The sequence below is a fragment of the Mobula birostris genome, chromosome 12 (genome assembly GCF_030028105.1).
Source record: "Mobula birostris isolate sMobBir1 chromosome 12, sMobBir1.hap1, whole genome shotgun sequence".
NCBI classification, from domain to species: Eukaryota; Metazoa; Chordata; class Chondrichthyes; order Myliobatiformes; family Myliobatidae; genus Mobula; species Mobula birostris.
Genome location: NC_092381.1, coordinates 25663455 through 25807633, shown reverse-complemented (window position 1 = coordinate 25807633; position 144179 = coordinate 25663455). Strand labels below are relative to the sequence as shown.

General features: G+C 42.0%; 1 protein-coding gene across 5 annotated transcripts; it reads right to left on the bottom strand.

The window, feature by feature from the left end:
- Positions 1-43741: 43741 nt before the first annotated feature.
- LOC140205805 (polypyrimidine tract-binding protein 2) lies at positions 43742-125865 on the bottom strand. 5 transcript variants are annotated; one of them, XM_072273506.1, is made up of 15 exons: positions 125759-125865; positions 121493-121523; positions 95876-95948; positions 81546-81718; positions 75280-75423; positions 70297-70461; positions 70104-70214; positions 60122-60317; positions 56449-56529; positions 53153-53277; positions 50425-50458; positions 49937-50029; positions 49643-49859; positions 49447-49524; positions 43743-45577 (listed from the first exon to the last, which is right to left on the bottom strand). In XM_072273506.1, the coding sequence occupies exons 1-15, from the start codon at positions 125764-125766 to the stop codon at positions 45448-45450; spliced, it is 1659 nt and encodes a 552-aa protein (XP_072129607.1). In that variant the 5' UTR covers positions 125767-125865; the 3' UTR covers positions 43743-45447. The 5 variants fall into 5 exon arrangements, with proteins under 5 accessions (XP_072129609.1, XP_072129607.1, XP_072129605.1 ...); XM_072273504.1 differs by having other exon boundaries at positions 43744-45580; XM_072273509.1 differs by lacking the exon at positions 43743-45577 and adding an exon at positions 45587-48405.
- Between the last annotated feature and the right edge of the window lie 18314 nt (positions 125866-144179).

Sequence of the window (144179 nt, the reverse complement as noted above, 5' to 3'; positions counted from 1 at the left end):
TTACTATCTCTTCTTTCAGTTAGTCCTGACGAAGGGTCTCGGTCCGAAACGTCGACTGCACCTCTTCCTATAGATGCTGCCTGGCCTGCTGCGTTCCACCAGCATTTCTTATGTGTGTTGCTTGAATTTCCAGCACCTGCAGATTTCCTCATGTTCTGGGTGAAAACTCTTTTTACTTCAGGTCTCCTTTAAACCACTTTTCCCTTCCCTTAAACCTGAGACATCTAACTTTAGACATATTCAAGTTGGAATGGTGCAGAAACATGGCATAGAAATGGCCCTTCAGCCCACCAAGTCTATACTGACCATCAACCACTGACTATTTATACTAATCCTACATTAATTCAATTTGGTTATTCTCTGCCTGCCCCCCCCCCCACAAAAAAAAAAAATTCTCAGCAACTCTGCCAAAGTACCACCACTACCTATACGTTAGGGAAAAAATACAGTGACAAATAAACACGACCTTGGGAAGTAAAAGCAAATTGGAACACCCAGGGGAACCTAACTCATTCACAGGAAGAATGTGCAAATTCCATATGGACAGCACCTGGAATGAACCAGGATCTCTGGCACTGTGAGATACCAGCTGTATGCCTGTACCTTCTGAACCTCAGCTGTTTGCATTGCATTCCTCACCAAAGGCTGATGGAGATCATTTGTTTCCTGGGTTGTTCCCCAACAATCCGGAACATATATGGCTTCCTTTTGAGGCTCCAGTCTCCATCTGCCACTCTGCCTATTTGCCAAACTGGGAAGTGCAGCCTGCTCTTTCTCAAGAGATATTTGTATTTCTGAACACACTCTTTGTTCAAAAACCTTGATATCAGAAAGAAGCTATCAATACCTGCTACTCAAGCCCCTGTAAGCTTACGCAGCTCGCAGGATTTACACTCAGTGGCCATTTTATTAAATAGACTGGTACATCTGCTCATTAATGCAGATACCCCATCAGCCAATCATGCGGCAGCAACTCAACGCATAAGACCATGAGGACATGGTCAAGAGGTCCAGTTATTTTTCAGATAAAACTTCAGAATAGGGAAGAAATATGATCTTAGTGACTTTGACCGTGAAATGATTGTTGGTGCCAGGCGAGATGGTTTGAATATCTCAGAAGTTGCTGATCTCCCAGGATTCTCACACACGACAGTCAATAGAGAATGGTGCAAGAAACAAAAAGATCCAGTCAGCGGCAATTCTGTGGGTGAAAATGCCTTGTTAATGAGGGAGGCCAGACTGGTTCAAGCTGACAGGAAGGTGACAGCAACCGCACGCTGCAAGAACGGTGTGCAGGAGGGCATCTCTTAACGCACAACACATCAAACCCTAAAATGGATGGGCTGCAGCAGCAGTAGACCATGAACATACACTAGTGATCACTCTAATAAGTTCAGTGGGTCCCTAATAAAGTAGCCACTGAGTGTGTATACGTCAGCATTTTGACCCAAAATGTCAACAATTCCTTTCCTGCCAGAGATGCTGCTCAGCCTGTCAAGTTTCTCTAGCAGATTATATATTGCTTGAAGGATCTATACTATGCCGCAGATCATGCAAATATATGAATTAGGAGCAGCTATAGACCAGCGGTCCCCAACCACCGGGCCGCGGACTGGTACTGGGCTGTGAGGAAAAGGTATGAGTCAGCTGCACCTTTCCTCATTCCCTGTCACGCACTGTTGAACTTGAACATAGGGTTGCCAACTGTCCCATATTTGCCGAGACATCCCGTATATTGGACTAAATTGGTTTGTCCCATACGGGACCGCCCTTGTCCCATATTTCCCCCGATAAGGTAGAGCGTTCCTATGAAACCTTTCGTGCCGAAATGGCGTGAAGCGAAGAAACAATTACCATTAAATTACATGGGAAATGATTTGAGCGTTCCCAGACCCAAAAAATAACCTACCAAATCATTCCAAATAACACATAAAACCTAAAATAACACTAACATATAGTAAAAGCAGGAATGATATGATAAATACACAGCCTATATAAAGTAGAAATAACGTATGTACAGTATAGTCAGGAAGATTAAGTCAAAACCGATTTGTGGGAAAAAAAATTGGCATGTACACGCATGCACACACAGGTGCCTGCACAAGGCTTCATGGTCATGGTAGCAACACACATAAAAGTCGCTGGTGAACGCAGCAGGCCAGGCAGCATCTCTAGGAAGAGGTACAGTCGATGTTTCGGGCTGAGACCCTTCGTCAGGACTAACTGAAAGAAGAGATAGTAAGAGATTTGAAAGTGGGAGGGGGAGGGGGAGATCCGAAATGATAGGAGAAGACAGGAAGGGGAGGGATGGAGCCAAGAGCTGGACAGTTGATTGGCAAAAGGGATACGAAAGGATCATAGTCCTGACGAAAGGTCTCAGCCCGAAACGTCGACTGTACCTCTTCTTAGAGACGCTGCCTGGCCTGCTGCGTTCACCAGCAACTTTTACATGTGTTGCTTGAAATTCCAGCATCTGCAGATTCCCTCGTGTATAGTCATGGTAGTCTTTCTCGGGGTAAACACTGTCCCGTATTTGACTGCTACTTTTGTTCCTTATTTTGGAGTGAAAAAGTTGGCAACCCTAACTGTAAAAGACATGTTGAGGTGAGTTTAACCCTACTTGAACACCTCCTCCGGTTGGCCGGTCCGCAAGAATATTGTCAATATTAAACCGGTCCGCGGTGCAATAAAGATTGGGGACCCCTGCTATAGACTGCTTGCTTCTCCTGTAATATCATAACTGATTGGATTGCAAATTCATATTCCTGTCTAGCTGAGTTAAATTTCACCCTGAATAGTTATTAAGAATCTACCTTAAGAATAATCGAACACCCCTGATTCCATTGTACCTTGAAGGAGGGCATTCCAGAGACACACAGTCTTCAGAGAGAACAAAGATACACCTCAACCCTGCAAGCTTTTAAAAAAAAGCAGTGATCCTTAGTTCTAGACACAAGAAATGCTGGAAATCCTTAGTTCGACATTTTCCCACATGGGAAAATTTTCTCCACATCCTTAAGCCTCCTCATGATCTTCAGTTTCAATCAAGGCACATCTCTCTGTTTTAAACTCCAGTAGATACAAGCCTAGCCTCCACAACTTTTCCTCTAAGACAATTGCCCAATTATGGGAATTGATCAGGTGAACCTTCTATGAACTGCTTCCAGTTCGGTTTAGTTCAGATGCCACAACCTTTGCCGGTTGTGGGGCACTTTCGAGTGTCTTGGGCTAGTGAGGCCTGGCGGTACCCATCCCCCTCTAGGCCAGGACACAGCCTATGTCCTCCAACTCGATGGCTCACCCTGGTCTCAGACATGCGGCTGTTGTAGTTCTTTGGGGAACTCATCCACCCTGGCTGGTGACTTTGTTGACGAGGTCCTTCGTCCAGTGGTGCCATGTTAACAGCACCCCTTTACGTCGCTCAGATTGCCAGCTGAAGTGGCATAGCCAAACATCAAAGGTACTACCTCTATCCAGAGCCCCCTACACCTCAGTACATGAACTGCTTCCAGTACATTTACACCCCTCTTTGAATGAGAGGAACAACAATGTACACAGCACTCCTACAATGCACTGCAGTGACCCACCTATTCTGAGAGCACCTGCCAAACTCGTGACCTCTAGCAAAAGGAATAGCAAATGACTCAGGTGGATTGGAACCAGCTTACCTTCCAAGATGCACATCATCATCCAATTTCTTCCCAACAGCACTGTAGGAGAACCTTGATCAGGAGTGCAATGCTTCAAGAGGCTGCTCACCACCAAGGGCAATTAGGTTTGAGCAATAAATTTGCAGCTTGCTAGTGACTCGTTGATTCCAGAAAAAAAAGTCATTATTTCTCTTTACTTTTCCCCCTGAATACTCTGAAAACAATTCAAATAACTTACAAGAGTGCATATCTTATCCTGTGTTTATACCTTAGAGAGAGGAACCAGTGTGGCACTAGGAAATAAGAGATTTATACTAGAAGTAGATAGGTAAGGAGCTTGGGTCCACTTGTAGCTGCACCTATTGATCCTTGTATGAAGATTGACTGAGTTTAACTCTTCGTCATTGTCATGGCTATCCCTCGAGGTCGAGGATGATGGTCTTCATTCTACTGATTTACTTACGGGCTCTCAAGCGGCTTATGAGTCCAATCTTGGCTTTGAAAGTTCTTCCGTATTCAGGACAGGTAGTTCCAGATGGCAGATCGGGCTTTGGTTGTTGCTGCCTCTCTTTCCATTTTCTTCTCTTTTCTTCTAATTCTGCACACCTGTTGGCTTCAAAAGTTGCTGTTCCTTCTCGGGTGATGGCTTGCCGGAGTTTCCTGTCCTTGGCATTGGTTTCCCAATTGTTGATGTCAACGTTACATTTCTTTATGTTGGTTTTTAAGACATCTTTGAATCTCTTCTGTTGTCCACCTCTTTTACGTTTGCCTTCTTTAAGATGGGAGTAGAAGATTTGTTTCGGTATGTACGTCTTTCATCCGAACAACATGACCGCTCCATCTTAGCTGGTTCTTGATGACATAGGCTTTGATGCTTGTTGTTTTTGCTTCAACAAGCACCGACGTTGGTTCTTCTATCTTCCTAGCTGATATTTAAGATGTTTCGAAGACAGCGTTGATGGAACTTTTCAAGTGTCTTCAGATGTCGTTAGTATGTTGTCCAGGTTTCTGATGCATACAGGAGCGTTGGGATTACTACTGCTTTGTACATTAACATTTTTGTGTCTGTTCGGATGTCACAATCATGAAAGACTCTTGTTCAGAGACGTCCAAAAGCTGTTCCAGCGCATTTAAGACGATGTTGGATCTCGTCATTAAGGTTGACATTGGAGGAGAGGTGACTTCCAAGATACGGAAAGTGGTCCACGTTTTCCAGGGTTGTTTCGCCAAGTTGAATTGATGGTTCTATCCGATTTGTTTCAATTGGTGACGGTTGATAGACGATCTGAGTCTTCTTGGAATTGATGGTTAGCTATTCAGAGTAACACACACAAAATCTTGGAGGAACTCAGCAGGGCAAGTAGCAGCTATGGAAGGAAGAAGGGGTCGACCTACTAGGTTCCCTTAGCATTTGTGTGTATTTCCACCATCTGCAGAACCTGGATGTATTTCAGGATGTGTTTCAAAGGGTGTGTGTGAAGTTGGGGAGAGAGGGGGTGAGAGGGGAGAGAGAGAGGGGGGAGAGGGGAGAGAGGGGGGAGGGGGAGAAGGGGAGGTGGGAGGGGGGAAAATGTAGTGGAGAGGTGGGGGGGAGTTGGAATGGCTGTGGTGGTGAGTGGTTAGTGTTCGAACTGATATCATGCATGCAGACTTGCTCCTTTATCCGCTGTCAAAATGACAGGAACCACAATAAACACAGCTTGAGGATGGGTAAATAACAAGGTCAATGCAGGGCTTTCCAAGTGCGGCAAAGATTTTGCTGATTTAAGATGAGAATGAAGAGGATAAATTGTGTCGAAATGAGTCTACATGAACGGAGAGTAAGATCGCAAAATATGTTTTATCGATGAGATCACAGAAATTTAAGCATGCAATATTTTTACAAAAATATTAATAGGTTACAAAATAAAGCTTTATTAAAATTTATGGTTTTCATTACTTCGTGCCCAATGTCTTTATGTTCTCATTAGTATGGTGAATTAGTTATTCTTCAGCTGTGCTTTCAATATGCATGTGATTGATAATCTACAATTCTTTCAGAATTTGCAACTAAGAATTAAACAACAAATAAAATGTTATTGCAGTAAACAAACCAAATAAAAAAATAAATTGATACTTGAAACATGTATTGCAACATGAAATTTTTATTGCAAACATATATGAACCACATTTTAAAATTATTTCAAGCAAATGTTTGATATATCAATTAATTATTCAAACTTGAAATGAGCATTCTTCTGTAATGAAGTCAGGACTGACTGGGATAAATTCTTTCATTTATGAAACATAATTGTTTAAAATCCCTTTACATCAATCAGTCTGTGTTTTATATGTTGCTTGTGCAACATGGATATTATTGTATTCTGTTCCAGAGGCAAATTATTGGAAGACACTGAGTTATAGCAATCATTATGTATCCCACAAGGGCATTCAGGGTTGTGATCATACATTTTTAATAGAGTCAATTTAATCAATAATAATGTTTGAGTTAATTTCTTGCAAAACATAAAGTATAAAATTATTACATCAACTTTCAAATCCTGCCATGTCATATCGCTCCAGATCAGTATAAACGCAACATTTAATTTTACGGCTTCAATCAGCAATCATTATATAAATAACATGTACATTCAATGGCCACTTTATTAGGTACACCTGGACACCTGCTTGTTAATGAAAATATCTAATCAGCCGATCATACGGCATTATGCACAATGCATAAAAGCATGCCGACATGGTCAAGAGGTTCAGTTGTTGTTCAAAGCAAACATGAGAATGGGGAAGAAATGTGATCCAAGTTACTTTAATCATGGAAGGATTGTTGGTGCCATACAGGTTGGTTTGAGTATCTGAGAAACTGCTGATCTCCTGGAGTTTAGAGAATGGAGCAAAAAAAATAAAACGGCTTGAAAAGAGATAAGCTATAGCTTATAGGTCAGCAGCAGCTCCATGCATACTATGGAACTGCATGTTTCTTTAATAGAACTGATGACATGGATCTGTTGTCAATTTTAATATGAAGATAAGTTTCCGTAATTAAGCTTAATTGTCTTCTTTTCTATACAGGTCACAAATGTTAGCAAAAATTGATCTTGACTCACGTTTGGGCTTCTTTCTTAGGACATGCATTATTGCCTACACCATTGAAATTTATTGACTGTAGATCTCAAGTGATAATAATTCATTGATGGGGATAACTCTGCTGGGAGGGACTTGTTTTGGCAGCGGACTCATATTTTAGCCATTACAAATAGTTCTGTAACAGTTAAATGAATGAACCTTCAAGATTTCAACTGCATCAACAAGTAAGACATTTTGTTCAATTTCATTCTGGCTTGTTCAACCTGTACACATGCATTATGGTACAAAAGCAGGATGAGGTACAACACTGGAGACATCTGTCAACCTGCTCCAATTTGCCTACCATCACGACAGCTCAATAGCAGACACTATTTCATTCGCTCTTCTCTCAGCTCTAGAACACCTGAACAATGAAGATGCATATGTCAGGATGCTCTTCATTGACTACAGCTCAGCATTCAACACTATCATCCCAGGAATCTCATCACTAAGCTCCAAGTCATGGGCCTTAGTACCTCCCTATGCAAATGATCTTCATTTTCCTCACTGGAAGACCCCAGTTTGTATGGATTGACACCAACATCTCCTCCACACTCACCATCAACACAGATGCATCATTGGGTTGTGTGCTTAGCTTCCTACTTTACTCACTTTAATATTTATGATTGTGTGGCTAAGTACAACTAAGTATTTAAATTTGCTGTTTACACCATCATTGTTAGCTGAATAAAAATGATGATAAATCAGAATATTGGAGGGAGATTGAAAATCTGGGTGAATGGTGCCATAACAACCTCTCACGCAACATCAACAAAACCAAAAATTTGATGACTGTCTTCAGGTGGAAGAAGCTAACCAGTCCACATTAGAGGATCAGAGGTGGTGAGGGTTAGTAGCTTTAAACTTTCAGTGTTAACATATCAGAGGATCTTTTCTGGGACAAGCACATAAGTGTCATTGCAAAGAAAGCATGACAAACTACTTTCTTACATAGATTTGGCATGTCACCAAAAACTTTTAACTCATGCTGACACAATTGTACTTCTATGTTATATTGACTGCTGTACGTATTATTTATTATAAATTACTATAAATTGCACATTGCACATTTAGATGGAGACATAACCTAAAGATTTTTTATTCCTTGTGTATATGAAGAATGTAAGTAATAAAGTCAATTCAATTCAATTTTAACAAAATTCTATAAACGCACAGTTGAAAGAATCCTAACCAGTTGCATCATAGCCTCGTAGGGAAACACAAGTGTCTAGGAATGGAAAAGGCGACAGAGATGCAGCCCAATTCATCACAGGCAAAGCCCTCTACACCACTGCCACAAGAAGGCATCATCCATCGTCAAAGACCCCACCATCCATGCCATGCCCTCTTCTCACTTCTACCATCGTGCAGGAGCTACAGAAGCCATAGGTCCCACACTATCAAGTTCAGGAACAGTTATTACCCTAAGCCATCAGGCTCCTGAACTAGTGTGGAAAACTTCACTCACCTGAACTATGACTTGACAATACAACCTACAGACTCACTTTCAGGACCATTTACAACTCATGCTCTCAGTATTATTTTTTATTTGAACAGCTTTTTTTCATTTGCACATTGGTTGTAAGTCTTTGTCCATTATGTATCATTTTTAGTGAGAGAGACGATAGGTGGAAAAGGTAAAGGGTTGAAGAAGGAAACCGATAGGAGAAGAGAGTGGACCATAAGCAAAGGGAATATGCACCTCCAAGCTTTTCACTTCATCACCCCTCCCATACCCATTCACCTTGCTTCACCAATCACCTACCAAATTGCACTAATTCCCCTACCCCCACCTTCATATTCTGGCTTCTTCTGCCTTCCTTTCCAGTCCTGATGAAGGGTCTCGGTGAAAAATGTCAACTATTTAACACTCTATCGATGCTGTCTGATCTGCTGAGTTCCAATTAAAACAGTGCCAACCATCCTTGTTCTGACAGTGTTCTACATATGAACAATACAAGGAATGAGGAAGAGAATTGCCATTGCCAAAAAAAAAACTATGGGCAGGACACAGTTTGAGTATTGGGAGGTGCATGTAATATTATAAATAACTAATTTCCTGTTCATTCACTCTAATAAAACCACCTACAAATTTCAGTAGAGAAATATCAAATATTTAACAGAGGCATCTCTAGGAAGAGGATTAGAGGCATCTAGGAAAAGAGGCAGCATCCTCTTCCTAGAGATGCTGCCTGGCCTGCTGCGTTCACCAGCAACTTTGATGTGTGTCGCTTGAATTTCCAGCATCTGCAGAATTCCTGTTGTTTAAATATTTAACAGACACTCTTCCTTTTCCATTTTGCAACAAAATTAGAGCTTTTGTGTACAATAGTCATTGTAATTGTTCACCCTTACCCATTCTAACATTAGTTTAATATAGAAGTCCAAGCACAGGAAAGAGGCTCAAGTTAGTCAAGAAATAGCAACTCATCTTTTAATAAGGCACTTTACAGTCTTCAGGGCCCCATCATGAACATTAATAACTTCCAGATATCATAATTGATCCCCTATTATTAGACAGGAAATGACTGGAATACGGAATACAGTGTTGGGAAATGTATGATAATGCATTTTGGTAAAAGGAACAATAGTGAGGACTATTATCTAAATGGGGAGGGGGACTAAGGAGTCCTCATGCAAGATTCCCAGAAGGTTAGTTTACAGGTTGAGTCTGAGGTTAAGGTGGAGAAAAAGTATTTCAGGATGTAGATTATTTACATTTCTCTGACATTAAATGTACCTTTGAAACCTTTGAAATGCAATGTTAGCATTTATTTCAAGGTGAATAGAATATAAAAACAAGGAGGTAATGCTGAGCCAGGCTGCACTTGGAGTATTGTCAACAGTTCAGAGCCCCATATCAGAAAGGATGTGTTGTCATTGGAGACAGTCCAGAGGAGGCTCACAAGGATGATTCTGGGAATGTTGGCCTTGTACTCACTGGAATTTAGAAGAATGTGTGGGGAGCTCATTGAAACCTACTGAACATTGAAAGGACTAGATAGGGTGGATGTGGAGAGAATGTTTCCTATGGTGGGGGTATCCAGAATTAGAGGACACAGCCTCAAAACTGAGGGGCAGCCTTTTAGAATAGAGGTAAGGAGGAATTTTTTAGCCAGAGAGTAGTGAATCTGTGGAATGCTCTGCCACAGGCTGCGGAGGAGAACAAGTCCACAGGTATATTTAAGGTGAAAGATGATAGATTCCTGATCGGTCAGGGCATCAAAGACTATGGTGAGAAGGCAGGTGTATGGGGTTTGAATGGGATCTAGGATCAGCCGAATGGAATGGCAGACGGAATGGCAGAGCAGACTTGATGGGCTGGATGGCCTAATTCTGCTCCTATGTCTTATGGACTTATTCTGTTGGATTGCTATTCTGTTGGATTGACACTATCTATCACTCCAAGTATTGACACAAGTTATACCATGTGTCCACCCAAAGAGCTCACTGCAATATCTTGCCTAACAGTACCTGACCTCTATCACAAAGAAGGACAAAGTCAACATGCACATAGGAATACTATCATTCATAAGAACCAGTTGAATCACTTACAAAGTACACTAAGTACATTTATTGTATACTTCATACAACCTTGAGATTCGTCTCCTTACAGGCAGCCGCAAAATAAAGATTCCCAATAGAACCCATTGAAACAAAAGAAGACTGCCAAGCACCCCATGTACAGAGAGGAAAAATAAACAAATCATGCAAACAATAATAATAAGCATATAGCATTCAGAACTGAAGTTCACAAAAGTGAGGCATCACTGCAGCTCATTCAGAAGCCTGTTAGTTGCAGGCCACATCCTCAGTTCAGTGCAGAGACAAGTAAACCACGTGCAGCAGCGAGGTTTACTTGTCTCAACCTTACTCAGAACATACCATCGTTCTTTCACGGTTTCTGGAGGTACCTGCCCTGCATTACTGTGGGAACACCATTGACAGAGGACTGTAAGGTTTAAGAAGGTGGCTCACTACCACCTTTTCAAAATCAATGAAAACAATCTGGGTACTTAGAAACACTCTGTTTCCAAGAGGGGGTGTCTAATGCAAGAGGGCATAGGTTTAATGTGAAAGGTAGAAGGCTAAGAGAGGATTGGAGGATTCCTTTTCTCATGGAGAAGGTGGTGGAAGTCTGGAATGTGTTGCCAGAAGAAGTTGAGAGGAAGATATTCTCACATTTCAGAAACATCTCGACAAGATACTTAAATCACAAAGACAATTTCCTAATGCAGGCAAATGTATACAGGTGGGAGCACAGGCATGACGAGCTAGATCACAAACAGGAGAAAATTTGCAGATGCTGGAAATCCAAGCCACACACACAAAAAGCTGGAGGAACTCAGCAGGCCAAGCAGCATCTATGGGAAAAGAGTACAGTCCATGTTTCGGGCCGAGACCATTCATCAGGACTGGAGAGCAAAAGAAGAGGAGTCAGAGTTAGAAGGTGAGGGGAGGGGAGGAAGAAACACAAGATGATAGGTGAAACCAGGAGAGGGGGAGATGTGAATTGCAGAGCTGGGAAGTCGTTTGGTGAAAGAGATAAAGGGCAGGAGAAGAGGGAACCTGGTAGGAGAGGACAGAAAGCCATGGAAGAAAGGAAAGGGGCAGGGACACTGAAAGGAGGTGATTGGCATGTAGGGAGAAAAGGTGAGAGAGGGAAAAGGGAATGGGGAATGGTGGCAGGGAAGGGCATATTACCAGACCTTTGAGAAACCAATGTTCCTGCCATCAGGTCGGAGGCTACCCAAACGGAATACAAGGTGTTGTTCTTCCAACCTGAGTGTAGCCTCATCACGACATGGACTGACAAGTCGGAAAGGTAAGTGGAATTAAAATGGGTGGTCATTGGGAATTCCTGCTTTTTCTGGCAAATGAAGCGTAGGTGCTCAGTGAAGCGGTCTCTCAATCTATGTCACGGTTCACCAATATACAGGAGGCCACACCAGGAGCTCCAGATACAGCATATGACCCCAACAGACTCGAAGGTGAAGTGTTGCCTCACCTGGAAGGATTGTTTAGGGTCCTGAATGGTAGTGATGGAGGAAGTGTAGGGGCAGGTGTATCACTTGTTCCGCTTGCAAGGATAAATGCCAGGAGGGAGATCGATGGGAAGGGACAAATGGACAAGGGAGTCACACAGGGAGTATTCCCTGCAGAAAATAGAAAGTGGCCAGGAGGGAAAGATGTGCTTCATGGTGGGATCCCATTGGAGATGGCGGAAGTTATGGAGAATTATAGACTGGGCACGAAGACTGGTGGGTAACATGTAAGGACAAGAGGGACCCTGTCCCTGGTGGGGTGGCGGAGGATGGAGTGAGGGCAGATGTGTGCAAAATGGAAGTGATGCGGTTGAGGACAGCATTGATTGTGGATGAAGGGAAACCCCTTTCTCTGAAGAAGGAGAACATCTCCTTCATTCTGGAATGAAAAGCCTCATCCTCAGAGCAATGTGGTGGAGATGGAGGAATTGAGAGAAGGGAATTGCATCCTTACAAGCAACGGAGAGGGAAGAGTTATAGTCCAGATAGCTATGAGAATCAGTGGGTTTATAATAGACATCAATAGATACGCTGTCTCCAGAGACAGAGAGATTGAGAAGTGAGAGGGAGATGCTGGAAATAGATGGGATAAATTTGATGGCAGGGAGGATGTTGGAGGCAAATCCAACCAAGTCAGCCCCCATCTTTGCAGGACCTCGCTAATCCCACACATTTTCTGGGTCTGCACTGGGTTGAAACCTGAAATATCTGCTAGAATTTCCAGCATTGAAAAAAGGGCTTCCATTTGACACATTAACTCTGCTTATCTCGACCTGGCTTGATGAACGTGTTCATCTAATTCTGCTTTGATCTAACACTTAACCATTAAGTCTCTAGGGTGTAACTCAGATGAGAATGCCACTGACACTGGGCGATGCCCAAAAGGAGTTGTGCCTTTAAACAGACATGAATAGCCTCATTGGAAATTAGCCGCTTACTTACATATGTTTTCTAACTCTGGAATGCTCCAAATTTCAAATCATCAAAAATATTCAGGAAAAGTAATGTTCAATATAATTCATCTAATGATGTTGTTCAACTGCTCATATATTCTGATGGAACCACCCCATATTTCAAATTGTACTTTTGTATTTTCAATGAGTTATGGTATGCATTAATGAATTCATGTATTAACATTAGTCTTGAATGTGAAGACTCAATTTGAAGACTGATGTCTGTCTATCAGCTTTTAAAACTATTTAGTTATATTATGGCATCTGTTGTATGGGAATTGACATAAATATCTAAACATTAGATTCTGGAATTTACTGACAGAGCACACATAAAGTTGATCTTCTCGAAGCACATTTGAACCCTATTATTGTACTAGTTCTGAACATGGAGTGTAAGGATCCAGACTGATAGTTCCACCTCACTGTTCTTGGAATTGCTCTATGATCCTTGTTCAAATATTCTTATATATTTAGGGATGACTGAAATCTCCCAGAAATATATTGCATCTTTTCAGCATCCCTGCCATTGAAATAAATCATCATGCTTACTAATTTAAGAAGTTTTTCCTCCACAGTAAAAAGCTTTCACAAATATCACTAAAATAAAACTCAGTATTAATTAAATTAAACTGTCCTTTCAATCATCAATTGCATTTCAATTTTCACTCAAATCATTAGAAGCAAGTTCTATTTTAAGTTGTATTTCATGATTTAGTTTAATGATTGTACATTTTGTGCCATTATTTAGTGATAGTTCATGTCCCTAAGTAATTTCAGATGGTTAACAATTGCCTTTGACTATTTGTTGCAATTTATCCAAATGAACAGAAATAATATGTAAACAGGACTTCAAAATCAGACATTACAACTAGATATAAGCATCCAGATTCTGTTATTATCTATATATAACAAATGAGTGTGCAATTCTTGTTCATCACAATTCCCCTCTCTTTCCAATCCACTAAATCATTCCATTTCAGGTGCCTCACAGAAATTTCCATGTCACATTTGAAGGAAAAGAATGGCAGAGGCTTGAGTCAGGAGCCACACTGTCTGCGGTCTTTGATTGGTTTTAGAGATTGTACTTACAACAGAGCAATAGCTATATGACGCAGGAACCAGAAAGTCTGTGACACTAGGTGACCTTGGTAATACATTTTAGAGAGAGAAAGTAAGTTTTGGTTTGGACATGGGTCCTAAAGCATAAATACACTCCAGTCTTATATATTGCTCGAATAAGGGCTGTTAAATTTTCAAGTCCTAGCCTTTCTAGGATATTGGTCCCTATTTCATAATAATACACTTGAATCTACTAGCACTAAGCTGGAAATGTTCAAAGATAATCAACATAAAATATGAACTCCTTTCCTCTCTCCATTGTATCTGAACATACAGAAAATGTGGAGGCTGATTTCATCCTTCAAGATGTTTACTCATTTTCTACAAGACTGCTGAACGTATGTGTCCACAACATAGCTCTTGAGGGGATTAATGAAAATGGCGCCTGACAAAGATCAAAATAGTGAAGCTAAAGAAACCCCCTGAAGCACCAGGATTCCTGCTCATCTTGGTGGTGACAAACTATCAATTGTTTACATTTGACTATAAATACATTATTACATAATAAATAATGCATTACTACACTCTCCACTGATATGATATTGCTGAGTATTCTAAACATGTTCTCGTAATGTTATGCTAAATGTTATGCCCTTGTGACCAGTTTTATTCTGGAAATTACACTTCCAAGAATCAGACCAACCACACCCTTCTGGTGGGTATAAAGCACGGAAACAGACCATTCAGCCAACTCATCAATGCCAACCGAAGTGCCCATCAAGCTAGTCCCAGCTGACTAAGTTTGGTTCATATCCCTCTGATGATGGTATCTGTCTGTCTCAAAGGACAATGGAGTGTGCACTATGGGTCAGTCCATTGTAGAGCTGCAAAGCCCGCTATGGCTATACAGTCCAATTTTGGAGCAGCAGGTCTTGCTGCAGTTTCTGCAAGTGAGTATTGTGCCAGGCTGTGGAGGTGCTGATGTCGATGTTTCCCTTAGCTGTCTGCGCTCTCTGTTTGCTTCCTGCTGCTCTTCTCTCTTCTGCTCGCTCTTCTTTACAACTGCCTTGATGGTCTGCCTCCAGCTGCTGGGGTCAGCTACCACGACTTCCCAGGTTGTTTGTTCAATGTCCCCGGCTTTCATGCCACGCTTACAGATGTCTTGATAATGCTCTTCCAGTAGGTCTAGTGCCAGTGGCGAGCTCTCCATACAATATGTCTTTAGCGATCCGGCCGTCCTCCGAGCAGCTGACGTGACCAAGCCATCGCAGGCGACGCTGAGTGAGGAGTCTGAACATGCTTGTGATGCCTGCTTGGTCTAGACCGTCCTTGTTTGGGACGTGATCCCACCATGTGATGCCCAGGATTCTTCTGAGGGAGTGAAGATAGGCCATGTTTAGGTTGCGCTCTTGGTGAGAGTAGGTCACTGCTGTAAAGGAGTGTACTGAGCATGCAGGCCTGGTAGACCTTCATCTCGGTATTTTTTGTCAGCAGCAGGTATTGCTGCAGTTTCAGTGCCAGGTTGTGGAGGTGCTGATGTTAATGTTCTCCCAAGCTCCTGTTGCCAGGCGCGATACTGTTGTTGCTGCTCTGCTGATCCGCTTGTTGAGTTCAATGTCGAGGGAGAGGATGCTTGAAAAGGTGGATCAAAGGTAGGTGAACTCATCCACCACATCAAGGGTGTGGTCACCTATGCAGATGTTTGGACTGTTGCTGACATCTTGGCACGTTTGTCTTCTTGAGGCTGATAATCAAACTAAAGTCTCTACAGGTGAGTGCAAATCAGTTGATGGAGGACTTCCTCTCAGTGTGATGTCAGGGGGGCATCATCAGCAAACAGCAACTCCCTATCAGTACCAGTCACACCTTGGTCTTTGCTCTTAGGTGTGCAACGTTAAGCAATCTGCTGCCTCTTCTGAAGTGGAGGTATACACCATTATCTGATAAACTTAAAGCATGAGACAGCAGCAGGGAGAAGATACTGAGGAGCATAGGAATCAGTACGCAGCCTTGCTTCTTGTTGCTCTTGATTGGGAAGGGATTTGAGGATAAGCCATCAAACTGGACAGTGTCTTGCATGTCTCTATGGAAGAATATGATCATCCTGAGGAGCTTGTAGGAACATTCAATCTTTTGGAGCAGTGTGAAGAGACCCTTTTTGCTGACCAGGCTTAAGGCCTTTGTCAGGTCAATGAAGGCGATGTACGGTGGTTGTGTCTGATCTCAGCATTTCTCTTGAAGCTGGCGTAGTGAGACGAACATGTTGTTGTTGACCATCCCGCTCAGAAGCCACATTGTGAGCATCCAGTGTTGTAGACTGTGGAGAACCACATGATCAAAAACCTCGCCAATGATGCTGAGCAGTGAGATGCCTCAGTAGTTATTGCAGTCTTCACGGCCACCTTTGTTCTTATAGAGGGTGATGACATTGGAGTTGCGCATGTCCTAACACTGACAGAAAAGTTCAAGCTGGTAGTGTAGCAGAGCAGACTTCTTACCAGCCATTATGATCTCAGGTGGGATGCCATCTTTACCACGAGGTATACCGCTTGCTAGGCATCCAGTTGCCTTGCTGAGTTCATCAACAGAGGGCAACTGCCACAGACTGGTTAAGGCCAAGTCTGTGGGTATACTTAAAGTGGAAGTTAAAAGATTCCTGATTGTTCAGGGCATCAAGGGATATGGTGAGAAGTCAAGTGCATGGGGTTGAATGGAATCCGGGATCAGCCATGATGGAATGGCGGAGTGGACTCAATGGGTTGAGTGGCCGAATTCTGCTCCTGTGTCTTATGGTCTCATGGACAAGTTCTTCCATGACAGGCAGACTCACGATACTTTCGCGTACAGCGATTACAGCTCCTTGTAGTGTTCGAGACATCTTTCCATCGCTTTTCTGTGCTCAGTGGAGTCTATCACCAATGGAGGACTTGAGTGGAGTGATCTTTGAGCTGGCCTGAGGGCCTTCCTACTGCCAGCGTACATGCCACAGATGTTGCTGGAGTCAGCAGAGCACTGGATACTCAGCTAGAGGTTCAGACAGTAGTTGTTGGTGCAGTGACAAGCGATACACTGGGCATCACCCCTGGCTTTCCTGAGAGCAGCAAGAGACTTCTCAGAAGGGTCCTTCTTGCACTGAGCTGTTCGTTTTGCTTCTATGGCAGGTTCTAGCTCTGCAATTCCAGTTTCAAACCAGTCTGGGTTTTGCCTCTCCAAAAGTAGTCATGGCTGTGTTGTAGACATCATGGAAGTGGCTCCATCTCTCTTCGACGCTCCCTGCAATATAGTCCTGGAGAACTTGCCCGATGGTGTCAGCAAAGTGAGTACAGTCAGGGAGTGAGGTTTTGGTGGTGTTGATGCATGAGTGTCCTTCCTGCTTCGAGCAGTGGATTTGTCTGGGCTGGTGACGCACTTCACTGCTGACCAGGGAGTGGTCGGTGTCACAGTCAGCACTGTGGTAGCTGTGAGGGTCGAAGACGCAGTTCAGTGATCATCTTCTTGTGATGACAAGATCCAGCTGGAGCCAATGACGAGATGTGGGGTGTTGCCAGGACACCCTATGGTGCAGCTTGGTTGAGAAGAATGTGTTGGTTGTGTTAGCTTATGCAGAGGTCATAGTAGGAACAAAGCTCTAATAGCCTCCATCCACTTTCATCGAGCTTGCTGATTCCAAAGTGTCCGATGCAGCTAGGCAGGGAGTTGTGGCCAGATCCCACTTAGGCATTGAAGTCTCTGAGGAGGTACAGATGCTCAGAGGTAGGTTGCCTTTTGATGGTGGAATCGAGGTCCTCATAGAACTGGTCTTTCGTTTCTGCAAATGCACAAAGGGTTGGTGCATAGATGCTCAAGGTGTTCACTGTGCATGAGGGAGTGGCAAGGCAGAGAGATAGAATGTGCTGTACACTTCAGATGGTGGTTCCAGTGAGGAAAGCAGAGATTTTTTCACTGCCGTCCCAATGCCATGCTGACGCTATTCCTCTGGCTTCATCCCCTGCCAGAAGGTGTAGTCTGGTTCCTGAACTGCAGCAATGTCAATGTTCAGCTTTTTGAGCTTGCGGTCAATGATGGCAATCTTCCTGTTGTTGTCCACATGTTGAAGGTCATTGGAGAGCCCAGGACAGATGGTCCTGATGTTGCAACTTGCCAGTCATAGGACTGACGATTCATTTTCCCTTCTTGGTTGCCTAATGTTGTTTGCAGTTTGCTTGTCAAGTCGATCTTCTGATCTCCAAGCACCTGTTGAAGCAGGCGCACTATGGAGAGTCAGCACTTTGTTAGCCAAGGGCTGCCCAGCTTGGGGTGGGCAATAGCTGACCAGTGGGATGCAGAGATCCCTCCCACTGTCAAAGGCAGCCCTTAATGCCCGTTACCTACGCCAAAAGGTGAGGGCTTATCACTTGTAACTGCTGCCTCCGGTGTTAGTTCTGTTGCTGCGAACAGCGGCACTAGAGTGACCGCTCAAGGGCACGAGCCTGTGTGGAAGGTATGGAGATCTTGGGATGCCCAGTCATCAAGATCCCCCTCTAGGCTTCACTAGAGTAATCCAAAGAAAGCGAAACAATATGTTTGGCACCAGCTTGGCTGTATGAGCTGACGGAAGGATGTTCAGTGACATCAAGCCTAGGAGCTCTACTCGGATTTTCTCTCTGCGTTTAAACTCCCACCTTCATCACTCCCAAGGCTGCCCACAAGGCAGAGGGGCTATTGACCTATAACAGTTTGTACAGCTCTGTCTGAGACGGTGGTGAGTGGCACTGGAGCGCCTCAGGGGGCTATCCTGTCTCCGTTTCTGTTCACACTGTACACCTCAGGTTTTCAGTACAAATCTGAGTCTTGTCACTTGTAGAAATTTTCTGATGACTGTGGTGATTGGGTGTATCAGAGATGGCAGGAGTCAGTGGACAAGTTTGCAGAGCGCTGTGGGAGGAATCACCTGCTCCTGAATGTGGTCAAAACCAAGGAGATGGTGATTGATTTTAGGAGGAAGAGGACTGTATACATTCTGAGAGAATAAGTTGCTGTGGTGGTGGAGTACAAATACTTGGTTGTTCGCCTTGACAACATATTGACAGGTAAACCAACATCAAAGCTGCTTATAAGAAGGGGGTGAGCAGATTATTTTCTAAGGAACCGAGATTCTTCAATGTGTGCAGCAGGGTGTTGGAGATCTTTTACCAGTCTGTTGTAGCGAGAGCAGTCTTCTTTGCAGTGTTATGTTGAGGGAGTAGCATCGGTGCCAGTGATGCAAAAAGACTAAATAAACTCATCAAAAAGGCTGGATCTGTCCGTGACATACAACCCAGACTCTCTTGAGTTAGTGGTGGTCACTAAACAAACTTGTATCCATTATGGGCAATCTGGCACATCCTCTCCATGACCTACTGAATAAGCAGCGGAGCAACATTTCAGACACACTCATTCAGTTCTGCTGGACACAAGGATCATTACAGAAAACTTCCTACCAAATGCAAAAAGCATATACAACAGTTCATCTCTGTGTGACAGGAGAACACACATCATAGTACAATAGACTGTTTGCTTTGTACATTATTATTGCACATTATTAAATTATTGTGTATATTATTCTGTACTTTATTATTAGTTAAGTCAGCACACTGCGAAGTGTATTTTTAAGTGTTGCTGCTGTAACGGAAGAATTTCCCACTTAGAATCAACAAAGTATTTATTATTATTATAATTAATTACTCCCAATCAGCTACATTGGGCAGGCCACATGCTAGACACCAAAGATCCATGGAAGCAGACATCTATCATGGATGGAAATTACCGGGTGGACAGAGGAAAAATTTCAGAAATGCATTCAATGGAATATAGTATTCCCACAGCCTCTGAAGTTCATGAACACTTAAAGCTGAGGACCATTCAAGATAGTCTCGAGTCCACGAACTGGGAGTACACAGATGACCTGTGTCAGCAGTGGGAGGAGCGCACCACCTCACAATCGAACCACTCACCCCATTAACCACCTCCTGTATTCCCGTGAAAGGATCTGTGATTCTCACTTTATACTCAGCAGCCTTGTCAGAAAACTGAAGTAGAAGTCTCTCTCAATCCTGGGGGACTGCCTAAGATGAAGACCAGAAGGTACTAAAGTCCTTCTGACAGGCTAAATGCTCCTATGGGAAAAAACCTGCTGCCCCTGCCTGTGCAAAATGCTGGAGGAGCTCAGCAGCTCAGGCAGCATCAAAGGAGGTCAACAAACAGTCAGTGTTTCGGAACAAAACCCCCTATCGGGATTGGAAAGGAAGGGGGAAGAAGTTAGAATAAGAAGGCAGGAGGGAGAGGAGTACAAGCTGACAGGTGAAGCCAGGTGAGGGGGAAAGTGGGTGAGTGGGCGAAGGGGGATGACCTGAGAAGCTGGTTGGTGATAGGCGGAAAATGTAAAGGCTGATGGAACCTGATAGCAAAGGAAAGAGTACCATGGGAGAAAGGGAAGCAGGAGGAGCACTAGAGGGAGGTGATGGGCAGGTGAGGAATATAGAAGTAAAGGGGTAGCCAGAATGGAGAATAGAAAAAGAGAGAAGTGAGAGGGGGAAAAAATTACTAGAAGTTAGAAAAAAGCAATGTTTATATCATCAGGTTGGAAGCTGCCCAATCAGAATATGTGTTCCTTCATTCTGTGAATGGCCTCATCATGTCTGGATATCCTCCAACCTTCTTACTTTGGCATTCTCCTCCTTCTTTTTTAGTCTTGATAAATGGTCTCTATCTGTCCGAAACGTTGGCTGTTAATCTGCTGAGTTGAAAGCTGATGACGAATCAGCAAATGGTCAGGAGATTGAATGGTGCCACAGCAACAACCTCTCACTCAATGTCAGTAAAATCAAAGAGCCGATTAGTGATTGCATAAGGCCCATAAGTCAGTCCTCATTAGCGGATTGTAGTTGGAGAGGGTTGGTAACTTTAAATTCTTTGGCATTATAATATCAGAGGATCTGTACTGGGTCCAGCACGTGAGTGGTGCAACAAAGAAGGCACAGCAATGCCTCAACTGTTTTAGAAGTTTGTGCAGATTCAGTATGTCATCTAAAATTTTGACAAACTTCTATAGATGCACCAGAGTACCATGGTCTGGTATGGAAACACCAATGTCCATGAATGGAAAAGTCTACAAAAACTAATGGATACAGCCCAATCCATCACAGGCAAATCCCTCCCCATCATTGAGCACATCTACAAGTGCTGCCACAAGAAAGCAGCTTCCAGCATCAAGGACCCCACCCCACCATCCAGGAGGTACGGTAGGCTTCGATCCTACACCACCAGGTTCAGGAACAGTTATTACCCTTCAACCATCAGGCTCCTGACGCAGCATGGATAACTTCATTCATGTCAACTCTGAACAAATTCCACAAACTATGGACAAACTTTCAAGAAATCTACAATTCATGTTCTCAATATTATTTGTTTCTTACTTTTTTTTACTTGCAAAGTTTGTCTTCTTTTGCCCTGAGAGGTGGAGGAAATGCTGGAGACCAAAGACAACTTGGTGCCATACCATAGAGGAAGAAATTAGGATGCTAAACCTCAATTGGGGCACAATAGAGAAGATGGCCAAGGACAAACAGAGATGAGGGCCTTCATTGCTGCCCTAATTAACAGTGGCTTAAAAGGTAGTAACTAACTATATGGTGACATGCATGTACTTTGATAATATATTAACTTCGATCTTTGAACTTTGAGTTCTGTCTGCATTTTGTGTGCGTTGTTCTGGATTTCCGGCATCTGCAGAATCTCTTGTGTTTGTTTCCTTACCTGTGCTGGCCATATATGAGTCTAGACTTGCATCAATGCAATTGACTCATAAAATGATCCCTAGAATGGCAAAACAGGAGTTCAAGGGTAACAAAGGTAAGATAGACACCACAATGGATTTATCCTGAAGCCAAAAGGTCCCATGAATCCACCAGAATTAAACAGGAGATGCATTCCACATATTCACAGGGGTAAATGAATGAGAACTTCAAAATGGGAGTGCACAAGGAGTGGTTAAAACTACCCAAGAATGTTAAAAGTCAACCTATCCTAGCCCCACAGTAAGATTGGTAAAAGATGCCCACATTTACCTCTTGGGAGCAGCTATAAAAGACGGCATGTTTTCTACTGATGAAGCAGTCTGTGACCATGGAGGAACCACTACAAATGTGACACATCTCCACTTTCAATCCTTGATTTCTATTTATAATTAGGAATCTGGGATCTGTAAGTAGTTTAAAAGTTGTCTACTAAAGAACTCAATTTACAGTCTCCAAAAGCTGCATTTTACCTTCTGTGAAAACAGATCTAATCGGTCTTAATTGTGAGATGGATTGACCTCCAAAAGGCTTTTAAGTTCTGCATGCATTAGATTCAATATATGAGGTAGCACTAGAAAATTATTAAATGAGGGTTACTTTCAATTGCAGAGGCTACATTGAATTATCATGCCTTTCATTTCAGATAGAGTAATTACATTTGGATTTTAGAAATAATTTATATTTCTCACTATGCCCGGGTAAACTGGCACAACCTCACACTTATATGCACAGGATCAATTGTCTCCATCTTTCAAATATAAAATGACCTTATCATAATAAAAATTAGGAAGGTTCTGTTCAGAGGCCATCTAATATCAGGATAATAGATACATGACTGCATAGTTACTCAGTTTGAATATTATACATTAATAGCAATTATACAACTTTCCTTTGAAGGTGGAAAATAATGGTAGTTTCCATTTAGCACAATGAACATTCAAGAGAAATATAAGTATTTGATTCCCTATCCCCAACTCACTAATATGCTTTTGAAATGTAAATCCACTGGGCAGGTATGAATTCCTGGAGGAAATCAATTTTAATCACTATCCCCACCCCCCAGTCAACAGGTAGAAGAGTTTGGGAGTATGCTAATTAATAAGTGATACCCATATTCAACCAGTCTTGAATGTGCCTACCTTGAAGAAGGGTCTCGGCCCAAAATGTCGACTCTTTAGTCCTCTTCGTAGATGCTGCCTGACCTGCTGAGTCTTCCAGCATTTTGTGTGTTACTTCATGCAAGGGCTGTGGGTTTGAATACCCGAGTAATCTGATCTGCAGAGGCAGGTCAGTGACTTTACCCTTAAAATGAGACTTCGCTCCTCATAATTTGAGGAATCATAGAACTTAACATTTGTATCCTAGTGTTTTCTGGGCTGAGAACTCCAGTAGGTAGGCCCGTGTTTATAATTTTTGACTAAAGGAAGATCTGGAGCAAGATAATGCAGAAATTGTGGCTACTTTAGAAGACGAGGAAAGACTGGACAACTTCCTCAAGATACTCAAGCACATTGTCAGAGGCCTCACAATACTTCCTGCTGACTATATTAACCAATAATGATCTGTTACATTGCGTACATTTAAAAAAATCATTTGACTCAATCAATCCAAGCTTAGATTTAAGTTTCCTGAACTCCCTCTGAACTTTCCTCCTCAGACCCTATCAGACGAAACTTTCATTTCCCTTCCCTGCCATGTAGTTATCTGGATCTATAATATTAATCTCAAACATTCTGAGAGGTAGCCGGTCATGAACTCTCAGCATTCTTTGCTTAAGGATTGCAGCATTAAATGTCAGCAAACAGTAATTAGGGTTCGATTCCTGCCACTGTCTGTAAGGAGGTTGATTGTATTCTCCTCTTGAATGCATAGGTTTCCTCCCACATTTTAAAGATGTACAAGTTAAGGTTAGGGTTAAGTTGTGGACAAGCTATGTAGTTGCCAGAAACCTGGCAACACTTGCAGGCTGCCCCCAATACAATCCTTGTTGATTTGATTTGGAGCAAATTATATATTTCACTCTATGTTTTGATGTACATGTGAAAAATAAAACTAATCAAAAAAGCTAGTGTAAACTTAGTTATTATTCTAACTCATTCCTACAAACGACATACCAGCACTAGGGCACAGCTAGATTGGAATTACACTGTTATCTGGTGCAAAACACTCGGAAAAAATATTATCAGACTTGACCAAATTGTTTGATTTAATATACTGCCTACATTCACACAGTGGCAGGAAGGTAGGAGGTAATTCATAAGAATACAACATAGAAATAGAAGCAATATAAACATAAGGCATTCAGACCTTATGTCTTTTCTACCATTCAGTAATAGAAACAAGAGTTAAACAGCAAAGAGCCCTTCATCCCATTACATCAATGCCAGCCCCTTTGCCCGGCTGCACTAATACCACTTTCTCCCATTAAGATGGCATCTTCCTACATCTTGCTTTTTTAAAGTGTCACGTACTCCTTAAATTAAATAATTACATCTTATTCTACACCCCTTCCAGCATAACATTACAGGTAATGGCTATTCTCGTGTTAAATAACTTGCCTCTCTGATTCTGAAGCTTGTGGCTTATCATTTCCTCAGCAACACCTACTTGAACTTGCCCCATATCCTTTGATTCTCTTAGCATGTAAACATCTATTGATCTTCGTATGAAAAAAATGAGCCCTTATGATAGAGGGCTCTGACTTCTATTTAATGATTTCTGCTTTGTCAACAACACAAATTTTAGCATGAGCAAATAAATTCCATACAAAGTCAATATGTGCTAGTTCAAAATTCTTGTATATAGAAAATAACAATTTAATTAATTCAAATTAAGTGAGACAAGTATCACAGCAATGTAGGAATTTAACATAAAACATGGAAATTTACAGGCAAGTTAAATTAAGCAACAGTAACACCTAAAAGCGATTTAATGAAAACACTCCCTTAATTTTCAAATGTTTGAAGGCAACCTCATGTTAACTGAATTAATTGGATTGAAGAAGGGTGTATATATATGAAATTATGAAGAACTTATGGAAAATTTCAGTGATGGGGAAACAGCAGTATAAAATCAAATTGGAATATTGTTTCTGAGGACTAATTAGCATTCAGATTAGTAAAGTGTTTCTTAGCATTTAATACATGTTTACCATCATTTCTGTGCTAATTAAAAATGCATTATGTGAGTACTTCTAACTGAAATGATTTTTTTCTGAACATTTTAAAAAAAGTGAGACGACAAGGAGTGTGTGGCAAATTGGTTTATTATTGTCACATCTTGGATACCTTCATAAAGATCAAGTAATTACAACAGTTCATTGAGATACTATAAAAGAATAAAGTGCAGAATAGAGAGTTACAGCTACAGATAAAGTGCAGTGCAGGTAGACAATAAGGCCCAAGGCCATAATAAGGTAGATTGTGAGGCCAAGAGTCTTATTGTACTAGGGAACCAATCAAGAATGCAGTAACAGTGGGATAGAAGCCATCCTTGAACCAGGTTGTGTATGTTTTCAGGCTTTTGAATCTTCCGCTGGATGCGAGGGAGAAGAGAATGTTTAGGTGGGTAGGCTCTTTGATTATGCTGGCTGCTTTACTGAGGCAGTAAGAAATAGAGTCTATTAATGGGAGGCTTGTTCCTGTGTTATCCTGAGTTAAGTTTCTTATAGCCACATGCAGAGCATTTGGCATGCCAAGCTGTGATGGATCCAGATAGGATACTTATTATGCTGCATTGATAAAATTGGTAAGAGGCAAAGGGGACATGCAAAATTTCTTTCGTCTCCTGAGGAAGTAAAGGTGCTGGTGAACGTTCTTGGATGCAGAATCAAGTGGATAGAGCATGACAGGCTATTGGTGTTGTGCACTCCTAGCAACTTCAAGCACTCAATTTTGTTCTGCCTCAGCACTCATGATGTAGACAGGAATATATGCAATGTACCCCTTCCTGAAGTCAGTGACCAACTCTTCTGTTTTCTGAAATTGAGTGAATAGTTATTGTCATGTCCTCGTGTCACTAAGCTCTCTATCTCCTACCTGTACTCTGAATAACTATTCGAAATACAGCCCACAACAGATGCATCATCTATAAACTGAGTGGAATCTGGCAGGGAGTAGAATAGAGGTCCGAGGGTGTAGCCTTCTGGGCCACCAGTGTTGAGAATAATCATATCAGAGGTGTTGCTGCCTATACATTCTGCTTGCAGTCTGTTGGCAGGAAGTCAAGGATCCAGTTCCAGGGGGAAGTGTTGAGTTCCAGTTCTTGAAGTTTGGAGATGAATTTTTTTGGAATTATAGAGTTGAAGATGGAGCTGTAATCAATAAACAATAGACTAACATAGGTGTCTTTACTATCTAGATGCCGCAAAGATAATGGGCCAGGGAGATGGGGTCTGCCATATGCCTGTTTCAGCAGTAGGTGAATTGCAGTGGGAGGCTGGAGTTTATGTGTGCCATGCCCAGCCCCTTGAAGTACTTCATGAAGTCAGAATAACACTGCTTTATCTAACAAAAAATACTTCTGTTTGATAATAGATCTTATCAGATCTATTGACTTTAACAAGTAACCTAGGGAAAATGTACACAGTTGCTTAAGATTTTATCAATTTTTTGAGATATTATCATTTGAGAGCACTTAGCAACAAAGCCATCTATTCCATCATCTATATCAATGATTTGCCCATCACCACAATAGGTCAATGGCAGGCGCAATCTCAATTGCTCTCCCCTTGGCTTTAGACCACCTGGACAACACAAACACCTATGTCAGGATGCTGTTCATCGACTATAGCTCGGCATTTAATACCATCTTTCCCACAATCCTAATTGAAAAGTTGCAGAACCTGGGCCTCTGTACCTCCCTCTGCAACTGGATCCTCAACTTCCTAACCAGAAGACCACAATCTGAGTGGATTGGTGATAACACCTGCTCCTCGCTGATGATCAACACTGGTGCACCTCAGGGGTGTGTGCTTAGTCCACTGCTCTACTCTCTCTCTACCCATGACTGTGTGGCTAGGCATAGCTCAAATACCATCTATAAATTTGCTAATGATACAACCATTGTTGGTAGAATCTCAAGTGGTGACAAGGAGGCGTACAGGAGTGAGAAATGCCAACTAGTGGAGTGGTGCCACAGCAACAACCTGTCAGTAAGACGAAAGAGCTGACTGTAGACTTCAGGAAGGGTAAGACGAAGGAACACATACCAATCCTCATAGAGGGATCAGAAGTGGAGAGAGTGAGCAGTTTTAAGTTCCTGGGTTTCAAGGTCTCTGAGGATCTAACCTGGTCCCAATATATCGATGTAGTTATAAAAAAAGCAAGAGAGCAGCTGAACTAAGAGTTTGAGGAGATTTGGCATGTCAACAAATACACTCAAAAACTTCTATAGTTGTACTATGGAAAGCATTCTGACAGACTGCATCACTGTCTGGTATGGAGGGACTACTGCACAGGACCAAAAGTAGGTGCAGCAGGTTGTAAATCTAGTCAGCTCCATCTGGGGTACTAGCCTACAAAGTACCCAGGACATCTTCAGGAAGCGGTGTCTCAGAAAGGCAGCGGTCATTATAAAGGACCTCCAGCACACAGGGCATGCCCTTTTGTCACTGTTACCATCAGGTAGGAGGTACAGAAGCCTGAAGACACACACTCAGCGATTCAGGAACAACTTCTTCCCCTCTGCCATCTGATTCCTAAATGAACATTGAATCTTTGGACGCTACCTCAGTTTTTTTTAAATATACAGTACTTCTGTATTTGCACTTTATAAAATCTATTCAATATATGCAATTGATATACTTATTTGTTATTATTATTTTTTTTCTCTGTTAGATTATGTATTGCATTGAACTGCTGCTGCTAAGTTAACAAATTTCACGTCATATGCCGGTGATAATAAACTTGATTCTGAATAGATGGCTCTGTTGACACGTTTGCAGATGATACGAAGATTAGTGGAGGGACAGGTTGCTGAGGAAACAGGTAAGCTGCAGAAGGACCTGGAAGATCAGGAGAATGGGCAAGAAAGTGGCAAATAAATACAACATTGGAAAATGTGTGGTCATGCACTTTGGTAGTAGAAATAAATGTGTAGATTATTTTCTAAACGGGAAGAAAATCCAAAAATCTGAGATGCAAAGGGGTTTGGGAATCCTTGTGCAGAACACCCTAAAGGTTAACTTGCAGGTTGAGTTGGTGATGAGGAAGGCAAATGCAATGTTAACATTCATTTCAAGAGGACTAGAAGTAAGAAAGCTGGGATGTGATGCTGAGGCTTTACAAGGTACTGCTGAGACCTCACCTTGAATATTGTGAACAGTTTTGGGCTCCTCATCTAAGAAAAGAAGTGCTGGCATTGGAGAAGGTCCAGAGGAGGTTCAAAAAGATAATTCCAGAAATGAAAGGAACATACGAGGAACATTTGATAGCTCTGGGTATGTACTCGCTGGAATTTATCAGTATGAAGGGGAATCTCATTCAAAGCTTTTGAATATTGCAAGGCCTAAATAGAGTAGATGTGGAAAGGATGGTTCCCATGTTGGGGGAGTGTAAGACAAGAGCGCACAGCCTCAGGATAGAGGGGCGTCCATTTAAAACAGAGATGCAGAAAAATTTCTTTAGGTGGTAAATTTGTGGCATTTGTTATCACTGACAGCTGTGGAGGCCAGGTCATTGAGATGTACTTAAGGCAGAACTTGATGGGTTCTTGACTGGACAGAGCATCATAGGTTACAGAGAGAAGGCCGGGGAGTTGGGTTGAGGAGGGAAGAAAAGGATCATCCATGATTGAATGTCGGAGTAGACTCAATGGCCAAGTGGCCTAATTCTGCTCCTATTATGAGTTAATATATATAGAAAACCAACAATGCCTTTGCCAATGATGATAAAGTGAGTTAACAATATTCAAAGTGAAGTAATAAGGTAATCTTTATGGTGGTTATATAATAAACAAAGTTTCTGCACCAGCAATCTGAAACACTAAAAATATTTCATACAAAGCATGGTTAATCCCGGAATAATCATTCTACAAGACACCACCAGTATTTATGTCCTTAACAATGGATAACATCTTTATCTTGAAACTATCAGTATGGCTACTTAAATTTAAAAGCCTCAGAAGAATACTCTTTCAACAATTAGTTCAGCACTATGTCAGATTTCTTTTTCAAGTGGAAATTAATTTTGAAAAGATGAGTGATTATGTTTTCTTGGCAGGTCCAATACAGAAGAAATATTTTCTATCCTAGGCTGCCTCCATTTGTTTTGACAAAATCTGTAACTGTTTTCAAAGGAAGGTTGGTGTTATCTGTTATTATTCTAGTTCATATCAAAGCTAGAATATAGATCAGTTACAGATATGAGTGGAGAAATATCAGCTGGTTTTTAATCAAGGTGAGATGTTGCACCTTGGGAAATAAACGTAAAAGCAAAGTATGCAGTCAATGGTAGGACCCTTTACAGCATTGATGTACAGAGCAGTCTTGAGGTCTAAGTCCATAGCTCCCTAAAAGTAGCTGAGCAAGTAGTTAGGGTGGTAAGGAAAACGTATGGCATGTTTGTCTTCATAGGTCAGGGTGCTGAATACAAGGGAAAGAAAGTATTGCTGCAGCTATATAAAACTCTGATTGCACTGCATTTGCAGTATTTTGTGCAAATTTGGTAACCCATTACATGGAGGATTGAAAGCTTTGGAGAAAGTTCAGAAGTTTACTAGGATATTGCCAAGATTAGAGGGCATGTGAAGATTGGACAAATTTGGGTTGTTTTCTCTGGAATGCTGAGGCTGAGGGGAGATACAAGTTTATAAAATTATCAAGTAATAAATAGTGTGTATAGAATCTTCTTCTCAGGTTATAAACATCAGGCACTAGAGCATAATCATTTAAGGTGAGGGGGGAAAAGTTTAAAGATGTGAGGGGCCTTTTTTTCTAAAAAAAAAAGAGGGTAAGTTGGATGCCTGGAACAGGCTGTCAAGATACAATAGTGATGGTTAGGAAGCTTATGAATAGGCACATACAGCTGCAGAAAATGGAGGGATATAGGTCATGTGCAGGCAGAAGAGATTTAGTTTAATTTGGCATCACGTTTAGCAGACATTGAAGACTAAATTGCCGATTCCTGTGCTATATTTTCCTATGTTCTATGTTCATTTTTGCACATTATAGAGATCAGACTGATTTCTGGCAAAGCTGAATACAGTAAATCTGTGACAAAATATGATTGTTCACTATTACAGAATAAAATGGGAGAAGCATACTACTGCACTATTACCCATTTCATATACAGTGGATTCCGGTTAATTGGGACACATCGGGATCAGTACATTTTGGCCCAATTAAGGGGCTGTCCCAATTAGCCGAAGTTTCATGGAAATAGTTAAAAAAGTACAAGACAAACTGGGTAACAAATTGCGTGTTTATTAAATACAGAATACATTAGAACAGTACTATAAAACTGTTTATTAGTTTTTAATAGTTATTGACGGAGGAATTCATTCTGTGTAAGCAATGATCAAAATCAGCAGATAATGCACTGCTTTCATACAATACTATCAATGATTGCATCCTATAAATTTTCATTTTTAATGTAACATTCAAGATGACTGTCAACACCTTCGAATTCCCCATAATTCCTAACCTGCTGAAGTAGTGAAATTGTTTTATATTCACTCCCAGCCATTTCTGGCATCTCCAAACCTGAATGCTCGAAACCGCAGTGAGCTAAACAATTTGGAATTGTCTTACTGCTTTAGCTCCCACCAATTACCAGTGACAAAAACACTTTTTTGATCACAAACACATGCAAATGACGCTAGTTAAAACCTATTTGGCAACAGACTCTTGCCCCAATTCTATTGGTATAGTGTCCTATAGAAACAAAGGGAATCTTGGCAATTTTCTGAATTAGCTTTTGTTCTTTAACAGTTGTCCCAAATAAGCAGCTGCCCTAATTAACCAATAGTGCAATTAACTGGAATCCACTGTATCTATCAAGGGCAAGTTTTCCCTTCCCATCTCAATCACGGAAACTATCCTCCCATTGCTCCATTGTTCATATAGTCTGTATGCATTCAGGATTTATTATCCCTGCTTCAATTTGTCTTCTGCAATTTTTATTTGCCTGCAGGATGTTTTCTTTAGTTTCTAATATATGCCGAACCTTGAAGTTCCTTCATATAAAACATAAATAAAACTTGCACCATCTTACAAAAGCTGTAGCAAGGAAGAGTGCTTAAGAGTCACATGTACATTGAAGACTGTTACAGAAGGGAATATGGAATTACTAGCTTTAGAGGGGCATAGATTACAAAAGAAATGCTGAACATTTACATTTGCTGCTTTAATTTTCAGCTAGATTGCTTGCATCTCAAGACACTATACTATGGGGGGGGGGTGAAGGGAAAGAATCAACAAGGCTGACAGAATGCATGGGGAAAATTTACTAGAATAGTACCAGAAATGTGCAGACACTAAAAGCTGAGATTGTTTTTCTTACAGCAGAGAAGGTATGTATTCATTGCTGGGGAAGTCAATAACCAAAGGATGCAAACTCAAGATAATTGGCCATGAAGCTGAAAATGATGGAAGATACACATTTTGCTTATGATGTTATGATGTAAAAAAAAACATTGCTTGAGAGAAAGGTGGGAGAAAACTGGATCACAACTTTCAAAGAGAAATTGGTTAAGTTCTTGAAGATAACAGTAGAAGCATGCTACTGGGACTTGAGGACCTGGAGTACAGGGTAAGTATGAATAGGTTAGGACTTTGTTCCTTGGAGTGCAGGATAATAAGGACAGATCTTAAAGAGGTGTACAAAATTACGGGAGTATAAATACTGTGAATGCATGCGGGCTTTTTCCTCTCAGGTTGAGTGAGACTAGAACTAGGTAGAGGTCATAGGTTGAAGTTGAAAGGTGAAATATTTAAGAAAAATCTGAAGGGGAGCTTCTTCACTCAAATGGGTGTGTAAGTGTGGAATGAGCTGCCAGCAGAAGTGGGGGAGGCAGGTTCAAATATAACATTTAAGAGAAGTTTGGATAGATACATGACTAAGAGGTGTGGAGGGCAGGTGCAGGTAATGGGACTAGGCATAAAACCAGGCTGGCACAGACTAGAAGAGCCAAAAGGCCCATTTCTGTGCTCTAGGTTCTATCACTCTAAAACAACTCAGAGGACATTGGATAATTCTGTCAAAGAACTTATACAAGCATACTGAGTGATCCAAGTCCTTCTCTGCTGTAAGGTTCTTTGGTTATAAAGGTGCTCCTCACTGACATTCGCACAAGCATTGCCTTCCCAATCTTCCAACAATGCTCGAGTTGTTTTAGGGGATGCCTGAAATCCCACAGAACTTAAAAGCTCACTCATTTATCTTAACTTTTTCAAGTGGAGGACTGAGTGTAGCCATTAGCTGCTTGCACCAACATCTGTAGCAGTTCTAAGGAAGAGTCTCTGAACCTAAATATTAACTGGTTTCTCTTTCCACAGATGATGCTTTACTTGCTAGTTCATCCAGCATTTCTGTTGTTTCCTCCAGCAGCAGGGCAGTTTGTAGGGAACCTCCAATCCTTACAGGTCGGGCCACTTTGTCTTTAGAGAACAACATATATGGTCATGCACTTTGGTAGTAGAAATAAATGCGTGGACTATCTTCTAAACGGGGAGAAAATCCAAAAATCTGAGATGCAGAGGGACTTGGGAGTCCTTGTGCAGAACACCCTAAAGGTTAACTTGTAGGTCGAGTCAGTGGTGAGGAAGGTAAATGCCATATTAGCATTCATTTCAAGAGGTCTAGAATACAAGAGCAAGGATGTGATGCTGAGGCTTTATAAGGCACTGGTTTGGCCTCACCTTGAATATTGTGAACAGTTTTGGGCCCCTCATTTTAGAAAGGATGTGCTGGTATTGGAGAGGGTCCAGAAGTTTCACAAGGATGATTCCAGAAATGAAAGGATTATCATACAAGGATCGTTTAATGGCTTTGGGTCTATAAACGCTGGAATTCAGAAGGATGGCGGTGGGGGTGGGAATCTCATTGAAACCTTACAAATGTTGAAAGGCATAAACAGAGTAGATGTGGAAAGGATGTTTCCTATGGTAGGAGTCTAGGACAGGGGCCAGATCGCGTATTAATGAGCGGACGGTGGGCCAGATAAATGCCATAGAAAACTTGAAATACGGGAATTATCTATTTAAATACATCTAGTTATGTTTTGCATCAAATTAATGAATAACGCATGCTAGAAAATCATTTGTGCTTAAGGTTGCCCAGGCCAAGAGGGCACAGCCTCAGGATAGAGGGGTGCACTTTCAAAACAGAGATGCGGAGAAATTTCTTTAGCCAAAGGGTGGTAAATTTGTGGGATTTGTTGCCACATGTAGCTGTGGAGGCCAGGTCATTAGATGTATTTAGAGCAGAGATTGATAGGTTCTTGATTGAACACAGCATCAAAGGTTATGGGGAGAAGGCCGGGAACTGGGGTTGAGGAGGACAGAAAAAAAGGATCAGCCATGATTGAATGACTGAGCAGACTCGATGGGCCAGATGGCCTAATTCTGCTATGTTTTATGGTCTTATATGAGGACATTAGGAAAGGGCTTATTCCATTGTATTATGCTACCTTACCAGTCAACCCGGAGTCTGGCCCTGGCAGCTCTGCAACCCTATGGCAAGAAAGTGGGGAGTGGGAAAAAAATAACATGCATCAACTGCAGAAATTCTTTAACCATCAAACTACTGGATTCATTATTTGTAATTATAGTTACTAATAGGAAACAATCAAATTTGTTCTATCAAATTACATCAAATTCTCTATTTCAGTTAGCTTAATGGTGCTTTGTTATCACAACATTTAGGTTCATCTCAGATTTTGGAGATCCATTAAATTTTCGTGGCATCTTATGGTAACAAGAGATTATGGGCAGCATGGTAACGTAGCAGACAGCGCAACGTTATTATAGTGGCACTGCAGCCGATCCAATGCCTTGCACCCATTGTCCAGTTGAACAATATGACAATAACTTCATTTTTCTGTGGCAAGTTGCAGTGCTTGCCAGTTTCAGTCTGCACACTATTGTCAAGTTGAAACTTGGCTTATAACAATATATTGGCAGAACACTGGTAGAGCTATTAGAGCTGCTACCGCACAACTTAACTTCAAGTAAGGTGGTGCTGTGTTCGCTTGTAGAGGCTTCTACGAGGTCAACTAAAGGTGTTATTGCCCTTTATAAATTTATTTTCTTTTACAATTGCTAGACCCTGCTAGACATTAAGAATGTAAAAAGTACTGAAGGTCTAACCCATCAGCAAGTTGCTGGTTGGCAGATAAACTGAAGGAGCTTAACTTGGTGCAGATCATGCTGCTGCCTGCGTCTGCGCACGGGAGGTGTGCAGTCTATCAGTGAGTGATTGTCTTAGTCGCTTTTCTTGCAATCACAAGTCCCTGTTGGACATTGTTAATCTGTAATGCTGCAAATCCAACTCACTGATTTATTGGTAGATAGCGGGGGAGCTGTGTGGCCTCGGTTGCAGTGAGGACTAGGCTTCAAGCCACAGTGTTGCCTGTTGACAGCCACCCAGGAGAAGCATCACAGTTAGTGCGCTCCACCAGAGGTGATGTGACACAGCAACCATGCTGGAGTTGGTGAAGCCACACTGTGTTGGACTGCAGTTTTCTGCAACATTCATGGACGATTTTTTTTGCCTGACAGTAGTTTATGATATCTTATATGTGCCTTGTCCTGTGTGTGAGACTGTTGTACAGTGCTTTGCGCCTTGGCACCAGAGTAACGCTGTCTCATTTAGTTGTATTCATGGGTGTTCATGTATGGTTGAAATGACAATTAAACATGAACTTTGATCCTAAGTGACCAAAATTGGTTAGGGTTAATGGGGCATAATATTTTTTAGCCTCCTAAAGGCATTGATGGACCAGGAATTATTATTTAAAGGATGTAAATGCTTACTTAATTGGTTTGAATGGTAATTGATGGGGAATAAAGCCGATTGAAACACTATCTGCACACCAGATGAAAGATAACGAGAGCTGGTTATAACCTTTTTTTTAAATAAGATTCTCACATTTTGAGAATTCCACATTACTACTTGGCATTCCATTTTCCCTCCCCCTTTCAGTCCACCTTATGTTGTTAGTTTTGTGATCCACTCTAGAACATTTTATTATATAGTTGTATTTCTGTACTTCTCACTTCCTCTTCCTGTAAAATTTGCAGCTAGGTAACATACTTAACATTCATTACAGTAGAAATTCATGCCATTCAGCTCACAGTGACTTTAAAGGCAATCTTATCAGCTCCATTTCATAGCTTTCCCTCTACCCAACATTTCTCTCTCAACCAGCCATACAATTTCCTTTTAAAAGTGAAGATTTAATTTGTTCAGCCAACACTTTCAGGTACTAAACTCCAGGTCACGAGGTTACAATATAGGTGGAGCTGTCAAGCTACAGTGCCTATAAAAAGTATTCACCCCCCTTGGAAGTTTTCATGTTTTGTTGTTTTACAATATTGAATCACAGTGGATTTAATTTGGCATTTTTTGTTACTGTTCAACAGAAAAAAACTCTTTCATATCAAGGTGAAAACAGATCTCTACAAAGCGATCTAAATTAATTACAAATACAAAACACAAAAAATTTGATTGCACAAGTATTCCCCCCCTTCAAGTCAGTATTTAGTAGATACACCTTTGGCAGCAATTAGTCTGCATGGATCTGTCTCTGTCAGCTTTGCACATCTGGACACTGCAATTTTCCCCAATTCTTTACAAAACTGGTCAAACTCTGTCAGCTGGCATGGGGATCAGGAGTGAACAGTCCTTTTCAAGTTCAGCCACAAATTCTCAATTGGATTGACGTCTGGACCCTGACACTGTAGGACATTAACTTTGTTGTTTTTAAGGCATTCCTGTGTAGCTTTGGCTTTATGCTTGGGGTCATTGCCTTGCCGGAAAGCAAATCTTCTCCCAAGTTGCAGGTATTTGGAGGAATTTAAGATGGGGGGTTATATGGGAGGCAGTGTTTAAGGGTCAGCACAAGATTGTGGGCCGAAGGGCCTGTACTGTTTTATGTTCTATATGTTCTCTTGTACACTGTATCAGGTTTTCCTCTAGGATTTCCCTGTATTTGGCTGCACTCTTTTTACCCTCCATCTTCACAAGCTTGCCAGGCCCTGCTGCATTGAAGAATCCCCACCAAGATGCAACCACCTCCATGCTTCATGGTAGGGATGGTGTGTTTTTGACAATGTGCTGTGTTTGACTTATACCAAACAGTGGATACCCAAAAGTTCAAGTTTAGTTTCATCAGACCATAGAACCATCTTCCAGCTGACTCCAACCTCCCACATGGCTTCTGGCAAACTCAAGCCGAGATATCATTTGAGTGTTTTCAACAGTAGATTTCTCTTTGCCACTCTCCCACAAAGCTTTTAACTCCCCCAGAGTTGTTATAGTTCTCTCGGTGCCTCCCTCACTAGTCCCCTTCTTGCACGATCACTCAGTTTTTGAGGACAGCCTGCTCTAGGCAGATTTGCAGCTGTGCCATATTCTTTTTATTTCTTTATGACTACTTCACTATACTCCAAGGGATATTCAGTGACTTTAAAATTTTCTTGTATCCAACTCCAGACTCATGCTTTTTAATAACCTTTTCGCAGAGTTCCCTGGAGTGTTCTTTTGTCTTCAAGGTGCAGTTTTTTTTTTACCAGGATGCTGACTCATCAGTAGTTGGACCTTCCAGATACGGCTGTAGTTTTACTACAATCAACCTTACTACAAGCACCTTGACTGCACACAGGTGACCTCCATTTAACTAACTATATGACTTCAAAACCAATTGGCTGCACCAGTGATGATTTGGTCTGTCATATTAAAGGGAGGTGAATACTTAAGCAATCAATTATTTTGTGTTTTATATCTGTAATTAATTTATATCACTTTGTAGAGATCTAGAAACATAGAAAACTTACAGCACAATACAGGTCCTTTGGCCCACAAAGCTGTGCCGAACATGTGCTTACCTGAGAAATTACCTAGGGTTACCCATAGCCCTCTATTTTTCTAAGCTCCACGTATCTATCCAAGAGTCTCTGAAAAGACCCTATCGTATCCGCTTCCACCACCGTCGCCGGCAGCCGATTCCACGCACTCACCAGTCTCTGTGTAAAAACACTCATGACTGATATCTCCTCTGTACCTGCTTCCAAGCACCTTAAAACTGTGCCCTCTCGTGCTAGCCATTTCAGCCCTGGGAAAAAGCGTCACACTATCCACACGACCGATGCCTCTCATCATCTTATACACCTCCACCAAATCACCTCTCATCCTCCATCACTCCAAGGAAAAAAGGCCAAGTTCGCTCAACCTATTCTCATAAGGCATGCTCCCCAATCTAGGCAACATCATTGTAAATCTCCACTGTACCTTTTCTATGGTTTCCACATCCTTCCTGTAGTGAGGCGACCAGAACTGAGCACAGTACTCCAAGTGGGGTCTGACCAGGGTCCTATATAGCTGCAGCATTACCTCTCGGCTCCTAAACTCAATCCCACAATTGATGAAGGCCAATGCACTGTATGCTTTCTTAACCACAGGATCAACCTGCACAGCAGCTTTGGCTGTCCTATGGACTCGGACCCCAAGATCCCTCTGATCCTCCACACTGCCGAGGGTCTTACTATTATTACTATATTCTTCCATCATATTTCACCTACCAAAATGAACCACTTCCCACTTATCTGGGTTGAACTCCATCTGCCATTTCTCAGCCCAGTTTTGCATCCTATCAATGTCCTGCTGTAACCTCTGACAGCCCTCCACATTATCCACAACACCTCCAACCTTTGTGTTATCAGCAAATTTACTAACCCATCCCTCCATGTCTTTATCCAGGTCATTTATAAAAATCACAATGAGTAGGGGTCTCAGAACAGATCCCTAAGGCACACCACTGGTCACCGACCTCCAGGCAGAATATGACCCGTCTACAACCACCCTTTGCCTTCTGTGGGCAAGCCAATTCTGGATCCACAAAGCAATGTTCCCTTGGATCCCATGCCTCCTTACTTTCTCAATAAGCCTTTCATGGGGTACCTTGTCAAATGCCTTGCTGAAATTACAACTACTGCCTTACCTTCATCAATGTGTTTAGCCACATCCTCAAAAAATTCAATCAAGCTCGTAAGGCATGACCTGCCTTTCACAAAGCCATGCTGACTATTCCTAATCATATTATGCCTCTCCAAATGTTCATAAATCCTGCCTCTCAGGATCTTCTCCATTAACTTACCAACCACTGAAGTAAGACTCACTGGTCTATAATTTCCTGGGCTATCTCTACTCCCTTTCTTGAATAATGGAACATCCGCAACCCTCCATTCCTCCGGAACCTCTCCTGTCCCCATTGATGATGCAAAGATCATCGCCAGAGGGTCTGCAATCTCCTCCCTCAGTAGCTTGGGGTACATCTCATCTGGTCCTGGTGACTTATCCAACTTGATGTTTTCCAAAGCTCCTGCACATCCTCTTCCTTAATATCTACATGCTCAAGCTTTTCAGTACACTGAAAGTCATCCCTACAATCGCTAAGATCCTTTTCCATAGTGAATATTGAAGCAAAGTATTCATTAAGTACCTCTGCTATCTCCTCTGGTTCCATACACACTTTTCCACTGTCACACTTGATTGGTCCTATTATCTCACATCTTAACTTCTTGCTCTTCACATACTTGTAGAATGCCTTGGGGTTTTCCTTAACCCTGTTCACCAAGGCCTTCTCATGGCCCCTTCTGGCTCTCCTAATTTCATTCTTAAGCACCTTCCTGCTAGCCTTATAATCTTCCAGATCTCTATCATTACCTCGCTTTTTGAACTTTTCGTAAGCTCTTCTTCTTAACTAGATTTACAACAGCCTTTGTACACCACAGTTCCTGTACCCTATCTTCCTTTCCCTGTCTCAGTGGAACATACCAATGCAGAACTCCACGCAAATATCCCTGAGCATTTGCCACATTTCTTCCATACATTCCCGAGAACATCTGCTTCCAAGTTCCTGCCTGACTCCAATTAAACGCTTTCCTAACTTGTCTGTTCCTATCCCTCTCCAATGCTGTGGTAAAGGAGATAGAATTATGATCACTTTCTCCAAAATGCTCTCCCACTGAGAAATCTAACACCTGACCAGGTTCATTTCCCAACATCAGATCAAGTACAGCCTCTCCTGTTGTAGGCTTATCTACATATTGTGTCAAGAAACCCTCTTGAACACACCTAACAATCTCCACCTCATCTAAACCTCTCGCTGTAGGGACATACCAATTGATATTTGGGAAATTAAAATCTCCCACAACAACCCAGTTATTCTTACACATTTCAAGAATCTGTCTCCCTATCTGCTCCTCGATGTCCCTATTACTATTGGGTGGTCTATAAAAAACACCCTGTAAAGTTTTGTCCCCTTCCTGTTCCTAGCTTCCACCCAGAGACTCCGTGGACTATCCCTCCATGTCTTCCTCCTTTTCTGCAGCCATGACACTATCACTGATCATAAGTGCCCCCACCTCTTTTGCCTCCCCCCCTGTCCTTTCTGAAACATCTAAAGCCTGGCACTTGAAGTAACCATCCCTGTCCCTGACATCCAAGTCTCTGTAATGGCCACAACATCATAGCTCCAAGTTCTGATCCACGCTCTAAGCTCATCTGCTTTGTTCATAATACCCCTTGCATTAAAATAGACACATCTCAAACCACTGGTCTGAGCGTGTTCCTTCTCTATCACCTGTCTATCCTCCCTCTCGCACTGTTTCCAGGCTTTCTCTATTTGTGAGCCAACCACTTCTTCCTCAGTCTCTTCAGTTCAGTTCCCACCCCCCTGCAATCCTAGTTTAAACACTCTCCAATAGCCTTAGCAAACCTCCTCACCAGGATATTGGTCCCCCTGGATTCAAGTGCAACCTGTCCTTTCTGTACAGGTCACTTCTACCCCAAAAGAGGTGCCAATGATCCAGAAATCTGAATCCCTGCCCCCTGCTCCAATCCCTCAGCCACGCATTTATCCTCCACCTCACTCTATTCCTATACTCACTGTCACGTGGCACAGGCAGTAATCCTGAGGTGACTACCCTTGTGCTCCTGCTTTTCAACTTCCTTCCTAACTCCCTGTAGTCTGCTTTCAGGACATCCTCCATTTTCCTGCCTATGTCATTGGTACCAATATGTACCACGGCCTCGGGCTGTTCTCCTTCCCACTTCAGGATATCATGGAATTGATCAGAAACATCTCGGACCCTGGCACCTGGGAGACAAACTACCATCTGTGCTTCTTTCCTGCATCCACAGAATCCCCCGTCTGACCCCTAACTATAGAGTCCCCTATCACTGCTGCCATCCTCTTCCTTTCCCTATCCTTCTGAGCCACAGGGCCAGACTCTGTGCCAGATGCCCAGCCACTGTTGCTTCCCCCAGGTACGTCATCCCTCCCAAAAGTACTCAAGCAGGAGTACTTATTGTCAAGGGGTACAGCCACAGGAGTGCTCTCTAGCCTCTGCCTCTGAAGATCTCTTTTCACTTTGACATAAAAGAGTCTTACCTGTTGATCAGTGTCAAAAAAAAAAGCCAAATTATATTGGGGGGGGGACACTTTTTATAGGCACTGTATATAGTTGCATTTTGTACTAAAACTATCTCATGTATTCTTCCATTTTCAATGACTTGAAAAGTATGTTTACAAACTGAACAGAAATGCTAAGATATATGAAAACTCACACTGGGAATCCTTACATTGCCAATTCATCTACCCGTAAACAATTTATGTAGAAGTACCTATTCTAGATAGCCATCTACGATCAATTTCCAAGTACACAGGGAAATGAAATCCAGGACAAGAGGCAAATTCTTCGTAAGTCAGTTATCCACCTTGCCTTCCCATTCAACACCAGTGAATGAAGCAGCACAAATCGACTTCCATCCCTTCACTGAATCCAAATTATAAATCTACCCATATGCTACACCAATTCAACACCTTGCTCCAATTGTACAAGGTTCTGGTGAAATTACACAAAAGCATTGTGCATGATCTCCCAACTGAAGTTAAGAATATAAATACAAAAGAGGGTGTACTGCAAATGTTCTCCATATTGCTTCCTGAAAGAGCAAGTTTGTCACGCAAGATTAAAAGCAGTTTGGGCCTTTCAGGGCAGAGCTTAGAAGAAAATTCTTCACCCACTAATCTTGATAATTCACCAGAGAGGGCTGTGGGAGCTTAATTGCTGCATATTTTCAGATACTACAGCCAACGTATTAGCGCTGAGAGACTCACACCAATACCACAGCAAATTTCTGATATATGCAATGTATGATGAATAAAGGTGATCCTTGATCAGAGAATCCAGAAGGCTCTTCTCCACTTACTCAAGAAAATTAGGGATGGGTGGGCATGCCAACACACCCTCATACTAAATGTAGATTAATAAAAGTAACAAAGCTGAAGTTGAGAATGTTGACAATTCTGAACGATGGCAATAAACACAGGAAAATATACTACCACAAGCCAACATAGAAAGTGCAACTGAGTTTTAAAGTGGGGTGCTTTTAAGTGGTTGAGTCTAATAGTTCCAATAAACTGCTAGATCTAGAATTATGCTCAGGTACCATATCAGGAAAAAAACCCTTGAAGTGGCAAAGCGACTAATTTTGACTGTTAATATGACCAAAATAATTTTTTGAAAATGGTACAATATCTACCAGCATTTCCTTTCAATGATTTTACTAATGTCAGGGACAAGCAAATTGGTTAATTCAGTAAATCTAGGAATACATGCTAGAGATAAATTGAACAAAAATTATTCTGACAAACTGACATAGTAGTGTGCCAGGGTCAGGTGTGAGGAAGCAATATTACCTTCAACTTCAATGTGAACCAGAAGTGGAAACAATATGCAACTCCTTGAACAATTTACCATCCAAATAGAGAATATATCCTTACTACTGATAGATCTCACTTATTGTGAATTTGATCTTCCACTGGGAAATTTTAAGCACATTCAGTGTTCCCACAAATCCTCTTGGTGGTATGACCATCATTAGTAACAGAATCAGTGAATAGCAAAACAGTTGGAAATGAGAAATAGGCAAGATTTAAGACTGCATTTAGATGAAATGGGACAGCAAGAGGACATGAATTAGATGATTAATCACAAATGAGGCATTAAAGTGATGATAAAACTGGATTTCATGAGTAAGTCCATTGTGTTAATTTGAAAGTTGTTTGCTAAAATGAGATTTTGTCATATTCACCTTTGAAAAGCTTTCAGAAGTTAATCGCTGTTTAATCAAAAGCACATATTACATTGATTCTCTTCCCCTTTAAGTTACATGATTAATGCACTAATTTAGCCTGAGACAGAATAAATAGCCCATCTTTGCAACTTGACCAACAAATGTACCTATTTAAAGCCAATCTGAACTTTGGGTAGGTACATACACATCAATCACTCCTCGCTGCAGCCCCCTAGCACCCTTCCAAACCCCCCATGCACAGCAACTTTACACTTGCACCCCACACCTCATACCTACACTGACACAGTCGCTGTCCTACTGTGTTTTCATGTATGCTGCTACTAATTAGATGAGTTCCTCTTGCCAAGAATCATTTTATAACTTTATCATGCCATCAGTCATCTTATGCTCAAATACTCCTGAAACTAGTGTCACATTATGTACATACAATCTATATATATATATAAAAGCTAATTCTTAGGTATATATATGGCCACACTAACAGTTACTTGTACATTGTTTTATAGGATAGTTTTTATGTTTATATTTATTGTGTTTTTTTCTGCTTAGTATTTTTTAATGCCACATTGGATTCAGAGTAACAATCATTTTGTTCTCCTTTACACACATGTATTGGAGAATGGCAATAAACAATCTTGAATCTCAGAAAGCTTCAGTTAAAATAAAAAAAATTCTTCGTGTTAGCTTCTAGTAGACATGTGCTCACAACCAAGTTGTTTTTAATGAAGACATGTAATCAAAGAAAGTAATCTTTTAACAACTTAGTCTGATAGACAAAATGCCAAAATATTGCACATGTGGAGGCTACGACAAAGTGCCAAAATGCTGTTAAGTGAGGAAGCTGAAACCAAGGCATTTTTATGACAGAGCCATACTGCATCAAGTAAATCGGCTGGAAACAAAAATGTGCATTTTGTGAGCTGTGGTGTTTCATCTTTGGTTTTTACAAATAAATGAAAGGCCAGTTGAAAGCACATAAAGTGATTTTTATGAGCTGAAAATATAGACTTTAATTATGAACTAATCAGCAAAAAATTTTAGTACAAATATAAATTTATTCTTATGAAATTTTGAATTCAGTATGTATTTGGTTATATCAATATCCAAATTTCAGTTACACTGCAAAAGGAGTGTTAGCATATCTAACAGCAATTTCGCTTTGCTCTCAGAACGTACATGAACATTTTAGGTAATTGCTTCCTATTTTCTCAGTGGACAATTAAAATAATAATCAAGTTTTGTCATACTCAAAAATGCTTGTTTCCCCCTCAAGCACCAATACTAAATTATTTTATTATTGTCAGTACCAAATCTAGTTTCAGATGTTTGTATCATGCACCTGAGACCTGAAAATGCTTGCCAATGCTCTCTCAGATAATTTTCATATTGTTTGAGTTTAAAGTTGATTTACAAAAAGAGATCATGAAGTCACCAGGTTTATGTCAGATTTCTGTATCATTTAATTTATTTGTCAGTGGGTACAAACCAATTGTTGCAATGACTTTTGGGTAAAATAATGTTCATATTAACATTAATGTTTCACAAATAAGCCTGCAGCTGTTTTATAGGGTAAAATATGAATTGTAAAAATACTGCAAAACAAGATAATCATTTTCTAAAAGGAAACTTACCTACAAACATTTAATTTTTTTGAAGCATGAAATTTATCCCAAATACCATTGTCCTAATATTGACAGTATATTTCATCAATTTTAATTTTTTAAATAATTTTTTTAATATAAAAGCTAGAACATCTATATTTATTTTGCAAATCATCTCCAGTGGAAATATGTCCTAGCCTTTTTAAGTTTGTAGCTAATTAGTTTTAAAAGTGTTAATCTACATTATTTTTGAACAATAAAGAAATGTCTTCAGTCCTATTGCAGTGCAGGTAATTTCATGCTAACTCTGGGATAAGTTTTGAACATTTACAGTATTATAAATCTTTAAAACCATTTTACTCCTTCAAAATGAAGATAATTAGTATTTACCTACATGAAGTTACTTTGTCAAAATAAACTAAGGAGATTTATTTCAGTTAAAATTTATCAATTTGCCAAGAATTTCACATTAACACTTAATTACGAGATTCACCATCAAAATTGCATGGCTCCAGGTTTTGGACATTTGGCAAGAGGAAGCCAGTTGTTGGATCATTTGCGCTCCAACTGAATTATGGTCCTGTTATAGCTGGAAGTACAAAATTTTCCCATTCTGTCAAGAGTATTAACTATAAAGTCAGAAGCTTAATGAGGTGAAGACAAACAAGGGAAGTGAGGAATAGCAGTACAGAAAGACAGAAGAGGTGGATAGAGCTACAGAAGTATTTATTAGGCATGCTACAGGCAAGCAAACAGAGTACACAGGGGAAAAAATCAGAAGTCAACACAACCATCAAACATCCCAATTTTGTTAGAAAATTAACTTTAATTGTGCCTCTTTCAAACTATACTGAGATTTACATAGCTACAGATCAAGATGTAAAAACGTAACTAATATAGAAAATATATATGACTTTTTTGCTACATAGTCCAGAGAGTCTATGTATATGAATGCTAATACATAGATCTAAAAAGTTCCTGGCCAGTACACTACTTAAATTTGACAACTGCAGTTGTTGGACTTCTCTTCAAGTGATGAAATCTACTGATACAATTCCTCTAATTTTGAAGATACCGAACTGATTATAAAGTCTGTCTCCATTCAAATACAAAATACCTTGAAGAGGTTTATTAAAACTGAATATTACAATGCAAGGTAAATTAAGACTAAAGGCACATAAACTTTGGTCCCACCTGGTTGTCCATTCCAGAAACTGCCACAAAACTATCCTTTTTGCTCCCATCTTTTTTTTTAAATGAGGCATTTCTCTTTTGCCTTTCTATAACATGCACCAATTTCTTGAACTAGACTTGACTGCACATGCTCAAAAGTCCACAGCCATTTTCAGTCCTTAATTACAAACTAAAAGATGGAAATATAAATGCACATAAGCCATTTGCAATGTCAACTCCAAACATCTACAAAATGTATAATCAGCAACAAGCAAAACTGCAACTTAGTGCTAACATTTACACAATACTCTCACTATTACTGAAGTTCTCCAACCATGTGCCTTAAAGGCCCCAGCGTTACTTCCACAGTATATTCAATTGTATTAATAGAATTTTTCAACTGTTAAGATAAGGCACATTTCTCTTCAGACATTTTCTACTAAAGAAAACTAGAGATTATTCAAATCTCCCAAAATTAAAATAAATGAATTCCTAAAAAGCTTCAACATAAAGAACGTTTTAATTTTCATTCCAATTAACAGCTGAATAAATTTCCTCTGCTCATTCTAATGAATGTTCATCTTCCAATTTTAGTATCACAAATGTATATACGAAGGAATGACAACAGCTGGAATTGTTAACTCTGGTCCCAACTCCTTGAAACAAGTCACTAACCACAATCAAAATCAAATAATTCAACTCTTTCAATTCTCAGATGGTTGATTTGGAAAAGGAAACTCTCAGATGGTGGTTTTCTCCAAGATCATAGTTGTGAAGATCAATGAGTGCCTGGATGGCTTCCTCCACAGAACACATTTGCAGCAATGCCATTTTGTGATCTCTTCTGGAACAAAAATAATGAAGTAGGAGAATAGTTTAATATAGAAGGTATGGCCCAGCTGAGAAATATTCACTTTCGTTAGTTGTAAATTATTTCCACTTTAACTTCTTAAAAACCAGGCAAATTCAATGAAATAGCATAGAAATATGCCCTTCAACATACTAAGTCTATGCTGAGAATCAAGTACCCATTTGTACGAATTCCATTTATCAGCACATTGACATGAACTTTGTGCTTTGGGATTTAAATGCTCATCTCAAATGATATTTAAATGTTTTAAGGGTACCAACTGTTTTGAATGAAGAAGATCCTTCATCGATCTCGCTAAACCTCTTCAACTGATAACTTTTAACTTTGGAGATCTCTGATTAGGGAAAGGCTCCTTACTCTGCATCTTATCAGATCTCCTCTCAGCTTCCTACACTCCAAGGAAACAAACCCAGTCTACTCAGCTTCAACTCCTCACTAAAATACTCCATTCTGGTGAACCATTCCCTCCACTTGTTGCAGTGCAATCACTTCCTTCTTCTACCGTGGTGACTAGTACTGCACAGCTAATTAACAGTGGAGTGACCAATGTTTTAGAAAGTTGCACTAAAACGTTTAAAATATTTTCTAAGTCAAATTGTCCCAATGTTAGCATGCAGGCTTAAGATTTAATAATCCTTTCCTCAACATGCCCTGTGGCAAACTATTTTATTATCCCTGAAAGCTGTGCAAGGAATTTTATTTTAAGCTTCTCACTCCAGGATTTAATCACCATTTGCAACTGGCTTTTGGCATTGGAGGAAATCATTTCTTTCCTATTGACTAAAATAATTCTTCTAAATTCATTCATTAAATCTTTTACTTTTCACTGCTTCACTGGTTTCAGAATTTTGACATCTGAATGGCTTACAAAGTAGGTGATAGAATTTGTTTCTTAAAACAATGCCAAGATGGATTCCCCACTCATGGCAATTGGAAAATCCACCTGAAACCATTAAGAAAATTATATAGAGTAGCAACAGGAACTGGTTATTTATACATTTATGATGAGAAGTTACAAATTATGAATAAAAAGAACCACAGCAATGGAAAAGGAATGGCATCTAGTAACTATATTAAACAGATATATTATCATTATCTTCCTTCAGGCAGGTTATTGAAATATATAAAAAAGACTGAAATTAAATAATATTTCCAATAACCAACAGTAGGGAGTAGGGGGCTGGAGGGTAGAGGAAGGTGTAGGAAATTGAGACGTGGAGGTTACGAATAGGGATAAGGGTAGGGTTGGGGATGGAGGAGGGAGGGGTTAGGGTAGGGTTTGGGTCTGGGGATGGAGGCAAGGGGATGGAAGGGAGAGGGGTGTGGAGGTTAGAGATAGGGTCAAGGAATGGAGCTGACAGGACTGTGGAGGTTAGGTTTGGGCTTAAGGGGATGGAGGTGAAGACCTGGTGGAGAGAAAAGTGTCTGGCTGAGAATGTTTTTGCATGGCCTGCCTTGCATAGCGGTTATTCTGGAGCATCATATTGCTCTATATCTGCTAGTGGGATGGGGTGTGGTGCCACTTGAACTGGTCTGCAATGGGGTGGATCTGTAGTGGGGGAATGTCTGGAGGATGTACCCAAGTTCAAAGACGACTCACTTTCCCTGTCTTGTGCAGTTTTCTGTGGTCTAGTTTGAATCTGGGTGTGCGGAAGAAGGTTTGTTTTTAGGACTCGTTATTAGGCTTAGTTTAGACCATTTGAGGAATACTAGCTTACATATAGCCAGAACATGGAAAGCTGTAAAGCACTCTAGAGTTGTTCGGAGTGATTATCTTAGCTTCTCCAATATTGACTGGGATTTACAAAGGCTTAAAATGGGGCAGAATTTGTTAGGTGCATCTGGGAGGGTTTAATGAAACATGGAGATAGTCTGACTACTGTAGGCGACATAACATCCCCACAAACATGAAAAGCATTCTGGGAGGTCAAATGCAAGAGTAAAGTATACAGTAAATGGCAGGACTTTTAGGAACACTAGTGTGCAGAAGAACCCTGGGGTACAAGTTCACATCTCCATGAAAATGGCAACACGGGGGAAAGAGTGGTAAAGGTGGTCTATGGCATGCTAGCCTTCATGGGTCAGGGCACTGAGTCATGTTGCAGCTGGATAAAACAATCTTTAGGGGACATTTGCAACACACGCAACACACTGGAGGAACTCAGCAGGTCGGGCAGGATGTGTGGAAATGAACAGTCAATGTTTCAGGCCGAGACCCTTCGTCAGGACTAGAGTTCCTCCAGCGTGTTGCTTTGACCCCAGCATCTGCAGAGAATTTTGTGCTTAGGGGACATTTGGAGTACTGTGTTCAGTTCTGGTTGCCATGCTATAGGCAGGACGTGGAGATTTTGGTGAAGGTGAGGCTCGCCAGGATATTCTCTGAAATAAGTGTGGTAACAATAAGGAGAGCTTGAAAAAACTTGGATGTCTTTCTCTGGAGTGTCAGAGGCTGAGAGATGACAATGTATAAAACTATGAGAAGCAGGGCTAAGGTAGATATAGTCTTTTTCCTAGGATGGCAATACCAAATACAAGAATGCACGCTTAAGGAAAAAGTGCAAAGATTAAAGGAGACATAAAATGTGATGGAGAGCACTTAGTAAAACACACACACACCCTTGTCACTCTGCTGTGGCTGCAATAAGAGTATGCACTCAAATGTCTTACCCAGTATATTCTTAAAACGGGTCCTAAACCAAGCTGATATTCTCGGGTTGGCTTTCTGCTGCATTTCTCGGCATACACGACAGAATAGTCCATTGCTTTAGTAATGGCAATGTGTAAATGTTGTTTGTATACTATATTTAAGGAAGATACTTCTGTTTAGTTTGTAATATGATTGTAGCTACATTGTGGAGTGCATCATATTCTTATCCATGTGGTCTTAAATTAACTTTGCGGGTAATTAAAGATGCTATGTCCTGCTGCCAAATAAAAAGGGCTCATCAATCAACAGGGGAAGAGAGCGAGAGATTGGGGTTGCCAGGAGTTTACACCAGACAAAGTACAGAGCTGTTACCGTGTTTTCTGTTATCTTTTTATAAATATTGTCCATTTTCTTTTCACTATATTTTGTAAGTTTGATTTTTGATGCACCCAACTGAAGTGCTAAGTACATTTGCACACAGAATACTAGGTACGTGGTACTCACTGACAGAAGTGGCAGAAACAAGTAGGACAGTGATGCTTAAGTAGAATTTAGACTGAGACATGGACAGGTATGGCATAGACATGCAAATAATTTTTTTTCAATCTTTAAGATAATGTCTTTTTTGAGACATTAAGTGTTGTTACTTCAATGTACTCATGTTATTTCTTTTGTATAACAATAAAAAGATTTGAAAAGAGACATGCAGAAAATCTGAACTATTTAGATTTTTATCAAAGTCAACAAAGACATAATTGACTAAAAGGCAGCGTTCCTGTGTTCTGCCTAAAGTACAAAGGCTTAAGATGTATTTTGAACGTTTACTTTGTCAGTTGGAACTAAATGCATTTTTGCCCATGATTTCAATTAAGCACAATCTATATAAAATAAATAAAAATGAAACTTAATATCGTGACCAAATCTTGTACAATTTTGTAACATCAGAACTTTTGAAAAAAGTTAGCCATAGTTACAGTAACTTACTCTAGATGGTAATTTTACTGTTTTAACAGTAGAATTCTTAAAAATAAAACTGTACATTATTACTGCAAAATTTGCCAAATTTCAGCCTAAACATACCTATTTAACCATTTAGTATAGAATGCATCTAACTGGAAAAGTAGCAGCAAATAAAGAAAATGTTGGCTAAAAAATATACATTAAAAACCAATTACTTGTTAAAAATACTTACTGGAAGAACTTAAAACCTCTCACTTTGCCTCCAGTTTTTACAAATAGTGTCTTAAGAACCTCTTCAGTAATAGAAGGTCTGGAAAACATAATCAAGACAGAATTAAAAAGATTCTCCTGCCAAAATTATTTCAGGCTAATTTGGAAAATTAAGGAGACTATTTACTGCATTAATTACAAACAAGTAAATTACTTACGGAATATTTGACAAATGAAGAGTTGCAGAGGGAGGAAATATATTCTGGAAATTCTTTGAACCAGGCTTTTTGAAACGATGGAGTGGAGAATTGGTGAAATCTTTTGTCAATCCCTGGTCATCTAGGCCTTCACGAGGCAACTGCACCGTCTGGTGTTTGGACAGGGTAACACGAATAATCTTTCCGTACATTTTCTGCCCATTCAAATGGCTCATGGCTACAAATAAAAAGTCAGTTCTTAGCACATTTTAAAAAGGACAAAAAGACTGCAGTCAACTGCAAATGAACTCTTACCCAGCTGAGCCTGGTTAACATCAGCCATTTGCACCAGAGCACTGTCTTTTTTATTGTACAAAATCTTCACACGTTGCACATCACCATAAACACCTTTGCAAAGTGGGAAAGTGAAGAAAAATACAAGTTATGCACGTAATCTGAGAAAAACACCTAACAGATTGATGAAACATTCAGATCAGACATCAATGTGAACAAATTTGACATTCAAAATGAGTACAACAAATCAAGATTTAGCAGTGATTATCTGAAGAGAAAAATCTTGGTAAAATCCCTCAAAGCTAACGTGAAGTGATACTAAATTAAAGATCATGCAAAATAATTCATAGCATGCATTACCATAAATAAAATAGCATCTATGGAAAGAATTACAGCAAAAGAAAAAAAATTATCTACTTATCTAATAAGCTGAAATGCTAGCTACAAATAAGAATTAAGGTGAAAAATATTAAATCAATAATAAAAGTATAGTGCTAACGATAACATACCGAAGAGGGTAAACAGACTTTGGGGCGTAACCATCTTTAGAAGGAGAGAAGAGCAAGCAGCGTAAGACAGGAAGAGAGAAGAATCGAGGAAGAGCGGAGATGAACAGATCATCCATAACGAAGGGTGGTTCCCGTAGAATGGTGAGGTGGTCATGGATCATGGTTCAAGGCAGTTAATTGGGGCAAGTTGGTCCGAGGAACATAAGCATGAACACAAGGAATGAGGCAGGGAAGGAGCAGATAGAGGGTTGGTATTGGGAAGGGTTGGGGAATCGTGAAAGAAACACAGGGTAAGACAAAGGGATGGGATGGGTAAGGGTGGAGCAATGCAGAAGAAAACAAGGAGTTGGGGAACAAAACAAAAATAAATATATAGGTCAGTACACAGGAAATGCAGGAATTTGGTCAGAAAATGGCTGGCTCATGTACTTTACAAGAAAAATAGTGTTGAATGTAGTCACCCAAGACAAAATAAACATGGGTAAAGTACATTTATAATCAAAAAATTACAATATTTTATATTACATGAGAAAGTAAAAACAAATCATGCAAAAATGAATTTAGAACTGCATAATTATGGCTAGGTATGAAATGCAGGCAAATAAATATTTGAGAGGCATTCTAATTTAAAAATTACACCTAACTGCATGCAGATGTATAGCACAAAAAAAGAAAATTATTTTCATTTAAATCTGTATGTTACTTTGAATTTTATAAATGAAAACAGACCATGGACAACTTCTCCTGTGAAGTGCTCAGATACAAGCCACATTTCATACCAGCTTTTGCTAAAGCCAAAATGAAAATAGAACACAACTAAATCATTTGAGAATAAAACAAAAAAAACTAGGTTTTACATAAATACGAGGTTTAAAAAGGGAAACTAAATGCAGTGAAAACTAGAAAGAATCTCAAATTCTTTGGAGAAAACCTTTTAAGAAAGGCATTAAAATAATATTTACTTGAAACAGGAATTTAGGACAAACATGTGCAAGCATGACAATCAACAACACATTCAATTTTACAGTGAGAAACTAGCTGTTTGGCTTAACAGACTGATCTCCACATTGATAGCTCAAATACCTCTTTCCAGCTTACTTCATGTTACTCCAACATATCAAGCTATTACTTTCGCCCACTTTTGTTTTGTCGTTATAATGATTCTATAGTGAACTCTTAAAACATTTTATCTAACAATGAGTGAAGCATTCTCGTTTTAGTGAACATTCTATTTATGTGCCCTCTTTTGGAGGTACACACTCTTTGGAAGGTTTCAAGTATCAACACAACTGAACCCATGTCAGACCCTTAATTCTGTCTTCCTGGATAGCACTGTCCCCTTAATTCTGGTGCCATCTTTACACTTTTTAAATATCCCTTTTATTTTTTTTAATGACATGGAGATGATGCCAATGAGAACAATTGAATTCTATTTTCAAAGAAATGAAACTCAGTGCCTTACAGCACTTATTGGCTTTGGTAATGTGCAATACACCTTGAACAGATGAATTTATACTCAGTTTTTTGACAATTTACCCTACTTAGATGCCATGTTTCAAGATACAGCTAACTTATTTCTGACCGAAATACACATCAATGTTTAAATCATCGATTTACATAAGCATTCCACAATTTTCTCTATGTCTTCTTGTGCCGCTAAAAACAAAACCAAATTATACTTTACAACAAAGTAAACTAACTGTACATACTTAATTTTCAGTTTCAATTATTTCAGTAAAGAACATAAGAACTAAATAGGGGTAGTGGCTAAATCTCAGTTCCACATTCCTGCACTAACCTCACATCCAATGATTCCTGTAATATACAAAATTTAAAAAAATAACCAAATCACTACATCCTCCTTAGGTAAAGAATTCCAGAAACTCATTATCATTTGGATGAAGAATTTTCTTCACAACTCTTATCAGTTAATCTTTTTGAAAGTAATGCCTGATTCTGGATATCCAGATAAGGGAAGCATCAATTCCACATCTACCCTGTCAAGCCCTTTAAAATTTTGTAGATTTTAATAAATCACTACTTCTTCCAAATTTGAGTGTATAGGCCCCACATATTTAATCTCTCCTTATACAAGAGCCCATCCAGGGCTGGTTCCACTGCACAGCCTCTCCTGCAAGTCTATCCTTCCACTTAAATCTAGGAGACCATACAAGCATTTCAAATATAGTCCCATCCTACTCCATAGGGTCATAGATTTCTACTCTTCCTCAAGCTGTAGAATTGCAAATTTACATAAAAGATTAGATCAGCAAAAAGTAAAAAGTGGCACATTCATTCAAAATACAACAGCATTCCCTCTATATCTAACACAGCACTTAGTAACAATTTATTAATAGCATCTGCATAACTTGGTATGAAAGTTAGTTAGCCCAACTCATCCATGCTGACCAAGTTGTCTACCTGAGCTAGTCCCATTTGCCTGCATTTCGCCCACATCCCTCTAAAGCTTTCCTATCCACATATTTATTCAAACACCTTTTAAGTGTTACAACCACACCAGCCTCAATATCAACTGGCAAATCTACAATCATTTTAGATTTTACAAATACACTTTTTCCCACCACCAGTGTATTTGTTTAATCATACACATTTTGTTTCTGCATTTACAGAGAATTTAAACCTATGTAGACGCAACAGAAAAAACAATGAATGAGAGGCACAAACAAGTTAAACTAATGAACAAAAAACCCGTAAGAAATAAAATTACCTCATCATTCAGATTGCTAACCAGGAGGACACTGTGGTTGGCAGAAGCAACTCCAGACATTGCTACTCGGCCTGCAGCTGCTGCAGCACCAGGCATAGCCAAAGGGCTCAGTGATCCTGGAACAGCTGCAACAGAAAAAATACTATTTAAAAATAAATTCATTTTCTGTTATCCACAATTTAATTCCATCTGGAAATAACTGCTCTATTTAAAAATAGGCATTCTTAAAAAGTACTCTGCTTGGACTAGAAATTATAAGCAAGATGATTCAATGAACAGTGTCCACATTTTTTGATGAATCACATTTTCACGTGATTTACTAAAGCAAGAATAGTTAGCTTCGTTTCTGCCAAAATTAAGCCAATGTAAAACGGTAAAAGAACTGCAAGTAGACATACAGTGGATGCTGGCAACATACGGTTTTACTTCTCCTGTGTCTGATAGATAAACTGAGATAATCTCCTGAAGTTCACAGCTTGATATTGATGCAGATGGGATATGAAGCACTGAGGAAATGTTAGCACATTAATAATAATTTGTTTTGGTCAACAAGGCAAAAATAAACCAGATGCTGGGAAAAAATGATACTACCCATGACTAATGTGAAAATTTATGCCAACTGTTGAAAGAGCAAATGCATATTCTACGCTTCTTCAAACAAGTAAACAGCCCTGCTCTTAGTCTTCTGCACAGACAATGGAACAAGTCAGAACAGATGCAAGCATAACCTGTTTATATGGGGGGGGGGGGGGGGCGGGATGAGAATAAGCAGACAGCATCATTGCCATTCATCTTCTGAACAATATTCTCTTTGATGCACAGTACCTACACATTGCCCATTCCTTAGGTTCCCTTTCGTGTCCAAATCACTCTCTGCTTTGAATAGACTCAGATATAGTGTACCTGGTGGGACTCTGAAAACCTGTCCCATCCAACTGGCAGGAGTGTTCAAGGGCATCTTCAATGCTGCAGTTGGAAGTTCCCACCTGCCTCAAAAAAGTAGCAATCATACCAGTGCACAAGAGCAGGGAGAGCTTCCTCAATGATCATTGCCCACTGGCACTAACATCTACTGTGAAGTGCTTTGAGGTTGGTCATGGCTAGCATCAACTCCTGCCTAACCAAGGATCTGCACCTGCTGCAATTTGCCTATCGCCACAATAGGTCTACAGCAGATTCAATCTCAGTGGCTCTCCACTCAGCCTTGTATCACCTGAACAATAACAATACCCACATCAGGCTGCTGTTTATTACCTTCAGCTCAACATTCAGCACAATTATATCATCAGTTCTAATCGCCAAGTTCCAAAACCTGAGCCTCTGTACCTCCCTCCACAAATGTATCCTTGACTTGCTGACTAGGAGACCAAAATGCGTGCGGATCAAAAATAATATTCTCCTGGCTGACATCTTAAGGATGCATGCTTAGCCCACTTCTATTTTCTACACCCATGACTGTGTAGCTAGGCACAACTCAAATGCCATTTACAAGTTTGCCAATGACACAACTATTGTTGGCAGAATTTCAAATGGTGATGAGGAGGCAAAATGCAGCAAGATAGATCAGCTGGTTGAGTAGTGTCACAACTTTCAACTCAACGTCATTAAGACCAAGGAATTGAATGTGGACTTCAGGAAGGAGAAATCAAGGGAACACACAAACCAGTTCCCACTGAGAGATCAGAAGCGGAAGGGGTGAGCAATTTCAAGTTCCTGAGTATCAACATCTCTGAAGATCTATCCTGGGTCCAACAAAACAATACAATTATAAAGAAGGCACGACAGCAGCTATATTCCATTAGTTTGAGGAAAATTGGTAGGTCAAAGACACTTGCAAATTTCTACATAAGTACTGTGGAGAGCATTCTAACTGGTTGCATCACTGTCTTGATAGAGGGGTCAATACTCTGCCAACACCATTATGGGCACTAACCTCTCCAGCATCCAAGACACCTTCAAAAGGCAATGCCTCAGAAAGACTGCATCCTTCATTAAGGGCCTCCATCAACCACAACATGCTCTCTTCTCATTGCTACCTTCAGTGAGGTGGTATAGGAGCCTGAAGACACATAGTCAAGGTTTCAGGAACAGCTTCTTTCCCTCCACCATCAAATTTCTGAATGGACAATGAATCCATAAACACTACCTCATTATATTTTCCTTTTTGTACAGCTTATTTCATATATAGTAATTTATAGTTTTTATTATGCACTGCAATGTACTGCTGCTGTAAAGCAGCACATTTCATGACATATGCCAGTGATATTAAACCTAATTCTGATCCTTAAGAGATGCGCTTCCATTCCCTGAGCTAGATATTTCAGAAGATTTAAACCCACAGCATGCCCTCAGTCCTAATTTCTTCAGATAGAAGAAATACACTTTCAGAATCTACGCCATCAATTTCTTCCTAATTTTATATCTCAAAGACATCCAGAAACAGAGTACAAGCTAATATTCCTCAAGTCCAGAGTAATTAGTTTGCATCATACTGACTCCATACCAAATGTACCCTTCCTTGGCTAGATACCAAAGTGTACTGATAATCCAAATGAAGATTTACCAAAGCCCAAGAAAACACCAGCAAGGCTTCCTTGCTTTAGTACTCCAATCCTTTCAATAAAAGGAAACAATTTTTATCTAATTATTAGCTGTACCAGAATTTTAACTTTCTGAATCTTTCAAAACAGTAGACTCAAATCCTTCTACCCAACATTTTAACTTTGTAGCTTCTTACCATCAAAATGTAAAAATATCACATCTTACAAAAAGTTAATTGTCACTTTTCTGACATTTATCTAAATTCCTTTGCAGACTCTTACTACTCATTTTCACCTAGCTTTGTAGGTTTTCTTTACACTTAAACTGCAAACCTAATACTAATTCCTGTAGCATTCCACTCCTAACAAACTGGCAACCTTTAAAAAAGCATAATAGCCAAGCTTTGAGCACAGATTTCCTGAGACAAGTGACAAGATATTTTTTTTCCGATAAACAGCTCAACGTGCAAGAATTACTCAACCCTAGCTTCTGCATAATCCTCTGCAGCATTATAACCAATATCTGGAAAGTCTACAAAGACAGCTATTTCACTATATAGTTACTACCATCTGAAAAATCTACAACTACCAGAAACTGGCTTGCTCAAGAGTTCATACCATATTCCACACTAGCACAGGTTTTAAACTCTTTCCAGAGTCCTAATCAACATCCTGAGAGTTGTATAAACTGCTAAAAAAAATAGTATTTTCCAAAATATGGACAATTTATTCAAACAATAATAATGCAACTCTAACCTGCAGACTGTGTAAAGCTGATTGAAGATGGAAACCCAGACCCTCCACTGTATGGCCCAGACATCATTCCTGCAGGGGTACCTAACAATTGAAAGGCAAGTAAACAATTGGCTAATGTATATTACTTGTAACTGCATGAACAATGAGACACATTATCAATCTTTGTCTCCTTTCATTTTCAAGTGTGGAAGAGACAAACATGTAGTTGTACCCTGATTTAAATGTGCCTATTTTCACCACTAAGTAGAACTTCTCAGGAGAGGTTATGTCCACTCAACTCCAGCAAGCTGATCACTTCAGCATAACAAACAGGTATGGGCCTTTGCGTCTTCTGCACTATTTAATAAGATTATTGCTGTTTTCTTTTACTTCAGCACCTAAAACTGCACAATTCCCTTAATACCTAAAAATCCATTAATCTTTCATGACGTTACCTAATGACTGAGGGCCTACTGCTCTCTCATGCCAGGTGAAGAAAGCAAGCTGCTAAAGGAATTCAGTGGGTCAAGCAGCATCAGTAGAAGCAGAGGATTAGCTGATGTTTCCGATCTAGACGCTGCATCAGCACTGAGAGGATAGTGGGGAGATAAAGCGGAGATAGTGCAGTATAGAGGTGAAAGGGAGCTGAAGCATGGACTGGTAGGTGATTGGCAGAACTAGGTAGGAGGGGAATAATGGACAAATGAAGCCAGATTGGGAGGGGGAGGTTGGAATTGGGAGACAGCAGCTGGTGAGTAATAGAAGAGGACTGAAATAGGTAGGGGAAGACGTGTGTGGAAATAAGGGCAGCGCCAGGAAGGTAGTAAGTGGAGTCAGAAGAGGCAACAGATATGGAATCGAATAATTAAGAAAGGTGATAAGTGGAATCAGATAATGGAGGAATGATGGGCAGATGGGTGAGGGAACAGGATTTCCTATTCCCTCACCCATCGTGAGTTATAAGCAAATGGGAATCCAGGTGAGACAGATAAGAACCTTTAAAGAGGTAGGAGCACAAGGAATGAGGATTACTTTGAAAATGAAAATTCAAAGTACATACAATTGGGTTGTAGATTATCCAGGTGGAATACGAGGAATTTTTTTCTAGGTTGCCTTTGGCTTCACCTCAGCAAATTCCGTAATCGTTCTGAACAAACAACTTCCTATTTTGAGTCTATCAGTTTTTGGTTCTCAATATCCCTGTCAGAGATCCCTGACTTCACATTTGCCCAATAGGCTCTGTAAGAATTTGTCAGCTTTGCTAAAATCACTTATTCCAAACTGGAGAAGGATACACCCAGTCTGCTTCATCTCTTTTAATACAATTCCAGGAATCAATTTGGGACACCTTCAATGCAGTTCCTATCACAAACAAGAGAAAATCTGCAGATGCTGGAAATCTGAGCACTGCACTGAGCATTATTGGAAAACAGCAGTCAACGTTTCAGGCCAAAACGTTGACTGTGTTCTTTCCACACATGTGGCCTGGCCTGATGAGTTCCTCCAGCATTTTGTGTGTGTTCCCTAAACCTGTTATCTTTGCCTTTCATCCTGACAGGAACAAGCAAGCTTTGTACTCTCAAAATTTCACTTTTGAAGGCCCCCCACTTATCAAATTCACCTTTGCCTTAAAACAGCCCGTCTTAAACCACACTTGCAAGATCATTTCTGATACCATCAAAATTGATTCTCCAACTTAGAATCTCAACCCATGGACCAGATCTAATCCTTTTCCATAATTACTTTGAAACTAATGTAATTGAGATCACTAGATGCAAAGTGTTCCCCTACAAAAGCATCTGTCACATGCCCTTCTCATTCCTTAATAACAGATCAAGTATCTCACACTCTCTTGCTGGGACATCCATGTATTGATTAAGAAAATTTTCCTGAACATATTTGACAAAGTCTATCCCATCTAATCTCTTTACAGTATGGGAGTCCCAGTCAATATGTGGAAACTTAAAATCACCAACTATAATAACCTTATGTTTTCTGTCTACAAATTTGTTCCTCTAAATCCTCAGAGGGCTGGGTGATAGCCCCATCAACGTGGTCCTTTCTTATTCCACGCATAAAGCTTTACTAGACGAGTTCGCCAGTCTGTCCTGACTGAGCTCTGCCATGACATTTTTCCTAACTAATAGTGCACCGCTCCTCCTTTAATCCCTCCCACTCTGTCACTTCTAGAACAATGGAACCCTAGAATATTGAGCTGCCAGTCCTGCCCCTCCTGCAACCAAGTCTCACAAATGGCTACAGTATAATTCCATGTGTTGACCCATGCCCTGAGTTCATGTCTTTCCTGCAATGTTTTTTGCATTGAAATGTATGCAACTCAAAACACAAGTCCCACCACCCTCAACCTTTTGCCAGTTTTTTTCAGAGGTCTTAACAACATGTCCACAACCATTCTGCTATTTGATCTGGTGCACTTGTTCCCATCCCTCCCTCTTGACAAAAAAACTATCTCTGTCCACAATATTTCAGATGCTGCCCTTACCAAGCTCTATACAAAAGGAACAAGGCATTTCTATTTTGTTCTCACCTACTCCAAATGACCAGATCTTCTACAATCTTTCTCCAGGTAAGAGTTTCCTTCTAGCTGTTAAACATATAGAGTATATGACCCATAGCCAATTTTGGGATCACCTGAAAATTTACACCCTGCACCCAGCCCAACATTTAGAGTCTGAAATTATTTATATTAGAAAATACAAGGACTGAAACAAGCAATAACTGTCTTCACTATATTTTCACGGTTTCTGGAAGGATTGCCAGGATCCTGAAGAAATAGCGGATTAGTACCATCTTTAAACCCATAAAGAAGCTCAAATCACAGCTTATGCAGCAGGTCAAAGATGACCTAGGACTCAGGACAGCTGGTATTGACAAGATTCCCTGTAAATGCGAAGCAGCGTATATCAACTAGATGGGATGACAGTGGAAATCCATATCTAGGAACACAGGAGGTACATCTATTTGGGTTACCCAGAGAAATCAATGGCAGCAGAACATTGCATTCGCAATAGTCATAGGATTGATTTTGACAGCACAAAATTACTGTGCTGCACCAATGGCATTTGGAACCGCCTCGTGAAGGAAGCCATTGAAATAAATCTAGAGGAAAAGAATCTTAACAAAAGCCAAAGTCTCACTCTAAGAACTGGAATTCCATTGTAAACAAGGTGGGACGGCGGAAACTTGATAGGATGAGCACTAACCAATCAAGAGGAACGGACGATGGGGATATAAATACCACCAGACTAAACACGCCAGGTATCACCCCTTATGACGATGGTAAAGTTTGTCATCAAAACATCAGTTAAAATCGATACCTGTACCTGGCTGAAAGCCGAGAAGAGTTTATCTGTCATTTACGTCAGGAGAACACTAAATCCGTTTTCGTCTTAACTTGAAATACCCTCAGCTTTGTTACTCCTTGCATGATATTTATATGAAACAAATTCCACGACAGCACCGTACAAGAGAAATACGGCATGATAATGGCCTAAGTTCAAAAATTGTACAAGATTTACAACTCCAATGTATCCTCAAATATCTAACATATTCAAACTGGGAGTCAAAATGTGGACATGCAACTCTCAAAAGCTAACCAGAAATCTTTATTTTAAACCCTCCAAACTAGCTTGTCCTGGAAAATAAAATTTGGGAAACAAACAGATTCTCCTACCAAGAAGGGAGTTCTCCTTTGCAAACGCTGCAGCAATAGCAGGATCCATAGCTGGCTGGCCATCTCCTGAAGGAAGATCTGGACGAGTGTAGTCACGACTTTTATCATTGTTGTATTTAACATTCAAATTGACCAACTTGGAAAAATCAATCCTGAGGGTACAGCAAGCATTATAAATGTTCTGACCATCCAGAGCCTGGAAAGATTAATTACAATGGGCACATCAGAGAATGAATCAGAAGCATTCAATTTTGTTAGCCAAGACAAAGAAATGCAGATCATTGACAAACCTTCAATATTTGGCAACCTTCATAAAATAGGGAACGATTGAATTTTTAGTAAAAAGTGGATACTTAATTTGCTGTTAAGTGGAGAAAAAAATGTACATTTTTTTCTGCTTCAAAAGAACGACATCTGATCAACATAGTCATGTTGGTGACTGGCTTATTATTTTTCCCAAATTGATGCCTCAGTACAATTGTGCTTTCTCTCATTTCCAGTCTGAACTCTGAATTTTAATTACTCTTGCAGTTCTTTGATTTCAAGTACTAATTACCAAAATTAGAATGAACCAAAGTCAGTAGTTGGGAACATGAGGAAGGCAATGCAGATTACTTAAGAAGAAATTAAATGAGATAAAGAAATAAAGAGAGAGATAAAGAATATAGCAATTTTAAAATTGATATATGACCACATCAGGTGAAAGTTACTCCAGGGCACTGGAAGGATCAAGAGAGGAAACAAAGCTCTCAAAATTATTTTCCAATCTTCTCCATCTCCAATTACAATTCTGTGTGATTGGAAGAGTTCTAACTAAATTAAGCTGGTTATCAAATTTTCAGTCAACACATGTCAAATATCTAATTGTATGCAGTTCATCCTAACTGCAAGCAATTAAATTGTCCATTGACTTTCTGCATTAAAAGGAATATAAGCCCATGGTAAATCTGTGCTCTATCTCCCTTCTGAAAACATATAGAACTGAACAATACTTGAGAGATAGTTTGCTAATTACTGCACTTTTAGGTTGATAAACCTAAAAACAGCAAGAATAAAACTCCAAAACAGACTGGCTTAATTCTACTCAATACCAAAATCACAAGCAACCTGACAGCATCCACGACAAATTAACCAACTCAACTAGCACTCCATTCTGCATGCTAAACATTTAATCTAAGCACTATTTCACCAAGGTAGTTAGTAAGTTTAAAAATCATTGTAACAACTTGCTAATTCATCTTTGATACCCACAGACTGATGGCCTTCAAGTTGCACACCGTAACATCACTCTTCCTTTTGTGTTGGATCAAAATCCTGGAATTCTTAACATAACAGAACAGGCAGTTGCCCTATAAAGATATATTCAAGGGCAATATAAATTTCAAGGATTAGGCAATTAATGTCATACTTTCCAGAGATGTCCACGTGCCATGAAATACTAAAACTTGCTCAGTTATCACTTGACCTCAACTCTAATCCCATTTTGAATGGCTCGCGATATTTTCTAACTGAGCTACATTAAAGCACTACCCATTCTTACATGAAAAGGGAAAGCAGAAACCATGAAAGAACTGAATGAACAGCCAAAAGATAGAAGCAAACTATACAGAAGCAAGGAGATGAAAAGTTAAGGGAGGTGGGGAAAGGCAGAAAGAGTGTCTTCTCCCTTCCCCAGACTGTGCTATTCAGTTCTTTTACTTCTGGTAAGATAGCAGCAGGTTCAATTGCAGCAGCTTCTGCAAGGTCAATCAAATGTGTTATTTTCCTTTTTAAGTGTGCTTTTTATTATCATAAGACCCTACTAAATATTAAGAACTTAAAATACTGCAGATCTACCCCATCAGCCAGTTGCTTGTTGGTGGAAAAAGTGAAGGAGCTGGACGGTGAGGATCGTGCTGATGCCTGTGTCAGACAGATGTGTGAGAGGAGTCCGTACATGAAGGAGGAGTGCAGTGAAACAGTGATTGATTGGCTTAGTCACTTTGCTTGTGATCACAAGACCTTGCTGGACATTGTTCACGTGGAATGCTGCAAGTCCGTTTCACTGATGGTGGATGGCGGGGCGAGCTATGTGACCTCAGTCGGTAGTAAGGATGAGGCCTCAAGCTGTGGTGTGACCCGTTTACAGTCACCCAGGAGAGAGGCAGCGAAGTCCATGTGCTCCACCAGAGGCACTGTGGTATGGCGTCAAGCTGGAGACTGTGCCCCCACCCGCCACCGCATTCACTATGAAGACAAGCTGTATTGTGTTCAACTGCAACACTCCTCCAACATTCATGAACTTGGACTATATATTTTTTTGTGAGACTGTATTTTACTGATGTATGTGCAGTATGTGACTGTTGATACTGGGTTTTGCACCTTGGCCCTGAGTAACTCTGTTCATCATAAAGTATGGTCTCATCTTCATCTAAGACACAATAGTAGATAAACACAAACTGCCTCAACTAATAACACATAAATAATTAGACCACAAGACATAGCAGTAAAATTAGGCCATTTGAGCTTATCGAGTCTGTTCTGCCATTCAATCATGGCTGAGCCTTTTTTTCCCACCTCAGCCCCACTCTTTGGCGTTCTCCCCATAACCTTTGATACCGTCCAATCAAGAACTGATCAAGCTCTGCCTTAAATACACTCAATGACTTGGCCTCTACAGCTGCCTGTGGTAATAAATTCCACAAATTCACCACCGTCTGGCTAAAGAAATTTCTCCGCATCTCTGTTTTAATGGACGCCTCTCTATACTGAGGCTATGCACTCTTGTCCTAGACCTCCCCACCATGGGAAACATCTACTCCGTCTAGGCCTGTCAACATTTGAAAGATTTCAATGAGATTCCCCACTCTCCCCCACCAACCTTCTAAATTCCAGCAAGTACAAACCCAGATTTATACAAACGTTCCTCTTACGATAACCCTTTCATCCCTGGAATCATCCTTGTGAACATCCTCTGAAACCTCTCCAATGCCAGCATATCCTTTCTTAGAAGAGGAGCCCAAAACTGCTCACAATACTCAAGGTGAGGTCTCACCAGTGCCTTATGAAGCCTCAGCATCATATCCCTGCTCTTGAATTCTACACCTCTTGAAATAAATGCTAACATTACATTTACCTTCTCACCACTGACTCTACCTTTAGGGTGTTCTGCACAAGTACTCCCAAGTCCCTTTGCAGTTCAGATTTTTGGATTTTCTCCCCATTTAGAAAATAATCTGCATATTTATTTCTATTACTAAAGTGCATAACCATGCATTTTCCAACACTGCATTTCATTTGCCACTCTCTTGTCCATTCCCCTAACCTAAGTCCTTCTGCAGCCTCCCGGTTTCCTCAACAATACCTGCCCCTTCACCAATCTTTGTATAATCTGCAAACCTGGAAACAAAGCCATCCATTCCATCATCTAAATCATTGATATAGAAACATAGAAACATAGAAAATAGGTGCAGGAGTAGGCCATTCGGTCCCAACTCTTAAACCTGTGGAACAACACTAGTCACTGGCAGCCAACCAGAAAAGGATCCTTTTATTCCCACTCACTGCCTCCTAACAATCCGCCAATGCTCTAATCATACCTGTGACTTTCCTGTAATACCATGTATCTTGGTAAGTAGCCATGCATCTTATCTTGGTAAGTAGCCTCATGTGTGGCACCTTGTCAAAGGCCTTCTGAAAATCCAAATATACAACATCCACTGCATTCTCTTTATCTATCCTACGTGTAATCTCCTCAAAGAATTCCAACAGGTTCGTCAGGCAAGATTTTCCGTTAAGGAAACCATGCTGACTTTGCCCCATCTTGTCCTCTGTCACCAAGTACTCCATCACCTCACCCTTAACAAGTGACTCCAACATCTTCCCAACCACAGAGGGCAGGCTAAGGTCTATAATTTCCTTTCTGCTGCTAGAGTGGAGTGACATTTGCAATTTTCCAGTCTGCTAGCACCATGCCAGAGTCCAATGATTCTTGAAAGATCATTACTAATGCCTTCACAATTTCTACTGCTGCCTCTTTCAGAACCCTAGGGTGCAGTTCATCTGGTCCTGGTGACTGATATACCCATAAGTCTTTCAGCTTTTTGAGCACCTTCTCCTTTGTAATAGTAACTGCATTTATTTCTCTTCCCTCACGCCCTTCAACATCTGGCACACTGCTAATGTCATCCACAGTGAAGACTGATGCAAAATTATTCATTTAATTCATCTGCCATCTCCTTTATTATTATTTCTCTGGCCTCATTTCCTAGCGGCCCACATATCCACTACTATCAATCTTATTTTTATTTTGCCATTTGAGTGTTTCTTCATTCTTGGAATACATCTATCCTGCATTTCCTCATTTTTCTCAGAAACTCACACGACTGCTGCTGGGCTGTCATCCCTGCCAGCATCCCCTTCCAATTTGCTTTGGCTAACTCCTCTCTCATACTACTGTAATTCCCTTTATTCCTCTGAAATATTGCTATGTCAGACTTCACTTTCTCCCTATCAAACTTCAAGTTGATCTCAATAATACTGAGTTCAATTGTACTTCTTGTCAATACTGAGTACATCATTTAAACAATCACAATCTAGGTTCAAACAAGTATGTGAACCTCTGGTGTAGTACCTTCTACAAAAGCTACTTGGGAGTTAGGTATTCCAATTGATGAGATTGGAGGTGTGGTGTAAAGGTGCCCTGCCTTATAAAAAAGACACACAAAGTCAGGTTACTAACAGACCCTGCTCTTCTCAAGAAAGGTCTGTTTATCTGTACCCTGCCTCAATCAAAACAACTTTCAGAGGACCTTAGAAGAACTGCAGAGATGTATAGAGTTGGAAAAGGCTACAAAAGCATTTCTAAAGACCTAAGTGTTCAGTGGTCCATAGCAAGAGAAATTGTCTACAAATGGAGGGAATTCAGTACTGCTGCTACTCTCCCTAGGAGTGGGCGTCCTGCAAACATCACACCAAGAACACAATGTGAAATGCTGGAGGAGAAAGAGAACCTATGGGTAACAGCAAAAGCCCCACAGAAATCTCTACAACTTGCTAAAGTCGCTGATCATGTGTCCACCATAAGAGAAACACTGCACAAGACTGGTGTTCGTGGACATCACAAGGAAACCTCTGCTCTCCAAAAAAAATCCTTGCTGCACATCTGAAGTTTGCAAAAGACCACCAGGATTTTCCACAATGCTTCTGAGACAGTGTTCTGTGGACACATGAGACAAAAGTTGAACTTTCTGGCAGAAATGCATACCGCCATATTTGCAGGAAGAAGGTCTTTGCACATCAACACCAAAACCTCATCCCAATTGTGAAGCATGGTGGAAGGAACATCATGGTTTGGGGCGGCTTTGCTGCCTCAGGGCCTGGACAGCTTGCAATCATTGAGGGAACAATGAATTCAAAATTGTATCAGGACATTTTACAGGAGAATGTCAAGGTAACAGTCTGTCACCTGAAGCTTAATAGAAGTTGGATAACGCAACAAGACAATAATCCGAAACACAAGAGTTAATCAATAACAGAATGGTTAAAAAGAAGAAAATTCGTGTTTTGGAAAAGCCAAGTCATAGTCCAGACCTTAACCCAATTGAGATGCTGTGGCATGATCTGAAGACAGCTGGTCATGCAAGGTATCCCAGAAATACTGATGAACTGAAACAGTTTTGTATGGTGGAACGGTCTTAAATTACTCATTGGCACTGTGCAAATCAGCTACAGGAAACAATTGATTATTGCTGTTAAAAGAGGTTCTACCAGTTACTAAATACAAGGGTTCACACACTTTTTCCAGTCTGGACTGTGAATGATCAAACAACGCATTCAATAAAGACATGAAAAGTACAACTGTTTGTATGTTATTCATTTAGGCAGATTGTGTTTGTTTATTATTGTGACTTAGATGAAGATCAGACAACATTTTGAGTAATTAATGCAGAAAACCAGCTAATCCCAAAGGGTACACAAACTTTTTTCATGCAGATGTATATCCTTTGTTTCCCTGCACCATGCAAATATCCATTTACTGTATTCTTCTGCCTTGATGCACCTCTCCAAATGCATTACCTCACTTTTCAGACCAAATGCCAACTACCTTCTTTTTGCCTAACTGGGTAGGGCACCTTTATCTGTAATGTATAGCTTTCCTCCTATTAATAGTACAGATAATTTTTGATTGATCAACATCATACTTTCAGGATTCATTTTTCTCTAGCCCTTAAACTTTCCCATCCATTTGGCTTCACCTATTATCTTCTAGTTATTATCTTCCCCTTCCTCCACCTTTTTTTTCTGGTATCTTCCCCCTCCTTCAGTTCTGAAGAAGGGTCTCAGCTCAAAATGTCAACTGCTTATTTATTTCCATAGATGCTGCCTGACCTGCTGAGTTCCTCCAGCATTTTGTATGCATTGCTCTGGACTTCCAGCATCTGCAGACTTTGTCGTGTTTATAGGAACATTTATAGCATAACTAAAGGTTGCAGCCATAGTTACAGAAATGATTGCCTTCTTTCGAAAGACTTGGATGCAGATTTAGAATTGGTAATTCCCCTGCTATCTAATGGGAAATGCTTCTAAACCTGGTTTAGTTTCAAATATATTTTACAAGGAGTGATCAGCTGTCAACAAACTTCAATGGATGTCCTCTTGGACTAGCCATCTCAGCCCTGGGAAAAAGGCACTGGCTGTCTACTCTATCTACGCCCCTCATCATCTTATGCAATTCTATCAAGTTGCCTCTCATTCCCTTCATTCCAAAGAGAAAAGCCGTTGCTTGCTCAACACCTCTAAATAGAATCCAGGCAGCATCCTACTAAATCTTAACTGTATCCTCTCTAATGCTTCCAACATCCTTTCTATCATCAGGCAACCAAAACTGAACTGTGGTCTAAGCAGAGCTTCATACCGCATGGCTCTTGAACACAATCCCTTGATTAATGAAGGGCAACATACCACGTGCATTCTTTCCCACTCTATCCACTTGCACAGCAATGTTGAGGGACTTGGATTCCAAGATCCCTCTGTTTCTCCACACTGCTAAGAATTCTGCCATTGACCTTGGAAGGCATTCTCCTCACAACCTATTCTTCAAGCCCAGTACACAGTGGAGGTGAGAAATCGCTTCGGCCCACTGGAAAGGGGGGAGGAAGAGACTGCCACCGACCGTTATCAACGGCTCAAAGACGCACACACAGATGCAACAAAGAGTTTGCCTACTGTGAAGCGAATCAAGAAGAGTTGGATCTCGAAACATCCTGATGTCATCGCAGCAAGAAGTGTGGTCAATGCTTGTCATGCCGAACTTAAAAGGAGCGAAACAGAAGAGCTAAGAGACGAGTTCAAGACAGCAAGGAACAATCTCTTTGCCACCTACGACCGACTGAAGGAAGAGGAACTAGCTGAGAGAGATAGAGGCTGCTAATGAAGACATGCAGCATGGAGAAGCATGGCGCCTAGACAATGAGATCAGTAGACGGAAGAAGACCCCATCAAGTCAAATAAGTGGTAAAGCAGCAGAGGACCGTGTCCAGACATGGTTTACCCACTTTAAGAACCTGCTGGGAAGCCCTCCAATGATCACAGAAGAAGAAGAGGACATACCCGCAATACTAATGCAAGTCGACATCGATGATGGCCCATTCACCATTGAGGAAGTAAAGGGCAAATATGCACTCAAACAGGACAGGAGCGCGGGCACCAGATGTCCTGAAGAACTGCGACCTGGATGACATCTTGCGTATGTAACACAGCACTGATGAAAGGCGACAAACCAGAACAGTGGTCACTCTCAAACATTATCCCAGTCCCCAAGTCTGGATCCCTCATGAAGACAGATAACTTCCATGGTATTAGCTTGACCTGCATCTTAGCAAAGTTATACAATCGGATGATCTTGAACAGGATTCGCACTGCCATTGACCCTAAGCTAAGATTCAATCAGAATGGTTTTCGGCAGAAGTGCACAAGAGTAATGCAAATACTTGCTCTCCGTAGGATCATCGAGGAAATCAAGAAGAACAACCTACCAACCGTGCTTACTTACATCGATTTTCGCAAAGCTTTTGACTCCGTTCACCGAGGTAAAATGCTGAAGATCCTGAAAGCTTACGGAGTACCAGACCATCTACTGAGAGCAATAAAGTCCAGCAATACCAAAACCATGGCGAAAGTTGTATCACCAGATGGAGAAACAGCAGTGTTCGAACTCCTAGCTGGTGGGCTGCAAGGAGACACTCTGGCACCCTACCTCTTTATAATCGTCCTTGATTACGCTCTGCGACAGGCTACCAAAGATCATGACAAGCTTGGTTTTACCATAAAATCAGGATGAACAAAAGGGTCAAACCAGTTACGCCCACAGATCTCGATTTTGCAGATGACATAGTCCTGCTCTCTGACCAGATAGAGGAAGCACAGCAGCTACTGACAAAAGTGGAAATTGAGTGCAATAAAGTTGGACTTCACCTAAATGCTAAAAAGACAGAGTACATGGCATTTAACTGCGACAAAGGTACTCTCAAGACTGTAAAGAATGATACCATCAAGGAAGTCTTTGACTACGAGTACATTGGGTCAAGAATGATGAGTTCGGAGGACATAAGATACGGAAGGCACTGGTGTGGAGGGTTATGAACGACATGAAGGAAATCTGGAAGTCAAACCTGACCAGAGGACTTAAAAAGACAATTTTCATAGCAGTCATAGAGTCCATTCTCACGTACGGATGTGAGATGTGGACACTCACCAAAACTATGCGAAAGTCTCTAGATGGTTGCTATACAAGAATGCTCTGGATGGCTCTTGACATGTTGGCAACAGCACATGACGAACGCCGAGCTCTGTAACAACCTATTGATGCTCACCACCAAAATCGAGACGAGATGACTGCAACTAGCAGGGCACTGTCTACACCACCCCGAGCTACCTGCCAGCCTAGTCATCATATAGGAGCCCAAGCACGGGAGGATGAACCCTGGGCGCCCTCCCAAGACTACGGTGAACATGCTCCTTGGAGACAGCGGCACAGCTAATTTAGATGAACTGAACACACTAATGAGGGAGAGGGAGAACTGGAGAGCCCGTCATCGTGCCCGATGCCGGCCCCCTAGGCCTGAGTCGTCATCGTCGCCATCACGGTGGCGGTGGTGGTGGTGGTAGTAGTAGTAGTAGACCTTGTACTCCGCCTTCAAGGTTATTCTTCCAAAATGTATCACTTCACATTTTTCTGGGAGGAACTCCATTTGCCCTTCTCAGCCCAGCTCTGCGTCCTGTATCACTTTATAACCTACACTATTCATACCACCATCATCAGCAAACTTATTAACCACCCTTTCACTTCATTATCCAAGTCCATAAGACCATAAGATATAGGAGCAGAAGTAGGCCATTCGGTCCATCAAGTCTGCTCCACCATTCAATCATAGGCTGATCCAATTCTTCCAGTCATTCCCACTCCCCTGCCTTCGCACCATACCCTTTGATGTTGTCTAATCAATAACCTACCTATCTCTGCCTTACACCCAATGACTTAGCCTCCACAGGCACTCGTGGCTACAAATTCCACAGATTTACCACTCTCTGACTAAAGTAATTTCTCCGCATCTGTTCTAAATGGATGTCATTCAATCCTGAAGCCGTGCCCTCTTGTCCTAGACGCCCCTACCAAGGGAAATAACTTTGCCATATCTAATCTGTTCAGGCCTTTTAACATTTGGAATGTTTCTATGAGATCCCCCCTCATTCTCCTGAACTCCAGGGAATACAGTCCAAGAGCTGCCAGACGTTCCTCATACAGTAACCCTTTCAATCCTGGAATCATTCTCATAATTACACACCTCCAGTCATTTATAAAACTCAAAGAACAGGGGTTCCAGAACAGATCCCCGTGGATCAACACTACTTCACTGACTTCCAGGAAGAATACGCTCCATCTACTACCACTTCTGTGGAATGAATGCAAGCATAATGAAAAGTTTTGACTGTGCTCTCTTACCAATTTTGCTTGTTGTGCATTCACTGGATCTGAGTATTGCAGCAGTGCTTGGAATTGATTATTCTTCGTAAAAGTGATTATTTTCAGTACTGGACCAAACTTGGAAAAGATCTTTTAAAAATAAAATTCCATTAGCAACTAATCAAAAGTCAAGTGTAAATCCATACAGAAACAAGATGAGGCACAAACTTACCTGATAAAGCACATCCAGAGTCACTGGATAGTACATATTGTCAATAATCACTCGAAGTACTGGACTCTGGGTTGGGGTCACTGCACTTTCACTCGCCGTAGTTCCAGTAAGGGGTGTACTTGCAGTTTGTACAGCAGTTACAGCCTGAAGAACTGCTTGAGCACGCTATAAACAGTAAGACACAAATCATGATTTACTTCTTACAACCAATTTTTTTTCCACAGAAAAAAACATTTCAGATACTTGTATTAATATTTATTTTAGCATTCAAAATTGCAAGTAGTACAACAAAACGTTAAGATAATTCATGATTGGTCACTCAATATAGATGAAATTACATACCAAGTCTATAGCTGCATAATAAATCATGTCTCTGAAGATAAATTATAAACAGTAATATTAGATGACAAATGTAGTTCAACCAATAGTGAGAAGAAAATTAATACAGTTTCTTTACCAATTGTGTGCATAAAACTTTGTTAAAATTTCAGTCCAGACTTGTGTAACATCATGTACCAGTATTTGTGCAAATTGGAGCACAATTCCAAAATACAAGTCCTTTTATCTTTTCCACATTCTCATCTGTATTTCTTTCATTCCTGTTTTTCTACTTCCCCTCAAGTATTTCAAGTAAATTCAAAATGACTTAGTAATAATATATTGTAATAAATTTAAGTAAATTCCACTTTTTTGTGCTAATCCAATATTTATAATCATCAATGACTTACAAACCAGAATATTTTTTCAGTATTTACCTTCAAGTGACATATCATGAACACTTCAATACATTGGCCCATAGCATTCAATTAATTATCCTTCTGTTCATTTTTTAATACAATTCTATTTCATTAACAGTTGCCTTATGGACCCTTAAGACATCCATGATAATATTCCATTTTGTGTTAAAGTGCTTTCCTATTTTCACTTTCAAAAGAGGGATTCAAACTGCATATAAACAATACAGCATACAAAGAGGCCACAATGTAGCATGTCTGTGCTGACAGTGATGCTAATCAAAAATAATTCAAGCTGCTCATATGGCCCATATCCTTCTATTCGATACCTGATCATGTCTCTGACCTGTATACCTCCTAAACATTGTCATATCCATTTCAAACACCTCCCCCGACAACATATTCCAGGGACCCACCGCTTTCTGTGCAAAAAAAAATCTCCTTAAAACCTTTCCCTTACCTAAACCCATGCCCCGCCATCTGAAGGTAGAACGTTCCTATGAAACAGTTTGTAAGCCAGAATGTCGTAAAGCAAAGAAGCAATTACCATTAATTTATATGGGAAAAATTTGTGAGCATTCGCAGACCCAAAAATAACCTACCAAATCATGCCAAATAACACATAAAACCTAAAATAGTAGTAACATATACAGGTGTCCCCTGCTTTTCGAAAGTTCGCTTTACAAAACCTCCCTGTTACGAAAGACCTACATTAGTTACCTGTTTTCGCTAACAGAAGGTGTTTTCACTAGTACGAAAAGAGCAGCGCACTGCGAGCAGCCGCTCTCCCCCGGATTCGGAACGGCATTCTCGCTGGCACTGCTTAAACACGTGCCTGTGAGCAGCCGTTAGCAAGATGAGTTCTAAGGTATCAGAAAAGCCTAAAAGAACTCGTAAAGGTGCTGCACTTAGTGTAAAACTGGACATAATTAAGCGTTTCGATCGTGGTGAACGAAGTGCCAAGTGAGTTTAGCTTGTGGAAATTGACGAAGACGATGTTGAAGAGGTTGGCATCCCATGACCAAGAACTGATAGATGAAAAGCTGATGCAATTGGAAGAGGAAAGGATAACAATCAAAACCGAATGTAGTAGCGAACGGACCGAAAGTGAAGTTATCCAGGAACTGAACGTGAAACTGCGTGAGATTTTCGCTGCAATGATAAAGTACGACTTTAATTCTGAAAGGGTACGTCGGTTTAGGGCATATTTGCAAGATGGTTTGAGTGCTTACAAAGAACTGTGTAATAGAAAAATACGTGAGGCTAAGCAGTCAAGCACAATGTCATTTTTCAAGCCTTCCACATCAGCCACAGCAGACGACGAACCTCAACCTTCGACATGGAGGCAGGCAGACACAGAAGATGATGATCTGCCTGCCCTGATCGACGATGAGATAACACCCACCGTGTCCCACCACCCCAGTGGTCCCAACCCCTGGGCCGCGGAAGGATACCGATTCGCGGAGAATGCAGCAGTAGCCGGGAGGCATCCAGCACATCTTTAAGAAAAAAGCCGAAATAAACAAGCTAATGGATTAGGTGCCGCCCAGCACATAAACGTCGGCCCAGATCAGAGGCGATTGCCGATTGCTTGTTTATTTTGGCTTTTTTCTTAAAGATGTGCTGAGTGCATCCTGGCTACCGCTGGACCACTGCATTCTTCATGGATCGGTATCAGCTCACTGCCCAGAGGGTGGGGGCCACTGCACCGCCCCAACCTCCGATGACTCAGCCTAACACAACATCATCAGTGTAATCGGCGCTGTCTTCCTGATTCTCGTAAGTGATATTTCTACTTTATATCGGCTGTGTATTTTTATGTATTATTTGGTATGATTTGGCAGCTTCATAGCTTAAAGGTTACTGGAGAGCGTTTGCGCCGTGTTTCTGCCGAGAGTGCTTGCGTGAGATTTTTGCAGCGAAAATCTCACGCGGTTGCTTCACGTTCAGTTCCTGGACGACTTCACTTTCGGTCCGTTCGCTACTGCATTCGGTTTTGACTGTTATCCTTTCCTCTTCCAATTGCATCAGCACTATATCTATCAGTTCTTGGTCATGGGATGCCAAAACCTCTTCAACATCATCTTCCTCAACTTCCACAAGCCAAACTCACTTTGTCCTTACTTCGTTCACCATGATCGAAACGCTTAATTATGTCTAGTTTTACGCTAAGTGTAACACCCTTACGAGCTCGTTCAGGCTTTTCCGATACCTTAGAACGCATCTTGCTAATGGCTGCTCACAGGCACGTGTTTAAGCAATGCCGGCTAGAATGCCGTTCCGAATCCAGGACAGAGCGGCTGCTCGGGGCGCGCGCTGCCTTTTTTCGTAACAGTGAAAACACCTTCTGTTAGCGAAAACAGGTAACTAATGTAGGTCTTTCGTAACAGTGACGTTTCGTAAAGCGAACATTCGAAAAGCGGGGGACACCTGTATTGGGAAATTACACCATTAGTAAAATAATCTGACCATATACACCATCTCTACCTCTCCTAACTTTATAAAGTAACAGGTCACCTTTCTGCCTCCACAGAAAACAATCCAAGTTTGTCCATAGTCTCCTTATAGCTTTCTTGTTCCAAACCAGGCAACATCTTGGTGAAGCTCTGCTGCACTCTCCTCAAAGCCTCAACATCTTTCCTATAGTATGGCAACAAGAATTATACGTTTTGTAAAGCTGCAACATATCCTCCCAAATTTTATTTAAAAAAACACCCTGATGAAAGGTGGCATTTACTACCATATTCACTTGCGTTGCCACTTCAGGAAACTATGAACTTGTACCCCAAGATCGCTCCAAATTAACACATGTAAAATACCAGAGGAATTCAGCAGGCCGGGCAGTATCGATGGAAAAGTGTACTGTCAATGTTTTGGGTCAAAGGGTTTCAGCTTGAAACGTCGACTATACTTTTTTTCCACAGACCTACATGGACGACCTCTGGCTGATCACCCTCTCACTTTAAGGATGCTGACGACTCAACCAGAGATGTCCCAGGCCCAGCCACCCAGGAGGCAAAATACCATCTGGTAATCTCGTTCTCACCCACAGAACTTCCTGTCCATTCCCCGAATAAGGCCCCTATCACCACAGCATTGCTCTTATCCCCCCTTCCCTTCTGAGTCACAACCACCCCCCCCAACAGTATCCAAAGTGATAAACCTGTTGTTGAGAAGGAATCGTCACAAGGGTACTCTGCAAACACCTTTCCTCTTCCTGACTGTCACTCAGTTTGCTGTGTCCTGCACCTTGCGTATAACTACCTCTCCACATGTCCTATCTGTCACCCCTTCAGCCTCCCTAATGATCCGGAGTTCATCCAGTTCCAGCTCCGACTCCTTAATGCAATTCCTTAGAGGATGCAGCTGGATGCACCTCACAGTTGTAGTCGTCAGGGACACTGGATGTCTCACTGCCTTCCCACATCATGCAAGAGGAGCACTGCACTATCCTGCCTGGCATCTCTACAGTCCTAACTGCACAGATAAAAAGGGAAGGAAAGAAAAAACTAGAGCTTTCCTTTTGCTTTTTGAAATTTCTTGTCTTGTTCGGCTTTTCTATAAATGAAAAATACTGATCATAGTATTTTTTTCCTCTCGGAGACACTAAAGACCTGCCACTATGGAGGTCTCGTCACTGGGACAGTGAGTTGTTTACGTACTGCGCACTCCAAGCACCTTAACAGTTATATTTTATTAACCTATTTATCATAATATTTTGGTTTATGTGCTGTGTCACATATAGTCTGTAGATGCATAGGTGCACCATGGTACAGAGGAATGCTGCTTTGTTTGGTTGTAGATATGTAAAATCAGATGACAATAAACTTGAACTAAACCAGTTCTGTACCCTTCCACTTTCCTCATGTTCACGTGCCTATTTAAACATTCTTGAAAAATCCTTTAGGTATCTGCCTCTACCACTACCGCAGGCAGAAGAGCATCATCATCCACCAATCTACGTCAAACATTTGCCCCTCATATCACCTTTCAAATTACTCCCTCCCACCTTAAATGTATGCCTTTGTATTAAACATCCTTTCTACATCTTCGCTTTTATAAAAGACATAAAAAATTATGGGTAGGAAGATATACATTTTTCAGCATCAATGCTGAAATATTAGAATTTACCATGATTTCAAAAGTTAAGAATGTAGCAGCTGCCAAAACATACGATACATATCAATGCAAATGTCCAGGGAAAATTATAAAGTGTAGGTACAGATTTGGTATTTTCATGAAAACAAACCTGATTTAAAGCATTATCTGTCTTCAACTCCTTATGATTAGAGTACTGAATGTAGATAGGTTGGTTCCGAACATGAGGAGTTACGGCAGTATAATAATTCACCATAGTGATAGCTGCCTCTTCAGAAGCCATTTCCAAAAAAGCCTGGAAGACCAGAAAAAGCACCTTAATAAGGATGAGCAAATTTTAAGAAAAACTAGTAAGCTCTAACAGTACAATTGGGCATATTCCTAGAACATATTACAACCGTAATTTATACATTCTGTGAGAGACAATGGTTACTAGCTCTATTGACCTCACATGCAGAACACAAATTACATTTCATTATTTTTATATCCATAACAGTCTCAATATTACATAAGTTTTCAAAATAAATGGGGTCATTAAATCAACCAACACACACAAAATGCTGGTAGAACGCAGCATCTATAGGAAGAAGCAGTGTCGACGTTTCAGGCCAAGACTCTTCGTCAGGAAGGGTCTCGGCCCGAAACGTCGACTGTGCTTCTTTCTAAAGATGCTGCCTGGCCTGCCGCGTTCCACTAGCATTCTGTGTGTGTTGCTTGAATTTCCAGCATCTGCAGATTTCCTCGTGTTTGGGGTCATTTAACCATTTCAGCAATTCACTTAAACATATGATCACAAGTTAAGCTCCATTTACTATTCCTTCCTTTTACTTTATTTTCTCCCATTTTTTCCTGCCATTGCACCAGGAAAAGTAACAACTTGAGTGTAGATATGATTGTTAAAAGTAGAAAGACAAGGGTTTCTGCTGCGATTTCATGCTCTTTCAGATGAATTACCATTTTCAAATTATCTTCACTATAAATTATCAGATAAAAATTACTGTTATATAATGTATGCATTTACTAAGCATGATTTGCAATTTTTAAAAAAAATGACCTCTAGGCAGCATGCCAGGGTCATCATTATATGTCGCGTCTTATGACATGGATGATCATGATCTTCTTCATGAGCATGATTGTTTCTACAGAAGTGGTTTGCCATTACCTTCTTCTGGTCAGTGTCTTTACAAGACGGATGACCCCATACGTTATCAATACTCTTCAGAGAAGTCAATGGTCGCATAACCAGGACTTGTGACAGGATAGATGTCAAGATATTTCTATTAATGAGGAAGTGTCGAATGTGTAGAGATCATTACAGGTGACTCTTGCATTACAAAGTGATGGGTGTGTCTTCCAAGAAAATGGTCCATACACAGTTTTCCATATTGTGAAGACACATCATTTGTACTTCAGTTCTTGTGGTAAGATCGCAACATGTTTGGACACAGTGGCCTCTCAGTGGCCCACCCAAGGTTGATAATTAAACTTGAACTTGTATATGTCAACATATACACATTGAAAAAAAATGAACCTTTTATTTACTTTTTATTTCCACATGTATTCTGAGGGACCAAATTCTTATCCCTATCTCAGATTCTTGGGTAGTGATTTTTCAATTCTGTGAGGATGAATTACCATTACCCAAATAGCTGTAACATGGGGATTGCCTGTAGAAGATGATTATGGAGCAGTGATTTAAAACTGAGGTATATCGGAGAGGGTTGAACATGTAGAACTCTCTACCTTGGAGGACTGTGGAAGTTAGATTGCGAGGGTACTTAAAAGAAGTAGATAAAGCTTTGAAATACCACTGAATTCTGTGCTGCTGGAGCAAGCGCACAAAAGATGCACATGGTGCAGATCAGCCGTGATCAGACGACATAGGCTTGAGAATAAAGCCAACTCCAACAATTTTTTACATATCAAAATAAATTGTTTGATATAATTAGTAACTTCTGCACAATGTTGAAACTATTGACTAAAGGGTATGTATTTGACCTTCTAGCTTACAGAGAGAATTCTTCAATATTACTGGCTATTAAGCCTACCCAACAACAATGCTATTGGACACCAAGAAAATCCCTGGGATTGACACCAATCAACAAGGAATGGCAAAAGAGAAATGTACAACAAATCAATTGATCTTTGTAAACAACCATCTTCAAGATCTTTTGTGTTGCTTTGCCCTTGACAGTAGGCCACATATTTAAAACACAGAACAAAGAATAATAGTACAGCACAGTACAGTACAGGCCCCCCCGGCCCTCATTGTTGTGCCAACCCTCAAACCTGCCTCCCATATAACCCCCCACCTTAAATTCCTCCATATACCTGTCTAGTAATCTCCTAAATTTCACTACTATATCTGCCTCCACCACTGACTCAGGCAGGGTATTCCATGCACCAACCACTCTGAGTAAAAAATCTTCCTCTAATATCCCCCTTGTACTTCCCACCCATTACCTTAAAGCCATGTCCCCTTGTATTGAGCAGTGGCGCTCTGGGGAAGAAGCGCAGGCTGTCCACTCTATCTATTCCTCTTAATATCTTATATATCTCTATCATGTCTCCTCTCATCCTCCTTCTCTCCAAAGAGTAAAGCCCTAGCTCCCTTAATCTCTGATCATAATCCATATTCTCTAAACCAGGCAGCATCGTGGTAAATCTCCTCTGTACCCTTTCCAGTGCTTCCACATCCTTCCTATAGTGAGGTGACCAGAACTAGACACAGTACTCCAAGTGCCTAACCAGAGTTTTATAGAGCTGCATCATTACCTCGCGACTCTTAAACTCCATCCCTCGACTTATGAAAGCTAACACCCCATAAGCTTTCTTAACTACTCTATCTACCTGTGAGGCAACTTTCAGAGATCTATGGACTTGTACCCCCAGATCCTTCTGCTCCTCCACACTATTCAAGTATCCCACCGTTTGCTTTGTACTCTGCCTTGGAGTCTGTCCTTCCAAAGTGTACCACTTCACACTTCTCTGGGGTGAACTCCATCTGCCACTTCTCAGCCCACTTCTACAACCTACCAATGTCTCTCTGCAATCTTTGACAATCCTCTACACTATCTACAACACCACCAACCTCTGTGTCATCTGCAAACTTGCCAACCCACCCTTCTACCCCCACATCTAGGTCGTTAATAAAAATCACGAAAAGTAGAGGTCCCAAAACTGATCCTTGTGGAACACCACTAGTCACAACCCTCCAATCCGAATGTTCTCCCTCCACCATGACCCACTGCCTTCTGCAGGCAAGCCAATTCTGAATCCACCTGGCCAAACTTCCCTGGATCCCATACCTTCCGACTTTCTGAATAAGCCTACCATGTGGAACCTTGGCAAATGCCTTACTAAAATCCATATAGATCACATCCACTGCACTACCCTCATCTATATGCCTGGTCACCTCCTCAAAGAACTCTATCAGACCATGATTCTCTAAATGCCCACAGATCCTATCTCTAAGAATCTTTTCCAACAGCTTTCCCACTACAGACATACGACTCACTGGTCTATAATCACCCGGACTATCCCTACTACCTCTTTTGAACAAGGGGACAACATTCGCCTCACTCCAATCCTCCGGTACCATTCCCGTAGACAACGAGGACATAAAGATCCTAGCCAGAGGCTCAGCAATCTCTTCCATCGCCTCGTGGAGCAGCCTGGGGAATATTCCATCAGGCCCCGGGGACTTATCCGTCCTAATGTATTTTAACAACTCCAACACCTCCGCTCCCCTAATATCAACATGCTCCAGAACATCAACCTCATTCACTTTGTCCTCACCATCATCAAGTTCCCTCTCATTGGTGAATACAGAAGAGAAGTATTCATTGAGGACCTCGCTCACTTCCACAGCCTCCAGGCACATCTTCCCACCTTTATCTCTAATCGGTCCTACCTTCACTCCTGTCATCCTTTTGTTCTTCACATAATTGAAGAATGCCTTGGGGTTTTCCTTTACTCTAGTCGCCAAGGCCTTCTCATGACCCCTTCTTGCTCTTCTCAGCCTCTTAAGCTCCTTTCTTGCTACCCTAAATTCCTCAACAGACCCATCTGATCCTTGCTTCCTAAACCTCATGTATGTTGCCTTCTTCCACCTGACTAGATTTTCCACCTCACTTGTCACCTATGATTCCTTCACCCTACCATTCTTTATCTTCCTCACTGGGACAAATTTATCCCTAACATCCTGCAAGAGATCTCTAAACATCGACCACATGTCCACAGTACATTTCCCTGCAAAAACATCATCCCAATTCATACCCGCAAGTTCTAGCCTTGCAGCCTCATAATCTGCCCTTCCCCAGTAAAAAATTTTCTTGTCCTCTCTGATTCTATCCTTTTCCATGATAATGCTGAAGGCCAGGGAGCGGTGGTCACTGATCCCCAGATGCTTACCCACTGAGAGATCTGTAACCTAACCCGGTTCGTTTCCTAATACTAGATCTAATATGGCATTCCCCCTAGCCAGCCTGTCAACATACTGTGACAGGAATCCATCCTGGACACACTTAAACTTGCCCCTTCCAAACCCTTGGGACTAATCAGGTGCCAATCAATATTAGGGAAGTTAAAGTCACCCATTATAACAACCCTGTTATTTTTGCACCCTTCCAAAATCTGCCTCCCAATCTGCTCCTCGGTATCTCTGCTGCTACCAGAATACTCCCAATAGAGTAACTGCTCCCTTCCTGTTCCTGACTTCTACCCATACTGACTCAAAAGAAGATCCTGCTACATTACCCACCCTTTCTGTAGCTGTAATAGTATCCCTGACCAGTAATGCCACCCCTCCTCCCCTTTTACCCCCCCCTATCTATCCCTTTTAAAGCACTGAAATCCAGGAATATTGAGAATCCATTCCTGCCCTGGTGCCCGTCAAGTCTCTGTAATGGCCACTACATCATAATTCCATGTATGTATCCAAGCTCTCAGTTCATCACCTTCGTTCCTGATGCTTCTTGCATTGAAGTACACGCACTTTAGCCCTTCTGCCTTCCTACTTTTACACCCTTTATTCTGCATCTCTTTCCTCAAAGCCTCTCTCTATATGTTAGATCTGGCTTTACTCCATGCATTTCTTTCACTACCCTATCGCTCTGGATCCCATCCCCCTTGCAAACCCTCTCAAACCAAACTAGCAAACCTACGTGCAAGAATATTGCTCCCCCTCAAGTTCAGGTGCAACCATCCAATCTGTACAGGTCCCACATTCCCCAGAAGAGATCCCAATGATCCAAAAATCTAAAACCCTGCCCCCTGCACCAACTCCTCAGCCACGCATTCAACTGCCATCTCCTCCAAATTCTTACCATCACTATCACATAGCACTGGCAGTAATCCTGAGAACGCCACCCTTGAGGTCCTTTTCTTCAGTCTTCTGCCTAGTTCCCGAAACTCACACTTCAGGACCTCATCCCTCTTCCTGCCTATGTCGTATACTTACAATGTTATTTTTATAGAGGAATTGAATTATACTCACATACATATACATACATATATAGGAATGATTGCAAATCTTGAGGAATTATAATTTACCTATTTTTATTTCATCATTCCTTGTTAATATTTGTTAATAAAAAGGTATCTCTGTCATGAGCAAACCCTTGGGAATACATGTATTAACAAGGAATAAGGAAATACAAACAAATAAATTACATTTCTTCAAGATTATGAATCATTCATGATTTTTAATATAAATATAAGCACAATAATTGTGCTGATTTCTGTAGACATACCAGAACTGCTTTCAACTGTGTACAGTAATGCCACAATTTTACAGAAAGACAGAACAGAATATTGAAATACAGGAAAACTCCAATAATTGGTGTCTGAAAGCTCAAAACTTGAAAGTTTAACTATCTCAGTGGAGTTCTTGGCTATCTCAGTGGAGTTCTTATTGCAAGCTTTTCTATAGCAATAGTCCAAACAGAGAGACAAATGTGTGGCCAAGGCTAGAAAGACATCTGAAGATCAGGAAGATGTGGCTTTAAGAGAGGTCCAGATTGGTTTGTATGCTTCAGCTTATTTTTGTTCAACTGAAACATACAAGATGAAATTTACCATGTTCTATTTTCCACTCACTTTAAACTCACTGAATTCATTGAAAAATGAATACTGCTGTGTATTGTGTGAAAAAAGAGGAGATAATGTTAACTGAGTAACATCTAATTGTCAAGAAGATCTGCTACTCACAGAAAAAAAGTTAAGTATGCTCGATTTTAAGAGTTTAGTATATTAAAAACACACTTTAATAAATTTAAATTGTTAAAAAGATTTTTTGAATCTAATGGAATACTTTAGTAGTAGCTAGGCATTACAGCTTACTAAAGCAGCCGCTGCTGTGGAGCTGTATTTGTTTTTAATTAAGCATATGCAGAAATCAGTCTAAGATGTACACACCTGGTTTTTCCCTTTCAGCATCAGAATGTTGGTAACTTTTCCAAATGGCAAACCCAAAGCTATGACCTCAGTTTCCATCACTTCAGTGGGCAGCTTCCTTATATGGAGAACACGGGATGGAGTTCCGAGCATCTTATCATCAACTTTAAATTTCTTGCTGTCATTCCCATTTGCTGTGGAACATTAATGCACATCAAGTATAAAAATCAAATGAAAACCTTGTTCTGCGTAAAAAATAATGGTGTCTAGTTTCTATAAGAAATTCTGATAATTACATTTACAATTAATGGTCTATTCTAATAAATTTTCTACACTTTAAAAGTTTAGAGTCCAATCAAAATTCGTTCCATAATAGCATAGCCCAGGGGGAAAAGATTATTGCAAACCATATTTTTTGGGGAAGGCACCAACTTAGAAGCGAAGTTTTCAATTATTTTCCTAAAAACACTTACAAAATGTTGGCCAGATTGTAATAATGAGGTAAACATGAAAACACCATAGATAATAGTTTGAATTCATGTAAAATATGTCAAACAGAAAATCAACAAGTGCAGACTATTGTTTATAAAGTCCTCAAACTGGACAAAATCTCTCAAAAATATCATAACCAACAACATGGTAGCCTACATTAAATTTTAATAAGATTCATTACCTTACTCAGATTGCTTAAAGCTGATGAGCAGAAAATACTCAAACAATAATTAAACAAATGTTGCAACCCTAGGTAACTGCAAGTTACAATGTTTGTTTCTTTATGTTAAAGATGCAAGCTGGGTTAAATTATCCAACATCAGGCATACTACTTTCAAATATAAATATCAATATACCTAGAAAAGTAATTCACCAATGAAGTAAGGGATTAAAGAGAAACTTGGGAGAGAAGTGATTCCAAGAAGAAATGATTAAACAAAAGCAAAGCTTGCATAGAACAAGGTTTTTGTACAGACACTACACCATAAGGGAAATTACTGATCTGCAAATGAACAAGCAATTTGCTCAGGGTATGCACTTTGAACTGTTCATAAAGGGATAGAAATAACATGTCAAATAATTTCAAATGCTCATGATTAAAGAACAGAGAAGCTAGTACACATACTACAATATGGTATAAATTTTCACTATTAAAAAGTCGAAAATTTGTGGCGCAAGAGAACAAATTTAAACTGTTTTATTTCCAACATACTGGGCATAAGTAACTTCTGCCACTTCCAACGGGATCCCACCACTAAGCACATCTTTCCCTCCGCCCCCCTCTCTGCATTCCGCAGGGATCGCTCCCTACACAACTCCCTTGTCCATTCGTCCCCCCCATCCCTCCCCACTGATCTCCCTCCTGGCACTTATCCGTGTAAGCGGAACAAGTGCTACACATGCCCTTACACTTCCTCCCTTACCACCATTCAGGGCCCCAAACAGTCCTTCCAGGTGAGGCAACACTTCACCTGTGAGTCGACTGGGGTGATATACTGCGTCCGGTGCTCCCGATGTGGCCTTTTATATATTGGCGAACCCGACGCAGACTGGGAGACCGCTTTGCTGAACATCTACGCTCTGTCCGCCAGAGAAAGCAGGATCTCCCAGTGGCCACACATTTTACTTCCACATCCCATTCCCATTCTGACATGTCCATCCATGGCCTCCTCTACTGTAAAGATGAAGCCACACTCAGGTTGGAGGAACAACACCTTATATTCCGTCTGGGTAGCCTCCAACCTGATGGCATGAACATTGACTTCTCTAACTTCCGTTAAGGCCCCACCTCCCCCTCGTATCCCATCTGTTACTCATTTTTATGCACACATTCTTTCTCTCACTCTCCTTTTTCTCCCTCTGTCCCTCTGAATATACCTCTTGCCCATCCTCTGGGTCCCCCACCCCCCTGTCTTTCTTCCCAGACCTCCTGTCCCATGATCCTCTCGTATCCCCTTTTGCCTATCACCTGTCCAGCTCTTGGCTCTATCCCTCCCCCTCCTGTCTTCTCCTATCATTTTGGATTTCCTCCTCCCCCTCCAACTTTCAAATCCCTTACTCACTCTTCCTTCAGTTAGTCCTGACGAAGGGTCTCGGCCTGAAACGTCGAATGCACCTCTTCCTACAGATGCTGCCTGGCCTGCTGCGTTCACCAGCAACTTTGATGTGTGTTGCTTGAATTTCCAGCATCTGCAGAATTCCTGTTGTTTTGATACTTTATACTTTATTGTCACCAAACAATTGATACTAGAACCTACAATCATCACAGCAATATTTGATTCTGCGCTTCCCGCTCCCTGGATTACAAATATATATTAAATATTAAAAATTTAAATTATAAATCATAAATAGAAAATAGAAAATGCAAAGTAAGGTAGTGCAAAATAACCAAGAGGCAGGTCCAGATATTTGGAGGGGATGGCCCAGATCCGGGTCAAGATCCGTTCAGCAGGCTTATCACAGTTGGAAAGAAGCTGTTCCCAAATCTGGCCGTATGAGTCTTCAAGCTCCTGAGCCTTCTCCTGGAGGGAAGAGGGACGAAAAGTGTATTGGCTGGGTGGGTTGTGTCCTTGATTATCCTGACAGCACTGCTCCGACAGCATGTGGTATAAAGTGAGTCCAAGGACAGAAGATTGGTTTATGTAATGTGCTGCGCCGTGTTCATGATCTTCTGCAGCTTCTTCTGGTCCTGGACAGGACAACTTCTATACCAGGTTGTGATGCACCCTAGAAGAATGCTTTCTACGGTGCATCTATAAAAATTAGTGAGGGTTTTAGGGGATAGGCCAAATTTCTTTAGTTTTCTCAGGAAGTAAAGGCGCTGGTGGGCCCTTTTGGCAGTGGACTCTGCTTGGTTGGACGAAGTCAGGTCATTTGTGATATTGACCCCAAGGAACTTAAAGCTTTTGACCTGTTCCACTTGCGCACCACCATGTAAATTGGGTATTGCGGTTCGCTACTCCTTCTGAAGTCAACAACCAATTCCTTCATCTTGCTGACATTGAGGGATAGGTTATTGTCTTTGCACCATGCCACCAGGTTCCTAATTTCCTCTTTGTACTCAAACTCATCATTACCCGAGATACGGCCTACAATTGATTGAGCGCATCATCAACACTCCCTGGCAAAATTGCAGTCAATGGCTATTAAAAAGAAAATATTCCATTAGCCAGACCTTAACCTAATGCAAAGGAAGATGGTTGTGACTTCTGTAGATCAATGGTCATAGTCATAGTAGTCATAGTCATACTTTATTGATCCCGGGGGAAATTGGTTTTCCTTACAGTTGCACCATAAATGATTAAATAGTAATAAAACCATAAATAGTTAAATAGTAATATGTAAATTATGCCAGGAAATAAGTCCAGGACCAGCCTATTGGCTCAGGGTGTCTGACTCTCCAAGGGAGGAGTTGTAAAGTTTGATGGTCACAGGCAGGAATGACCTCCTATGACGCTCTGTGTTGCATCTCGGTGGAATGAGTCTCTGGCTGAATGTACCCATGCCCAACCAGTACATTATGTAGTGGATGGGAGACATTGTCCAAGATGGCATGCAACTTGGACAGCGTCCTCTTTTCAGACACCACCGTCAGAGTCCAGAAACCTAGCATCCAAAACCTAGCATCCCAATCATTCCTTCCATTATAGATGCCATCTACAAACTGCAGAGCAGTTATCCATCTGAGCCCCTCCCACTGCATAATCTCCCAAGCCCATGATTCCTACCATGAGGTACTAGGTACATGGAAGAGCTACCATATGTAGGATCTATTCCATCTTCACTTGGAAATAGAATTTTAGTCCGTTGTTGCTACTGGGTCTAAATCCTGGTATTCCTTGTCCACCAGCAGTGTGAGAATAATTTCACCAGGATTGCAGCAATTTAAGGCAGCAGCTCACCACCATCTTCTCTAGAGCAATTTGGCACAGGTAATTAATGTTCACCTTGACAGCAATGCTTGAAGATTAAAAAAATTACAAGGTAGGTAGACCAAGACACAAAACCACTACTGTATCCATCAGGGGCTGTAGTTTTGGCATAAATGTTTGGCTCTGCATTGTACCAGATTTCCCAACACTAAGACTAAGTAACCTAGTGCTAACACTGCAATCCACAATGAATCAAAGGGATCAACTGTTGGGAGCAAATTAAGTGGTCTTATCATCAACATTTCTACTTATGTCAATTTTAAGGTTAAATAGCTTCAAAACCATTCTGTTAATTACAGGTCTTAAGAGCTGTTGACTCTGAACATCAGAAAATAACCCTATAAGTATTAATAGCCAGTGAACTGAGAGGGAAGATGGACAGAGCCTATCATCTTTGGAAGTTGCTTAAGTGTATTCAGCTGCCTGCTCTACAGCACAATCAGCCATATACCAAGACTGCACCAGATTACATGCATTTGGGGCAACAGAAAAGTCTACAACATGCAAGTACATTAAGACCATAAAACATAGGAGCAGAATTGGGCGATGCAGTCCATCGAGTCTGCTCCGCCATTCTGTCATGGCTGGTATCAGATCCCATTCAACCCCATACACTGCCCTCTCGCGATATCCTTTGATGCCCAGGAAACTATCAACTTTTGCCTTAAATATACCCACAGACTTAGCCTCCACTGCAGTCTATGGCAGAGCATTCCATAGATTCACCACTCTGGCTAAAAAAAAATCCTCCTTACCTCCTTTCTAGAAGGTTGCCACTTAATTTTAAGGCTGTGCCCTCTAGTTCTGGATACCCCCACCACAGGAAACACCTCTCTACATCCACCCTATCTAGACCTTTCAACATTCAATAGGTTTCAATGAGACCCCCCCCCCCCCCACTTTCTTCTAAATTCCAGTAAGTACAGGCCCAAAGCTGCCAAATGCTCCTCAGATGTTAATCCTTTCATTCCCGGAATCATCCATGTGAACCTCCTCTCGACTCTCTCCAATGACAACACATCCTTTCTGAGATGAGGTCCAAAACTGTTGACAATACTCCAACTGCTGCCGAACTAGTCTCTTATAAAAGCTCAGCATTATCTCCTTGCTTTTATATTCTATTCCCCTTGAAATAAATGCCAACATTGCATTTGCCTTCTTTACCACAGACTCAACCTGTGAATTAGCCTTCTAGTCTTGCATGAGGATTCCTAAGTCCCTCTGCACCTCTGATGTTTGAACCTTACCCCCCCATTTAGATAATAGTCCACACTATTGTTCCTTTAACCAAAATACATTATTGTACAATTCCCAACACTGTATTCCATCTGTCACTTTTTTGCCCATTCTTCCAATTTGTCCATGTCCTGCTGCAATTGCATTGCTTCCTCAGCACGACTTACCCCTCCACCTATCTTTGTGTCACCTACCACCTTCGCCGCAAAGCCATCAAATCTGTTATCCAAATCACTGACAAACATTGTGAAAAGTAGCAATCCCAATACTGACCCCTGAGGAACACCACAAGTCACTGACAGCCAAGCAGAAAAGGGCTCTTTTATTTCTACTCGCTGCCTCCTGCCCATCAGCCATTCCTCTGTCCATGCCAGTATTCTGCTTTATATTATTGGCTCGTTTGCCAATTATGTGGACTTAGAAATTATATATTTAGATTAGCGCAAATTTCTGACTATTGGATAGCCCACTAAATTTCTGACAATCACATTAAAAACTCATCAAATCCATGACTCCTGCAAGATATGAAAAAATTAAATCCTTAAAATACATGTTCAATATTTCAATGCTCACATAAATCCCTTCAGATAATGCTTTAAAAATAAATGAGTTATAAGCGTCCTAGTAGGCCAACTCATTTATTAATTTTGATTCTTAAACAGGTCCTTTAAATTCAGAACACAAGCTCTAAATAGATGGATGGATTATATAGTAAATATACCGAAATCAAAATTAAATGCTTTCTCCATTCATCTTCCAAACAAATGCATAGCAAACATGAACATCCAAACAGAAAACATTAAGATCGACTTATTAAAAGATTATCATGAACACTCAAACTGAATTTACTAAATATTGCTAGCATTTGCAAGGCAGCTTTTAATCTTTTTAATACTAAATGCACCTCAAACATTTACTTGGCTTTCTGTGTCTTGGTCATTGTGCCTCAAACTAATTTATTGTTACAGGAAATTGAGTAAATGATAATATCGCCAATATTCCTTTATATAAATCAAGACTAAGAGCATCCACAGGAAAATTGTTAACCATATGATTCTGGCAATGGAAATTAAAACAGGATTATATTGTAATTCCTTGGCTCAACTAAATTGGAAAACACCTGCTCCAGACGAGTTCTAAAGTCATAAAGCCCTACAAGCTAGCGTAAAATAGTATAGTGTAGCAGTGTGCTACACACAGCGCTAGAATAACCACACCCAGTCAGTGAGTTAGAGTTGCGATGAAAGAGATTTATTCAAACTTCGCGGCCTGCATTAAAGCCTTCCCGTTCCCGCCCTCCCTGGGCGGGATTGCTGTGGGGAATGCATATTCCCAGACCCTTTCTGCACGCGAGATTTTCCCCCTGCTGGTGAAGATGGCCTGGCGCCCTTTTTGGGGCCGGCCCTCTGCCTGCGCGCGCTGTTGTGAGCCGGTTCATGTGTGCCAGAAAGTGGGTCGCCACATAACCCCTCCCCCCCCCCAGAACCGGCAATACCTCCCCCAATGTCCACAGTCTGGATCGGCCTCTGTTTGGGAGGTCTGCCCCTGCGCCACGGTGCCTGAGCCTGGACCGGTTGCACCAAGTCCACATAGGCCGGTTTGAGTCGGTCCACCGTGAATACCTCCTCTCTCCCCCCAATGTCCAGCACGAACGTGGACCCGTTGTTCCTGATCACCTTAAACGGTCCCTCGTAGGGCCGCTGTAGCGGTGCCCGGTGTCCGCCCCGTCGTACAAAAAGAAACTTACAGTTCTGCAGGTCTTTGGGTACGTAGGTCGGGCTCTGTCCGTGCTGTGAAGTGGGTATGGGGGCCTGGTTACCGAGCCTCTCCCGTAGTCTGTCCAGGACTGCTGTGGGTTCTTCCTCTTGCCCCCTTGGGGCTGTAAAGAACTCTCCTGGGACGACCAGGGGCACGCCGTACACCAACTCGGCCGACGAGGTGTGCAGATTCTCCTTGGGCGCCATGCGGATTCCGAGCAGGACACAGGGAAGTTCGTCCACCCAGTTAGGCCCCTCCAGGTGGGCCATGAGAGCCGATTTCAGGTGACGGTGGAAGCGCTCCACTAGTCCGTTCGACTGTGGGTGGTAGGCAGTTGTGTGGTGTAGCTGTGTTCCTAAAAGGCTGGCCATAGCCGACCACAGGCTGGAGGTGAACTGGGCGCCCCTGTCGGAGGTAATGTGGGCCGGTACCGCAAAGCGTGCTACCCAGGTTGCGATCAGTGCTCGGGCACAGGATTCAGAGGTAGTGTCGGTGAGCGGGACTGCCTCTGGCCATCTAGTGAACCGGTCTATCATAGTTAGGAGGTACTGCACTCCTCGCGACACTGGCAGGGGCCCCACAATATCCACATGGATGTGGTCGAACCCCCAGCGGGTGGGTTCGAACCGCTGCGGCGGAGCCTTAGTGCGCTGCTGCACCTTGGCCGTTTGGCACTGCATGCACGTTTTGGCCCATTCACTGACCTGCTTACGAAGTCCATACCACACGAACCTGTTGGCGACCAGCCGGACGGTTGTCCTGATGGAGAGGTGCGCTAAGTTGTGAATGGACTCGAAAACCCGCCGGCGCCAGGCTGCTGGGACGACGGGGCGGGGTTGGCCGGTAGCTACGTCACATAGTAGGGTCCTCTCACCTGGGCCTACAGGGAGGTCTTGAAGCTGTAAACCGGAGACTGCAGTCCTGTAACTGGGGATCTCAGTGTCTGCCTGCTGTGCCTCTGCCAGCGCTGCATAGTCCACCCCCTGGGACAGAGCCTGTATAGTAGGTCTGGAAAGTGCGTCTGCCACGACCTTGTTCTTTCCAGAGACATGCCGGATGTCCGTCATGTACTCAGAGATGTAGGACAGATGAACGCAACTAAACTAAGGTGAACGCAAAGGTAAGCGGTTTGTGGCCTGTGAACGCGGTGAAGGGCCTACCTTCTAAGAAGTACCTGAAATGCCGGATTGCCAGGTATAGTGCCAATAGCTCCCGGTCGAAAGCACTGTATTTGAGTTTGGGTGGTCGTAGGTGTTTGCTGAAGAACGCCAGGGGTTGCCAGCGACCCTCGATGAGTTGTTCCAGCACTCCACCGACCGCTGTGTTGGATGCGTCCACCGTGAGGGCAGTAGGAATGTCCGTTCTGGGGTGCACTAGCATCGCGGCGTTTGCTAAGGCTTCTTTGGTTTTAACGAAAGCGGCTGCGGCCTCTTCGTCCCAGGTAATGTCCTTGCCCTTACCCGACATCAGGGTGAACAGGGGTCGCATGGTTCGGGCTGCTGAGGGAAGGAAACGGTGGTAAAATTTCACCATACCCACGAATTCCTGCAAGCCTTTGATTGTGTTGGGTCAGGGGAAGTGGTGGACCGCGTCTACCTTGGTGGACAGCGGGGTTGCCCCGTCTTTAGTAATCCTGTGGCCCAGGAAGTTGATGGTGTCGAGTCCGAACTGGCATTTGGCTGGATTGATTGTAAGGCCGAATTCGCTCAGGCGGGAGTAGAGCTGGCGGAGGTGGGACAGATGCTCCTGCCGACTACTGCTGGCTATGAGGATGTCATCCAAATAGATGAATGCAAAGTCCAGGTCGCGTCCCACCGCGTCCATTAGCCGCTGGAAAGTCTGTGCGACATTCTTTAGACCAAACGGCATTCGGAGGAATTCGGAAAGTCCGAACGGGGTGATAAGTGCTGTTTTGGGGATGTCGTCCGGATGTACAGGGATTTTATGGTATCCCCGGACGAGGTCTACCTTGGAAAAGATCCTTGCGCCGTGTAGGTTTGCTGCGAAGTCTTGAATGTGCGGCACAGGGTAGCGGTCTGGCGTTGTAGCCTCATTCAATCTGCGGTAGTCACCGCATGGTCTCCAGCCCCCGTTGCCTTGGGCACCATGTGAAGGGGGGAGGCCCATGGGCTGTCGGACCGTCGTATGATCCCTAATTCCTCCATCTTCTTGAACTCCTCCTTCGCCAGTCGGAGCTTGTCCAGGGGAAGCCTTCGAGCACAGGCGTGGAGGTGTGGTCCCTGGGTCGGGATGTGGTGCTGTACTCCGTGTCTGGGCATGGTCGCCATGAACTGCGGTGTCAGTACTGATGGGAAATCCGCCAGGACCCTGGTGAATTCATCGTCGGACAGCGTGATGGAGTCCAGGTGTGGGGCTGGCAACTGTGCCTCACCCAGGGAGAACATTTGAAAAGTCTTGGCGTGGACTAATCGCTTCCCTTGCAGGTCGACCAGCAGGCTGTGGGCTCGTAGAAAATCTGCCCCCAGCAGTGGTTGGGCCACAGCGGCCAGTGTGAAGTCCCACGTGAACCGGCTGGAGCTGAACTGTAGCCGCACTATGCGGGTGCCGTAGGTTCGTATTGTGTTGCCATTAGCGGCCCTCAGGGTGGGTCCTGGTTCTCTGTTGCGGGTGTCGTAACTCGTTGGAGGTAAGACGCTGATCTTCGCTCCGGTGTCGACCAAAAAGCGGCGTCCCGACTGCTTGTCCCAGACGTACAGCAGGCTGTCCTGATGGCCAGCCGCCGTAGCCATCAGCGGCGGCTGGCCCTGGCGTTTCCCGGGAATTTGCAGGGTAGTCTGCAGCGGCAGGCCTCTGTGCCCTACCGCTGGTGGTAGAAACACCATTGTTCGTTGGGCTCCTCACTCCCGTCGCCGGGTTTTGTAGGCTCTGCTGCCGGGCCTGGTCTGGTCTGTCGTTGGGCACGCGGCTTGGTGATCTGTGCGACGGATGCCCCTCTGTCTTTCCTGGCATTCCACAGCACATCTGCTCGGGCCGCCACCTCCCGGGGGTTGCTGAAATCTGCGTCGGACAGCAGCAGGCATATGTCCTCGGGCAGTTGCTCTAGGAACGCCTGCTCAAACATGAGGCAGGGTTTGTGTCCTTCAGCCAGGGCCAGCATCTCGTTCATTAATGCTGACGGCGGCCTGTCTCCCAAACCATCCAGGTGCATTAAGCGGCGTGCTCGTTCGCGCCATGAGAGTCCGAAAGTCCTTATGAGCAGGGATTTGAATGCTGTGTATTTGCCGTCCTCCGGGGGCGACTGTATAAACTCCTCAACTTGTGCAGCAGTCTCCTGGTCGAGTGAGCTCAGCACGTAGTAGTAGCGAGTGGACTCCGAGGTTATCTGCCGAATGTGGAATTGTGTTTCTGCTTGTTCGAACCGTAATTGGGGTCGCAGCGTCCAGAAGCTTGGCAGTTTTAATGAAACTGCGTGAACAGATGCAGCGTCGGTCAACTCTGGTCCAAATATCGTTTGGGCCGTCGGGGTCACCAATTGTAGCGGTGTGCTACACACAGCGCTAGAATAACCACACGGAGTCGGTGAGTTAGAGTTGCGATGAAAGAGATTTATTCAAACTTCGCGGCCTGCTTTGAAGCCTTCCCGTTCTCGCCCTCCCTGGGCAGGATTGCTGTGGGGAATGCATATTCCCAGACCCTTTCTGCACGCGGGATTTTCTCCCTGCTGGAGAAGATGGCCTGGCGCCCTTTTTGGGGCCGGACCTCTGCCTGCGCGTGCTGTTGTGAGCCGGTTCGTGTGTGCCAGAAAGTGGGTCGCCACAATAGTACATTTGGAGATGAAACTGAAACTAAAGCTAAATATTCAGTTGGCCACACAACAAAAAATACACACTCAAAAGGCTTGAATAGCTTCATACTTAGGATTGTAATAGTCTGACGAAAGCCGGTAAAAATTGAGAATCCTCAAATTGTAAAATGAGGTTATCAGTAGGTATTCTTTCAACCAACTATATAAGCACAAGAACAAAGAAACCAGAATAAATGTAGGCTATCTAGCTGATTCACTGTACTTCAACCATGCATTCAGATCACAGTCAACCCCTTAGTGCCATCCAGACCCTTCCTTCCCCTAATATCCAGAAATCTATTTGAATGAGCTCAATGATCTACAATCCTCTTGGTTAGAGAATTTCAAAAATTCACCCGCCTCTGCATGAAGAAATCTCTTAGCTCAGCCCAACCAACCTTGTTCTCAAGATATGCCTTCTGATCCAAGACTTTCTATACCAGGGGAAACATCTGCCATGCATCAAGCATGTCAAACCTCTTACTAATTTTCAATGTGATTTCTTCTATTACTCTAAACTTTTAAGGCTTCCATTAAGATGCTGGCATGCCTCTCCAGGTCCAATAAATGATGCAAATGTGTTTCTTAAACATTTTTATTGTGATCACCACACCCTGATAACATTGGTAATTTAAAATACTGCAAGTCAGGTTCATTGGCAAAACCGACAGCAGGCGATTTGCATGTCCTCCGTTGTTGCCTGGACCAGTCCTGTATGCTACAGCACCACCTGTTACAGCCAACCAAGGGAAAAGATGCCAGAGGAGGTCTGGGAGAGAACAGGTGTACTGAAATCCAAACTGGTTTGGGGCTGGCCCCTCCTGTCAGTGCTACACCCCAGCATTCTCTCCCTGGAAATCGAGCTGGATTGTCTTTGTTGCAGCTGAATGAGCACGTGATGAGGAACTGCTGCGTAATTCTTCTTCCAGAAACATGGCTCCAGGACAACAAGCCATACACCATCAATCCTCAGAGCATGCCGCTCAGGGACATGTGCTAATAATTTTTTTGACTTGTATCTGCTATCATACTCTGTGTGCTGTGTGTGACTGTATGTACACTTTTACACCTTGGCCCCAGAGGAGCACTGTTTCGTTTTGTTGTATATATGTGTATGGTTGCATGACAATAAACTTGAACCTGATCATAAATTCCAGAGAATAGAGAACCAATCTACTCAAACTCTCCTCATACAAATTTCACCAACCTGCAATCTGACCAGCAATTTCCCTATGGCAAGTACATCCTTTACTTTGGCAAGGAGACAAAAATTGTACACAATGTTCTAGACATTACCTCACAATGCCTTATAACAATTGTAAATTAGATTTCATTAGTCCAGTATTCAACCTGCTCATAATGAAGTGTAACATACTATTTTCCATCTTTATTGCTGTTGCATTTACACATTGGCCTTCAGTGCTTTGTTTACAAGCACACCCAGGTTCCAATGAACAGAGGTACCACCCAATCTATGACTAATACACTGCTTTTCTTTTTTTGTGTATAGAAATGGATTAACTAATGTTCTCACATTATTTTCACCTGCCATGTTATCCCCTACTTATTCAGTTTGCTTACATTCCTTTGAGCCTCTCTACATTCTCTTCTGTAATTACACTCTTACCCAGTTCAGTATCATTAGCAAACTTGTAAATATGACATCTGCAACCCTCAGCCTGACTGTTATATATTACGAACAGTTTGGGCCCTGAGCATCAAACTCTGTGGTTTCCATCAGTCTCAGCCTGTCAATCTTAAGATGATCCATTTATAGCCACTGTTCGATTTCTGTCTGATAACCGCTTTTCCACCCATTTCCATTCCATGTGCTTTATTCTTCTTCTTCACTAATCTCGTGTGGAACCTTACTGAAAGACTCACACAAACCCAATGCATTACAGCCAGTTTGCCTCTTACCTATTCCACTAGTCACATTCAACAACTCCAGCACATTAAATAAACATGATTTTCCTTTCATAACTCCATGTTGACTCTATTAAGCAGCTTGTCTAATTGATTTGCCATTTCATTACTCTCTACTCTATAAACTTTCCTGTGTTTGTAGAGGATCTATATTGCACTGGTGTCTTCCTTTTATGTACCTACCTGATTGAGTTTCCTTTGTTTGGGTTTAAATCCCTAGTTTTGTATTGAGTTTGAAATGATGTAGTTTAATGTCAAGAAATAATACTAATGGTCACTCTTCCCCAAAGACTCTTGAAAACATGACCATCACTTAACCCTTTCTAAATTGCATTAAATGAGAGCGTTTGCCCCCAGATGGCTTCTTCATTTATTGATCGAGAAAAGTATCTAATATACATTCATGATTTTCCACCTTATTGGAGCACAATTTCATTCAGTCCATAATGCTGAAACCTATGATAACCATATTACCCATTACAACTACCTCTAATTTCATGATTTATGCCACACAGAGGCCTATAAACAAGTCCTACCAATGTTTCCGCCCTGTACTATTTATTATCTCAACTCAAGTTGATTCTAGTTCTACATCATAATCTGTCAAGCTAATTTTTCATCACTGAATTGATCCTGAACCTGATTGATAATACTATAAGTTATCATTGCTTCTCGCCCTTCCTGTGTGGCATATATCCAACGATGTTTTGACACATTGCAACTATGTTTCCACAATATCAATTAGATTGCTACTATTTACCTCTATTTCTATCATGTTGCAAATGCTATAAGCATTCAGATGCAATTAAAGATATCTTTAACTTATATTGTCTTACACGTTGACCCCCGCCCCCTCCAACATTGCTTGACTTTCTTTATATCATCTATTTACTTTGCAGGATTAGATTGAAGGCTCAGTGTACCGGGAATTCTGTTTCCAAAAGCCACTGGAAACCCAATTTACACATCATGATGTAGAACTAGAATCAATTTGTGTTAAGAATGGGAAAGGTCAGAAGACATTAATAGGAGCTATTTCTAAGCAACCAAATAGTAGTTGTAAGGTGCAGCATAAATCAAGAAATTAGAGATGGTTGTGATGGGGTAAAATGGTAATCAATGCAATGGTTACAGCAGAATACATACTTAATCATATGTAATCTTAGTTGCACAGGTTTAGAAAACCAGACTCAAAATTAAGGTCATTTCTGTCTTTACACAACCTCAAAGGCTCATTGAAGGTAATAGCAAATTGACCACCCATGACATCAGCAATGGAGAAGCACACAAATCTAGTTTGGGGGGAAAAAAATCAGAAAAGGTTCTATTTAAAAACAGCATTCAGAATACAAAGAAAGAAATATAATTTTCATATTTCTGACAATTCCCCAACAAGGATAGGGAGCTTAAAGTATTTTTTTCCTGAGAAGATAAATTCTGCATTTCTCCCTTGTTTCAAGTCAAACACATTAGCATCATTCAGTATAAACAATCCCATTTAAGACATTTTAAATTTTTACAACATTGGAATAATATCCAAACAAGCCACTGTGCCGAAGACTTGAAGGGGTGTACATCAATCTGTGGCATGTACTTAATATAATGCATACTTAAACTTATGACTTAAACTGTAATTCAGCAACATAGGAACATTAAAGCATGTAACAGTTAAGAACATTGCCGTAAAATGAAAGAAAACCTACCAGTAACCACCACACTGCTCATTGTAGAGTTTGGACTGCTGAGAATGGTGCCAGAAAGTTCGTCAGATCCTCTCTGTGAATAAATTTTTTTTAAAAAATCACAATTTCATTACAATGTTAACTTTTATGAACAGATTATCCAAATCAGCTAATGCAGGCTACCATAATTGATATACTCCCTTATAATACTGAAGTCTGCTGATGTCAACCAAAAACAATACCACAGAACAAGACCAAAATAAATTCAACCATGATTTCTCAAGCTCTGCCATCAGTTAGGACTGAATTACACAAATAGGCAAGGTTGAAAATCAGAAGAATTTTCAAATCAAGGGATAACTTAATTGGGAGCTGTTGTAAGTGAGGAAACAAATTCGATAAGTCTCATGGACAAGGATTCTGGACACGCAGTCTTGGTAGTAAAGGATTTTATTTACAGAAGGCAAATGTGGGAAAATGGCAAAAGAAGCAACACACACACACACACACACAATTTACAGCAGTCGGATCAGCAATAAAACATATGCGGACAATTAATAAAATCACATGCAGATCCAGCAGTCCGATCTGTTGATGCTGCTGGTGATCTCGTAAGCCACCCTGAGGAAGGTGTTGGCAGCTGTCCTGAAGCCAATCATTGCGGTGACCAGGAGGGATGACTGGAGTAATGCCATTGTCTTGTAAGGGGTTGGGGGGGGGGGGGGGAGCAGGTGAGGACCAGACTCATTCTCGTCAGGTTTGGTGGGCCGTGTATTTAACTGGTCAACGGCCTGCTGCAGCACACTCAACCACCCCTGCAGTGTGTGAGAGGGCGTTAACGTGCGTATTTTTTCTTTAAGCAGGCCATTCATCCTCTCAAATAATCCCGATGCCTGTAGGTGATAGGGGATATGGAACAGCCATGAGATTCCTGCCTCAACGGCCCAGCTCTGAACTTTGGCCCCAGCAAAGTGCGAGCCCTGATCAGATTGTACCTCCCACGGGACTCTATATATGGAAGAGAGGTACTGTAACCCTTTGATGGTGTTGTTCTGGTCAGCCCTCTCACAGGACACCGCCACCAGGACACCACAGTACGTGTCCACCATCGTCAGGGCGTACTGCTTTTTACTTTGACGTGGGAGCGGTCCAATATAGTCAATCTGCCATACGCGACCCGCTCCCGTCCTTCAATGAATGTGATCCGGTGGCCCTGTTGTCCAGCCCCATGGTTTCACCTGTTGGCAGATGGCAACAGAGGTCTTACACTGATCTAACGTGAGGGTGAGCCAAAATTGCTCTGCCCAACGCGTGTACTGTTGGCCCCTAGATGGCTATTTTTGCAATGTGCCCACACAGCTAGCGCACGGAGGTCAGTTTCTGGTGGGGAAGTGGTGGCGCGACATATTTGGGCAGCCTGGTCGACAGCAGTGTTATGTATTGCTTCGTCAGTGTTTCTCTGGGTATGGGCATCCACATGATGAACTGAAATTTTTCTGTGGGCAGCCTGGTCCCAAATGAACCGCCAGTGTTGCTGTCCCCAGAAGGGATGTCCATGAATTTCCCACCTCATCTCATGCCACTGGGCTATCCACACAGCCATAACGTTAGCCGCTGCCCAAGAGTTGGTGTAAATGTGGACTGGGTCGGTGGTATCCCGCAGGGTAAGAGCTATTGCTGCCAGCTCAACAAGTTGGCTGGACCCACTTGCTCCCTCTGTGGCTAAAATTTTGCCTGTGGCGGGATGATGTGCCGCCGCCTTCCAATACTGCTTTCCTGCTTTCCAGCAGCTAGATCTGTCTGTGAACCAGGCATGCAATTTGTGATCAGGCTCGAGGGAGTCGAATGGTTGGCCCCAGGACACAGGGGAGGGCCGGATTTCGGATGTGTCTGGGGCTGGGTCCTGGGACTGCGGAAATGACAAATCTGTTCGTGGAGGTGGCTGACCCCTTCTGGACTGGGTTCAGCCCAGTCTGCAATATACCACTTCCACTTTACTATGGAGGACCTCTGGGCATGACCCTCTTTGTGGGTGGAATTGGGGGACTTGACCCACCGCATTATGAGCAGGTGGGGGCGAAGGACGACAGGGTCGGTGCCTGTTTGGTGTTCGGTGGCGAGCAGCGCTAGGTAACAGGCCAGCAGCTAGCACTTGAATGGGCTGTAGCGTGCGGCAGCTTCAGGAAGAGGCTCGGCCCAGAAACCAAACGGGACTCTGCGCCCTTGGGTCTTCTGCCAGAGGCTCCATTCGGCGACCGTCTCACTGGCCGAAACCTGCAATTCAAAAGGGACACTTGCCTGGTGGGGAGAAAGTGGCAGTGCTTGTTCCACAGCTTGCTTAGCTGTATCGAAAGCAGCCTGTTGCTCGGATCCCCATAGGAATGTGGCTTTCTTGCGGGAGATCCTATAGAGTGGTCTGAGAAGCATGGTAAGGTGAGGTATATGCTGCTGCCAGTAGCCTAGGAGGCCGACGAATCTCTGGGTGTCCGTTTTATTTGAGGGGACAGCAAAGTATAAAATTTTGATTTTGGCAGTCTCAGGAATGTCTCTTTGGCCTGAGTGCCATTGAATCCCGAGGAACAGAACACTCTGGCTGGGACCATGTACCTTTTCAAGGTTAATTGCCCAGCCACGTCCCTTGAGGGATGAGATTAACATATTAAGTGCCTCTGAGACAACAGTCTCAGATGGACCTTGCAGGAGGATATCATCCATATAATGGGCAAGTGACACCTCTGGGGGAAATTGAATTTGATGTAAATCATGGGAGATTAGGCCGTGGCAAATTGTTGGGCTGTGGACATAGCCCTGGGATAAGTGACAGAAAGTGTATTGTCTCCCGTCCCACGTAAATGCAAATTGCTCGTGGCAATCTTGATGGAGGGGAATGGAGAAAAATGCGTTAGCCAAGTCCACCTCTGCATACCAGGGCTTCCCACAATGTCTTCTACAAGGGTGACTATGTCGGGTACTGCGGTAGCAAGGGAGGAGGCTGCTATGTTTAAGTGTCCGTAGTCTACCGTCATGTGCCATGACCCATCCTTTTTGTGGATGGGCCAGACGGGACTGTTGAAGGGGGAGGCTGTGGGTCTAATGACACCCTCCCCCGCAATAGGGCTTGGATGGCCTCAGTGATGCCTTGAGGTCTTGTGTACTGATGGTTTCAGATGATTTGGGGGATGGGGGGGAACAAAGATAGGTTCCCACTTGGCCGCTCCAACTACAATAGTGGCCCGTGCAACCCCGAAGGTAAACCTACTTCTGTTGGTGTCAAGGGACCGTCCCTTTAAGACATTAATGCCGAGGATGCACTCAGGCAAAGTGGTTATAAGGACTTTTACAGGTCAGGGAGGTTGGTTCTCAATGGCTAGACGGAGTGTGACCTCCTTCACGGGTAAAAGGGAACCCCCTAAGCCCTCTACCTGCATCTCGGTGCCCTTCCATCCAGCGGGATTGCCCGGGATGATGGTGTGTTGGGTACCCGTGTCGATGAGTGCCATCCACCTCTGTGGGTTTCCCTTTCCCCAATATACAGCAACGGGTATTTGTGGCCTCTGATCCCCCGTGCGGGACAGGGCGATGGAGTAAATGCACCTGGGGCCCTGGCCTTCATCCTATTGGGGGGGGGGGGTGCAGGTCTGCCACCCTATGGGTGAATTGTCCTGCTGGTGAAGATGGGACACTTCCTGTCTCAGCAGCTCTCTGAACTTTGCCTTGACGGTAGGAGAAACAGTTTCAAGTGGGGGAGGGGCAGAGGGCGAGTTAGTGCCGGTATGGTCTGGCTGCATGGTCTGGAGGTTGGGGGTGCCCCCTGTGTCGGGCTTGATCCCAGGGTGGGCATTGTTTTTTCCCTGGCCTGTTTTCCCCCCACAAAGCTCCTCCCACAGGGTGTAGAGGTCAGGGTTGGGGATCCCATCTATGCTGTTGCTGTCCACCCCTGCGTGCACCAGGCCCATGTACTGCTCTCTGCGCGTAAAGAGGGGAGGGATTGTGTTTCCAGCCCTCGCCACTGCCCTATGGACCTGGGGGGTGCCCCTCACTGCATATATTCAAGACCTTCCAGGAGGGTGATGGCATCCCACACGATCCTCCCGTTAGCTGGTGCCATGAGGGGCAGGGTCACTGACTTTAAATCAGGGGGCGCGGAGGTGACCAGGTATCCTGTTAAGGCACCGGTCACCCGGGTATTTTCCAAAAAATTACAGTTGCTGGCTCCCTGGTAGATGCTGTTGACCAGCGCCCACTCTCTAACAACCCAGGTGCCCTCACTAACCGTACCCCATTGTAGGCATCCACGTAGATCCCACTCCAAGTGGGTAAGGTATCGGACCCTCACAGCGATCACTACTAGGCTTGCCAACTGTCCCATATTGGCTGGGACATCCCGTATATTGGGCTAAATTGGTTTGCCCCATATGGGACTGCCCTTGTCCCGTATTTCCCCCGCTAAGGTAGAGCGTTTCTATGAAACCTTTTGTGCCGAATTGGTGTAAAGTGAAGAAGCAATTACCATTAATTTATATGGGAAAAATTTTTGAGCGTTCCCAGACCCCAAAAAATAACCTACCAAATCGTACCAAATAACACATAAAACCTAAAACTAACACTAACATATAGTAAAAGCAGGAATGATATAATACACAGCCTATATAAAGTAGAAGAAATGTATGTACAGTGTCATTTCACTGAACAGAATTGCCAAAACCTATTTGTACAAAAAAATTGGCACGTATACGCATGCACCCGTCATGTATGTACACACAGGTACCAAGGCAAGGCTTCATGGTCATGGTAGTCTTTCCTGGGGTAAACACAAGCGTCCCGTATTTGACTGCTACTTTTGTCCCTTATTTGGGAGTGAGAAAGTTGGCAACCCTAGTCATCACCCGATCCCACAGGGAAGTGCCTTCCCGGACTTCTGGCTGTGGTGCCCGTAGGGCATTGTTGATGCTTTGTTGGTCAGAGAGGCTCCTCAGCACGCTCGCCTCTTGATGAGAGAGGCTCAAGTTGGGGGCCCCCTCATCCCACAGCCGGAGCAGCCACGCGGCTAGGTGCTCGCCCGGCCATTGGCAGTACCGATCCGCCAGCTGGGTCAGCTCCTTTGGGGAGCAATCCCGGGTTTCAGAGGGACAACCGGCATGCCTCTCTGCAGCTTAGTCATCCTCATTCCCCCCCCTCTCTGCGGTGGACCTGGGACCGCGTGGTGACGGGTTGAGCGTGCAGGGCTTCGGGTGGATAGGGGGAGGGCGGTTGTGGGACCTAGGCTCCTCGGGCACCCCCTCCTCGTTTAGTCATATATCCCCGTACCCCAGCCACGCATCCAGCTTGTCACCACGCTGGACCAGGTCTTGAATTTTCAGCAGGTGCGGCTGCCAGCCAGACCGGCGGGCTGCCCACGCCTGCTGCAGCTGTACTAGCCTGCAGGCGACTTCAGTCCCCCTGACTGAGATCGTTGGCTCGAGTCTGGGCAGCTTGTACTGCCTCCTGCAACGTGGAGCAGCACTGCCAGAGCTCTTCTAACTCTGGTTGCCTAACAGCTGGATCTGGCCAGAAACCCTAACCTGGCGTCTCAGGAGGGGTGCGAGCAGCCAAAAGGCACCCCTTTGATTCCCTTTGGCTTTGGGGAACCCCGACTTCTTAAAGAGGGAGACCACGTGGTGCCCTAGTTTCTCGCCACGTGGGTCCAACTGCTCGGACCAGTCCACCAGTTCACCATGGTCCGCCAGCAGGCTGGCCAAGCGCTCAAATCCCTCTATCTCGTCGGTCCACCCAGGAATCCTATCCTCGGTGCCTGCACTGGCTTTTTTGCCCTTGTTCCAGAACATTTTTCCACGCATGTGTCCAGCCAAGACCCCTGAGACCCTGCTGAACAGCGCCAATTGTTGTAAGTGAGGAAACAGATTCGATAAGTCTCACGAACAAGGACACTGGACACGCAGCCTTGGTAGTAATGGATTTTTTTTTGCAGAAGGCAAATATGGGAAAATGGCAACAGAAGCAACACGCACACAATTTACAGTAGTTGGATCAGCAATAAAATACGCAATTAATAAAATCGCGTGGGAACAAAGCGCGTGCGCGCGCGCGCACACACACACAACCAAGGGAAAAGTCAATACGATACTTGACACCCCTGACTCTGTGCAGGCACGGCTCTTCTGCTTAGGGACAATACCCACACCCCTAACCCTATTCAATGCACAACTCACCAACAGAAGTGTGGTCCCTCGGAGGTAGCAAAAAAGAGAGAGGGTCAAGCACACGAGGCTTCCTTTATAGTGCAGCAGGGCTGATGAGTCCAGCCCAAGTGATTCACAGAGGAACCAATGGCTCAGTGCCAGCAGGGTTAAGCTGATTACAAAGGCCAATTGCCCGAGGTCAAATACAAGGCTAATTAAAGGGGCCAATGGTTAGGTGCGCATTGATGGGTGAGGAGGGGTCAAATATTGATCGGCAGGTGGCGTGTCTTTCGACCAGGTAAATGGGCAGTGCTGTCACATGACAGTTACGACCCCTCCAATACAGGAGCCAATGTGACTCATTGAGTGCAGGGAGGGGGAAGGTGGGCAGTCAAACGAAACGGAGCAAATCAGGACATGGGCTGTGTTTAGAATGATCTCGGGTTGTCAAGAGACCAAAATGAGAAATTACGTAAGAGTGCACTGGGAAACTCCAAGGATGAAACAAATATCATGAGTTTCTGCAGACACAAGTAGATGCAATCGAATGACATCATAGAAATCAGAAACCTTAAGTGACACAAACATGCAGTCCATGGCTCACCTTGAGATCAAGTATTCTGTGACTTAATACAGAAGCTGGTTTGGCTTCTGGCAGAAAGAATGGGATGTTCAAAGTGTCTCAAAAGTTGGCTTAGTACTCCTAACTGTTAGCCAAAGGGAACTCAGCAGCAGATGTCAAACAAAGAATCTGGTACATTTTATTTTTTTTAAAAGGCCTAACCAATTTATTACTGTAATAGACTGCAGCAACAAGATATCAGGTAAAAAGACACTGCCTGGACAAGTTAAACAACCACCCAGATGTCCAAAGCTCGATGATACAATGACAAACAATTAATCTGATAAAATACAGAGCAGTCAGCTCCTACCACAATGGTAATTCAGCTTCTATGTGTAGTCATTCTATATCTGGATTAGACCTCATATATGTACAAGAAAATATCTACGCTTTTGCTTCACTGACAAATAAATCCCAATCAACAGCCTGAAAATACCAATTAAGCTCTATGGCAATATACAAAAGAAATCAAAGGAAATCCAAAAATGAAGCATGAAAACAACAAGCAACAGACAAAGGTAATTTAGTACCAATACTGTCAGTTATATTTTCATTATTTTGTCAAAGGTCTTGTTCAATCACAGTACAATTAGTGATGCTGTCCACATGCTTTCAGCAGAACAAGTTTTTAGAAGCTGCTTCCCATATAAGAATGGATAAGGACTTTCAGTTCAAAAGTTCAGGTTTGTTAACGTGGGAAAAATATTCAGGATTGAAGCAATTGCAGGAAACATTTGTACCAATTAGTTTGACAGCCAGTATTCCACTATTTTTATTATAGTCCACGTGGCTCAAATTTATCTCTACACTTTGTACCCATATCAAATGCATTTGGTTTGGAACAAACAATAAAAGAACAACCTTAGGTTTCAAAGTACATGATAGCAAGCCACAAATACAATCCATTTAGTACTGAAAAAGTGAGAGATGAATAAGAGCTGAACCAAAAATATTGAGTATAAAATTATGGTTTCATATTAAAAAAGTCACCCACTATCCTTCAAGGAAAGAATCTCTAGCCATGTGCGACACCAGATCACCAACATGCCTTGTTAATTAACCTACTAATTGGGGATGGCAATAAATGCCAGCCTTATAAGACATATCCACATGCAGGAAGCAAATAAAATTTCTGTTTATAGCAAATAACCACTGCCCATCTCACAAAGTTTTGAATACACAGATCTTCCACTCCCAAGTATTGTGACGGAGCTGTAGCCTCTGTGACACCGTTTCACTCTTCTATTTCCAGTATCATTCCCTATGTAATAGCTATCTTTTCACCTTTTCCCACCATCGAGTCCCAAAGAACCTTTCCAGCTTACAAAGAAATTCACTCACATTTCTTCCAAAATGGTAGGTTGCACCTAGCACTTAAAATTAGTACAGATTGAGTGATCATTGTGCAAGAATGACCTTGAGCATCTGGTTACATGCAATTTTTATTCTCCACTTCCACTCTGAGCAGCAACTTTGGCCCAAATTGGCCAACAGTTGTTCCAGGAATACACTGCCTTCCATCTGGGCACTTCGTATCCCTCAAAACTTAACATTGAATTTAACAATTTTAGGTAATTTTTCCGCTCTTCACAGATGGGCTTGTACCCTTCTGTTTCGCTTTGTATCTGATCTGCCTCTGTTAACTTTCTTTTAAATAGTTATCTCCTCAAAATCTTGTAAATCTCATAAAATCTTATTATCCGTTTGAATACAGGTCTCCTCAATTAATGAAAAGATTATGTTCCTAAAGAATCCTCTCTATGCAAAATAAGTCTGAGAATTTCCTATAGAAAAACTTGTCAGTTAAGAGTTTTAGTCAACAGCAGTCAAAAATACAAAATATTAAGATATAGGTTTTAATTACATAAGCATACTTTTAGGATGCATGGGAGTTGCAAAGGTTTCTGCAGTTTGGTGAGAGCTGGCCAGAATTTACAGTACTGAGCAAAAATCTTAAGACACATGTAAAAGAAATTCTGTAAAGTGAAAATGCTTTCAAAAATAATGAAGTGAAAAGTTTCTAAATATCAAAAAATTTACTATAAAGAATAGTAAAAAAATTCAAAGTCAATATATGGTCTGACTATTCTTTGCCTTTAAAACTGCAGCAATTCCTTAGATACACTGTCTTGCAGTTCTATAAGAAAATCAGCTGGTAGGTTGGCCAAGTATCTTGGAGACACAGCTCTTCTGCAGACCTTGGTTGTCTAGTTTGCTTCTGTCTCTCCAGGTAGCCCCAGACAGTTGTTGAGACCAAAGCTCTGTGGAGGCCATGCCATCTGTTGCAGGACTCCTTGTTCTTCTTTCTGCTGAAGATAGCTCTTTATGACCTTGGCTGTGTGCTTGGGGCCATTGTCCTGCTACAGAATGAAGTTGGCACCAGCCAGACGCCTTTCTGATGGTATTGCGTGATGGTTGAGGATCTGTTTGTACTTCTCAACATTGAGGATTCCATTATTTCTGACCAAACCACTAACTCAGAAATGCGGCCCCAAACCTGCATGGAACCTCTGCTATGCTTCACTGTTGACTGCAGACACTCATCTAAGGTGACAAACTGCCACCTGTTTGAGCCAGAAATGTCAAATTTTGACTCATCAGTCCAGAACACTTCTGTCATTGTTCAGCACTTCAGTCTTTGTGTTTTTGTGTGTAGTTAAGTCCCTAGGTTTTATTTCCACTTCAGAGCAATGGCTTTTTGGCAACAACTCTTCCATGAAGACATTTCTGACAAGACTTCCCCAGACTGTAGAGTAGTGTACTTGTGTTCCTGTGGTTTCTGAGTTCAGAGCTGAGAGCAATGCCAGACTTCTTGCAATTTGGAAAGGCCATCAGTTTTGATTTCTCTCTTGTCTATTGAACTCAGTTTCTGTGCTGACCACTGCATTTTTGAACCTCAACCGTGCCAGTTGCTTTGTGCTTCTTCACAAGAGATTAGACATCACATCTTGAAACTCTTGTCTGTCGCAAAATTTCTGCTTGGGAGACACTTTGCTGATGGAGGATGACTACCTTGTGTCTTGCTAATATGCTCACTCATGGTATAAGAATTGGTTATTTCAAGGTTAAACTGTCACATCTGTCATACCCTCACCAAGTTTGATTGTCCTTCACCCAGTTTGATTCCTTCTACACCCATTTCTGTTTCAGTTAATCAGTTTAGCTCATTCAGCTCATGTTCATTAGCACCTTTTTGTTATCTTAGTTTAATCATGCACTGGGCTATATGCCTAAAAAGTAATCAAGTTTTATTTGAAAGCTGGTCTATTACTTAGTATGTCACTTTCTTTAATGAAGTACAAAAGTTCTATGGAACATTTTAGTTCTTTAGAAAACTAGTGTTTGGAAATCTAAAATTTACTCTTTTCTACTAACACTAATGCAGTAGACAAAAAAGAACATTTAAAACAAAATTTATATAAAAAATTCAGAATGCCTAAAACTTTTGTACAGTACTGTATAATGTTGTAGAAGAGACAAGCAGACCAGCTGAACAACATGGTAGTTGGTTCTGGTTTGGACTTGTAGGATAGTGAGGTGATAATGACTTCGCTAGAGGCGAAGCATTTAAGGAAAGTATCGAGAGGGCTACAATAATTTTGTCAGCTTTTTGGCATTTGACTCAATGCCATGGACAACACTGATGCTTCACTCTATTTGTGAACGTTATGCAAAAAAAAGTAGAATCAGAACTAGGTCACCAGGCTGCTCAACTCCACCCATCTTTTAGTATGACCACGACCGATGTGCCCTACGCCTCAATCCCTCTTCTGAGCCAGTTCCTTACAACCCCCAATTCCATGATTTTTCAAAAAAATTATCTACCTCCTCTTTAACTACATTTAATATTCTAGTTTCCACAGTCATTTAGGCAAGAGAATTCAATACAGTAAATCAAGGTACATTCTAGTAGCCTCTTCCAATAGGTCTCATCTCTTCAAAATTAAACACTTGTTCAGACAAGTAAATGCCATCCTTTACATCCTCTGCAACTCCTTGTACTACTACTGGTAGCAGTAATACCTGCAATGGCAACTTCTTCAGCATCAAAACTTATTGCAAATTATCTGCAAAATCAAGCCAGCTCCAATCAATGGCAAACATTTCAGCTGGCAACTTATGTCTAATGGATGTGGATGCTCAGTCTTAGCAATGTGCAGCTTATTTAGGTCTTCCCATATGGTGCTTAACAGGGGGCAACATAGAACACAGCACTGCAGAGGAACAGGCCCTTCAGCTCATTAACATCTATACCTAACATAATGCCAATTTAAACTGCACATCTGCCTGCATATGGGCTATATTCCTCAATTCTCTGCTCGCTCAGGAGTCTGTCTAAATGCCTCATAAATGTTGCTATCACATTTGTTTCCACCGCTTCCGAGGCAGCCTGCTCCAGGCACCTATCACTCAGTGCAAAAAAACTTGCCATGTAAATCCCTTTAAAATACTGTATTCTCCTTCTAATCTTAAAGCTATACCCTCTAGCATTTTAGATTTCCACCCTGAGGGAAAAGAAAGTGCTGATCATCTACCCTACTCATGCCTCTAATCATTTTATATAATTCTATCGGGTCAACTTCAGCCTCCAATGTCTCAGAGAATACGATTCAAATTTGCTCAGCACACCCTATAAGAAATACTCTATAATCTAGACAACATCCTAGTGAACCTTTTCTGCACGGTTTACAAAGCCTCTATGTCCGTCCTATAATGTGGCAACCAAAACTGCACATAGTACTCCAAATATAGTACTGTATTATAGTACTGTAAATATGGCCTAACTGTAGTCTTATGCAACTACCCAACTTCAACATCCTAACCAAAGAAACCAAGCATGTTAGTTGGCCTCTTTACCACCTAACCATATGAGTTGCACTTTCAGGAGCAATACACTTGCACCTCAAGACTACTCTGTATATCAATGCTTTTAAGGGACCTTTCACTTACCAAATTGTTTACTTAAAGTGCAACACTTCACACTTGTCTAAATTAAACTCGTTAGGTCATTTCCACATTTTCAATTGGTCTATCTCCTGCTTCATCTTTTGACAACCCACCTCACTACCTGCAACCTTACTGTTTTTGTGTCATCTCCAAACCTAATGAGCCACCTTACATTTTCACCCAAAACATACATATATCAAAAAAAAGTAAGGTCATAGCACCAGTTCTTGTGGAACACCACTGTTCACCAAACTCCAGTCAGAACAACACCTCACCCGTCTTTTACTGTCAGGTCAATTTTGAAACCAACGTCACAAGAATCTATGGATCTCATACTACCTTAATCTTCTGGATCATGAGGGGAGATGGGAAAGATAGGGCAAAAAGGGCCTGCAGATCATCCTAACTACCTCCTCAAAGAAAAACTCAAATAAGTTTGTAAGACATGACCTTCCCTGCACTTCAGCCTCTGATGTCCCAGAGAATACGATTCAAATTTGCTCAGCACACCCTATAAGAAATACTATAAGAAGGCTGATCCAATTCCTAAATGGACATTGAGCCCTCGAACACTATCTCACTTTTTTAATATATATTATTTGTTTTTTTTGCATTATTTTTAATCTATTCAATATACGTACACTGTAATTGATTTACTTGTTTATTATTATTATTTTATTATCTTCTATATTATGTATTGCATTGAACTGCTGCTGCTAAGTTAACAAATTTCATGACACATGCCGGTGATAATAAACCTGATTCCGATTCTGAATAAGTCTCTGTGAACAGTGAACATTTTCATCCTTTAACCATACATTCAATATCGCCCTCAAGTCTCTTAACATGTTACAGGAAGAACCTCCTATCACTGAAGTTTATGCAACCTCCTTGATTCACTCTATTTTCTAATCTATGAGTAATGGTTGACTGCAATAACCAATGCCCTCTCTCGCCTTTTCTTCCTTCTTACACCAAGCTTCGTCTTTAGTGTTAAGGCTCATTCCTTTCCCAACATGGATATTGAGGTAGACGCAAGGCAGTGGACAGTGAGGAAGGCTATCGTAGTTTGCAGAGGGATTTGCTTCAGATAGAATTTAATGCAGACTAGTGTGAAGTTTTGCTCTTGGTAGGACCAACCAGGGTAGGTCTTACACAGTGGTCGGTAGGGCACTGAAGAGAGTGGTAGCACAAAGGGATCTGGGAATACAGGTCCATAATTCATTGAAAGTGGTATCACAGGTAGATAGGGTCATAAAGAGAGCTTTTGGCACATTGCCTTCATTATCAATGTATGGAGTACAGGAGATGGAACTTTATGTTGAAGTTGTATAAGATGTTGGTGAGGCCTAATTTGGGGTATTGTGTGCAGTTCTGGTCACCTACCTACAGGAAAGATGTAAACAAAGTTGAAAGAGTACAGAGAAAATTCACAAGGATGTTACTGGGTGTGGAGGATCTAACTTATAAGGCAAGGTTCAATAGGTTAGAACTGTACTCTAGAACTCAAAAGATTGAGAGGGGATTTGATAGAGGTATAAAATATTATTAGGGGCTTAGATAAGGTAAATGCAAGCAGACTATTTCCACTGAGGTTGGTTGGGACTACAACAGGAGGTCATGTCTTAAGGGTGAAATGTGAGAAGTTTGAGGAGAACTTCTTCACTCCGAGGGTCGTGAGAGTATGGAGTGAGCTGCAGCATAAGTGATGCATGTGAGCTCAATTTCAACATTTAAAGTAGCTTCGATAGGTACATGGATAGTGGGAAAATGAAGGGCAATGGCCCCAGTGCAGTTCAATGGGAGTAGGCTGTTTAAATGGTTTTGGCATGGACAAGATGGGCTAAAGGGCCTGTTTCTGTGTTGTACTTCGCTGTGATTCTATTTAGTATTAGCAGTATCATTAGTATTTGATCAAGTGTAGTAGTGATGTCATGGACTGCATCCTGATGACAGAAGAGGAGGTGCTAGGTGACTTGAGGCAAATTAAGGTGGATAGTGTTAAACAAGCTGTCCCCAGTGTTAAATCAGCTGTCCCATGGACCTTATGGGAGGCTCATACAGAAAATGCAAAGGCCCTGCCAGAGATATTTAAAATGTTCTTAGCCCCAGGTGAGGTGCTTCAGCTGGAAGTTAGCCAATATTATTCACTTGTTCAAAAAAAAAGGCTCTAAGAATTAGCTGGGAAATTATAGAGTGGTGCGCCTGAATTTAGTCATGGATAAATTACTACAATGTATTCTAAGTACCTGGATAGATAGGGCCTGATTAGAGATAGTCAACATAGCTTTTAGTGTGGTAGGTCACATCAAACCAAGCTTACAGTTTTTCATGAAGGTTACCATGAAGGCTAATAAAGGACAAACAGTAGACGTTGTTTACATGGACTTTTACAAGGCCTTTGACAAAGTCCCACAAGGAAGCTTGTCCAGAAGGTTAAATCACTTGGCAGTCAAGATGAAATAATCAACATTGGCTTAGCAGAAGCCAGACAGTGGGAGTAGATGAGTGTTTCTCTGACTGGAAGCCTGTGACAAGTGATGTGCTTGAGTCTATTGTTGTTTATTTTGAATTAGACAATAATTTGAGAGACGAGATTAGCAAATTTGCGATGACACCGAGATTGGCAGGTGCAGTGGACAGTGAGGCAGGCTCTCAAAACTTGCAGCTGGAAAAATGGGCTGAAAAATCGCAGATGGAATTTAACGGGAAGACAAACCAAGGAAATACTTACACTTTGAATTGTAGGGTTCTGAGGTACCTGGTAAAGTACAAATCCATAATTCTTTGAAAGTTGCATCAGAGGTAGATAGGGTCACAGAGTAAGGTTTTGTCATGATGACCTTCATAAAACATCTTACTAAATGTCAACGAGAGCAAGGAACTGATTATTGACTTGAGGAGGAAACCAGAGATTCAAGATCCAGTCCTCATTGAGGGATCAGAGGTTGAGAGGGTCAGTAACTTTAAATTCCTCGATGTTCTGCGCCCAGCACGCAAATGCAATTACAAAGAAAGCACGGCAGCACCCTACTTCCTTAGGTATTTGCGACGATTCAGTATGACATTTAAAGCTTTGACAAACTTGCATAGATGCATGGTGGAGCGTACACTGACTGGCTGCATCACAGCCTGGAATGGAAACACCAATGCCCTTGAATGGAAAATCTTACAAAAAGTAGTGAATAGGGCCCAGTTCATCACACGTAAAATCATCCCCACTACTGAGCATATCTACACAAAGCATTGTCGCAGGAAAGCAGCATCCATCGAGGACCCCCACCACCCAGGCCATGCTCTCTTCTCACTGCTGCCATCAGGAAGGTGGTACAAGAGCCTCAGGACTCACATCACCTGGTTCAAGAACAGTTATTCCCCCTCAACCATCAGAACCAGAGGGGATAACTTCACTCACTTCATCACTAAACGGTTCCCACAACCAATGGACTCACTTTCAAGGACTCTTCATCACACGATCTCGATATTTATTGCTTATTTATTATTAAGATTTTTTTCTCTCTCTTTTTGTATTTGCAGTTTGTTGTCTTTTACATACTGGTTGACCACCCTGCTGATGCAGTCTTCATTGATTCTATTATGCTTATTCAATTTATTGACTATATCCAAGAAAATGAATCTCAAGGTTGTATACAGTGACATGTATATACTTTGATAATAAATTTACTTTAAACTTTGAAATCAGAGCACTGAGTATAACAGTTGGGATCTCATGTTGAAGTTGTATAAGACATTGGTGAGGCAGAGTTTACAATACTGTGTACAGTTCTAGTTACCTAGCTGCAGGAGAGATATCAATTAGCTTGAAAGAGTGGAGAGAAAATTTGCAAGGAGGTCGTTGGGACTTGAGGATCTGAGCTATAGGGAAAGGTAGAATAGGTTAGGGCATTATTCCCTGGAGCACTGGAGAATGAGGGAAGATCTTAAAGGTGTACAAAATTATGAGAGGCATAGATAGGGTGCAGGCTTTTGACTCCCTCAGGTTGGGTGAGACTAGAACTAGAACTCAAAGGTTTAACGTAAATGGTGAAATATTTAAGAGGAACCTTAGTGGAAGTTTCTTCACTCAGAGGGTGGTTCAAGGGTAGAATGAACTGCCAGCACAGGTCATAGATGCAGGTTCAAATGCAAGATTTAAGAAAAATTTGGATAGGGTACATGGATGAGAGGGGCTTGATGGGATACAGTCTGTGTGCAAGTTCATGGAACTAGGCAGAAGTTGAAGTCCACATGGACTCAATGGATTGAAAAGGCCCATTTTTAATGCTGTGGTACTCTATGACCCTATAACCATTATTTTCACCATTTGTTGAAGCAGACATCTTCATTAAAGAGCAAATCAAATTAAATCGAACACTTCATTATTACAAAAATATGTTAAGCAAATGTTCCTTAACGAGGGGAGACCTGTATTTCCCAATAATCTGCAGAGCCCCCTCATGTATTTTTGATTTTCATTAAAAGATTAAAATTGCTTTATAAAACACTAAAAAGAATATTCAACTCAAATTATGGAAAAGGCTGCATTGTGCAATAGGTTTACTAACATCACTATAAAGGAGATATTGATCTATTGCACATCAGTGCATACAAGAAAACTTATGCTATCTTTGAAAAGAACTAGGCTGTATAACAAATCAAGGCTGCACAGTTATGTATCATCAGGACAACTTAAAAGGATAAATCCAAAAGCAAATATACTTGGATGCTGAAAATCAAGAATAGAAGCAGAAAATACTGGAAACACTCAGCATGAGAAGCAACTTCTGTGGAGAAATGCAGTTAACATTTAGGTCAGTGATTTTCTCTCAGAAATGAGAACAGTTAGGAATCAATGTTTGTAAATTACAAAGAAAAGGTCAAGGGTGATGGGGTACTTAGATAAGAAATAGGAAGATCTGTGATACACTGACAGCCTGGAGATAAAAATTAAACATAATCATGTTTAATATCACTGGCATACGTCATAAATTTTATTGTTTAGCAGCAGCAGTAAATTACAATACATTGAATTTTTTTAAAACTAAATTACAATAAAAATATACCCATGAAATCTGAAATATAGCCACCGTCATTCCTTCTTTGTAATTGCATAAATATGTTGGGCTTGAGAGATCGTCAGAGATGTTAACACCCAGGAACTTGAAACTGCTCACCCTTTTCACTGCTGAACACTCAAAGAGGACTGGAGTGAGTTCCCTCAACTTCCCCTTCCTGGAGTCCACAATCAATACCTTGGTCTTACTGATGTTGACTGCAAAAGTGTTGTTGCAACCAACTGATCTATCTCACTCCTGTACACCTCAACACCATCCGAAATTCTGCAAAGAATAGTTATCGCAATTTGAGTAGTGCCTAGCCACTCAGTCATGGATGTAGAGACAGTAGAGCAATGGGCTAAGCATGCATCCTTGTGGTTCGCAGTACTGACTGTCAGTGAGGAGGAAATGTTATGGTCTGCTGATGGTGAGAAAATCCATGAGGAAGTCAAGAATCCAGCTGCAGAGGGAGGTGCAGAGGCCCAGGTTTTGGAGCTTGTTGATAGAATTGATGGTATGATTGTGTTGAACATTGAGTTATAATCAATAAACAGTAGCCTGATGTAGGTATTGCTATTGTCCAGGTGATCCAAGGCCTAGTAGAAAGCCAGTGAGATTGTATCACCTGTTAATCTATTGTGGCGATAGGCATATTGCAGCAGGCTCCAGTCCTTGCTTAGGCAGGAGTTGATTTTGGCTGTGACCAACATCCAAAACATTTCATCATAGTAGATATGAGTGCAACTAGGTGATAGTTGTTGAGACAGCTCACACTGCTCTTCTTTGGCACTGATATGATTGTCACCCTTTTGAAGCAGGTCGGAACCTCTGCCTGATTGAAGATGTCCTTGACGCTCTCGCTGGCACAATTTTTCAGTGTCCTACCAGCTACACTACCAGAATTTCATTCCTTGCAAGGGTTCACCCTCTTGAAAGATGTTCTGACATCAGCCTCCGAGACAGAGATCACAGTGTCACTAGATGCTGCACATGTAGTTTCAGACTCCTTTTCAAAGCGTGCATAAAAGTGTTGAGCTCATCTGGAAGTGAAGCATTGCAGCCATTCATGTTGTTATGTTTTTTTCTTATAGAAAGCAATGGGCTGCAAATACTGCCAGAGCTGACATGCATCCGATTCCATCAGAATTTGTTTGTCTCACTCTTAAAATAATCTTCTGTAGGTCATACGTGGATATCTTGTAAAGTTCTGGATCACTGGTCTTGAATGCGACAGATCTAGCTCTCAGCAGACCCCAAATCTCTTGGTTCATCCACAGCTTTTGGTTTGCGTATGTCTGGTATGTTCTCAAAGGCACGCACTCATCCACACAGAAGTCAGTGACAACTGTGGCACATTCACTTAAATCTGAAGATAAATTCCTGAATATTGTCCAGTCCACCAATTCAAAGCAGTCTGTCGGTGCTCCTCTGCCTCCACTGACTATACCTTCTTCATAAATAATAAGTGGTTGCAGTAATGGTTGTAAGAGGTGTCAAAGAGCAAACTGAGAGATCTATATGGAATCTGAAATACTAAAGGAAGGGAGAAAACACTAAAATTGGAGATAATAGATTCAAATGGCTGATTACATGAAATGGTTCAAATTAATGCTGAGCCCCAAACACTGCAATGTGCTAAGTTGCCAGATGAGTAACTGTGCCTTTTGCTTGAACAAAAGAGCTTTTTTGTAAATTGTAGGTGAACTATAGAGGTTGAACTTAGAATAGGATGGAAAATTAAGATGACATGACATGAAGGGTCAATATCACCTTCCAATTATGCTGCAAAAGTGACCTTGAGCTACCAGTTCATGTCAAAAGACAATAATCTGAAATGTTAACTGTTTCCCTCCATAAAGGCTACCTGACCTACAAAATATTCACAATAGTTACAACATTGTTTTTCAAAACAAAACACACTATCTTAGTTCATGCAAAGTAGAAGCTAAGTTACTTTCAGTTATAAAAGGAAAATCCAAGTGAGAATCTAAGCACCTTGAAGAGGTTCCGCAAAATGAATAACCAAAAGCCAATATTTTACTGAAATCAGACACGAAACACTTTAATAAAAACATTATTGGACTTGAAAATACTTTATTAAAATTTCCATTTAATACAATAATAAAATTATAAAGAAAATGTAGTTCTAAAATATAGGCTTTAGCATCACGATAAAAAGATGGTGCAATAAGACATTTAACCAAATGTTCAATTGTAGCTTTGTAATGGTCAGAAAAGAGGAAACCAAAGCATGAAAGATGTTGAAGATAATCATCTACACACTGGAGCTGGAAAATAAAAATTTCCAGAGCTGAATTTTGATCCAAGTTTAAAAAAATAAAATCTTCAGGCAAAAATCAAGTTTTTTTTGCTAAATGTAGGCATGGGCTTATCAACCTTTATGAATGATACTCCCTAATCATTGCAGAATATACCTCAAAAAAACAAGAATGCATCTTCAAATAAATGTTGCATTAAACATTATTCTTGCCGAATGAGAAGCATGACAACATTTCATTAATACAGTAGCATACCTTTAAATCCTCAACTTAAACCCATCGTTATAATTTTAATATTCTAACCTCAGTCATCTAAAGCTTCATTTCATTGCATAGGCACAACATAAAAGTGAAAATAGAACTGAAAAGCTTAACTGAGGAGTATGCAAAGAAAATTTAAGTGAAAAATACAGGAATTTCAAGAAACTACATCTACAATCTAATAACAACAGGAATTCTGCAGATGCTGGAAATTCAAGCAACACACATCAAAGTTGCTGGTGAACGCAGCAGGCCAGGCAGCATCTGTAGGAAGAGGTGCAGTCGAAGGGGCTGACGAAGGGTCTCGGCCTGAAACGTCGACTGCACCTCTTCCTACAGATGCTGCCTGGCCTGCTGCGTTCACCAGCAACTTTGATGTGTGTTTCTACAATCTAATAAATGTTTTATATCACAAGGCCTTAATCTATTTATTTCAGAACAAAACTACATCCTTTACACATTAGATATTGATACTACTTTGTCAATTTCTTAGTATTTTGATTAATATAGAAGCTCCAATTGTGTTGTCTTGATAACACACTTATGCACTCCTCAAACGTCTTTTCTTTCCAATGTTCTGCAATGCTCAGTTTCGTTGGTTACATGGTGCACAGCTAGTCAAGACAGTGTTAATATACTGCTTGGACATATGACTGTCTGTCCTTTCCTCTTCCATACGCTGGATACTCATTACAGGTGTCCCCCGCTTTCCGAATGTTCGCTTTACGAAACCTCACTGTTATGAAAGACCTACATTAGTTACTTGTTTTCGCTAACAGAAGGTGTTTTCACTGTTACGAGAAAAGGCAGCGCGCCCTGAGCAGCTAAACTCCTCCCCCAGAACTGCATTCTAGCCGGCATTGCTTAAACAGGTGCCCGTGAGCAGCCGTTAGCAAAGTTCTAAGGGATCGGAAAAGCCTAAAAGAGCTTGTAAGGGTGTTACACTTGGCGTAAATCTAGACATAATTAAGCGTTTCGATCGTGGTGAACTAAGTAAGGACAAAGTGAGTTTGGCTTGTGGAAGTTGACGAAGATGATGTTGAAGAGGTTTTGGCATCTCATGACCAAGAACTGATAGGTGAAGAGCTGATGTAATTGGAAGAGGAAAGGATAACAACTGAAACCGAATGCAGTAGCAAACGGACCAAAAGTGAAGTCGTCCAGGAACTGAACGTGAAGCAACTGCATGAGATTTTCGCTGCAATTGACAACAATGATTGCAGAAAAGTATGACTTTAATTTTGAAAGGGTACGTCGGTTTAGGGCATATTTGCAAGATAGTTTGAGTGCTTACAAAGAACTGTATGATAGAAAAATGCACGAGGCTAAACAGTCAAGCATACTGTCGTTTTTCAAGCCTTCTACATCAGCCACAGCAGACGACAAACCTCAACCTTCGACATCGAGGCAGGCAGACATAGAAGAAGATGACCTGCCTGCCCTGATGGAAACAGACGACGATGAGATGACACCCCAGTGTCCCACCACCCCAATCCCCGGACTGATACACTGCCGCGGAGAATGCGCAGTAGCCAGGACGCACCCAATGCATCTTTAAGATAAAAGCCAAAATAAACAAGCTAAATAATTAGGTGCCGCCCGTAATTAATTAGCTTATTTCAGCTTTTTTCTTAAAGATGTGCTGGGTGCATCCCAGCTACCGCTGCGTTCTCCGTGGATCGGTATCAGTTCGTTGTCCGGAAGTTGGGGACCACTGCACCACCCCAACCTCTGACGACTTAGCCTAACACACCATCAACAGTGTGCTCGGTGCTGTCTTCCCGATTCCAGTAAGTGATACTACACTGTACATACATTATTTCTACTTTATATAGGCTGTGTATTTTTATGTGTTATTTGGTATGATTTGGCAGCTTCACAGCTTAAAGGTTACTGGAGAGAGTGTTTCTGCCAAGAGAGCTTGCGTGAGGTTTTCGTTACGGAGAACAGTGCAGCAATGATTGTAGCAAAGTATTTCTACTTTATATAGGCTGTGTATTGATCATATCATTCCTCCTTTTACTATATGTTACTGTTATTTTAGGTTTTATGTGTTATTTGGCATGATTTGGTAGGTTATTTTTTGGGACTGCAAACGCTCACAAATTTTTCCCATATAAATAAATGGTAATTGCTTCTTCACTTTACAACATTCTGGCTTACGAACCATTTCATAGGAAAGCTCTACCTTCGGATGGCAGGGGAAACCTGTATAACCAAACAGATTCCAAGTCCTTTCCCTTAGTTTAAAGGCAACAAGGCCAACATCAGTACCTAAAACAAACTTTTAAGTTCAGAATATCATGATAAAGATTTTTTTTTTAAACAATGAGTCATCATAGTGCTACTGTTTTCTCATCCTGTCACAGCAATGTTATTTTTCTAATTAATGTTTTAGGATAGCATTAATTATCCAGTATGTTAAACACACAAATATTCAATATAGTACCCCACAAATAGCTCAATTCAATAGCCTGAGGAAAACTGTCCTTCTTTAAACACTAGAATACAGCTGAGAATGAACTAGGCAAGTAACATTAGTGGATTCACTTTCTGAGACTTGAAAAGTTATGCACAATCATCCAAAGAGCATATCGTTGTTTCAAAGAATTATCCAAAACAATCTGCTTTGACATCAATATAAAACAACGCTCTTATGATCAGCACCTAGGTAAACAATCTTGATGAAAAATCTTGACATTTCAAAATATATTCTATGTAAATAAAGAAGCAAAATCTGCAGTGAAGTGAATCTGAAATGAAGCACTGTTATTTCCAAGCAGATAATTAATCATCTGCTTTCAAACACTACCTTTCATATCTTCAGGATATTCCCCGACACTGCATGGCCTATGACTTCATTTTTAAGTTTAGTAATTTTCATACAAATAGCAATGTTATGACCGATTTCTTTAAGAAGCAAATCTAATTGAGATTGACACAAGCCAGCATATTGAAAGAAAAGCTCTTTTAATGTAAAACTAGTATCAATCTCAATTAATAGGAAGGAGCTTTTGCACGAGGCAAGACCTGAATACCTCATCTAAAATACCAACACCAAAGTACAGCACTGAAATTGTGCTCTTCCTCCCACCAGCTTAGAAGTCATATCAAACAATGTTAAAGATGATGAGATCTACCCGATGCAATTTGAGAAATTAATCCATGAGAATTTAAAATTCTCTGTAAAAGCTAAGAATAAAAGGAAATAATTGTATATTTAAAATTTGTACTAGTGAATACCAAAAATAAATACTAAATCACAAAAGCCCATTTGAAGTGCTGAAAAGATCTGCAAATTGCACACAATATTCTACACAGATATAATAAATTCTTAAAATTAAAGAAAAACAGTGATAAGTTTATCACATTTTAATCCTGAAAACAAAACCACAAACTATCCAAATAAAATAAGGAATCTTTTAATGTGTTAGATAGCATTGTCAATGTGTCATTCACTATACCAAATTCCCCTGCATATTGACTAGCATTCTACTGCAACACAACTGGAATCAAAGTTTGGTCTAGTTCCCACTAACTGATCAAGTAGGAAGAAAAAATTATGGAGCATTGAAGAGTGTTTACCATTCTGTTCTCACACAGCTCTAACTTCAATCCAATATGGTAAATAAGGTAGCTTAGTTTTGTGCACAAAAACAAATAGTTCTCATAGGAGTTTTGCTTGTTGGCACAACAGAATAAGATAAAGTACAGAATCAGATGTTAATTACATTCCTGGAATTCTAAATTTCACTGAAAGGCCACAAAGCAAATAACCCCAAGATCATTTGTTTCTATATTTAAAAAATCAATTTATCAATTATTTATTTTGTAAATTCACAGCAGATCTAAACATTTGGCCTATAGACTTAGGCAAGTGTTTTTCTTTCACATGTAATTTTAAGATTGCCCCAATTTTGCCTTTGACAATACAGTTTTATCTCATCACCATCTTTTTAAGGATTCTTAGTAATGTGGAGGAACAGAGAGATTGTGGGGTACACATCCATAGACCCCTCGAAGTTCAAGAGCCATGAAATAATGTTGCAGCCCTATAAAACCCTGGTTAGACTCCACTTGCAATACTGTATTCAGTTCTGGCCACCTCATTATAGGAAGAATGTGATAGCTTTAGAGAGGGTGCAGAGGAGACTTACTAGGATGCTGCCTGGACTGGAAGGCATGTTTTATGAAAATAAGTTAAGCAAGCTAGGGCTTTCCTCTTTGGAGAGAAGAATACGAGGTGACTTTATAGAGATATACAAAATGATAAGAGGCATAGAGTGGATAGCCAGAGACTTTCCCAGGGTGGAAATGGCTAATATAAGGGGCATAATTTTAGGGTGATTGGAGGAAAGTCAGAGCTAAGTTCTTTACACAGAGAGTGGTGGATGTGTGGAATGCTCTACCAGGGTGGTCATAGAGGCTGAAACATTAGAGGTATTTAAGAAACTCTTAGATAGGCATGTGGATGATCAAAAAATGGAGTTACATAGAAGAGAAGGGTTAGATTGATCTTAGAGTAGGTTAAAAGGCTGGCACAACCTTTAAATTATGGATCAAAGGCCCTGTCTGAGCTGTAATGTTCAATGTTTTGACTACAATACTTGGTAGATCTCCAGGATCTATCCAAGGCACACCATATTTTGAAGTCTAAGTCACAAATAAGCTTACTTATGTCTATTTTATTGCTCCATCTATTTGCTCCATTTCTTTGCGCCCATTATCACATATGACATTTCCATTTTTTTTTGAGTATTCTGCAGGGAGTGCTCATGGAGTGAAGTCGCTTTTGGCTTTGCTCCATTCCCGTTATCTTTTTTTAACCTATGATCTCCCTTACTTGACCAATTTTTACCTACACTAGAAGATTTATTTTATTTTACTGAGTTTTTCTTGAACTGCAACTGTGAAATCTAAAGAAATGAGTACAAGAGCCAAAACAAAAGACGGGAAAGATTCCGATAGGAATGGAGGGGGAAAAAAAGGTGACTCTAAACAAATGGAGCTATCCTATGAGACTATGCTAAAGTTTTTAGAGGAAAAATTCGATGAACAACATTGAAACTTACCTGATAAATTTGAAAAACAATGTCAAAGTCTCAATGAAATGGAAACAAAATGTTTTACAATAATGCTTTAAAGTAGCATTAGAAATGGATAAAGTAAGGCTTTTTGATACAAAGTTCTATATTGTATTCAGTTGCACTACTCCCTCAAAGCTGACTACAATTTTAAAAGGATAATTAGCCAGGGTAGAGGGTTGCACAGCCATGATCTCTGAAACTGACAAAAAACTGAGAATCCTGGTTAAAAGTTTTGTGAGGCATGGCTTCACTGATGAAGAATAAAAAAACAAAGGAGTTTGAAACCTTTCTTAAACAGGGATTATCCATTGCTCAACTACGGGAAATCTATAAGGACATCAAGGCCCTGAAGAGAGTGATGAGATTCACTGGTTTTACAGGATATAGGACCATCGCTAATATTAGCAAAATGTTGAAAGATTTGATAGGTGATTAAAAGTTTTGAATACTTCTAGTGGAGGAAACAGCACAACTGATCAAACTGGCAATGGATACAAGAACCAAAATTTAAAGTGAAAAATATCCTGAGGAAACTAATCTAATAATCTAAGGATTTCTGTTTCAACAAGTTTTGATGCTTCAGAAAAGAGGAGAATTGGCAGCTTATTTAATAAACTAGGGCAATTGTTATAATTCCAAGATTCAATTCACATTTATTAACAAAAATGTATAAATTATACTCCTTGAAACTTGTTTATACTCCTTGAAACTTATAGGCAGCCACAAAGAAAGGAACCTAAGTAATCCAATTAAATTATACCATATAGCCTCTTATTATAAATGTAACAAAAATAATTGTGGCTAATAATACATTAAATTGGACATGATATACAAAGCATCTAGAAATAGATAATAATTTGAATTGCAAGTTCAAATGGTTTCACATTTGTATGTCCTCAGCTCAAGCAAAAATATTAAGTTCACCCACTTAAACACAAAGCTTACTGTAAGATGGTATATTAAATTAGCCAATGTAAGCACTTTGATTTAACAGAACAAAGCATTGTTTTAACATCTTCACTAACCCAAAACTCTGCAGAGAAGTGAACTTGAAGGTTGGGTCCTCAGGGCCACTACAGGTGAGCTAGACTAAATGTGAATGTATGCATACATCAATGTACAAAACAGAACTAGCAAGCCAACTTGGTTTTCTATCATTTTTCTTCTTGTGATGAGAGTAAGGCAAACAAAAACAGCCACACCTACCTTTATGCCAACTGCAACATCAGTGAGAATGCTACAAAAAAAAGATAAGAAAGCTATCATCTAAAGTACTTGAACCTGTTGCCAACACATAAATCACCAGCTGCAACAACTATATGGTTCATTTAAACAGGCATGACATGAATTTTCAACATGTTACGTTTGCTAAACACAAACTTTGTCCTAATACCATTGCTGAAGTGACTGTATTTATTTGTTCGCAGACACGAGGAAATCTGCATTTGCTGGAAATTCAAGCAACACACACAAAAAATGCTGGTGAACACAGCAGGCCAGGCAGCATCTATAGGAAGAGGTACAGTCGACGTTTCGGGCCGGGACCCTTTGTCAGGACTAAGTGAAAGAAGAGATAGTAAGAGATTTGAAAGGGGGAGGGGGAGATCCGAAATGATAGGAGAAGACAGGAGGGGAGAGGTAGATCTAAGAGCTGGAAAGTTGATTGGCAAAAGGGATAGTAGGCTGGAGAAGGGAGAGGATCATGGGACAGGAACCAAGCACATCTTTCCCTCCCCACTCTGTCTGCTTTCCGCAGGGATCGCTCCCTACGCGACTCCCTTGTCCATTCGTCCCCCCCATCCCTTCCCGCCAATCTCCCTCCCAGCACTTATCCTTTTAAGCGGAACAAGTGCTACATATGCCCTTACACTTCTTCCCTCACCACCATTCAGAGCCCCAGACAGTCCTTCCAGGTGAGGCGGCACTTCACCTGAGTCGGCTGGGGTGATATACTGCGTCCTGTGCGGTCTTTTATATATTGGCAAGACCCGACGCAGGTTGGGAGACCGTTTCGCTGAACACCCTTGCTCTGTCTGCCAGAGAAAGCAAGATCTCCCAGTGGCCACACATTTTAATTCCACATCCCACTCCCATTCTGATATGTCTATCCACCGCCTCCTCTACTGTCAAGATGAAGCCACACTCAAGTTGGAGGAACACCACCTTATATTCTATCGGGGTAGCCTCCAACCTGATGGCATGAATATTGATTTCTCTAACTTCCGTTAATGCCCCTCCTCCACTTCACACCCCATCCCTTATTTGTTCATTTAATTTTTCAAAATATTTTTTCCTTTTTTTTCATCTCTCTCTGTCCCTCTCACTGTAACTCCTTGCCTGCTCTCCACCCTCAGGGCTCCCCTTCCCTCCTTCTCTTTCTCCCCAGGCTTCCTGTCACATGATCCCCTCCCTTCTCCAGCTTGGTATCCCTTTTGCCAACCAACTTTCCAGCTCTTAGATCCACCCCCCCCCCACCTCCTGTCTTCTCCTATCATTTCAGATCTCCCCCTCCCACTTTTAAATCTCTTACTATCTCTTCTTCAGTTAGTCCTGACGAAGGGTCCCAGCCCAAAACATCGACTGTACCTCTTCCTATAGATGCTGACTGGCCTGCTGCGTTCACCAGCATTTTTTGTGTGTTTATCCATCTGTTTGCCATTCTCCACCTATCTCATTCTAGTACTTTATTTTACATTGCTACAAAGAGAAGCAGTAAAGGATCAAATCAGAGAAGCATAACTTTATTGGGACACAGCAGAGGATTCTTAGGGGTAAAAGAGAGCCAGAGCAGAAAGCAACTGAGTAGGTTGGGTGAAAATAACATCCAGCAAGGGCAGACTGAATAATGGTTTGAAAAGAGGTACAGAGACAGCAAGTGTATTTGAGGCCGTGGAGGGGGGAGAAGGAATGGGAGACGGGACGTTACAGGGGGGTGGAAACAGAGATGAGCCAAGGATTGGATGGAGGGGGTATGCAGGATTGGATGGGACAGGGAGGAGAGGGGAGACGGGGATGTTGGGGAGGCAGTGCGGGGGGGGCGGGATATGGGTGGGATCAGGGGCGCATGGGTCGGGCTGGGTGAGGGAGGCAGGGAGTTCGGGACAGGGGTGGAGACAGGACAGGGCGGAGTGCAGAAGTGACGGTGTGATGGAAGGAGAAAGGGAGCTGGCAAGGGAGGAATGGTAGGGAGGAAGGGTTCGGGGCACTGATGGAAAGAGAGAAGGAGCGGAGGTGGGCTAAGGGAGGGGAGGGGGAGGGGAGGGGGAGGGGAGGGGAGGGGAGGGAGGGGAGGGAGGGGAGGGAGGGGAGGGAGGGGAGGGGAGGGGAGGGGAGGGGAGGGGAGGGAGGGGAGGGAGGGGAGGGGAGGGGAGGGGAGGGGAGGGGAGGGGAGGGGAGGGAGGGGAGGGGAGGGGAGGGAGGGAGGGGAGGGGAGGGGAGGGGAGGGGAGAGAGGGGGGGAGGGGGGAGGGGGGAGGGGGGGAGGGGGGAGGGGGGGAGGGGGGGAGGGGGGGAGGGGGAGGGGGAGGGGAGGGGGGGGAGGGGGAGGGGGGGAGGGGGAGGGGGGGAGGGGAGGGGAGGGGAGGGAGGGGAGGAGGGGAGGGAGGGGAGGGATGGAAGCAGGAATGGAGGAATGGGTGGGGTGCAGTGGAGGGGAGTGACAGGAGATGGGGAATGGATGACAGGAGGGAGGGAAGGAGAATGGAGTGAGGAGAAGGTGTGAGGGAGGGGGGCGGAGTTGAAGGGAGGGAAGGAGGAGGAAGGAAGGGAAGGAGGGAGGAAGGAAGGAGGAGAGAGGGAGGAAGGGAGGGAGAGAGGGAGGGAGGAAGGGAGGAGAGGGAGGGAGGGAGGGAGAGGAGGAGGAGGAGGGAGGAGGGAGGGAGAGAGGGAGGGGAGGGAGGGAGAGAGGGAGGGGAGGGAGGGAGGGGAGGGAGGGAAGGGAGGGATGGATGGATGGAGGAGGGGGGATGGAGGAGGAGGGGGAGGGGGGATGGAGGAGGAGGGGGGATGGAGGAGGAGGGGGGATGGAGGAGGAGGGGGATGGAGGAGGGGGAGGAGGGGGGAGGAGGAGGGGGGAGGAGGAGGGGGAGGGGGATGGAGGAGGGGGGATGGAGGAGGGGGATGGAGGAGGGGGATGGAGGAGGGGGATGGAGGAGGGGGGGATGGAGGAGGAGAGGGAGGAGGGAGAGGGAGGAGGGGGAGGGGGATGGAGGGGGAGGGGGGATGGAGGGGGAGGGGGGGGGGGGGGGAAGGGAGGGAGAGAGGGAGGGGAGGGAGAGGGGAGGGGAGGGAGGGAGGGGTGGATGGATGGAGGAGGGGGGAGGGAGGGGGAGGGTGGGGAGGGGGAGGGGAGGAGTGGGGGAAGGGAGGAGGGGGGAAGGGAGGAGGGGGAAGGGAGGAGGGGGGAAGGGAGGAGGGGGGAGGGAGGAGGGGGGAGGGGGGGGGAGGGGGGAGGGGGGGGGGGGGGGGGGAGGGGGAGGGGGGAGGGGGGAGGGGGGAGGGGGAGGGGAGGGGGGAGGGGGGAGGGGAGGGGGAGGGGGAGGGGGAGGGGGGGAGGGGGGGGGGAGGGGGGAGGGGGGAGGGGGGGGGAGGGGGGAGGGGGGGAGGGGGGGAGGGGGGAGGGGGGAGGGGGGGAGGGGGGAGGGGGGAGGGGGAGGGGGAGGGGGAGGGAGGGAGGGAGGGAGGGGGAGGGAGCGAGCGGGGAGGGGGGAGGGAGGGAGGGGGAGGGAGCGAGCGGGGCGGGGATGGGATGGATGGGAGGGAGGGAGGGAGCGGGGGCAGGGATGGAAGGATGGAAGGATGGAGGGAGGGAGCGGGGGCAGGGATGGGAGGGAGAGAGGGTGCGCGGCAGGGATGGGAGGGAGAGAGGGAGCGGGGGCAGGGATGGAAGGAGGGAGGGAGCGGGGCAGGGATGGAAGGAGGGAGGGAGCGGGGGCAGGGATGGAAGGAGGGAGGGAGCGAGGGCAGGGATGGAAGGAGGGAGGGAGCGGGCAGGGATGGAAGGAGGGAGGGAGCGGGGCAGGGATGGAAGGAGGGAAGGAGCGGGGCAGAGATGGAAGGAAGACAGGAGCGGAGTAAGGAGAGAGGGAGCGGAGAGGGAGGAATGGAATGAGGGATCAGTCAGAAAGGATGTGCAAGGCCTCCCCTAATGTTGTGGCATGAACCCAGACCGAACAACGACGCGCAGCACCCAAAAGCCACCTGCCTGGCCAACTACCAAGGATTAATTAGAACCGTCCGAGGAAGCCGAATCTTGCTCCTCGTCAAAACAGCCCGGACGAACCCCAGTGGGCTGTATTATAACAGCTTCTATCTACCGCTAGTCTTTAGGACGCCACGACGTGTATTGGAAAACGCTTCGCATCCTGCCTCAATATTTACTTCAGTCGGAACGCATGACTCTAGATCAACCCGCGACTTCGCCTGCCTATTTTCATGCAATCATTTCCCTGCCTTTTTTTTTAAGTAGGCTTACCCGTCCATTGCCGAATTAACAAAGATTTGACAGCGAACTGCCACCGTTAGGGAACACACAAAATGGCGCCGCGTGTCGTTGGCCGTCCTTCCCCTCCCCCTTCGACACGCTCGCTTCGACTCGGGATCCTCCGGAAATGACCGAGCGCAACCGATCCGCCGCAGCTTGTCAAAGCCGAAAAATCTCGTGGACCCGAAGCTCCGTTGTTGGAAGTGAGTTGTTACATCCCCAGGTCTACTACAAAGAAATAATTTAAAAACAAGATGTTCTCAGTCAGGCCTGCAACCTTGATTCCTCGCCTTCACTTTTATTTAAAGGAAATAATCTGGTCATTTAAGAAAATCTGAAATTTAAAAAAGGACATTTCTGCCTGAATCAGTTTGCCCTTTTCCCGGACAAAGCCAGGATTGAGTTTGTCGGACCTTCCACATCCACATCCACATTCGATAGATCATCCTTCCTAATCGCTGCCAACTCCAACAAGATTTCATTACCTGACATATTACCTTCTCCTTTTAGCAATTTGAAAGTACACCTCCCATTGTGACTCTTTGGTCCGCTCTTCCTTCATCACCAAATGGTACTGTTACGAGAAGATGCCCTGCATTTTTACCCCCTTCCCACTATCACGGGACACAAGCAATGATTCCAGCTGAAGTAATGATTCACATGTACTTCATCTGGTAAACTACATTCTATGTTCATAATTTGTTCTTCTTCATACAAGAGGAACCAAAAATATAAATGGTTTGATTGCTGAGCACCGGCATTCTGTCTGCTGGAGTAATCTTGAGTGTCCTCTTGCCTGTCACTTTAACTCAGCATCCCATTACCATGCTCACCTTTCCGGTGAAGATGTGGTGGTCAATTTAGCTTTTTTTTCCGCTGCAGCCTTCCTCATTCCCTGCCACGGCCACTGTTGAGTTTGAACACACGCGTCATCCGTGTCAGCGCGGGAAGAAGATCAACTCCTCGAGTTTGCAAAGGACGGCGGGCTGAAAAGTATGTTTGACATAACATCTCTGCCGGCATTCTGGATCAAAGTCAAGGCTAAATATCCTGAGATAGCCACGAAAGCACTGAAAACATTGCTTCTATTTCCAACATATCTCTGCGAAGCGGGGTTTTCTGCAATGAATGTAACGAAAACTAAATTGCGGAATAGACTGGTTATAAGGAACCCCCTTCGAGAATCGCTGTCTCCTATCACCCCTCGATAGGACCGTCTTGTTGCAGAGAAACAAGCACAGGGCTCCCACTGATTCACCGATATTGGTGTGTTGCAATGATTTTATATGTTCATACAGGGAAAATATGTGCCTTGTGTTTAATATCCAAATGTTACTTAAAATGTTATGATGATATAAGTGACTTATAATTGACTTATCACTATATTCATGCGAGGAAAATATGCGCTGTGTTTAATATTAAATTCGTTAGATAAACCCTTTTAGAAACGAAATTGAGTGTATTAGCCACTTATAAGTTGACTTATCACCTATATTCGGGTCGTGATTAACAACCCCCACCAGGCTTGCCAACTGTCCCGTATTAGCCGGGAGATCGCGTACATTGGGCTAAATTGATTTGTCCCATACGGGACCGGCCTTGTCCCGTATTTCCCCCGCTAAGGTAGAGCGTTCCCATGAAACCTTTCGTGCCGAAATGGCGTAAAGCGAAGAAGCAATTACCATTAATTTATACGGAAAAATTTTTGAGCGTTACCAGACCCAGAAAATAACCTACCAAATCATACCAAATAGCACATTAAACCTAAAATAACACTAACATATAGTAAAAGCAGGAATGTTATGATAAATACACAGCCTATATAAAGTAGAAATAATGTATGTACAGTGTAGCTTCACGAAGAGAATGGCCGAAAACGATTTGTATATAAAAAAAATCGGCACGTACACGCATGCGCACACAGGTGCCCGCGCAAAGCTTCATGGTCATGGTAGTTTTCTTGGGGTAAACACAACGTATTTGACTGCTACTCTTGTCCGTTGACAACCATACCGCTCCCTCCCCGGGTCAGCCAGTCCGCAAGAATATTGTCAATAATAAACCGGTCCGCGGTGCAAAGTGGGTTGGGGACCCCTGCACTAGAACTTTATAGCCTCAGATCTATTCACTGCACCATCAGAGGTGCCCAGATTTCTCAGATCAGGGCTGTGAGAATGGCTGAGAGGATCCGGGACATTTATCAGGAGCACTGTCTACACAGGTCCCTTAATATTATTAAGGATCCCACCCACCCATCCAGCATCCTCTTTGACTTTCTACCATCAATGCATAAAGACAAGAGTGGTCTGGATGGAAAACAGCTTCTTCCCTCAGGCCATTAGGCTTCTGAACTCCCTGCTGCATTGCATTCAAAGTGTCACCGGTTAATCTGTTTCTATATCTGGCAATATTCAATTCATGCACTTTTCTTTGTTTATTTATGTGTAATTTGTCTGTAGATTTTATCCTTATGTTCATACATTATTTTATATTGTACATGTGTTATGTGTATTACTGTGCTGTACACCCAGGTTTGGAGAAACATATCATTTGAGGGTATGCATGTATATAGTTACGTGACAATAGACTTGACTTGACTTGACGTGATGCACTATACCATCGGCTGCAAAGTACCCTGAAAATAATCTCACAAATGTGTATTTTTCTTTATATTTTATGTTATCCATTTATCTCATACGTGAAGAGAGGTGAGGTTCATCTGAAGCCAACACTTGTTTCACAGCTTTCAGACCTTTACCTTGGTTGCTTCTGTCAGTAGTTAGTCAGCGGAGTGCAGTACTTATCACTTCCATGCAGCATCAGCATCTCAGAAGAGCAGAATTACTTTAATTTTCCAGTCCTGCTTACCAATGGCACAGCTTTGGCAATTTGAAGGTGATTGCCTGATTCCACCTTTCCAGTGTGTTTGAGCTGGTTCTCTGTAAATTCTGATCCTCTGCAAAATCAGCATTGCTATTACCTCAAATAAAGAATATTCAATATTGAGCAGTACTGTTCTCTGCAGCTCTGATTGCAAGACCCAAAGTCCATGCTGCTGTCAGGGCTGAGATAGAATGAAGGTGGAACAAATAGAGCTGCTGCCTCACAACTTCAAAAACCCAGATTCAATCCTAATCTCAGATGTAATCTATGCGCAGTTTATATGTGATGTTCATATCTGTGTGGGTTTCCTCTAGGTGCTCAGATCTCCTTCCACATCCCAAAGAGGGCCATGTGTATAAGGAAGCATATGTGCAGGGATAATGGAAAATAAGGAGAAGGGGAACGTAAAAAAATGGGATTGCACCCTTGGGAACTAGTGTGTGTATATACAGTCGGCCTTCCTTATCTGCGGGTTCAGCATGCGCGGATTCAACCAACTGCGGATCGGGAAAACCCGGAAGTTCTCTGTCCAGCACTCGTTTGAGCATTTTTTCTTGTCATTATTCCCTAAACAATGCAGTATAACAACTATTTACATAGCATTTACATTGCATTAGGGACTATACATAATCTAGAGATGATTTAAAGTGTACAGGAGGATGTGCATAGGTTATATGCAAATACTACGCCATTTTATATAATGGACTTGAGCATCTGCATTTTTTGGTATCCACGGGGTGTCCCGGAACCGATTCCCTGCGGATAAGGAGGGCCAGCTGTATATACGTATGTATAATGGACCAAACTGCCACCTTCTAAGTTGTTATAACTCAAGGGCCTTGGAACTGGAAGGGTGAAAGATCCAGATATCATGGTCTTTTGCAGGATCCAAGAAAGTACTTGTGACTGAAGAGGGATACGAGCAGCTAAGATCCAAATTAAAAAGCAGACCTGAACTCTCTCATTTATTACCAATATCAGAGTCAAGTGGTCAAATGGATGTGTAGCTCAATTTTTTTTTAGTGAAATTGGACTGAACTTATGGCACATTAGCATCTGTGTTGGGGAAGGAGGGAGCTATTTCATTGTGATGTCCTGCTCTTCTGTTGAGCTGGGACCAGTGTTCTAATGAACAGAATAACTACGGCTTTCATGGCGACCATTGGTCAGGAGGTGTAGAATGAAATCCCACACCATCAGGCTCAAAAACAGCTATTTGCCTTCAACCGTTCTGTTCTTGAACCAACTGGCAATACATTAATTAATATAGTTTAGCAACAATATGACCACTGGCGCTAAAATAGACCTCCTTTTTACATTCTAATGCATCTTTTTGTAAAGTTTCTCTATAATTTATTTTTAATTTATGATTGTACGCTTATATGTGTCTGCGATGTTGCTGCAAGTAAGCTTTTCATTGCACTTGAGCATATGACAACAAACTCAACTTCGATGGGCTGGAAGGGCTTATTCTGCACTGTATCACTAAGTAAAATATAAAATAAAATAAAGATTTCACCAAAATAAAGTATGGGAGGGAGAAGACAAGATGATAGTGGGACATGGTGGAGGGTTACTAATACCTGGGGATACGAATTGACAATAAACTGGACTGGTCAAAGAACACTGAGGCTGTCTACAAGAAGGGTCAGAGCTGTCTCTATTTCCTGAGGAGACTGAGGTCCTTTAACATCTGCCAGATGATGCTGAGGATGTTCTATGAGTCTGTGGTGGCCAGTGTTATCATGTTTGCTGTTGTGTGCTGGGGCAGCAGACTGAGGGTAGCAGACATCAACAGAATCAACAAACTCATTCGTAAGGCCAGTGATGTTGTGGGGATGGAACTGGACTCTCTCACAGTGGTGTCTGAAAAGAGTATGCTGTCTAAGTTGCATGCATCTTGGTCAATGTCTCCCATCCACTACATAATGTACTGGGTGGGCACAGGAGTACATTCAGCCAGAGACTCATTCCACTGAGATGCAACACAGAACATCATAGGAAATCACTCCTGCCTGTGGCCATCTAACTTCACAACTCCTCCCTTGGAGGGTCGGACACCCTGAGCCAATAGGCTGGTCCTGGATTTATTTCATAATTTACTGGCATAACTTACATACTACTATTTAACTATTTCTGGTTCTATTACTATTTATTATTTATGGTGCAACTGTAACGAGAACCAATTTCCCCCAGGATTAATAAAGTATGTCTATGACTATGACTATACAAATGGTACAAAGACAAAATTCGGGCTTCTTCATCTAAGCACAACAAAATGGATGAATTTATGGCACATTAAAATTAAATAAAGATAATTTAAAGGAATGAGGTTAGTGTTGGCTGAACTAGGCAGAATAAATAGATTAGCAGGTAAGATGACAGATAAAGAATGACAGAGAGTTCTGAGATAATCCATGACTCTTGAAAATATATCCCAATGAATAGGACGGACTTATGGGGAGGATGAAGAAACTCTGATTAGTCATGGATGATAAGTCGAGTATTAAGTTGAAAAAGAAAATATATAATGTGCTAAATGTTAGTAGCATGCCCAAAGATTAGAATAAATTCAGAATTCAGCAAAGCAGTCCACATAACCACAGACCTTCTTTAGCTTGATAAAAAGGAATAGATGGGTCAAAGTGAACACTGGCACATGAAAGAAGTTGGCTGAGGAAATGCTTAGTGGAGAACAAGAAAATGGCACAGGAACTAAAAAGATATTTTGCATCATTTTTATGATAGATTATACTACAAACATCCCACTAATACCTATAAAAGTGAACAGGACAAGAGATAAATAATGGAATAAGAAAATTAATATTGTTCAAGGTAGTAGGACAAAAAGCTGATAATTCTCTTCAACCTAATTGTTGGCATGCTAAAGGAAATGGCAGGACAGTAAATAAGTTCTTCAGATCTGGAGAGTATAGAAAACTGCCTATGTGACACTCTTATTCAGAAATGTGTGGGAGGCAAAATGCAGGTGAATATTCAGTAGATTAGTTAGCCTAAGGCCTATTATTGGTAAAATGTTACAACTAATCATGAAGGAAGTAATAGCAGAAAACTTGGAGAGTCATAAACTGATCAAACAAAATCAACATGACTTCATGAAGGGGAAATCATGTCTGACAATGTAATTAAAGTTCTTTGAGGAAGTATTAGCTAGAGTGATTTGAAACGAAACAGATGTATGATATTTGGATAGTCAGAAGATGATCAATAGGATGCCGTACAAGAAGTTAGCTTCCAATATAGTAGCTCATGTAATTAGAGGTGATATATTAACATGAATAGAGAATTGACTGGTGAACAGGAAGCAGTGAGTAGAGAGTCATTTTCAGAATCAGAATTAGGTTTATTATGGCTGACATGTGTATGTCATGAAATTTGTTGTTTTGTGGCAGTAGTACACATTGAACATTATTATGTTACAATAAAAAAGTAAAATAAATAAATAATGCAGATGAGGAATAGTGAGGTAGAGTTCACGAGTTCATAGATCATTCAGAAATCTGATAGCAGAGGGAAAGAAGCTGTTCTTAAAATGTTGAGGAGCATTATCAGGTTCCTGAAAAGGGCATGTCCAGAATGATGAGTGTCTTTAATGAAGAATTCCGCCTTCTTGAGCACCACCTTTTGAAGATGTCCTCAAAGATGGAGAGGGTTTTGTGCACAACAGGGCTGACTGCATAATCCTCTGAAGCCTCTTTCAACCCTGTGTATTGGAGCTTTCATAACAGGAAGCGATACAACCAGTCAGAATGCTCTCCACTGTGCAGCTGTAGAACTTTGCTGGAGTCTTTAGTGATGTACTGAATCTCCTCAACCTCCCAATAAATTATTGCTGCTAGCATGCCTTCCTCGTGACTGTATCAATATGTTGCGCCCAGGATAGATCCTCTGAGATGTTGACCCTCAGGAACTTGCAGCTGCTCATCCTTTCCGCTGCTGATCCCTCAATGAGGACTGGTGTGTGTGCTCCTCACCTCCCATTCTTGAAATCCATAATCATTTACCTGGTCTTGCTGATATTGAATGCAATGTTGCAACTAGTGTTAGCTGGTGTAACTAGTGATGTACGGTAGCTCCCAGGGTGACAAATGCCCAACTTTTAGACTCTATGACTATACAAGTGAACATTTGGGAAATCAATGGGCTGGATATCCTGTCTGCTGTGGGGTTCTGGGCATATTCTACTGTGCAGAAAAGTGACACTTCCACTTATCCTTCCCCCCCCCACCCCCAATGCTGAGCAAAGTAGGGTTGGGAATGCTAAATTGACTCATTCACTCACTCACTCACTGAGGAGGCCAGATGGTGGCTGCTCTTTATATGCTCTTTCGGTTTCTTATTATTGTGATCCTCTTTCACACACTAATTTTCTCCATTTCTGATTTACAAACAAATTATGTTATGAGTAGTTCTCAGAAGTAGTATTCATTCATGATCTGCAACTGCCTATACTGCAGGGATCAATGCTAAGTCCATAGCTATTTACAATGTATGTGCTTTAGAGTAAAGAATAAAATGTATTGCGGCCAAATTTGCAGATGGTACAAAGATGGGTGAGAAGGCAAGCTGTGAGGAAGATACAGACAGATTACACGGAGAGATTGATAGGTTAAGTGAGTGGGAAAATGTTCGTAAATGATACATGATATGGAAAGTTGTGAAGTTATTCACTTTTAAAGGAAGAATGATCAGCATATTACTTAAATGGAGAAAGATGTCAGAAAGCTCTAGTACATGTGGATTTGAAGGTCTCTGCACATGAAGGAACTATAGGAAATTAGCATACACCGCAAGTATTCAGGCAGACAAATGTAGTGGATGATTTTATTTCCTGGAGGTCGGTATAAAAAAGTAGGCATGTCATACTGTAACCCTTCATGCTACAATCTTTAACACAGGAGATTCTGCAGATGCTGGAAATTCTAAGCAACATAAACAAAATGCCGGAAGAACTCAGCGGTCAGGCAGCATTTATGCAGGGAAATAAACAGTGGACATTTCAGTCCCCTCCATACATGCTGGGTTCCTCCAGGATTTTGTGTGTGTGCTCCATTCTATGTTTGACCAGTTCTCCAGAAATGTCTGCAATAATAATCAGTTATTGTCTCTCCACAGATGTTACTGGTATCTATCTGCTGAATATATCTGGCATTCACTTCGATGTCAATCATAACCATTACTGATACCGGCATATTTTGAATTCAATATTTGTTTTATTGTAAAATTAAACCATTAGTTGCTGTAGTATGATATACATACATGTCTTCAGATACAAGATATCTCACATTACGACAAAGCCGAGATCCATCCCTGTTCCTTCAAGAGCAAACCTTCAGCTCCATTTCCCCTCTATGTATTTCCCTGTACAGGTGACCTTTGGATGTTGCACCATGGTGGTAGCCTTACTGGGAAACAATTTGTTGTGCAACTTTCTGTAGCATGAAGCTGTGTTATTTGTAAATGCATCAAGGAACAAATTTCACTCCTTATGTTAAATTTTTGGGCTGTGATTTGTAAATTCTGTAAGGATTTTCTGTTACCACAACAGCTGTAACATGGGGATTGCCCATATTTCAGTAATTCATGCACTAACAAAATTAAAATTGTTAATGTATTTACTTACTTAAGAGCAGAAATCCTTGGTTGTCACGTCATTGTTTCAACATTGTCTTTGATTTTAAGGAAACATAAGGATACAAATTTAAATCAGAACAGAAATTGTGTGGCGTGCATGACCAATACGAGCATCAGACTTTGATAATATTAATGGCCAGGCTTTATCAGCAAAATCTGCTATATGCCTTTTATCAGAACTAATTGCCAGATTAGAAGTATTATCAAGAAGAGTAGAATATGTTGTAATCTCACCTCAGATGGAGGATACTTTCTCAGGATCAAGAGTGTTGATAAATTCAGCATTGAAAGCAATCATTATACCATGCATATATATTTGAAGATTAGTTTTTGTGGATGTTTGTGAAGAAAACGAATTTCAGGATGTATGTTGTATACATTTCTCTGACACTAAATGTACCCAGTGATACCTATTAAAACCTATTTGTCACAATCACATGGAAACATTGAAGCACAAAGTGAAATGCATCATTAGTGTCACAAATGAGTATTGCCATGCTTCTGGTAACAACATAGTTTGCCCACAGCCTACTAACCCTAATCCGTATGTCTTTGGAATGTGGGAGCAGACTGGAGCACCCAGAGGAAAGACATGCAGTCACAGGGAGAACATCCAAACTCTTTACAGACAGAGGTGGAATTGAATGCTGATTGCTGATTACTGCTGCTGTACAGTGTTGTGCTACCAGCCACACTATCGTGCCGTATAGAGACTCAATACTGACAGCACAGTTGTGCTGAGAACCTGATGTATAAGCAATACCTTAATCGTAATTCTGGATTGCTGTGCCAAGAAACTAGATGCTGAGAACTTAGTGCAACCCCAAGCTACCCCTACTGTTGAGTTGGAAATCCGATGCGAACCACTGATATCCGTGCTGCTGTGCGCTTGCCAAACTAGAATACTTGGAGTCAGGACTCTGATCCAAACATCATCCCTTTTTGCTGCTAAGCACTACTGTGCCGTAATAGACATTGCATGAACCCTCATCTTCCCACACTGCTGCCGTTCTGAGAACCTGGGACCTAGCATTACTCCGGTAATAAACAGCCTATTGAAAGGCAACTTAAGAGGTCTAGCTACTTAACATGGAAATGTGGGTCATTGCTGGGAACAATGGCTCTCTGTATTGACAGATTGCTCAAATTATTTGATGTCTGGAAGCTCCACATGTAAAACGTAATGGAAGCTGTTGTCTACCCCTACTGCCACCCCCCTCCCCACTTTTGATGACTGCACAGATCTATCCTTCCCAAAGTCTACTAATTGCCAAAAGGAGATAGTAGCTTCTAACATAACCAAGCAGAGGTGCTGAAGGAGATCATTTACAGTAAACAGTTAACCCATCATCATGTCTTGGTCCTGCATCCCAAGAGTGGGAATTAGGAGTGCCTAGGAGATGGCTTTTTAGAGCAGCTTATGGTTGAGCCAACTGGGGGAAAGGGAACTCTGGACTGGGCATTGTGTAATGAACCAGATTTTATTAGGGAACCCTTGGGAGTCAGTGGTCATAATATGATAGAAATCACCCTGAAGTTTGAGAGGGAGAAGATAGAGTCAGATGTATCTGTATTATGGAGAAGTAGGGGGAAATTACAGAGTCATGAGAAAGGAGCTTGCCAAAGTTGATTGGAAGAGGACAGTATCAGGGATGATGGCAGAACAGGAATGGCTAGAATTTCGAAGGCAATTTGGAAGGCGCAAGATAGATACATCCCAAAGATGAAGAAGTTGTTGTAAGGGGGTGTAGGGAGTAGACCCAAATGCAAGACACAGACACTGAAGTACTCGGAACAGGACAAGGTTTATCAAGAAAGCAAGGGTAATCAGGAAGAAACAACGCTGGACATGGACACAGGCCCTGGACGAGACACCGGGCCTGGGCTAGGACTAAGACTAGGAAAGCGGGACCAGGACAAGGAACTTGGAACTAGGAGCCTGGGCTAGGACTCCAAGCCAGAGACTGGACAGGGACCCGGAACCTGTGTCTTGACTCGGGCTTGGACCCCGGATCTAGGCAAGGAAAAGACATGGCAACAGGACTGGACATGGCTAGGCTACAGGACTGGACATGGAACTCCTGCACAGGACGAGGCACATGGACAGGACAAGAACACAAAGCCTTGACTTGGACAGGACGAGGTTCTTGGAGGTGGCTTGGACTAGACGAGAGACTCCTCAACTGGTTGAGGGATCTCCAGCACTGGACGAGGAACTCCAGCACAGGACATGGCTCTTGGACTAGGTGTGGCTCAATTCTTGGACTCAGCTTAATTAGGCTCTTGGGTACGGAGCTAGGACCCTCCTTGGAGTGCAGGGCCGGGACCCTCCTATGACGTAGGGCCAGGATGACTGCCGAGGAAACTGTCAGGGATTAAGATGGGGAGGGGAAGGGAACAGTCCAGCAGGGAATCCTTCGTTTGCAGAGGTATTTATGTTCCAGCCCAAAATGAGAGTCAGAAGTCTCAATTAAGGCACCCAATGGAACAAGGGAAAACAGGAAAACCTGGAATAAGGATCGATGAACCGGACCGTGAACCGGAATGTGGATTTCATGGACTGGTCCATGACAGAAGTATTCTCAAGGGAGGATGAAGCAATCATGGCTGACAAGGGAAGTCAAAGGCAGCATAAAAGAAAAGAAAGGGCATTTAATATAGCAAAAAATAGTAGAAAGTTAGAGGATTGGGAAGCTTTTAAAAACCAATAGAAAGCAACTAAAAAGCCATAAGGAGAGAAAAGATGAAATATGAAAGTTGGCTAGCAAATAATATTTTCTAAATGGGGAGAAAATTAAATCTGAGGTGCAAAGTGACTTGGGAGTCCTCATGCAGGATTCCCTAAAGGTTAATTTGCAGGTTGATTCAGTAGCGAGGAAAGCAAAAGCAATTTTAACATTCACTTTGTGAAGACTAGAATATAAAAACAAGGATGTAATGCTGAAGCTTTATAAGGCATTGGTCAGACTACACATGCAGAATTGAGAGCAGTTTTGGGTCCCTTATCTAAGAAGAGGTGTGCTGGCATTAGGGAGGGTCCAGAGGAGGTTCACAAGAATGATTCCAAGACTGAAAGGATTAACATGTGAGGAATATTTGATGGCTCTTTGCCTGTACTTGCTGGAGTTTAGAAGAATGAGAGAGGATTTCATTGAAACCTATCAAATATTGAAAAGTCTGGATAGGATGAATGTGGGAAGATATTTTCTATAATGGATGAGTCTAGTACCAGAGGGCACAGCATCAGAATAGAGGGACATCAATTTAGGAGCAATTTCTTTGGCCAGACAGTGGTGAATCTATGGAATTTGCTGCCACAGATAGCTGTGGAGGCCAAGTCAATAAGTATATTTAAAGCGGAGGTTGATAGGTTCTTGATTAGCCATGGCATCAAAGGTTACGGGAGAAGGCAGGACAATGGGACTGAGAGGGATAATAAATCAGCCATGATAAAATGGCAGAGCAGACTTGACGGCTGAGTTGCCCAACTCTTCTCCTTCTTGTTATGTCTTTGGAGACTAAAAAAGGTATCCAGTTTTCTTTCTTTTGTTTGGAAAAAAGCTGGAATATCCAATGGATATTCAATAAACGTGGGAAAACATGCAAGTTCCACAAGTAGTAGTGAGGTCGGAGATGGTATTAAACAGGAAATTAGAAATGTGTGCAATAAAGGAACAGCAGTTATAATGGGTGACTTCAATCTACATGTAGATTGGGTGAACCAAATTGGTAAAGGTGCTGAGGAAGAGGATTTCTTGGAATGTATGCGGGATGGTTTTTTGAACCAACATGTCGAGGAACCAACTAGAGAGCAGGCTATTCTGGACTGGGTTTTGAGCAATGAGGAAGGGTTAATTAGCAATCTTGTCGTGAGAGGCCCCTTGGGTAAGAGTGACCATAATATGGTGGAATTCTTCATTAAGATGGAAAGTGACATAGTTAATTCAGAAACAAAGGTTCTGAACTTAAAGAGGGGTAACTTTGAAGGTATGAGACGTGAATTAGCTAAGATAGACTGGCAAATGACACTTAAAGGATTGACGGTGGATATGCAATGGCAAGCATTTAAAGGTTGCATGGGTGAACTGCAACAAATGTTCATCTCAGTTTGGCAAAAGAATAAATCAAGGAAGGTAGTGCACCCGTGGCTGACAAGAGAAATTAGGGATAGTATCAATTCCAAAGAAGTAGCATACAAATTAGCCAGAGAAAGTGGCTCACCTGAGGACTGGGAGAAATTCAGAGTTCAGCAGAGGAGGACAAAGGGCTTAATTAGGAAGGGGAAAAAAGATTATGAGAGAAAACTGGCAGGCAACATAAAAACGGACTGTAAAAGCTTTTATAGATATGTAAAAAGGAAAAGACTGGTAAAGACAAATGTAGGTCCCCTGCAGGCAGAAACAGGTGAGTTGATTATGGGGAGCAAGGACATGGCAGATCAGTTGAATAATTACTTTGGTTCTGTCTTCACTAAGGAGGACATAAATAATCTTCCAGAAATAGTAGGGGACAGAGGGTCCAGTGAGATGGAGGAACTGAGCGAAATACATGTTAGTAGGGAAGTGGTGTTAGGTAAATTGAAGGGATTGAAGGCAGATAAATCCCCAGGGCCAGATGGTCTGCATCCCAGGGTGCTTAAGGAAGTAGCCCAAGAAATAGTGGATGCATTAGTGATAATTTTTCAAAACTCGTTAGATTCTGGACTAGTTCCTGAGGATTGGAGGGTGGCTAATGTAACTCCACTTTTTAAAAAAGGAGGGAGAGAGAAACCGGGGAATTATAGACCGGTTAGCCTAACGTCGGTGGTGGGGAAACTGCTGGAGTCAGTTATCAAGGATGTGATAACAGCACATTTGGAAAGTGGTGAAATGATCGGACAAAGTCAGCATGAATTTGTGAAAGGAAAATCATGTCTGACGAATCTCATAGAATTTTTTGAGGATGTAACTAGTAGAGTGGATAGGGGAGAACCAGTGGATGTGGTATATTTGGATTTTCAGAAGGCTTTTGACAAGGTCCCACACAGGAGATTAGTGTGCAAACTTAAAGCACACGGTATTGGGGGTAAGGTATTGGTGTGGGTGGAGAGTTGGTTAGCAGACAGGAAGCAAAGAGTGGGAATAAACGGGACCTTTTCAGAATGGCAGGCGGTGACTAGTGGGGTACCGCAAGGCTCAGTGCTGGGACCCCAGTTGTTTACAATATATATTAATGACTTGGATGAGGGAATTAAATGCAGCATCTCCAAGTTTGCGGATGACACGAAGCTGGGTGGCAGTGTTAGCTGTGAGGAGGATGCTAAGAGGATGCAGGGTGACTTGGATAGGTTGGGTGAGTGGGCAAATTCATGGCAGATGCAATTTAATGTGGATAAATGTGAAGTTATCCACTTTGGTGGCAAAAATAGGAAAACAGATTATTATCTGAATGGTGGCCGATTAGGAAAAGGGGAGGTGCAACGTGACCTGGGTGTCATTATACACCAGTCATTGAAAGTGGGCATGCAGGTACAGCAGGCGGTGAAAAAGGCGAATGGTATGCTGGCATTTATAGCGAGAGGATTTGAGTACAGGAGCAGGGAGGTACTACTGCAGTTGTACAAGGCCTTGGTGAGACCGCACCTGGAGTATTGTGTGCAGTTTTGGTCCCCTAATCTGAGGAAAGACATCCTTGCCATAGAGGGAGTACAGAGAAGGTTCACCAGATTGATTCCTGGGATGGCAGGACTTTCATATGAAGAAAGAATGGATGAACTGGGCTTGTACTCGTTGGAATTTAGAAGATTGAGGGGGGATCTGATTGAAACGTATAAGATCCTAAAGGGATTGGACAGGCTAGATGCAGGAAGATTGTTCCCGATGTTGGGGAAGTCCAGAACGAGGGGTCACAGTTTGAGGATAGAGGGAAAGCCTTTTAGGACCGAGATTAGGAAAAACTTCTTCACACAGAGAGTGGTGAATCTGTGGAATTCTCTGCCACAGGAAACAGTTGAGGCCAGTTCATTGGCTATATTTAAGAGGGAGTTAGATACGGCCCTTGTGGCTACGGGGATCAGGGGGTATGGAGGGAAGGCTGGGGCGGTGTTCTGAGTTGGATGATCAGCCATGATCATAATAAATGGCGGTGCAGGCTCGAAGGGCCGAATGGCCTACTCCTGCACCTATTTTCTATGTTTCTATGTTTCTAAGTAGCAGAGATTATGATCCATCCTGGATTCCTGCAGCCAGGAGGCTGCTGCATCAACAACTATACTACCACACCAATGTAATTCATCTGTAATACAACTTTTATGCATTATAACTGTTTTCTCCTCAAAGGTCTACTTTGACTGCAACTGCATGCTTACTACACTTTAGACCAGGGGTTCCCAACCTTTTTTATACCATGGACCAATGCTATTAAGCAGGAGTACATGGACCCCAGGTTGGGGACTTCTGCCTCAAACTCTTTTGATGACTCTACAAACGATCATTTTAAACATATCTTTCCAATGCAAAATAATTTATTGGTCACTGATTTCCATGAAGTGTATAGGAGCCAGGAAGATTAATAACATAAAAGCACCAGAATATGCTTTCATTACATTTAAGATATTACATTGCATTGCACTTTGTTTCAATTATACTCATAGAAAATTCTTCTGATGATGCAATGAAGTTTCACTAGATCTGAAAATGGTAGTGCATGGTAATTGAATTAGTGTTCCGAGATGTATAGCTAAAGGTATATATTGAGCACAGATTGCTCACCAAAGGACAGAATTTTAAAGTTATTGCATAACTCTGAAGCTTAAGTGAAGCTCTCATCTAAAAATGCTGATATGCATCTTTTGCTAGCTTCTGAGTCTTTGTCAACATCCTGCTGTGTCCTTTTCCAGCATCAATTCTAAGGTTAGTCTCTTCACACAGCAAAGCTGTATGGAATATATCAGAAAATAATTATCTTGGAGATTCCAAGCTGAATGTTTTTGTGCTAACTAAATATTTGACACACTGCTTCAAGAAGCTAATACTATTTGTTTAGTAACTATGCATATTTAGCTTTACTGGCGACACCACTGTCGCTGGCGGATTCAAAGGTGGTGACAAATCAGCATGTGGGAGGGAGACTGAAAATCAGGCTGAGCGGTGCCAAAACAACAACCTCTCACTCAGTGTCAGCAAGACCAAGAAGCTGATTATTGGCTACAGGAGGAGGAAACCAGAGATCCAATCCATGAGCCAGTCCTCCTCAGGGGACCAGAGTTGGAGAGGGTCAGCAAGTTTAATTTTTCAGTATTATCGGGTCGGGAAAACTGTCCTGGGTCCAGCACGTAAGTGCAATTATGAAGAAAGCATGGCAGCACCTCCTGTTTTTTGAAAGGTTGAAGAGATTCAGCAAGTCATCTAAAACTTTGACAAAATGCCATAGATGTATGGTGCCTTTGAACAGAAAATCCTACAAAAAATAGTGGATATGGCTCAGTGCATCATGGGTAAATACCTCCCCCCCATTGAGCATATCTACTAGGAGTGCTGTCTCAGGAAAGCAGCATTGGTCATCAAGACCTCCCCTACCAAGGCTATGCTCTCGCCTTGCTGCTACCATCAGGAAGAATGTACAGGAGCCTCAGGTCCCACACCACTGGGTTCAGGAACAGTTATTACCCCTCAACCGTCAGGCTTTTCAACCAGAGGGGATAACTTCACTCGCCCCATTACCGAACTGCTTCCACAACCTATGGACTCACTTTCAGGGACTCTTCATCTCACATTCTCGATATTTATCGATAATTTATTTATTATTATTATTTTTTTCTTTGTTTTCTTTTTGTATTTGCACACTTTGTTGTCTTTTGCACATTGGTTGTTTGTTCTGTTGGATGCAGTCCTTCATTGATTCTATTGTGTTTTTCGTATTTACTGTGAATACTTTGAACTTTGAACTTTGATGGCTTCATTCCAATTTGCTTTGAAAGTGATTTAGCTTTGTCACAATATAGGCTGAAGAACGCTGCCTTGGTGGGTGAAAGGAGAAGGGAACAAATATTTTTATATGCCAGACTGGTGGAAAAACAGACATGTTTTTCATATTCTGCCATATTTCACTCATTTAAATTAATGACCAAAATTCCATGGGATGCTCCATAAATTGACAATCTAAATGTACCTATTCTCTTTAGCAAGGTAAGCTTAAAGCAATCCATTATCTCTGAGGAGCTATATGAAGGCCCCAGAGCTTAGTATTACTGTCTAGTTGCTTGGATGGATAGATGTATGGAACATGTTGAGTGTATGAATATTTCAAAGATTGTGTAGTGGATAGAATTTTCTGATCCCAACTGTTTTTAAAAGCATAAGAAATAGAAAAAGGAGTAGGCCATCTTGACACTCATCTATGCTCTGCCATTCAATAAGGTCATGGTGATCTTTTCTCCCAGTGCCACTTCCCCGCATGCTCCTATGATTACGGGAATCTCTTGATTCCCATCATATATAAAAAAGTTATCAATCTCTGTCTTGACTATACTGACTGACTGAGCCTCCACAACAACCTTAGGAAGCAAATTTCATGTATTTGCTTCCTTAGGTAAAGAGACTAAGCCTGCACAATATTGCTGATACAGTTTCACTTGCACTCTAAATAATTGGAGCCTATCATCTCTATTCTGGTCCTTAATTTTGATTACAATAAAGGCCAATATATTGTTTGTTGAGTTTGCTCAATTACTCAATTGCTCATAAAGTCAAATGGCACAGAAACAGCCCTTCAACACATACTGGTAATATGTCAACACAAAATACTCTGCAGATGCTGGGGCCAAAGCAACACTCATTACACGCTGGAGGAACTCAGCAGGTCGGGCAGCATCCGTGGAAACGATCAGTCAAAATTTCGGCCAGAATCCTTCCTCAGGACTGAAGAGGGAAGGGGCTGAATTCCTCCAGCATGTTGTAACCAGTAATATGTTCATGGCAGCTAACAAGTGTCTTTCTATGTTAATCCCATTTTCTAGTATTCGGCCAATAGCCTTCTCTGCCATGGGGTTTTAGTGTTTGGCAAAATATTTTTTAATTTTCTGAAAATACTCCCTCCACTACTCCTTAAAGGAGTAACCACATTTGGTTGAAAAAAAATCTTCTTCAAATGCTCTCTTCATCTCCTTCTCATTACCTTATCTCTTGGTCATAGAAAACTTTGCTAAGGGAAAAAGTTCCTCACAGTCTTCTCTATCTGTGCCCTTCATAATTTTATTTACCTCAGCCAAGCTTCTCCTCTCATTCTTTTTCAATCCAAATGAAAAAAGAAACAGGTTATCCAGTCTCTCCTCGTGACTGAAATTCTCCACTTCAGGCAAAATCGCCTCCCTTCCTTGTGAAAAGTAACTTTTTCCAATGTTTTGGTGACTAAAATGGCACACAGTACTCCAGCTGTGGTTGAGCTAATGTTTTAAAATATTGTACCATGACCTCCCTTGCTCTTTTAGTCTATATTCCAACTAACGAAGGCAATACTCTGGATGTCTCCTTTACCACCTTATCTACAATCTGTGCTGTTGCCTTTAGGAATCCTTTGACATGTGCACCAAGATCTTTATTGTGCCTGATTACTTATTATGGACCTATTATTCCCTGGGTATGTCCTAACCTTATTATCACCCCACAATGTAACATCTCCCTATTTTCATGATTAGCTTCCTTCTGCCCATCGCACCAATTGATCAAAATTCCTCTGTAGCCAAATGCTACCTTCAACACTAGCCCCAAGCAACAAAGATTTCCACACCAGTCTTCAAGATTTAACACTGGTCAAAAGTTTTCAAATCAAAAAAACACCCTTCAACCATCACCCTTCCTTTCCTCTTACCACATCAATTTCAAATGCAGTTTTCTAT

What these genes read in the sequence shown, in the direction of transcription:
- LOC140205805 (XM_072273504.1), bottom strand. An exon ending in TGCTGAAAGGGAAAAACCAG is followed by an intron (nt 75,424 to 81,545) that starts GTGTGTACATCT and finishes CTGGTCTTCCAG; the next exon opens with GCTTTTTTGGAAATGGCTTC. An exon ending in CAGATAATGCTTTAAATCAG is followed by an intron (nt 70,462 to 75,279) that starts GTTTGTTTTCAT and finishes TACTGTTTATAG; the next exon opens with CGTGCTCAAGCAGTTCTTCA.